The sequence below is a fragment of the Mustela nigripes genome, chromosome 3 (genome assembly GCF_022355385.1).
Source record: "Mustela nigripes isolate SB6536 chromosome 3, MUSNIG.SB6536, whole genome shotgun sequence".
In the NCBI taxonomy this organism is placed as follows: domain Eukaryota; kingdom Metazoa; phylum Chordata; class Mammalia; order Carnivora; family Mustelidae; genus Mustela; species Mustela nigripes.
In genome coordinates, this window is record NC_081559.1 from 136,998,559 (window position 1) to 137,142,737 (window position 144,179).

A 144,179-nucleotide genomic window follows, 5' to 3' on the forward strand; every position below is an offset into this window, starting at 1 on the left:
GCCAGCAAGATAACAGCTATAAACCTCAAACCGTAAGATGCAAATTTTTGCACATTTTCTCAGTTCTGCCCTAGCAAAAATATTCTGCCTCCTTCCCTGCTTCCGAAGAGCTCTTGCTCTGGGGCGGGGTAGAGGGGGCTCTTTATGTCTGTCCACAGGGAAAGGAAGAAGATCCTGCGACCAGTCGAGCTTACTACATGTCTTGGTTTCTTGAAGGCCTACAATTTACCCACGAATGACTTAATTTAGAAATGCTGTGTTTGTTTCCAAGGACAGCCAGCGAAAGGAAGGGCCACCTTTGAAGTGAGTGGGCACGGACCGCCCTTCTGTTTTTTGCCAGTGAACAAAAGCCCGGCCTTTCTAGTTCTAACGGTTTGGACTAATACAGTGTGAAAAACTAAATATAGAATACTTTCGTTAAAATCAGATTAGGCTAATTCTATATGAAGTGCTTTAATGAAAAATGTTTAATGGTTGAAAGACTAGAAGGCTGGAGGTAAAGCGCAGGTGCAGGAATGATACTCTACCCTCCCCGGAGAGCCCGCTGCTACATACTGTGAAATGTCAATTAAAGTTTAGAGTTGCCTGGCTTGGCTAAATGTCTTTTTCATGGGAAATTTTCATTCTCTTATGAAATAATCATTTGGGGTTAAAATATGTGCTGAATTATGCGGGCATTCCAAGTTACGAAGAAATGGCTTTCTTTTACAAGCGGGCTGTAAGCATTCTTTGCTGTTTTTATGAGGTCATCGACATGACTTTTAAATGGGGCTCTAGGCCAACTCTGATTCTCACATCAGTTCATTAATTCACACAGCTGTCTCTGAAAACTACAAGAATAATATATACCGCAGACAGAAGGCCAGAGAGGGGTGGGGTGAGATTTCAAGGCTGTATTTCAGTCGGGAGATCCTGCTGACATCATAAACTATGAGAAGACAGCCAAAGCTGTTTGGGGAACAGCAGTAGCCCCCCTGATGGAAATACGGCTGGTTTTAATTGATTCTTTTTTGTTTCAGAACATGCAGAGCAGGGGACGCCCAGCCATTTTTATTCTGATCGAAGTCAGAACATGAACGGCAGGCACTGCAGGAATGCATTCGCAGGGAAACCCAAGCAGCACCCTGGGGTGGGAGGGACGGACCGCGATGGTGTGGACCATAAGCGCGCAGCCGCACTGATGTGGGAAGGGCAGGGGAAGAGTTGACCGCACACTGAGTTTGTGGCATAGGCCATTGCAAACTCACCGTCTCCATCAAAAGTCTTCCCAGATGAGATGTGACACAGATGATGTGATGGCAGCAGGACTGAGGCGCTGGGAGAACCAAATCCTCTGACAAAGGCTCCTTTCCCTCTGCTCCAAGGCAAACACAGAACATGGCGGATTCCATGTGCTGTGATGGGACTTTTGACTGCTTTGCCCACTTGGTCCCCAAGAGGAGAGACGTTGCTAACATCTGCGCCACCAATTCAGTCTACTAGGAGCCCAGACCAGAAGGGTTTGACACCCAACTGAATTTAGAGGCGGTAAAAGAAATGTTTGTGAGGCTGTGCTGGTTTCCAATGCCGCCTTCAGCATTACAATGGTATTTTAAAAAAGAATAGCTGTGGTTTCATAGCCTTCCCATTTCCAGATTTGTTTTGGTTGCCATGGGAAGGTGAGGTAAGCCTCTTGGAGAGCAATTTTAGTTTCACAAATACATCCAGCCAAATTTCTATGTCTTTGTATGGGAGAAAGTTCTACGAAATGTGACATTTTAAGTGTGCTCTTCAGTGCACACATGGATATTGGAGGTTTGGGTGTTCTTACCTCTGTACACACAAATGACCTTTTGTACATGCAAATTGAAGCTTTGCATGAGAAACATAGGTGTCCTTGAAGAGTATAAGATGGCTAATGCATAAAAAAAAAAAAAGGTGAACAAATTAAGTTTACTGAAGAGATCAGAAATGAGTCTCCCGTAAGATTTCCGGAAAATACACACTTTTCATTCTCCTTCTATACTTAATTCTGGGCACAAAAGCTGTGGCTCTTTCACCTAGAATCTTGAAAATATGTAAAAGCCTAGCAAATTGAGCAGGATTGTCTTAGTGTGCTCAGGTTGCTACAAAAAATTACTATAGACAGTGACTTATAAACAGCAAACATTTATTTCTAACAGTTCTGGAGGCTGGATAGTCCAAAATCGTGGCACCCACAGATTCTGTGTCAAGTGAGGGTCCAAGCCCGCTTCTTGCAGTAACCTCACAAAGTGGAAGGGGTAAAAGGGAGCTCCCTGGAGTCCCTTTCATAACGATACTAATCCCATTCACAAAGTCTCCACTCCCATGACCCAATCACTTCCCAAAGGCCCCACCTCCAAATATCCTCACATTGGAGATTAGGATTTCAACATGAATTTGGGAGGAACACAGATATTTATATCATAGTTGGAGTCCCAAGGCATAGACGGCAATCCCCAAGCTTTACCTGAGAGGCCTTCAAGTTGGCAGCCATGGCTCTGCCCCTAACACCCCAAGCCCTGTCCTACCTATTAGCCTCTCCTGCAACTCTGTGGGCTCTGACCAGATGTTAGACCAGGTGGAAGTGCCTCTTCATCAAGGAAAGTTTGAGCAGTCCTCATGGAGACCATGTGCAACCTTAGCAAGGCAGGTTCACCTTTTGATAGACTTGTGTTGAGAAATCCAAGTTTAGTTAAATATGTTGTGATTTGTTTAAAAGAAAAAAAAAAGATGTAAAGATGCTTCATGTACATTTCTGTAAAGAAAGCATGACTATAGCCTGCTCATGGGTTTTCATTTGTTAAGAGAGAATGACTCAATTTTGCATGCTAATGGTAGTAAATGCATGAAAAATAAGTGACAGCTCTCGTTAGGCAAAATTGCATAATTTTAATTAAGAAACAGTAAGTTTATAAATTAGGGAAGCAAGAACTGAGGGAGAAAACTTAGTGCGAGAATTTTAAATGTTTAGCAGCCAACATTCAGAGAGATGTTTGAAATCGGAAACTAATCTTGCTAGCTTTTTAAGGGGTAAGACCTCCAGAATCAAGAGTTAGGAGATATTATGGATTGATGTTTGTGTTCCCACAGAATTCATAGGTTGAAGCCCTGACCACTAATATGATGGTATTGGGAGGTAGCACCTTTGGAAGGTTAATTAGGCTTAGATAATGTCATGGGGGTAAAGCATCATAATGGGATTAGTGACCCTATAAGAAGAGGAAGGGACATCAGAGCTTCTCTCTCTCTCTCTACCTTATGAACACACATGAAGTTTCTCACGAGGAACTGTATCAGCCGGCATCATCATCTTAGACTTCCCAGCCTCCATAACTATGAGAAATAAATATGTTTCATTTAAACCAGCAGGTCTATTATGTTTTGTTATAGCAGCCCAAGCCAAGATAGCAACAGCATTCTGAATTTTATTATTTTAGTCCAGTGAATGAGTCCTTTTTAAAATAGTTACTGAATTTTCTCTTATGTTATTAAGATTTGTTTTATTTATTGATCATAGACTTATCAACTGTTTCACTGTAGTTGAATCTTCTCAGGTATATGCTTCAGGTGCTCCTACTGTATAGCTGACAGCTTACCAGCCATGGGTATCCTCAAAACTGGAATGTCCAGGTGACAAGGAAGACATCAAAAGAATTTCTGTAAAATGTGGAATTTTTAGAACTTGTAGATCTTTTATGTTTACCTAATAAATTAGTCTTTTCCTTAGTGAATAAAAATTTAAGGTATTAAAAAATGCTCTTGTTATCTCGATATGATATGGATTTGATGATTGAAGTCCTGTCTTTGCTCCTTGGTTATTCTTTCTTGTTTTCAAATAGAAAACTGACCTGGGAGAGAGACTCTAAATATTAAACAGATTCATACTGTGAATAATTTCTGTTTATCTCTTTCAAGTATAGCCAAGTGCTTCAAGTCTGATTTCAAATAATTGTCATATAAGCAATAACGTTCTTTTGGGACTAGTAATATTGTCTAATGGTCAGCCATTTCCTTCTGAGAGTAGTTTTCATTTTTATCTATTTATTGATTTATTAGTGACCTATCCCTCTGATTCTTTCTTAGAAAGAAAGGAGGCCACTTTAGATAATTCCATTGTTTTCTTAAAAGGATTTTTATTACTGACTATATTTATCCTCAGGAGCACTAGGAAACTATTCAGCCCTTAAAGATGGGATCTGCAGATACGCTATCTGGAACTTTGGTCCTTTGTGGGACTAGCAGTTGGGTCAATGATCCAACCATCAGGATCAGCTGGATTTCTGCCTCCCTTCGCCTACACAGGTCTCCATGCCCTCAGTGGCCTAGTGTTCCCATGACATCCCCTCATTGCTTCCTAAGCCTTCAGGAACAGTGTTAGGTAATGGTTAAAAGCATGGCCTCTGGTTTCAGACCTCAGTTTAAATTTTCATCCTATTTAAATATTATATGACATAGGAAACAACTCTATTTCTTCATCTGTAAAATGGGCATCATAATGATCATACTATCTTATGAAATGATTTGGGGGTTAAAATGAGACAATGTATTTGAATTACCTGGAAATATTTGCATGACCTAGGAATTCAGTAAACACCCATTCCTCTGTGTTCCCCATATCTGGACCCATTTCTTCTGTTTGATTTTCCCTGGTTCAACTCAAAGCTGAACTCCGGTGGTTATCCCATTGGAAGAAATATAACAAAGATCTACACATAGATATCAGCAACTAATGAAACTGAGCTTCAGGAAAGTTAGGCAACTTTCCTAAGATGACAGAATTAATGGCAGAGTCCAGTGTCAAGCTCAGGATGGTCTGACATCAGAGTCTATGCCCTTGACCACTAGACCGACAGACTCGCAGGAGTTGCTGCCAAGACTCCATACAATGGGGAATTCTCCTCTAAGACAGCTCTTGGTATAGATGGTGAAAAGAGCAAAGTGGACACTAAACAGCTAAAAATAAGCAAATGTTCTTTATCAAAGATTTACCGTGGAAGTAATTCTCTCAACAGTGGAAGTATACCTCTTTCACGCATATTAGCTAATTCTGAATATTAATGACCTTTGTTATTTTTAACCCTAATGAATGAAAACTGTCACTTTGAAGGGGGTCAGTGACCGGAAAGGAAGCCTTGCATTAATCTGGGAATAGATGATAAGAAGCTGAACTGGGAGTTGGTGCTAGGAATTGAAAAGAAAAGATAGAAACATATTCCAGAAACTTCCCACCTGCTGAGTCAACCTCTCTGCCTTCTGCCCTCTGTGGCTGATAATCTCGCACCAGTCCACTACCTCTGCCCTACCAAGGACAACCTCATTCTCAATTGTTTTACTCTCCTCTCAGTCTCTCCAGCCTCCAGGCCATTATGGACAAGCTAGCCTTTGAAACCATTGCCTAATTCACAGCCTTCTCCTCCTGGCCTCTCTTGAGTTCTACCTCTGTGTCCAAAAACTATCATCTTGTTCTTCTGGAAAACAACTGAATTTTCTCATATGCATACCAAGGAAGCAAAGTTGGCCCCTTGATTTACTCTGTGTCTTTGCTTGTTTGACCACTCTGTTCTCTACTTTAATTTATGCTTCCATAAATTAAGCACAATCGCAATGATTAAAGTCATCACTTTTCTAAAAGAGTTTATAACCTGTGACCTAGCAAACACACTTTGGGTTATAAAGTGACTTTGGAAATGCCTTTTTTCAATATTTTGGAAGAATTTGAAAAAGATTTGTACTAATTGTTGTTTAAATGTTTAGCATGCCTTATTTTTAAAAATAGTACCTCCATTTACCAGCTATGATGTTGAGGGAGTAACAGCTATCTCATAATTTAAAAGTTAGATGACAAAATAGATACAAAGTCCTATCACAGAGTCTGGAATGTAAAAGAAGCTCAATTAAAAGTAGTTAAAAGTAATTTTTCCTCCCCTCTATCTCAGTAGACAGGGCAGAAAACCTCAACATTCACAGAGTTTTTAAAGTTTATTTACACACACACACACACACATACGTAATTTATATACTACTGTAAGAATGAAACCTTATTTCTCATTGATACCTAACAGTGAGTGGCACCTCATATTAGCTTCTGTTTATACAATAAACTACACAAGTAAGTCTTATTATGTAAAAAGTGACACTTTAAATATATTTGATGAATGATTTGTTAAGACATTTACAAAATTAGGGTAGTAGGTTTTTATCCTTTATTAATACATTAACACATATTCAAGATTAACCGTAAAATCTTTAATATCACTTTTATAAAAGTATATTAGTGTAAATTGTTCAGCAAATCCTGGAAACATGTTAAAGTATTAGTCTAAACTGTTACAAAAAGAAAAAACAAGCAAACAAACATGAAAGCTCTTTCTCTAAAAGCCTTTAAATCCTTCCCAAATATATTTTTCTCCAATGATTTGCTTTTATTCTGTCTACTCTTTGCATAAATTTTATGAGTGAAATTTCAAGATTTCTAAGGGGTTTATGAAAAGCTTTCATTTTATTTGCATTCTACACTTAACTATTCTTCCTGGTCATTTGCAAGGTGAACTCAGTAATGCTTGTAGTAATGAAATTGAATGTTTATTTAGATGTATTTACGTCCTAAAAATTGAAGCTTAGTTTCCAGCTATCCTTGTTGTGTTAGTTTGGAATTTGGCTAGTTAGTCTTTTCCTTTCACAATGTTCTATGTAGGTAAAAACAGTACAGAACTGGAAAATGGGGACACAATTTCAAATCCATTTACAAATGTCCACATATTCTGACTTTAACTTAGTTTATAATTAAATGTTGCTATTTAGGAATCAACTTAACATTTATTTTATTAATGACTACAAACAGTATGATTTAATGTTTTAAATTTACCATTTCTTTCACAATAAGAAAGATTTAGCTCATTATTTTAAGGAATTTGCTAACTTTTATATTATTCAGGCTGATTTTTTTTTTTAATGTCAAAGAATGTAAATGTTCTTATTTGGTTATTTTCACTACTAGGATTTTTCCCCAATATTATTTTACCCTCAAATGGGATTATTTGTAGCATAGCTCACACAAGTAAATGCATTTAAATTAGTTTACATCAACACTCCTTTAGTTTTGGTTCACTTATGGCTTTATGTAATACTACTAACCCCACTTCTCCCCACTTTTAAAATCAGATGCTTATAATAGAAAGGTTATTAAGATATAACAAAAAAGGATATTAAGATATAAAAAAAATTACATGTAATTTGCCTCCTGCCTTATAATTTTAGCAACTTGTAGGTTTATGATGCTGGCAATGTATCAGGTATTGGCTGTGAAAGTGACTGGGGGTTTTCACAGGTAGACCTGTGCACACAATGAGCGTAACTTGATCTGGATGGAATTTCATATTGAAAGAAGTAATTTATTGCATATTTGACCCTTTCAATCTCATGAAAGTATTCGAGGAAAAATTGTAGCACCTTGTATAAAGAATTTCTTAGATGAATGTTTTGTACTATTTTGACTTTAACTAGGCTGTTTTTCTTAGGTCCTTATCAAATAAAATAATTCTCCATCAGACTGAAATGAAATTGCGTATTTTAAAGTGTAATTGACGATGAACTTACGTTGTGTCAAAGATTGAAGCTTATATTGGGACTGAAATGCAATTATATACTGAATGTAGAGAATAGCGTATAACTATTTTTAAAATTCTCCTTAAGATTAACACAGCTTGTGGAATTTGACACAAATTCTCCTTTTCCATATTGATGGACTGGCTTCCTGAATCGGCGCAGTCATAAATTTGAAAGGAGACTTTGAAAAGATCTCAGGGGAAACTTTCTGCTCCCAATCTACCTCTGATTCAAGTTGCCACTGCATTTGGTATCTGCCTTTCCAGATCTTTCCCATTATTTTAAGCAGACTTTGTTCAACAGGGTGACTCACTGTGTGGCCTGTCTAGCTAGTAACTTGGGTCTCCTTACCCCTCTTTCTCACTAACAGCTCCCGCACTCAATTGATCATAAATGCCTCCTGGATTCTGTCCTTCTCTGCCCTCACAACCATTTCCTAGAGCCTCTAAGCATCCTGTCTTCACCCCCGATGATTAGAAGCCTGTTCCTAGGCTCGCTTTCTCCCAGAGCTCCTCAGCTCCTGATCACACGACTTTGCTCAGGCACACTGAAGTCTCGACTTTCCTGGAACTTTTCTGGCCTTTTAACAACTCCATGACTTTCTCTTCCCCGCTGTGCTTTTCTTCTGCTTGGCCAAGGAAAAAACTACTTACCAGTCCATAGTCCTCAAAATATGTTTGGTGAGTAACTGGCTGAATGAAACTCCAACACTGGAGAGTAAAACATCAACCTACCACCTCCAGATAGGCTCTTTAGGTGCATTTCTCTGGGTTTGGAGGTGCTGAGTAGTAAGAGGACACAGGGCTTTGGGGACAGTGATGGAGCAGATAAGAGATCAGCAGGGACCCAGGAGGCCACCAGCCACACTTCGCCTACCTCACAGTGGGCCAGGGACAGGTCTGGTCAATGTGGCCAGACTAGAAGGCTTAAAATACAACCTAAAGAAACAGGAAGGGAGAATGGAAGGTGGAGTCCGATATTGTTGAACCCTCAGATCATTTAGGTGATTGCTTCGTGGATAACTTTGAAAAGTTATCAATAACTTTCAATAATGTATTGAGATGAAATGAGATCAATAATGTATTGAGATGAAATTAACATAACATGAAAGTAACCACTTTAAAGTGAAAAACTGTGGCATTTAGTAACTTCCTGATAGTCTGCCGCCAGCCGTGAAGGAAATGGTTTGGAATCAGATAAATATATATTTTCCATCCTTCCCTCCCACCACTGTTGCACACAATATCCCTTCAGCACGTGGATACACTCTGCAGCTCTCCTCCCTCTCAGCCTTGAAGGTAATGTCCAGCTTAAGTACGAGAAATGTGTCTGATGCCTGGGAGATGTGAATCCCACTTACAATTCTGGTGTAACTGCGTGATGCTGAGCGAGGAGCTGGAAATGCAGATCAGGTGGAAGACGCTGGACCCAGACTCAAGCCTACATTTCTGCTTTAGAGTTTGGGACAAGAAATACGCTTCTCGTGGCTCTTCTATGTCCAGTTGCAGATCAGAGGTAACAAGGAAATTCCCTGATTAAAGAGCAGAGCAGTGAGCATACAACATGAGAGTAGTAGAAGATGGTACAAGATGGAGCTTCTCCTGGGCTCCTAGGGATGGGGTGTGTGTGTGTGTGTACATGTGTGTAGACCTTTATCACTTACTCTCTTCATAAGGGTGGTAGATGTAGGTAAATCTTGAGATTTGTAAATGTGTAGTGTGAGTCTTTCTTATTTTCATTTTCTCACTTTTAAAAGGCCCCATGCAGTGCCATGTAGAGGCCAGTTTTGGCCAGAGCGAATATAAACATTTAACTTCATTCTTGAAGGGCGCCTGGGTGGCTCAGCGAGTTAAAGCCTCGGCTCAGGTCATGATCTCAGGGTCTTGAGATCGAGCCTGAATCGGGGTTTCTGCTCAGCAGGGACCTGGTTTCTCTTCTCTCTGTGTCTCTGCCTGCCTCTCTGCCTACTTGTGATCTCTGTCTGTCAAATAAATAAATAAATAAATAATCTTTAAACTTCATTCTTGAAATATGTCTAAATATCTGAAATGTGATTGGCACTAAGAACATATTTCTCTATAAAGCATTGAGATCATGTGACTGTGGGTCTGTTAGCTGATGAATTTATATGTATGTATATTTATATGATGAATATATATAATGTCTACAGTGAATCATGTGAAAGCATTACCTACATTTCCTCTAAATTATATTATTTTTTAGAATTAACCACATGTATTCTTTCTAACTCATGGAAATACCTCTCAAGCTATGATGGGATGGTCATAACATCCCATCACCAAGGTAAGCCTGTCCTCACATTATCCTCAAATGCTTGGTCCAGAATAATTTCAAGTGATGAAATTTTGAGAACAGGCTGCCACTGCGTGCATAAGACAAACGTCCCACTGTAACAGAATGGACAGACTGTTAGGAGATTCGCCCTGATCCATTGTATGTGGTTTCCTTCCTGTAACGTTGGCTGCTGCATGCTGGTTTTAAGGCATGGCTTAATCGATGCTATGAACCCAAACCACATTCTGTAGCTCCTGTGAGAAGTCCGTGCTTCTGAGTATGAGCTTTGTTTTCTTAGTGACATCAGTTTGTTTTAATATTCTCATCAGGGACTCTATTGTGAGAGGAGACGTAAATTAGGCTTTACTCTGTTCACTCTGAGTTTCTCACAAGCAGAAATTTTGGTGAATAATCATTGGAAATCCAAAAGCCTTATGCAGTATGATAGCATAATTCAGTTTCTCCCTCGCGTCTCATCTGAAATCCTTCTGGGGGAATAAATGAGTATTTGAAGCAGGAGACAAACACGAGTGAAAGAAGAAGGAGCTGTGGGGGTGAAATGGGGGACAGCTGAGACCAGCAGAGTTTGGTGAAATATATCTGCTCACTCGGGGTGCGGATTCTCAATCGTCCAGCTCCCTCCACGCTTCCACCCGTCCGACTTCCCCACCTGCAAGGGCAGCTGCTCCAAGGAGCAATTTATAAAGTTGCAGTTCATATTGTGGTTGCAGTTCTAGGACTGACATGAAATTAAATCAGGCTTGAGTGCTGTAGGATACAAAGTTACCTTCCGAGGTTGCAGAGCCTTCTACCGCTCCTAATAAATCTTAGAAAGGTAGCATTCCACCAGTAACTGCCCAGTTTCCTCCTCAGGAGAGGACACTGAAATGGAAGCAATGAGTTTTCTTTGCTGCCAAATTTCATACTACGGAGATGTACATTGGAACCACATTCCTAAGCACCCCTTTCCAACTATGGGGTACATGCTTTCTGAGTCTTTTAATGAGCCCTTCACTTAATCCTCTGTGTTCTAAATTGCTGGGGCCACATGGTAGGAAATCATCCATGAGAAGATGACTGTATCCACAAAGTTTCTCTGTTTTTCAAGTCTAGAAGGTAAGTCTTTAAAAAAAAAAAAAAAAAAAAGTCTAGGAGCCTATAAACATGCCTTTGCTCAGGTGTCATCCTTCAGCCTCCAAGGACAACAACTGAAGCTGACCGCCAAGGACTCCCCCGTGCAGCTGAAGCAGGTACCATCAGAGGGTAATGCTGAATTATACCTAGTGCTAACTCAGGTTTTCTACTGTTTTAAAATTTAACCTTCAATTATTAGTCAATCTGCCTTAAATCTTGGGAGAAAAATGGTCAGTTGAGGCCCACACCAAATGTTTGTCGGCATTGGCACTCAATTTTCCTCAAACCTACCTGAGTGAAGCATTATCGTGGTACCCTGTGATGATGGTTGATTTTATGTGTCAACTTGGCTATGTGTCATGGTACCCAAGGTTCCCAGTTGTAGGTCGAACACCAATTTAGATGTGGCTGTGAAGGTAAGTTTCAGATGAAATTAACATTTAAATCAGTAGCCTTTGGGATGCCTGGGTGGTGCAGTTGCTTAAGCATCTGCATTCAGCTCAGGTCATGATTCTGGGGTCCTGGGATGGAGTCCCCTGTCAGTTCCCTGCCCAGCAGGGAGTCTGCTTCTCCTTCTCCCTCTGCCCCTTCCCCTGCTCATGCACTTGTTTGCCCTCAAAAATAAATAAATAAAATCTTTAAAAATAAATAGGGAGCCTTTGAGTAAAGCAGATTGCCATCTATAACGTGTATATACCATCTATAATCTAGTCCGTTGAAGATCATAGGAACAAAGGCTGAATTCCCCCGGGGAAGAGGGAAGACTTCCTCAAGAATGCTTGTGGACCCAAGCCACTGGGCTCTTGCCTGGGCCTCCAGCTGCAGATTTTCCTTGTCTGCGCTCACAGTCCTATGTCCCAATTCCTTAAAATACAGCTCTGTCTTTCTCATTGTGTGTGTGTGCGTGTGTGCGCGTGCTTGTGTATTTTAACTCCGGAGAACCCTAATGCATCTCTTTTGCAAATGATGAAACAAGAGTTAGAAATTAATTGACCGTAGGCCATGCAGGTGGTTAGTGGCAGGGTAGAGGGTACGCTGCCCTTTCCTGCAAGGCCATCCTCCTTCTAGTCCACCTAGAGAGCCTGTGCCCCTCCCTGCCTGCGGCCCACAGCTACATGAGGGGTGCATGAGGAGCTGCTTGTCTTGAATCCTGTCAGCAGTTTATTGGAAAGCTTTTCGCTGCAGCTTTGTGTGTGGGAAGACGATTTGCTTGGGATGAATGTGGCCACCGATGTGCTTATTTCCCTTAATCTAAACAGGGCCTCAGGCACACTTCATTGATCATGGCTCTTAGCTGAGAGGTGGCCTTAAAGCTGGCCGGCAAATATTATGTTTCTCATGCAGCCCGACGCTGTCAGCCACATTTCCTGATCTACTCTGATTAGATATATAAACAGCTTCAGTAAAACAGAGCCCAAGCTTTGCTGTTAAAAATATAAGATAAGACTTCCATAAAGATTCATCAACAGCAGAGACACTGTCAAAGTCAGGCCTGAGCCTTCAGAGCTCACAGCTTCTTCTTTTTTTTTTTTTTTTTTTCTTTTGATGGCGTAAGTAAGGTCAGTGGGCGAATAACCATGATTTATAATCCTGTTTTAATAGTGGCTAGTGCTTTGGTTAAGGGACACCTTGGGGAGAAGAAAGGGTTAAAATAATTGAGCAGGGTCACGGAGTGTTCTCATATTAAGAACCCAGCAAGGGACTGACATTACCAAAAGTTACTTAGTCATTTTGTACCTGCTAAGAAGTATCACCCAGCCCCAGTGAAGAACAGGCAAGAAGTGGGCTGCTGCCGGCGTCGGGCAGAAAGCTTATGAAGAAGACCAAGAACTCCCCCGAAACTCAGCTGGGGAAATGCAGCAACTAAAACCAAACATTTTATACCTTCAAACCATCACGGCTGTTTCAGATACATTTTGTATGATAATAAAGTATAAGGTAGGAGAAATTTGTGGAATTTTCTCATAAGTGTGTGTTTAGTGTGTGTTACAATATACCCTTTGAGTGTTGGTCCCAAGGATCAATGAGAGAACCTGAAGGGCGTGTCCAGCTCCAATTTCTTAGAAGGAGAACAGATCTCTTTTCTACGTAAATTTTAGTATTTGTTTTTCAGAAAGAAAGGGATTGATATCAGCTGTAAAGAGGAAGAAGTAAGGCAAGAGGAAGAAGAGGTCTCTCCAATATTGCTTGGTGGGAAAATGTAAGAAGTTAACACATCTGTGGTTTTAATGTGTTTTGGTATTTATATATAATTTCTAAAAGGCATTTTGCTCGCATAAAGAGTTGATCATTCCTTGCTTTAATGATCACTTAACAGTTTTCCTAGGTGAACCAATAGTTTCTATGCAATACTAAAAATAATTAACATTTATTGAACATTTACCATATACCCATACCAGTTAAGCCCTTTACACAGATTAGCTGAGGAAATCCTGCCAGCAATCAATGGCTTCCTGCTTTTTTTCCCTCTTAATCTCAGCCTATAAGATTACACATGCTAAATTTAACCCTTTCTTGATGTAGGATACTGTCCTCCAGATTCATGCCTGGTTTGGGTGAACATGAAATGTCAACATGCCTCTTGTTTTTCCCAAAATAATAGTTTTATTGTCTTGGAATTATTGTAATCAGTCAAGGGTTCCTCTGTCTGGCTGTACATCAGAATGACAGGAGGACCTTCCCCAAAATGATGGTTCCTGGGCCCCCCAACTGCCGAATCTTTAAGAGCGGAACTCAGGAATCTGCATTTCCAGTAGGGAAGGTGATATCTTTCTTCCTTTCACCAAAGAGTTAACAGAGTCTCATAACACTTAACAGCCAGAAATTTACACTGGTAGCAAGTAGGTAAATAGTGAAATTGAAATGCAGGTGGTTTTAGGACTGTTTGTGTTTCTATAAGAAACTATGTATTTTCTTTCTACAAAGTACTCCACTGCTTAAAGCTAAAGTGATATTGGGCTGCCCTGAAGGGTACATTTGAAGCACTTGGGCCACCTCTGAAGTTTCTAGAAAAATGAGTACATACAGACTTTCTTTTTTCTTTTGTTTTTAAGATTTTATTTATCTATTTGAGAGAAAGTGAGCGGAGTATGAGAGGGTCAGAGGGAGAAGCAGATTCCCAGCCGAGTGGGGAGCCTGGCATGGGACTCGATCCCAGGATTCCGGGATCATGACCTGAGCTGAAGGCAGTTGTGTAATGAACTGAGCCACCCAGGCACCCCTGAACTTTCATTCTTTAGATCAAATATCCTTAGGTTTGGTTTATACATGCGAATGGATTTCGATTATTAGATTGCCTGGAGAGAAGCTTTCAGGCTGGTGTGGGTCTATGCAGGGATGTAAGGATGTCTGCGGCCATCAGCATTTTGGGAGCAGACCTAACCCTGCACCCAGAATCGAAGCCCAGGCTGTCGCAGTCACTTCCTATCTGCTCAGCTCCGAGCAAACCTTCTGATGTCTTTGGGAGCTCTTCTAGCTCGCTCTTGTCTCTGGCATTTCAGTGAAAGACCATACCCAAGCATTCTGTCCTGAGGAGGGCTACTGCTTCCCTAAACAAAGATTCAGAACAGAGGTGCAGGCAGTCATTTGATGCGGTAAATCCTTCGTGAGAGATAAAAAAAATGAATCTCTGATAAAATCCAGGCAGGGAGAGCCTGACTGAGAGAAGGGTCTCGTCTTCGGTTCGTACCAATTCGCTTTATATTGGTGTTGGGGAAGGACAGGGTGCACTTAGCTTTTCATCAGCAAAATGATCATTTTGTTCTGTATGTTATTTTTAAAAAGTTCCTGCAACAGAGTTTCCCGCATTTTTTAAGGGAGGGAATTTTGTGTCCTAAATATTGCACTCAGAGCTTTTAACAGTAACAGTAAATTATTTCCTTAAATTTTTCTTAATCCCCAAGTATACAGTGCAGACACAAACAGATCTAGGCTTTTACTATTTCAAGCTCTGAAATATTTCTATATCAATCCAGGAGCACTGCAAAGCTTAGTGTGCAGGGTGATTCAGAGCAGGTTACTCCGATTATAGGACAGTCTCTAGTTGTAATTTCCTGTTTACCCGAGGTAACAGAGCATCTTGCTACCACAGAGTGGAATCAGATGGACCCTGTTTGCACCCGCGAGAGCTGAAGTTACAAGGATCATTTCTGTTTTTTAAACAAGCCGTGTTTACTCTCCACGGGGCTTAGCCCTGCCCATTTCCTCCTCATGTTTATGTCCCATTGCTCTATTTACATATTTCTTCCAAAACCCTATCATGGCAGTTGCACAATTGTGATTTCCTTCCCCTATAATGGAAACATATATCGTAAAGAATTGTATATAATAGTTACACACCTGGGAGCACCTGGGTGGCTCAGTGGGTTAAGGCCTCTGCCTTTGGCTCAGGTCATGATCCCAGGGTCCTGGGATCGAGCCCCACATCGGGCTCTCTGCTCAGCAGGGGGTCGGCTTCCTCCTCTCTCTCTCTGCCTGCCTCTCTGCCTACTTGTGATCTCTGTCTGTCATAAATAAATAAAATCTTTTAAAAAATAAATAATAATTACATGAATAATATTGAAATATGCTATAAATATACAATATATAATTATATATAATATATACTTATCACTCTAATATAAATTTCCCTCCTGTATTACATGCTGCTACCCGACAACCCTGCCAAACCCATTCTCTTCTGCCATTCGCTTGTCCATCACTGAGTAACTTGGGGAAGAAAATGTGAAGTTGACAATGATTCAAGAAAGAGGACAGTTCTCTGAAGCCCCAACTTTATGAAATGCTATTCATTCCACCATACCTGTTTAGTTAAACTGAAAGAAGTGTCAGTTTTACCAGCCGAAGTGTGAGCAACCGAAGTGTGAGGCCGAGCCCTGCACGCCCTTGGCGCGGTCACCATCACCAGCGTGGTGAGGGCCACTACCTGCGAGTGCATTCGTGCCCTACTTTGTGCTGCAATGTCTTTTGGCATGCAGCTGTGATTGGTGGTTGAGGCCTTTGCCTTTGAGGCAAACACCAAGAAAATGTACTTCTTGGGGGGTTTTGACTAATCTTCCTATTTTCAGATGCAGTGCTGACTAATCTGAGCATTTTCAGATATGATGTAGAGTGGAGTTGCAGAAATGCAAAGTAAGGAGCTGGTTTAAGAATTAGCAGAAGTCTCTTAATGAGAAATTGAGCTAGCATCAAGGGATATCCATGTGGGGAGCAAGAACCCATTTTGAAAGTATCTTAAAATTTTATAACTCCATCTGCGAATGAATTCAGGCACAGTGACAGGGGGTAAATAGAGCAAGTCTTCTGGAAACTCTAGAGAACAACCGGTTAAGTGATGGCCCTTCTCAGTTTCTGTTCTGATTGTTTGAACTCTCGTAGGGTATTACAGACTTCATGTTACAGCATCCGAATATTGCTCCTCTAATCCTGTGTTTGGCAACCTCGGGCTATGGACATTAAGGGAATAAGTGTTTGCTCTGGGAACTGGCCTATACGTTGTAGAACATTTAGCATCATACTCATTAGACACAAACGGCATTTCCTGCACCCCAATTGTGACAACCAAAACGACCCTGTGCTGCATTCTTCAAACTGAATGAAAACAACACCCATTTGGCATTTCCACTTCCATTAGGAAATGGACCAGATGTTCAAGAGGAAGATAAAATGCACTGAAGAAGAAAAATACTGGCTTCTGTTCACAGGTGGCCTGAAGGTCATCCCAACTCCACCCTGTTTTGGCTTCCCCTCTTGTAAATGGTCAACTTTCCTGGGTATTATGTTCTTGCTTCTTAGTTTCTTTTAATGTCTGTATCCTGTATCTCATAGAGATGAAATACTTTGCTTCCCACTCTCCTCTAGATGTGGTGGGGGACTTGCCTCAAAGATCTGGCTGCACCCAAGCCTTTTAAAGGGCACATTAGTAAATGGGACTGTAATCATAGGAAGACAGCAAAGGGGTGGAGAGATCTAGATCGAATATTTCATTAAAAATACTGGGAGAAATGAGCTTGTATAGAGAGAGAGGGAAAGAATGAAATAATAGAATATACACTAACAGTCTTTCAATTTATTAAATTATAAAGGAAAACGTCGGTGCTAATCAGCCAGGCGAGCTAGGGCTAGCAGGTCTGAAGTTAAAATATGGACTATCAGGGCACCTGGGTGGCTCAGTGAGTTGGGCCTCTGCCTTCGGCCTGGGTCATGGTCTCAGGGTCTTGGGATCGAGCCCTTCATAGGGCTCTCTGCTCGGTGGGGAGCCTGCTTCCCCACTCTCTCTGCCTGCCTCCCTGCCTCTCTGCCTACTCGTGATCTCTCTCTCTGTCAAATAAATAAAATCTTAAAAAAATATATGGATTATCTTTCTAAGGCTTAAGTGTATTAAGTTTAGGGCATTGATTTGATACAATTATAAATTGCAAAAATAGTTACTGCTATACTCTTAGCTATATTAGCTACCTTCTCCTATCTCTTCACATAGTTATGATTTCTTTTTTGTGGTGAGAACATTTAAGTTCTACTCTGTTAGCAGTAGCCAAGTGTATGATACATTAGTATTAACTATAATCATCATGCTGCACTTTTGTTTTTTAATTTATCATTCCCTTTTGGAAGTCTCCTCTCTCAATCACGCACTTCAGCCCCTGGCTCTCCTCTGCTCTTAAGTAAACTTTTTCCAATAACTGATGACATCAACATGATCATTCTTGTATCCACATCCTGGGAGAGATGGTGACTTCTGGGACTCTGACTGTACCATCAGCCAGGGAAGCTAATCTTCTTTGTCCCCCTGCCATTCCTTGTAAGAGGAACTCAACAACTATCTGTTGAATGAATCACTTAGTCAATCAAGAAAGCTTAATTTGGGGCACCTGGGTGGCTCAGTTGGTTAAGCAACTGCCTTTGGCTCCCGTCATGATCCGGGAGTCCCGGGATCGAGTCCCACATTGGGCTCCCAGTTCCATGAGGAGTCTGCTTCGCCCTCTGACCTTCTCCCCTCTCATGCTCTCTCTCTTTCAAATAAATAAATAAAATCTTTTTTTAAAAAAAGCTTAATTTTATTTTTCATTCTAGGAAATTAATTTTTTTCTGCACTTATAACCATGACAACATGAAAGCCTGTTTTAAAGTAATGTCCACCAGTTAATTAGAAGGATTAATGTTGTGCTCATTAGACGATAACTATCACAGTAGTGAATTGTGTTTGCCTTTAGGTACTAGAGAAATAGAATCAACTGAAACATTACAGGTAGAAAAAGCCCAGAGCAGAATCACGACAGAACTAGCAGAGACTGAATAAAGGAGGGTTCCATCAATATCCAACCCCCACAGAAGAGTGGAGTCACTTCCAAGGGCGCCTGGTGCACATCAGGCACTCAGTAAATGTCAGTAGGATATGATGACATCATCATCATCGTCATCCTTGTAATAACAAGGTAATTTTAAATAATGTTCAGGTAAGACGTGATAATGTCAAATCACGCATTGATGAAGTTATTTCATTTTTTATTTTTCTGATGACCCGCAGAAGAAGGTGGCCAGGTGGCACCAGTGTGTCTCGTACACAGATTGCCATTTAATCTCTGAGCCGACCTCAAGCTCAGAGCTGGAACTACCATTGTTTTGTTATCATTGCACTTTATTTAATGATTACTTTATTACAAACAATATCGATTTATTAATGGTGGTGACCACAGTGTCCTTTAAGATATGTGTTTTCGGGGATAAAGAAAGCCAATTTAAAGAAAATGTGAAGTTACTGATAGGAGAGGAGGAATACAGCTCAGGCAAAACCTTTTTTCTTTTTTAAAGATTTTATTTACTTGAGAGAGAGAGTAAACAGAGGGAGAGGGAGTGGAAGAAGCAGGCTCCCTGCTGAGCGGGAAACCTGACATGGGACCGACCCAGGGCTGTGACCTCCAGGGCGGGGCTCGATCCAGGACCCTGAGATCATGACCTGAGCCAAAGGCAGATGCTTCACCCACTGAGCCACCTGGGTATCCCCAGATCAGGTAAAATCTTGATGGGGGAAGGCTTGTGTCTAAACTCTGGGAGAGGGTTTGGGGGGCATTTACTTGACTTCATCAAACCTTCATAATCCAAATGTTTCTGCCCACGAAGGAGGCTATCTTTAGGTGCCCCATCTACACTCCTTGGCCACTTGATTGGCACAGGTGGCCTAGAAAGTAATCCTTCCTCCTCAGTCTACTAACGGAGAGAAGGAAACAATACTACCCTCAAGTCAGATGCCTTGACCCCCTGCCCAGTTCCCCCCACAGGGGCCAGTAGTTGGAAATACTCACTGGATCCTGGTTAGTAGCAAGGAGTGAGCCCTCACAAGAGACATGAACTTCCTCCAATGCTAGGCAGGTTAGCGGCTAACAGCAGGGGTTCTGGGGGAAGGACCAGTTTGTGACATTTACTGATTTCAGTGGTCTCAGCTCTCCCACCTCAGCTCATCCCATTCATGGCCGTGTTTAACAGCTGGCTGACAACATCCCTGAATATTGAACAGTTGCCTCTGGGGAGCCAGTACCAGTGGGGTTCAACACACAGGTGTCAGTGATCCCCAGTGTAAGCATGTGAGCATCTAACTACTTATTTCCTCCATGCCAGTCTTTTCCTCTACACTTCACGCTCCAGGAGAGAAGAAATGACATCTGTCTTATTCACCATGGGAACTCCCATGCCTAGCACAGTCTTGACACTTAGCAGATGTCCCCCAAGTACTTATTGGCTAATACTTACTGGCAGATGATCTGAGGTTATAAGGAGTTTCCACATGGGTCCAGTCTCTTCAATTGTGCAGTTTTCTTAAGCTCAGTCAAGTTGGAGGGCTTTTTGTTCTGTTTTATTTTGTTTGTATTCTTTTTCTTTGAGCAGCAGACCAGCATGGCTCCACCATTTCAAAGAGCAAGTGTATATTTATGTAAGCCCGAGAGGAACTGGAGCTGGAAGGAAGGAGAGCTGGGCTGCTTCAAGCGCTCCTGCCTCCCGCCACCTGCCCCACTGCCCCAGAGAGCAACCCCAAGCCTGCCGCCCCTCCTGCCAGTGGCCTGTGGACCCTGCAGCCTTACAAGTTAACCTCTGGGAATCAGAAGAATCAGGAGAGCCAGTACTGGCGCGCCCTGCCCCACCGACCCCTGGGGAGCACTCATGCCTGCCCCACCTACCCTGCGGTAGGGGCCGGAGGAGGTGAGGCCAGCATCTGGCTTGGAAAGGACTGCTGTGTGGGCGTCATGCGGGGACCAGGAGGTGGTGACGGTGGAGGCGCTGTGGCCAGCAGGGCACCGGCCAAGGTTCCCTGCACAGTGTTCCGGGTCAGCTGCGTGGCCACTGGTTGTCCCAGATGACACAGCTTCACAGACAAAGCCCTGGCTGCCATCCTCCTTTAAATGTAGGATTGGTGACACTCCTTTCCTCCTGACAGCAGGGGGATTGCTTCAGTGTCTTAAAGGGAGCCTGTCCTTCATATCCTACCTGTTTGTCCTGCCCCTAACTGATGTTACAGAGCACGCATGGGACTTCTGGCCTGCTTGGCTGGGCTTCAAGGTCATAGAAGCTAGCTGAAAATAAATGACTGCAGGTGGGACATCACCCCAACCCGGTACCTCAGCTTGGAGAGAACCTACTTCTTCCATTCGCAGCCTTTGGCCTGGGAGCTTCAAAAGTAATGAAAAAACTATGCAGGCCAAGATACCTTGGTTCTATTTTTAACTGCATCACTGATGGGCTGTGTGACCTCAGGCAAGCTACTAAACTTCTGTGAACCTTAGTTATTTCATTTGAAAACGTGGACCACATGATTATTAAGGTCCCTTTTAGCTCTGATGGTCCAAGATGCAAAAATTCTACATAACTTCTTCCTTTAAGAATGAAGTATGCTGGGCGCCTGGGTGGCTCAGTGGGTTAAGCCGCTGCCTTCGGCTCAGGTCATGATCTCAGGGTCCTGGGATCGAGTCCCGCATCGGGCTCTCTGCTCAGCAGGGAGCCTGCTTCCTCCTCTCTCTCTCTGCCTGCCTCTCTGCCTACTTGTAATCTCTCTCTCTGTCAAATAAATAAATAAATCTTAAAAAAAAAAAAAAAAAGAATGAAGTATGCTTACTGTCTCTAAAGAGTCTATATATGTTAAAACAAAACAAAACAAAACTATGAGGTGCCTTGGTGGCTCAGTCAGTTAAGCATCTGCCTTGGGCTCAGGTCATGATCTCAGGGTCCTGGGATGGAGCTCCGCCTCACCTTCAGTGGGGAGTCCGTTTTTCCCTCTCTCTGCCCCTTCCAACCCCACTCGTGCTTGCTCACTGTCTGTCTCAAATAAATAAAACTTAAAAAAAAAAAAGAAATTTACATTAAGGCACATAAATGTGAAAGATCACCACACTGAAACAAAGAATAGAGAAGCTGAATGTAACACAGAACATTGAGACAAAACTATAGTTACGTTTAGGGAAGGGAAAAACTCATGCATTGAATATTTCACTTGGATTATAGCAAAACAATGAACCAAGGCAAGAGTGATCAGGTGATTTTTATTGTGGTGTTGTTGTTGTTCTGTGTCAAGCCCTAAGATAGTCCAAATATGCCCATGACGTCATTATTAATGACAACCAATTCCTATTTCCTAATAAATACTATCATTCACTGCCATCTAGTGTTAACCAGATAAATGAAATTTTTTCATGTCTCCCTAAATTCTTTTCCCAGCCAGCAGCCCTCTGTGTTCAGATTAAAGCAGAGCTTGCAGACCATCTCTTCTGAACATCTAGTCTCGTGCTGTCTGTGTCCTGAAAAACTGTGTTTCCTGTCTCCGCAGGCGTACCCTACGGCTCGGTCTCCTCTCACTGTGTTTCTGCTCCCCAGACCTCCGGCACTGGTACCAGCCCTCCTTGCGCAGACTTCTCCTTTAGGTTTCATAACCTCATAGGACTAGATGAATTCCTTGCTGGGAGGGAAAGTTTGTAACAGAAAGAGAAAGTCTGTAACTCATCAGTGAATCAGGGAGATAATCAAGAAACGGATTTCTCTACTTTTGTAAGTGAGCTTCAACGTTTACTTGAATAAAACTCCAAGAGAAGCCTCTGAACTTTATATTAAACACTTGAGTTCCAAAGGCTCTGAAATAGTTTCTGAAAACCAACTAAGTTATTCAGGTAAACTTTAAGTTGCATAGTAATTACATCCCTGGGCATGTACAGACATGGCCTTTGTTTCAAATGTCTCTAATTTCTTCGCGCAAGTGTCTTCAGTTTGTCTCACACGTCTCCAATTGCTGATATAAAATTCCTGTCCTATTTTTGTGAACTTGTTAAAAAATAAAATACTAAACTTAAACTTTTTAGAATGGGAATAAAAAGAATATAACTTATTCATATATTCAAATTTAAATCATCTATGTTTTTGAAACACTATCTTGAAGAATTAGAACTCTATCAAGATTCATTTTAAGCCATTTGCACAATCCTTTACAGCAGTGAAGCCAAAATACAGAAAATTAAAAATCACATTTTATGAGAGAGAAAAATTATTGCTGTTCTTCCTAGATCTTCAGAAGTAGGCTTATCTGAAGCTTGAATTAGCCTCTGATTTCAGGATATAGGGATATGGGAACAAGTTCAGTATTTATGGCAGTCCTTTCACTATGCCAACAGGTGTGTCAGAGAGGAAAATCTCCATTCTGTTCACTCAGTTCATTCACTCTTTTCCTTCCTATTGCAGTTTCCTGATAAGGCCGGTTTTATGCTTTCCTGAAGATGGAGATTTTTCATCCAAACCCTCTTTTATGGTTGCCTCCACACCTGAATGCCTGAAGCTAGTCCTCATTCTTTGGATGTATTTGTAAGGCTGCTGTGGCAATTGCTGAGGCAATTTCTCGATTCTGAGGTAAATCCTTCTTGTTACGTCCTAGCCAATTAAAGTCCGGCTATATTAAAATATGGATTAAACTTAGCTTAATCCAGAGCAGTATTCTTACCATTCAGTTAACAGGAACTATACACATATCCACATATCCACGTGCCTACCTGGCACCGCAATCCCTGATCAGTTGTTTGGGCCATATCTTGGTTCATCTGGAAAGCCCAAGCAAGGAAATCTTCTGGCTATCCTGTGATAGTGTGTTTCTATCACACAAGAGTATACCAGCCACATCTAAATGTTGACTTATTTTAGTCCCCACTAGAAGATTTTCACTCCAGTGAAGCAGCTGCATCTCAGCCATAGTGTATCCCCATCACTGGCTACTCCTGGAGTGTTACTGAGTAAATGAATGCATGAGGGAGATTTGGCTGACACTAACCCAAGGATTTACATCAGAGCTTTCCACAAAGTACTGAGCTAGGGTGTCTAGAGGTAGGGCCTCTACAACCACGTGTCTCTACATTCAAATCCCAACTTACCATTTACTAGTTGAATGATCTTGGAAATTCTGTAATCTTTTCTATGCCTCCATTTCCTCATCTGTAAAATGAGGAATATAATAGTTACTATATTATGAGGTAGTTATATTTTATTTTATGCATGATCTTTATCACAATGGGCCGAAGCTGGTTTGCGGTGGCTCACGAGGACTGATAGTGTGTATAACTTTTCTGATTCTCCAAAGCCTCCCATCCCCCAATCCAGTAACCTCTTATCAGTAGCTTGAAATGAATTGGTCTTGTGAGAGGATATATACCACGGAAACTGTCAAACATTACACATCAAGTTCTGGCTTGGCTTGGCTGTATGCCGTAAATTCTCTATAAATGTTAAATCATTACAATTATCACTCAGTAGGTATTCCAACTCCTTTGTGGTTTTTGAGAAGCCATTCTGCTAATTAAATAAATTCTGAGTTGAAATAACACTGATGGGATTGTCTATAGATCTTAATCCTTAATTCACTTGAACTGATTTTTGGCTCCATGAAAATAGGAAACATTTCTGCTTTTCTCATTGCTGTAAACCCCCATACCCAGGACAGACAGAGTAGACACTCATAAATATTTGCTCAGTGGACAAATAAATGAATGAAATTTTTCTTACCATTCATATTTTCAGAGGGCTTTGAGATACATTTCATCTTTTTCTCCAAACTACCCTTTGACATTAGTAGGTCTGTTTTATCCCTATTGAGTTTTTGAGGAAACCGAAACCCAGAGATGTGCCTAATTAGTGATTTATTTTCATTCATCGTATTATGTCCATTAGTCCAGCATTTTTCAAAATGTGTTCCACAGATTGTGAATTCTGGAGGATGATAATAGTTATCATGGGACAGGGGGATCTATGGAAGAGTAAGTTGCTGCAAAAATACTAAAGTTAAAAAAAATTGGTTTATTCAATACAGTTTTAGCAGAGACTTTATTAAGTCAGTGGACATTGAGAACCTGGAGTGAGGATGGTTCAACACATTATTGGATGTATCCGGCAGTATTTGCGGGAAAGAATCACTAAAGCAGTGCTTTTCAGACTGTCGCATGCACCTGAATCACCAGGTAATCTTGTTAAAATGAAGGCTCTGCTTGTGTGGGTTTAAGGTAGGGTCTGAGAGTCTGTGTTTCTAATGAGCTCCCAGGAGATGCTCCTGCTGCTGGCCCACAGGCCACATTGGAGGAGGACGATGCTAGAACATATGAAGAGTCAAGAAAAAATATTTGGTATTGTGGAGAAGGAGCTAATAACACCATTGAAGCATACCCTACTCACCACAGGGACCAACTGTTTAAACAAGAATGTCGTTGAGCCAGGATGAGGGAAGAGGGGATAAACCCATATGCAGAGCAATTCTGGAGGAAGCAGCAAGCAAGACTAAATTTAGGTAGCTTAAGTGGGCAGGTTTCATTCAGCTAATGTCTGGGAGGTGAATTAATTGGGGGAAGGGGCATAAGGATGGTTAAATAGCCCCTTAAAGTGCATATGGACTAATACAGGTTCATTTTGTCATTAAAACCCAGGTAAGGAGGGAAGAAAGTCAGACCTGGTATTGGTTCATTATCACTTTCTTTATCTGTAAACTCAAGTTCTGTGGGTTGTGAATTTTTTAAAATGAATTCATTATTCAAAATGGAGTATTAATGGCAGAAATTGGAGGAGAAAAAATGGACTGAGATGAAAAGTGAGGAGGTAACACTACAAAATGAGTCAGATGCTAAGGGGTTCAGAGACCCTCTTATCTTCAAAGACCCACCTTTCCACTGAGGCCCTGGTCTTGTCTGGGAACCTGGTTTTGGCACCTGTGTTACTCTAGGAACTGCTAGTCTCTGCTGGCGGCCTTGGCCGGCAGCCTCTTCTCTCCTGGTCCCTTGACAACTGTGTTTTAATAACCTTTGTGGGTCACACAGTTCATAAATGTAGAGCTAGGGATTAGTCTAATGGAGGTGTGATAAGGTTCTCCCATAATATTTCTACCAGTGATTCATTTCTACCAGTTACGGCTTGACATATTTTGGTAACTTATTTGAAAACAAAAAAGGCTAATAACTCATGACTTCCTGATGGATCAAAACCTTTATCAGTGTAAAGCACTATTTTTGCTTAATTTCATAATTCCTCCCTTCAGCTCTTTGTGTTAGATTCATTTGATCACAAAATGTTGTTTACATTTTAAGATTTCTCTTTATCTTTCTGTAACACCAGTTTATATCATTCTCTAGTAATTACATTTCTGGGCTCAAATGGAGAATATTTGCTTTTTGCTGATGTTTGTATTTATTTGTCAGAGTTGATGGGTGTTATTTTATTTGGGTAGTCTTGTTTATGTTTTAGGATTTTTGTGTGTTTTGATTTTTCTGTCTTTTAAAGAAAGCTTTTCTGATACTGCTTCTTTCATTTTCTTCTACCTTTAGTGCATTCGTAGGTATTTATTCTGTTTAAAGTATGTTTATAGTTCCTTAATTTTTAAAAGAAATTGTCAAACCTCTCTTTCTTAAGTTGCAAGAATCAGGTATGAAGCAATACCTTTACTTGATTTGAATAGAAATGACTCCTTGCGAAGAAAAATGATTAAGCACATTTACCATCCTTCGTTCACCACCCATAATTGTGAAATGCTGTATGATTTTTTTTATAGTTGTCAGAAGTGTCATTGATCAATACTGAAGGCATAATCCTCAGTTACATAGCACTGGCAGTCTTTGAAATGTATACAGTGGAAATTTACAAATGGGTTAGCCACTTCCCCACAAACATCTGTGCCCTGTGCCATAGGCATCCATGCTCTGGTGTGTCTGATCTCCTGGAACATTTGTTGATTAGTGAGAATTCCTAGGTATTTCTGTTCCAAAGTTTGGACTCAGGCATGGTCAGTTAAAACCAAGCTTCAAAATATCATAATGATCCAGTGCCCAAGAGGACCTTAGGAAACATTCCTTTTTTCATGTTTCAGCCCTGTGTTTTATTGCTCTTCTCTTATCTAGTGAATTGGAGCACATGTCAAATGGTGTTCTTCATTATGGTGAAAAATGAAACAAAAGGTGCTTTCCCCCCATTACCTTATATCCTGAAATAGCCAAAATATATACACATGGCACCAGAAGAACAGAGAGTTTGCCTTTTTCTAACTTGTTTTACAAGTGCAGTGTGGACAGGTTAAATCCATCTGAGATTGCTGTGGGTCACAAGTGTCATTAGCAGCGCAGAGTTGAAGCCCCTGTCTAGAGCGGACTCTAGAATATTCACATGGCAAGGTTTTTGTGCTGCCTCACATCTTCTCCTTTGAAGGTTATGAAGCCACTTAACAATGGAGTGGTTATGTTTTACCAGTGATGCATTCTTTTGTGTAATTCAAAAGCATCTGATCCTTCTTACCTTAATACAAATTCTTAAGTCCTACACACAATACTCTGTATATTAATACAATAGCCCAGATTCATTTGTCCCAATTTTCTATTTACCCCTGTGATTTGTGTCATTTGAAATATATTGTGGAAAACAAAGTTTACGTTTTAAAAGTTATCTTCAGTGGTAACTCTCAATATTTTCACTTATAAATCATTTTTAGGATGTCATTTTTCAGAACATGAAGATAGATGTGTATATCCTTGGGAACCTAAAGCTTCAGCTAATTACAGTTTTCTGAGATTTTGTATATATATATATGTAATAGTTTTCTATGATAATGATTTCTTAGAACATTTCTTTAGAAGTAAATATTAACAATAAATGGAAACATTTAAAATTATACTTACTTTTGCAACTGCCACTCTTTTTTTTTTTTTTAAGATTTTATTTATTTATTTGACAGAGAGAGATTACAAGTAGGCAGAGAGGCAGACAGAGAGAGAGGGAGAAGCAGACTCCCCTTTGAGCAGAAAGCCCAATGCGGGGCTTGACCCCAGGACCCTGAGACCATGACCTAAGCCGAAGGTAGAGGCATGACCCACTGAGCCACCCAGGCGCCCCTACAATTGCCATTCTAAATAGTTAAATCAAAACACTCATCCTGACTTTTTCTTTTTCATCCTTTCCAAGCAGGTAAGGACCTAAATCTTAAGAAACATTTTACCCGGGCACCTGGGTGGCTCAGTGGGTTAAGCTGCTGCCTTCGGCTCAGGTCATGATCTCAGGGTCCTGGGATCGAGTCCCGCATGGGGCTCTCTGCTCAGCAGGGAGCCTGCTTCCTCCTCTCTCTCTCTGCCTGCCTCTCTGCCTACTTGTGATGTCTGTCAGATAAATAAATAAAATCTTTAAAAAAAAAGATTAAAAAAAAAAAAAAAGGAAACATTTTACCCAACCAGCAAAATTGTGCCCAGATTGAAAGATGTACCCCACGTTTCTGCTCCAGTACCTTCTCAAGGTAAACAACCTTAAAAACTAAAAATAGAACAGAATGACTACTTTAAGCAGCTCAGCACTTTTTTGGCTCTATTTTATTATGTTTTCAAAGTGGGTTATGGTAATTGCATACGAATCTTGAGGAAAACTAAAAGCAGCAGTTTGCTGAATCTCCATGTGCAAAGAACATCCAGTAAATCTAACATGGTATTGTGTTTTGTTTTTAAGATTTTATTTTTCTTAAGTAATCCCTACACCCAGGGTGGGGCTTGAACTCACAACCCCAAGATCAAGAGGCCCATGTTCTACCAACTGAGCCGGCAGGTGCTCTCAACATGGTATTATCTTTTTTTAAAATAAAATTAATTTGTTTATTTTCAGAAAAACAGTATTCATTATTTTTTCACCACACCCAGTGCTCCATGCAATCCGTGCCCTCTATAATACCCACCACCTGGTACCCCAACCTCCCACCCCCGCCCCTTCAAACCCTCAGATTGTTTTTCAGAGTCCATAGTCTCTCATGGTTCACCTCCCCTTCCAATTTACCTCAACTCCCTTCTCCTCTCTAACACCCCATTTCCTCCATGATATTTGTTATGCTCCACAAATAAGAGAAACCATATGATAGTTGACTCTCTCTGCTTGACTTATTTCACTCAGCAGAATCTCTTCCAGTCCCGTCCATGTTGCTACAAAAGTTGGGTATTCGTCCTTTCTGATGGAGGCATAATACTCCATAGTGTATATGGACCACATCTTCCTTATCCATTCGTCCGCTGAAGGGCATCTTGGTTCTTTCCATAGTTTGGCAACCGTGGCCATTGCTGCTGTAAACATTGGGGTACAGATGGCTCTTCTTTTCACGACATCTGTATCTTTGGGGTAAATATCCAGGAGTGCAATGGCAGGGTCATAGGGAAGTTCTATTTTTAATTTCTTGAGGAATCTCCACACTGTTCCCCAAAGTGGCTGCACCAACTTGCATTCCCACCAACAGTGGAAGAGGGTTCCCCTTTCTCCACATCCTCTCCAACACATGTTGTTTCCTGTTTTGTTAATTTTGGCCATTCTAACTGGTGTAAGGTGATATCTCAATGTGGTTTTAATTTGAATCTCCCTGATGGCTAGTGATGATGAACACTTTTTCATGTGTCTGATAGCCATTTGTATGTCTTGATTGGAGAAGTGTCTGTTCATATCTTCTGCCCATTTTTTGATATGTTTGCCTGTTTCGTGTGTGTTGAGTTTGAGGAGTTCATTATAGATCCTGGATATCAACCTTTTGTCTGTAATGTAATTTTCAAATACCTTCTCCCATTCCGTGGGTTGCCTCTTTGTTTTTTTGAACATGGTATTAAATTAATAACAAGGAAATCGCTGTATTTTGTTGATTCTTATTATAAATTCTAGGACTTAAAATGGCAGTATCAAACACCTCATTTTGAGGTATTCCATAGCATTTAGCTTTTTCTCTCACTGGCTTTTTTCATAGCTAAAACACACACACACACACACACACACACCTACTTTAAAAACTTAACATTTTGAAAAATTTGATCTGCCACACAGGTAGCACACTTCACATTATGAAATTAATATAATCCACATTTCAAGGGTTATATCAATTCTGTGGAGTGTCATTCACCAATTTATAGAAACTTGGAAAATCCCTGATCTTCAGGCTGGTCGTTGGCTGGCCGTGTCTCTGTGACCAGCTTGGGTGGAATCCATTTCAAGTCAGGCAGTGGCCACTAGCTCTCGGAGAGTGGTAAGGTCTGCGGAGATTCAGATGAGGAAAAGCCGTTTGTCTTGCAAGTGGAGAGGGAATGGCGGAGCCGACCACTAGATGGCAGTGCTCAGACGGCCCCAAAGCTGTAGGGCTCTGCTTGACTGAGAAGGACAGTTGGGCTTCACCATTGCCCAGGCCATTTAAATTTGGGTGAACGCATTTTTTAGCAAGTTTGCAATGGGGAAGGTTTCAAAGTGACACTGAATGGTAGTAATTGCATACATTTTTATAGGGAGTCCAATATTGCAGTTCTCTGGTACTTTCCTGGTTCCTGTAAAGCACCCTGGACTTGAAAGGCAAAACTGAGTCACTATGGTGTTGGGGAGATGGCTTTCAGTCCCCTTTAGAAGACTACAGTGTGGCTTACTGGTTCCATTCCTTCACGGGACCTATCCTAAGTCTCCAGGGCTGGGGACACCTCCCAGCATCACTGTAAACTTGGGAGGTGTATCTGGTTGTGAAAGATTTTGTGTCTGCCTGAGGTATCTGGAAAGTAGAGATGTCTGTCCTCTCCATCCCCAGATCCTTTGGCTTCTTCAGAATCAGTGCTCTTTACAGTATGTGGCTCTCAATCAACCTGTAGTGTTTTTGCCTTTATTGAGTCACTTTGGAAACAGGAAAACAATTACCTTTGTTAAGTCACTTGATATCCAGCTCCCTCCAACCATCCACCACGCACACATCCCTCTCTTTGTGGAAGTCCTTAAGCGGGGGCTTAAATTGAGGGTCCTGCTTTGCCTGAAGCCATACCTGCAGCAGGTGTTGATGAGAAATTCATGTTGGTTTTTTAAAAAGATTTTATTTATTTATTTGGCAGAGAGAGATCACAAGCAGGCAGAAAGCCAGGCAGAGAGAGAGGGAGAAGCAGGCTCCCTACTGAGCAGGGAATCCGATGTGGGGCTTGATCCCAGGACCCTGGGACCATGACCTGAGCTGAAAGCAGACGCTTAACCCTCTGAGCCACCCAGGCGCCCCTGAGAAATTCACGTTTTGAGAGCAACTATCTCTGTGGCTGGCTGTGGAAGAGTTGGTTGTTACTCTAACAGGTTCCGGAGCTTCGGTATTGCTTCAAAATTAGATGCTTGGAAGCTGGTTTGGAAGGTGCAAGTGAAACTGTCTTTCAGGTTTTGCTGGTACTACCGAGACCTTTTCTGTCCATGCACCATAATAACCCTCCTTCTCCCCGCTTTCCTTCTTTTTTCTCCATCAATTTTTAAAAACAACCAAACGGTTGAGGTTACCCCTGAGAACTATCTCGTCTGAGACTGGTCCTCCCTTTTTTTCAGATTTGGTTCTAGACAGGAACTAGATCTCCTTTAAGCAGCTAAATACTTCTGATTCAACACCTGCTTATTCTGTGTACTGCTTCTTGGTGGCCTCAGTAATGCAGGCTTCAACAGCTGAAGCCTCTGTGAATCAGCGCCACCATCCACCTCTGCCCTTCCATTTGGGCTCAGTATGAATCGCACCTCAAGGGGGCGCTAGTTTTACTGTTGCCATTACTGGAATGGCAGCTGCGTTGTCTTAAGTCTGAGAAACTGTGGAAATTTCTGAATGCCTTTCGAGGGGTTGGGGATGGTTTCTAGTTGGAAATTGCAAAGGGTGGCCTGCAGCTTCCTGTCTTGTCTCCCACTGAAACTGCTCTTCCTTGAAAGCATCTTAATGGCAAAGACGTTGGTGCTGGAGATGCTACAGTAGAAGGCTCCGTTGTTAATAGTGAACTTTAACCCAGCATGAAGCTACGCAGTGAACAGAACTGTTACCATCCTAGAATCAGAGACAGGTTCTCTGTCACTGGGCTTTGACTGCTTTCTTGACACCATTTCCATAATGCTGTCAGGAGATGTTCTAGCTCCTGGTTCCTGCAATTTCCCAGCAACTGTACTTGGGATTGTGCAGCCAAGCCAGGTGCTGCTCTGGAATTCTCTGTGGCCGTCTTGGCACCTGGGATCCCTGGATTACAGGGTTACTGGCCCCTCTGTCAGACCTTAGGTCTACAGATGCTGCACACACTAAGGAATGTCTAAAGTTAAACATTTCTTAGATGTACTTGATAGGTTTGTAAAAAATCACTCCCTACTGATTATTTCTTTTGGAAGGATTCAGGACATTTCCAGGCTGTCTTTTTAAATCTCATTGCCCTTAAAAAACAGTCTTTAAAATTACTGTGTGGACTAAACACATTTGGCAGACAGAGAACCTGGACAATTCCTATATGTGCTCACATTCATATCTAATCTTCAAATGATATGTTTTATTTTCACCATCTTCTTATAAATCACCATTATTTGAAACAGATATTAGACCCATAGAAGGGCTGTCTAGGTGCCTTGTGCCCCTCTATGTTAGTCATAGTAAAAAAACAAAAACAAAAACAAAAACCCAATATGCCCATTTGAATTTTTACAACTTACAAAATGTCACTCATAATCTGGGAAGATAGTGAGGTCTTACATATCAAGCACATGGGTGAAATTAGATTTGAAAGATTTGGGGATCAAACTGGGGGGAAAAGTCTGTACAAGGGTATGACAGCTGAATTTGTGACATCGTCCTTGTACAGTTCTTATATTTATCAGCTTGGATGAAAATGAAAAAAAAGTGCTTTCAATAAATAGTTGTTCTTCCGGAACTTTACAAATTATTCACTCTTCTGTAGTGGCTAGTATTTTTTGAGTGCTAATACTTAGAATAGTGCCAGTTTACTACTCCAAGCATTTTACTTGCATGAACTCACTGAATCTTCAGCACAACTCTGTGAGGTATGTACTCTTATTAGACCCCCCCAACTAAGAGGTTAAGTATGTTGTTCAAAGTCACACAACTAGAAAGTTATTTGACTTGGAGAGACTCAGGCAGCCTGACTTTAGAGGTTGCACAACCAATTTCACTCAGTCTGCCATGCCCCACGTCTCCTAACCTTCAAATCCCCGTACCTGTGAATGTGACATTGCCAATATCCACTCAGTGACCTTTCAGATACAGTGTCCCCAGGGGAAAAAAAAATTACCTTTTTCCTGATTTTTATTCAAGAGCTAGGCAGGCTTCAATGTAAGGTCACAGCATGCACAAGTAGACCTCTGAGGTCACATCTCAGCACTGTGACTTTGGACAATACACTGCAATAGCATTTATTGAGGTAGGCACTTTGCAATTTTCCAATCCTACCAACACCATAGCAACTTGGACAAGCTACTCTACCTAAAAGTGTCATGATTTCTTTCATAAAGCAAGGATGATGAATAATAGGACCAACCTCATGTGGTTGTTTTGAGAATCAAGTGAGTTAACAGTGCTTGGAGCAGTAACTGAAACATAGTAAATATTTCATAAGCCACCTTCTTGTTACTGTCTTTTATTTATTTTTTTAAGATTTTATTTATTTGACAGAGAGAGACACAGAGAGAAAGGGAACACAAGCAGTGGGGTGGGAGAGGGAGAAGTAGGCTTCCTGCTGACCAGGGAACCCAATGCGGGGCTTGATCCCAGGACTCAGCAGAGGCTTAACGACTGAGCTACCCAGGTGACCCTTGTTACTTCTTTCTTTTTTTTTTTTTTTAATTTCTTTTCAGCATAACAGTATTTATTGTTTTTGCACCACACCCAGTGCTCCATGCAATCCGTGCCCTCTATAATACCCACCACCTGGTACCCCAACCTCCCACCCCTCGCCCCTTCAAAACCCTCAGATTGTTTTTCAGAGTCCATAGTCTCTCATGGTTCACCTCCCCTTCCAATTTCCCTCAATTCCCTTCTCCTCTCTAACTCCCCTTGTCCTCCATGCTATTTGTTATGCTCCACAAATAAATGAAACCATATGATAATTGACTCTCTCTGCTTGACTTATCTCACTCAGCATAATCTCTTCCAGTCCCGTCCATGTTACTACAAAAGTTGGGTATTCATCCTTTCTGATGGAGGCATAATACTCCATAGTCTTATTACTGTCTTTTAATGTGCTCATATCAAAATGTTGAAAATGGTTTAGAAATACACAGTGGCAATGGCTTATCCTGACAGCAGAGAGGTGGTGCTCTGTTGATATTTGGTGATTTGAATCTGGGGCAAAAACAAAAATAAGAAAAAGTGCTGTAATGCATATTTTAATTATTTTCTCTAAATGTGAGGTTTTTTGGTGGTACACACTCCAAGATTTGTTTGGCTGATGAGACTCAGAAGTACCTGGGAGCACCAGCTTGATTCTGAGGAAATTCCCTGTAATCACTAGGATATAATCCCCTTTACCTCGGCTAAGTCAGTTCTCCCAAATACACTGCAATAGCATTTATTGAGGTAGGCACTTTGCATGCATGATATTTTCCAATCCTACCAACACCATAGCAATTTATATTCAGATTACCATTTTAGAAATGTGGAAACATACTCAGAGTCATTCAGTCAATAAGAATTAGGGTCAGTATCAATGTTCAGTTGTGTTATTGCAAAGTACAGACGTCATCCACACAAACCATAGTCAAAAACCATACTCAACAACCACAGAAGACAGAAGCAGTAGAAAAGACAGAAAAGTGGCATTCGAATGTCTCTTCCACCAGTTAGAGGTGTGTTATTCAACTTTTGTAGGGCAAATGGTCAACAGAATTTGGGACACTAAACTTCTTTTCTGAGGCAGATTGAACTGGTTTTCATGGAGTATCTTTTAGACCTGTGATATTTGTTGTTTTCACTGATTTTTATTATTTACTTTATATGTGTGTATTCATTGACATCTGTTATGTGCAAGAGCCTGGGCCAGGGGCTACAAAGGATGAAAAAAGGAAACATAAAGAAATAAGGTGTAAGTCTTTGGATACTTGGGACTGATGATGATAATCTCAAAGATGAACTTGAGATGGACTGACTCTCTTTCCCACTAGATGGACCCTAGTGGAACAAGAGTCATGGTCAACCAAACAGGCACAAGTGGCAGAGGAGAAATGCAGTGTCACCAGTTCTGAGGATGTGGGGAGCATCATCAGTTGGGCCATTAAAGAAGACTTCAAGATGCAGGTTCCATTTATACTGAGCTTGAGAAGAGCTGGAGGAAGGACATCTGGGGTGGGAGAGCCTAGTAAGAGGCAGGAAGTGGGAAGCCATGGTGTGTTTGGATGAAATAGTGTTCTGGTTTGGATGAACTGCAGATAAGACTAAATTGGACTCAAGAGTCAAGTTCTGAAAATAAGGTTGCTTATGAAAGAAAAGCAAAGTCTTTAAAGCCTTACAGCATGGGTGTGAAGGCCAAGAGCTCTACTTCAGAAAGATTAAGCAATGCAATACATCAGTTTCAAGTCTAGGACTCTGAGAGAATGATACCATTGATAGGAAATAGGAACCCTGGAGGAAATGGTATGCACTCCCCTGTTCGTATTCATGGGTATTCAATTGGAAGAACTATGGAAATGCAGAGCTAGAATTTGTGGGGAGGGGCAGGAGAGATTGTATCAAGTAGTCGGTTACAAATCTAAGCAAAGTTGTGGTATGTCAAGACAGCTGGCAAAGAGATGAGTATGCAAGAGAAAAGGGTCAAGGACAGACCTCAGGGGTGTAAATATCAGCTAGTAGTAGTATTAGCCATAGAGAGAAGCTGATGGGACGTAGAGGAGGAGCAGTAACAAAAATAGTGGAAAAAACAGAATTCACTGTTGGGGGTAAAAGGAAGGAAGAATTTCAGAAAGCTAAGTGATTTTTTTCAACTGTCATCTCCTCGAGAGCAGGTTGGATAGCCTATATCCATACCCCCCCCCAGAACAGGTGTAGTACAATATGGAACATATTCTTACATTCTTGATGTTCAATTAATATTAAATGAATGGTGTCAATGCTCCGTGAAGTTTGAGGAGTGGGAAGACTGTGAGAAGACCATTTGTTTTCATGATTAGGACATTCTGGTGATCCTATACTGTGAATTTTAGCCTTTATGTTTTAAGGAAAATAAAGGGGACAAAGATCTTGTCTGAATCAAAGACTAAGGAACATACAATATTGTCTCTAGGGCATGTATTCTGTTGGACCATAAATGACTGGTTTCCTCATATTATATATTGTCACTTAGCACTCTGCCTGATTGGGTGAGTGTGTGGCTGAGAATGCATATGACAGCAGGAGATGGAGGCCACCAAGATGTCCATCTGTGGAAAAGAGAGGAGTCCATGCAATGGGGCCCCAAAAATTACAGTAACATCTGTCAGAACCCTTGTGCTAGATGGACAGAGGGTTCCATCGTTCTATCTCATCAATACATTAAATGGAAAGAAGTAAGGAGAACAAGAACCTTGGCATCATAGCACCTATGTAAATAAAAACACACATGAACCAACACTGTCAGTGTAATACAAGGGTACACATTTAGCCAAAGACATTCATTAGAGCGGCATGTCCTGGGCAAGTGAGGGAAAAAACATCAGAATTAGGATGAAGAGGAAAATAAAAACAAGGACCTTTAAAAAGATCAACAATGACGTATGTGACCGATGCATACACTGTGGTGGACATCAAAAGAAAAAAAAAGGGCGTATGTGATGGAAGCACTTTTTCCATCAGGTAAGTGTACTCTTTATTCCCCACCCCGTATTTCACCCATCCTCCCACCCCCCTCCCCACTGGTTTGTTCTCTATAGTTAAGAGTCGGCTTCTTGGTTTGTCTTTTTCCTTTACTCATTTGTTTCTTAAATTTCACACATGAGTGAGATCATATATTTGTCTTTCTCTGGCTTATTTTGCTTAGCATTATACTTAACCCTATCCATGTTGTTGCAAATGGCAAGATTTCTTTCTTTTTTATGGCTGAATAATAGTCCATTGCAGGTATGTACATGTGTGTGAGTGTGTGTGTGTGTGTGTATACACATCTTTTTTTTTTAAGATTTTATTTATTTATTTGACAGACAGAGATCACAAGTAGGCAGAGAGGCAGGCAGAGAGAGAGAGGGGAGGAAGCAGACTCCCTGCTGAGCAGAGAGCCCAATGCGGGGCTTGATCCAAAGACCCTGAGATCATGACCTGAGCCGAAGGCAGAGGCTTTAACCCCCTGAACCACCCAGGCGTCCCCTACGCACTTCTTTATCCATTCTATTGATGGACACCTGGTCTTCCTCTACAGTTTGGCTATTATAAATAATGCTGCAATAAACATACAGTACATATATCTTTTTGAATGAGTGTTTCTGTATTCTTTGGGTAAATACCCAGTTGTGAAATTACTGGATCATATGATATTTCTATTTTTAATCTTTGGAGGAATCTCCATACTGCTTTTCACAGTGTTTGCACTGATCTACATTCCCACCAGTAGTTCATAAGGGTTCTGTTTTCTCCAAACCCTTGCCAACACTTACTGTTTATTTTGTTTTTGATTTTAGTAATTCTGACAGGTGTAAGGTATAATATCTCATTGCGGTTTTGATTTGCATTTCCCTGATGATTTGTGACGTTGAGCATCTTTGCATGTGTCTGTTGACCATTTGTATGTCTAAGAAATATCTGTTCATATCTTCAGACTATTTTTAAACTGGATTATTTCCTTTTTGGGTGTTGAGTTGTATCAGTTCTTTACATATTTTGGACACTAACAATTTATTGGATATGTCGTTTGCAAATATCTTCTCCCATACTGTAGGTTGCCTTTTAGTTTTCTTGTTTCCTTCATTGTACAGAAACTTCTTTATTTTGGTCAAGTCCCAACAGTTTATTTTTGCTGTATTTTGCTTGCCTCAGGAGATGGAGCTCAGAAAATGTTGCTGTGCCCAATGTCAGAGAAATTACTGCCTCTGCTCTCATCTAGGATTTTTATGGCTTCAGGTCTCACATTTAAATTTTTAATCCATTTTGAGTTTATTTTTGTGTATGATGGGAGAAAGGGGTCTGGTTCCATTCTTTTGCATGTTCCTGTCCAGTTTTCCCAATACCACTGTATGTTCATTTCTCCTGTGTTGAAGATTGACTACATAGTTGTGGGTTTGTTTCCGGGTTTTCCATTCTAGCCCACTGATCAATGTGTCTATTTTTGTGACCATAACATACTGTTGTAATTACTACTGCTTTGAAATATAACTTGAAATCTGGAAATATGATACTTCATTTTGTTTTTCAAGATTGCTTTGACTATCTGAGGTCTTTTGTGGTTCCTTACAAATTTTAGAATTGTATGTTCTAGTTCTATGAAAAATGCTCTTGGTATTTTGATAGGGATTGCATTAAATCTATAAATGGCTTTGGATAGTATGGACATTGTAACAATATTTGTTCTTCCAACCCATGAGCATTGAGATGTCTTTTTTTTGTTGTTTTGTTTTGTTTGCATCATTTTGAATTTCTTTCATCAATTTTTTATAGTCCTCAGAGCATAGGTCTTTCACCTCTTTCGTTAAATTTATTCCTAGAAAATTTGTTTTAGGTGCAATTGTAAATGAGATTGTTTTCTTAATTTCATTTTCTGTTGCTTCATTATTAATGTATAGGAATGGAACAGATTTCTGTACACTGATTTTGTACCATGCGACTTCACTGAATTCAATTATCAGTTCTAGTAAATTTTTTGTGGGCCCTTAGGGTTTTCTATATATAGCATCATATAATCTGCAAATAAAGTTATATTTCTTCCGTACCAATTTGGATGCCTTTTATTTCTCTATATAGTCTAAATGCTGTGGCTAGGACTTCCAGTACCACACTGAATACAAGTGGTAAGAGTGGATATCTTTGTTTTCTTCCTGATCCTCGGGGGAAAAGCTCTCAGTTTTTTACCGTGGACTCTGATGTTGACTGTGGATTTTTCGTATAAGGCTTTTATTATGCTGAGGTATGTTCCCTCTACAGCTACATTGCAGAGGGTTTTTATTATGAATGGATGTTGTACTTGGTGAAATGCTTTCTTGGCACCTATTGAAATGATCATACGGCTTTTATTCTTTCTCTTACTGATGTGACTTATCATGCTGATTGTTTGGCAAATATTGGACCACCCTTGCATCCTGGCAATGGATTCCACTTGACTGTGGTGTATGATTTTTTTTTAATGTATTATTAGATTCAGTTTGCTAATATTTTGCTGAGGACCTAGGTCATTAGAAATACTGGCTTGTAGTTCTCTTTTTTTGTAGTATCTTTCTCTAGTTCCATGTGTGATGGAAGTATTTTTACAAATCTCAAAAAACTAAGTGTAGTAAAAAGTTCACACAATAATCAGTGGGGTGATTTTACATTTATTAGATTTTATAAACTTTACATTTTACATTTATATGATTTTACATTTATTATGATTATTAGAAAATCAAAAATATAGAAACAGCACATACTATCTATACCTATAGTAAAATTCATGCATATAATGTCTATTAATTTGGATCTCAACTCAAAGTGACATCAGGTGTGTTAGGAGCAGCAAGAAGGGTGTGGTCGTTTATTATAGTTGAAACGGAGTACACAGTGTTCCACCCACAGGTTCTTACAACACACACACAAAAAGCATACCCAATGGTATAACCTAATATAATACTTTATTGTCTAATACATTACATATTACATAATTATCAAGCAGGAATCCAGTATTGACATTTGTATTCTAGTTTAAGAGTTACATTTACTAGTCCTCATTAAAATGTATGTTCTAACAAGTCAGTTTTCTACTCAAATAATGAGAAGTGAAGTACAACTTGAACTCATTAGTAAGGATATTCTCTCTATGTTCTAACTGGCATAAAATATGAATAGAGAGAAGGTTTATTTTACAAAGAATACAGGAACCATCCTTTCATATGTAGTGAAATCAGAGTCCTAGTTCTGCTTTTTTCTCACTTTTGCTAACCTGGAAATTGGACCCAACAGGGTCATGCAAACTCCCCCCGCCCGCCCCCCCCACCCCCGACAGGAAGCCCCACTGCAGCCTAAGGCAAAGGGCTGTGGGTCTTTGTCTTTACAGCTTTCAATACAGAATTCCACTTGCTATTCCTTTGTTCTAACTGTTCTTTTTTAAACCTATCTTGAAAAGAACTATGGTTATCTTCATCCTCTGTCTCAGAGATGATTTCCATCTTCTGAATGATGAGTTTGATAAGCTCATGCTGTTTTTCCAGAAGAGAAGTGAGATCCTTCAGCCTAAAAGGATATGCATGTCTCGTGAATTTACTATCAATGATCCTTTCAGTCCTTGAGTGTAGAGAAGCCTAGGTTACGAGAGGTGTTCTATATCCAATGGGCTCTGTCAGGTCATAGCTTTGTGGTAGTCCTAACCCTTCTAAGCAATACACATTTTTTAAGGTTAGGTGTTCTTCTTAAGGTCGGGCTGTTAGTTCTTGGCCAGTTTACTTTTGTTCCCATTCTAAAGATTAAAATGCTGTTGCACAGAAAGAATAAGCAGCTTATCCAAGGTCACAGTTAGTAAGCAGTTGAATAGGGCTTTAAACTCAGGTGAATAAACTCTAATGCCCTAATGCTTAGCCACTGTACACTATATAGCTTCTCTAGGAATCTTCAAAATCTTTCAAAACTTTGATGTATGAATTCAGATGGCTCATGGGAATGCAGTTTAAGATACTGACTAGAAAACTGATTGTTGAACTGCAGCTAATAAATTGTTGGGTCTCAAAAATTTCTCATGATTCTCAAAACACTACGACATCAGTCACCTAAAGTATGACTTAATATATGAGATAAACACAAATATACAATATAACCTTACACTAGACATCATTATTTAAATGTTTTAAGTTTCTCAAATACAGAAATAAAGAAAAACACATACCGATACTTTTGCTTCAATATTTCTATTTCTAGAGATGTGTCAACATTTGGAATTTCTTGTCTTGTTTCTTTGGTGTGAAAAAGAAAATGAAATATACGCTGTGGGATAAACGATGAATAGTTACTCAGGTTGAACTCAATTCAGGAACTATTTCTTGAACGTGTGCCATGATTCAGCACTGCATCAGGTATGCTAGCACGACAAATAGCTAAGACATGGCTATGGCCCTTAAGGAGCTCACAGTTTAAGAGAAACTGGGAGAGATTATGCTGAGTGAAATAAGTCAAGCAGAGAGAGTCAATTATCATATGGTTTCACTTATTTGTGGAGCATAAGAAATAATACAGAGGACATGGGTAGATGGGGGGGAGAAGGGAGTTGGGGGAAATTGGAAGGGGAGACAAACCATGAGAGACTATGGACTCTGAAAAACAATCTGAGAGTTTTGGAGGGGTGGGGGTGGGAGGCTGGGTGAGCCTGGTGGTGGGTATTATGGAGGGCATGTATTGCAGGGAGCACTGGGTGTGGTGCATAAACAATTCTGGTACACTGAAAAGAAAATAAAAAAAGAAACAGGCAATTGCTGGATCACTACTGGGTATTTACCCTAAAGATACAAACGTAGTGATCCAAAGGGACACGTGCACCCGAAAGTTTATAGCAGCAATGTCCACAATAGCCAAACTATGGAAAGAACCTAGATGTCCATCAACAGATGAATGGATCAAGAAGATGTGGTATATATACACAATGGAATACTATGCAGCCATCAAAAGAAATGAAATCTTGCCATTTGCGACAACATGGATGGAACTAGAGCGTATCATGCTTAGCGAAATAAGTCAAGCGGAGAAAGACAACTATCATATGATCTCCCTGATATGAGGAAGTGGTGATGCAACATGGGGGCTTAAGTGGGTACGAGAAGAATCAATGAAACAAGATGGGATTGGGAGGGAGACAAACCATAAGTGACTCTTAATCTCACAAAACAAACTGAGGGTTGCTGGGGGGAGGGGGGTTGGGAGAAGGGGGGTGGGGTTATGGACATTGGGGAGGGTATGTGCTTTGGTGAGTGCTGTGAAGTGTGTAAACCTGGCGATTCACAGACCTGTACCCCTGGGGATAAAAATATATGTTTATAAAAAATAAAAAATTTAAAAAAAAATAAATAAATAAGTAAAATAAAATACATTAAAAAAAAGAAACAGGCATATAAAAAGCTATAAAACAAGTCATGCATATTATAATAAAGTACAAGCTATACAGATTAGAAGGAGAAAATAAGAGTGGAAGACTGCTTATGAAAAAGTATAACCAAATTATCTTATATTTTATTATGAAAAAAGCTCATCATAAGTGGTGGTATTCCATACAAGATTAATTGTTCTCTAAAACCACACCATTATCTAACACAACTGAATTTCCCATACGGATGTTTCTGAAATGCTATTTTAATATAAATTTTAAAAATTTAGTGTCTTTTAAACCATTGATAGACTGGAATGGGTCAAGGACAGAAATGAAATGACCAGAAATGAGGCAATTCTAGGAATCCCGGCAAGACAAGAGGACAGTGCACACAGGTGATCCGGGAAGCCTAATAAACCAAACATGGGAGTCCCTGGGTGTGAGCAGTCAGCAGGGGGGAAAAGAAACATCAAGGATGACATCTCGCACAAGCAAGTGAATGGTGTGGACATGAATTGAAAGAAACTTTGAAGAGGAAAGAGGCTTTTTCATTCTTTCCCTGCAGGGGGAATAAACATGGGAGAAGTGAAAAATGTGAGTTTCTTTTGCATGAGTTTGTTCTGAATATGCAGAATTGAGGTACCTTGAGACATACCAGTAAAGAGTCACGGTAGACAGCTGGACATAGGAGCCTGGAACTCAAAGAGAGTTTTAGGCTAGGGAATCAATTGCTGAGAGCCTTCTGTGTTTTAGGAGTAGTCACAACCATGGATATGAATGCAATTAAACAGGGAAATAGTGTAGATAGAATAAAGCCTAGGCCAATACTCAAATTGACTTTATCATTTCATGACCACACAATGGAAAAGTAATAAGCAAAGAATTGAGAAAAAAATATTCATAGAGGAGGAAGCCCAGGCATGGCCAGGATTAGCATCTAGTACTTCTGATCCTTAATACAGTCCTTTTCCATTATAATGCAGTGGCTTGCTTAGTCTTGGACACTTAGTATATTGTCTATAATGTACACTCCCCATGCACGTGTATGTGTGTGTGTATATATCTAAGCATAGGTACATATGTGCTCTATATTTGCAGATAGACCTATTCTTTGCACGAATTATGTAAGTGGCATGTGACTAGGAAAAATGAAGCGTACACTGTAGGAAAGATACAGGGCACAGCCAATCACCCACCCAAGCACCTGCCCTCACAGGGATGTGGTACACATTTAACACAGATGTTGTGAATGAGCCAGTAGGACAAATGCCTCCTTTCCAGGGCCCTTCACTTTCTCACTATGGGTTAATCAGGCACTTAATTTTTTTTTTTTTTAAATCACAATTACTTCTTTTCCTAAGGGTACCCTTAAGGATAACACCATGAATGAAGGTCAAACAGTATCATGTTACTGATGCCGATATTTTTCACATGTACTTACCAATAATCCTGAACATCTGGGTCTGTTGGGATACACAATGATGGATTTCTGGTCTACTCTGCGTAGGAACCAGAGGGGCAGCTTCTTCTCTAAGCTGGTATGAAGTTCCACCTAAAGTGCAGTTTGGATTGATTGAGAGGAATTATTAATAAGCATCTGGAATTTTTACACCACAGGAAAGCAACCATTAGCACAGCGAACTGAAAACTGACTCTGGTGCCCTGCTTTACGCACAAGCAGCCGGGCTGGCCAGGTTCGCCGCCTCTCCACTCTGACAAGATGGGGGCCAAGCAGTCTGCAGCTGAGGCAGACTGCTTAAAGAAGGAATTCAATGGAAGTGAGCAGATGGTCACTCTTCAGGGACGGTGACTGACACCACCCACAGAAGACAACTTGGCCTGTCCTCTGGGGTGTCGTCCAAAATGCACATCTGTGACAGGGGAGGAACTCGTGCTTAGATGGAGGACCATGACCGGAGCCAGAGGAAGGAATACAGCTGGTGCATCGAAGACTAATACTCCACTGACTTTTCACGATGTGCTATCGGGTGCAAAATGATTTATCCGTGACCCATCTTGAGTCTAATAATTTCTATTTTCAGAGATACAATCATTTGTGTCATTTAATGGGTTTACCTTGAGTTGACATTTTACTTTTTATTTGCCAAATTTATCTTCTACTCATTTTTTGTAGTTCTTTGTGTCTGTTTAGATATGTTTATTGTAATGACCATGTAGGTGAGAGTTTGCTCTCTAAGCTAAGACCACTGGCTTTTTTATATATGGGCACTTCAGTGGCTCACATCCACAAATGGTGAGATGCTAAGAACTTCCCTGGCCACCTGTTTAAAACACTAGCCCCTCTCCCACATAACACACTCTATCTTGCTTCCCGTTTTTATAGCACTTACCACCACTTAACATGCTCTATATTGGTTCTAGTTTCAAGAACAGCTATGTTTTCTTGTATTTTATTCACAACACCAATTAAAAATTTTCTTTGGGTTTCTATAATAAATAGTTTCCAAGGTTCCTCTTCCCCTTGGGTCTTAAGAGCAATATTCCTTTCCACTTACAATATACATTTTTTCAGAGGTCACATGTTATCATTCACTTACTTGATTGAAAAAGATTTATTCAAGTCTAGTGCCTGCCAACAGACAAAGCACATGATATATCTTAACCCTGTTCATTTTTTACATAGGACCTGCCAGATTTCCTTCCTTAAATATGGTCCTGGGGAGGATGGCAAGCAGAGCTTCAAGTCCAACCTTGGTGGGTCTGCTGGCACCCACCGAGCATGGCTCCTGTGGGCTTAGGACTGATCTGCACCTCCTCCACCTGGTGGCTTTCCCACGCTGGAGGTAAGTGAGTTCCATGGCTATCCCTCGTGATGTGCCTGTCCGTGTGCAGTGTTGACAGCTGCCAGCCTGTACTGGAAATGGGATACTAATGTGGAAAACTACAGAGCTCCAAGCTCCTCACGATACAACTCCTGTCTTTGAGTAACTATTCCATCTCCCAGCATGCACTTCCCCAGGGACCTCTCTGTCCCCCACTTAGGTCTGAGAGGACTCTGTGAAAAGATCAAATGTCCCTCTGTGAGAGGGCTGCTGCCATCCCCTTATGCTCTGGTTCTGATGTGGCCTCACACTCAGGTTGGACCTCACAGAGTTGTACATGGATTATAGAAATTTGCTTAAAAAAACAACTTAGGGGAAGTAAGAGAATGGCTTCCTGGTTTTCTAGCCAATGCTCTTCGTGATCCAAAACAAGGCAGATAACATAGGAGCACTTGCTGTGCCCGTTTCCTTTATAAGCCCTTTTGTTGCTGTGTTTCAGGGAAGAGGTCAAACCTAATACAGAATTGTGCTTTTCCTATTAACCGTATGAACTGGTTAGCTGTATTAACCATGTTGTTTAGTGGACTTCCGCAGACATCTTATGTAGTGCTATTGCTTGTATTGTTCTTTTTATTTACTTTCCTTGACCTTTTCAAGAGTCGTCAGTTATGAGGTACTGCGGCATGCCTGCGAGGAGGTTTCTGCATCTCTTTTCCTTTTCTTCCTTACGTCCCTCAAGTCCCACACCCCATCTTTGTTACAGTAGGAACTGGTCAGTTAGCTCTTCCTTTAATCTTTCTCCACCAAATAGAGATAATAACTGATCATCTTAAACGCCACTTTCATTTTGTTCTCATTCTTCGGAAAAGCTAAAAGCGTCCCACGCACTAACGAAATAACTTGAAGCACTTCCATCATTTACTGCCCTTTCTTTCAAAGCTAAGGTTTTCTGAGGTGCCTGGCTGGCTCAGACTATAGATCTCAGGATTGTGAGTTAAAACCCCAGGTTGGCAGTGAGATACTACTCAAAAATAAAATCTTAAAAAAAAACAAAAACAAAGCTGAGGTTTTCCTTTGCTATTTTTTAATAAAGCCCTCTATAATCCTGAGTAGCCTTAGTGCTCTTTAAGAGCCATCCTTCTAGGCCAGGCAGCCCTTCACCCCTCCTTAGCCACTTCTCATTCTGCCTTCAGCCCTTTGCTCCTGCCGGATCCCGCCCCTCTGGACCGGCCTCACTGCTCTTCTGAATCCTATCTTTCAAGGTCTGGCTCACATGCCAACTCTTCCATGTAGCATTTCCTTAACTGCGTTCCCATTCATTTTTTGGACCTAACACTTTAATCAGTTAATTTATATATTTTTGTTCTTTAAATGTGCCAAGCCCTCTGTAAAATGTACAACTTAGTCACAGAACAGAGACTTGAAGCACGGTTCTAAGTTGACTTCGACGTTTTACACTCTGAATGTTCTGTTGATGTGCTCTCTAATTAGACTTCTTTTACGTATTAAAGTTAGCAAATAACTGGATGACTTTGGGCTGGGGTTCTGTGTTCACTCATGCTAAACTGGACTGTGCTCCACACGTGTCATGTACTGGAACACTGTTCAGAAATAAACATGTGCTCATGGATAGCTGAGTGAGTGACACAGAAGAAAGCAGTGTGACAAAGAAAAGTGAAGAAAATAAAGTTAAATCTTACCATGAATTTGTCTTTCTCTTGAACTGGCCTAAGTTTCTGAATGTATATGTTCAACTGGTCATCAGATATTTTTGAAGCATCAAATATTCCCATTCAAATTTGAAATTTAAAGACAAGGCAAATAATTACAAGGCAAATATTACAAATGCAAAATAGTTTTTCATTGTGTAACAGGAGACCACCTCACAGGATTCAGCAGCCAAGGACCCACCCAGAAGCCTCTGACTCGAGCGGATTTTACATCGAATTATTTAGAAAGATGTCAGGGATGTGACAAAGGAACAAAATCTCCTGGATGCAGTGAACGTCACTTCAATATAACCTGTGATGTGGGAACCTTGCAAGACTAGGGCCAGAATACCAGGATCCTTGGAACAGTGGGGCTGTGACAAGACAGAACACCTCACACCTGTCACATCCTTATTTAGCAGCTAGCTACCTGTTTGGCCACATGCTGACATTAAAAGAGGCCCGGATAATTTCTCAGTTTCTCTGCTGAATTTTTTCTGGAAATTGTTTCCTCATTTCTGAGTCTTTGACTACAGCAGGTACTACAAAGAATGGGCCCAACAAGCACTATACGGTGTGAAACTTCTCAGCACTAACAAAATATCTGTTTTAAATACTGTTCACAGAAATCAGCTATGCTCATATGTGAATAATTAAGATGGTGTTAATTTCGAGAAGTTTTAAATAAATGCAGTACCTACCTGCATAGCAATCCTCTTCAACAATGCATGCTTCTGGACCTCTGCAATGTCGCCAACGGCCAAACCAATCTACAATACAACACAGCACTGAGTCATCACCAGTTTAGTGACACCTAAAAATGCACTAAGATCTCTTTGGCTGCAGTGGGGGAGTGAGCATGTAACTGCCTAGTAGTGACCCCAACAGGGCTAACACCTCTTGCAGCACACCGTAAAGCCTATACACCTTGGTCACAATGGTAGCCACATGGGTTCACTGATTTTAAGTGTTATCATAAAACACTAGGACACCCATCTGAAATTCATTTTAATTTAAAATAAAAATTTGTTATTTTTGGAGAGGACGGGGTGCTAGAGTATCAAATGCCACTAGGGTAACCACGCAACACGGTTGCAAACTCCAGGAGCTGGGCCTCTCTAAGGTAAACAAGAGTGACTTGACAAATGGAAAAGTTAAATGGCAAACCGAGGTGATGCAGAAATATATGTCTTACATAGGTTTGACAGGAAGAGGTACACTTCAAGGATGGGTGTGGCTTTGGTAACAAACAAAAACAAACAGGAACTGCGTCTAGAAATCCGTGGCTTCGTAGAATTAGGTGAAGGGAACCTGTCAGCTTAGTTCTACTTAATCCCAATGAAATCCACTTACTTACATGAGCTGACACGTATCTGTTAGACAATCAGTACCCGCCTATGCTGAACCAGCCTCCTGGATGCTGATGTTCTCAGAAAGTCAAGTAAACTGCATAAGGGAAGGGCTCGGTCTGTCCAGGTCACCACTGTATGCCCAGTGCTTAGAACCACAGCGGGGACAGAGCAGGAACACAAGACAGCTACTGAGTGAATGAGCAGCGAGAGTATACTCCAGAGCATGCAGACTAGCACTGGAACCACATGTAGTCAGCAAGTGGGCTTTACTTGGCAGGATAATGTTTTTTTATTTTTAATTTGGAAGCCTTTCAGTGGGCATTCTCTCTAGTTTATATCAGCCTCCATCAAAACCCAGCTGTCTCATACTGAAGATACTTGCCTAGGATCTGAAGACGTCTGATCTTGTGAGTCAGAGAGTAGATAACTTACTATTTAATTATAGCTAACATTTGTTTAATGCTTATCATGTGCCAAGCATCATTTCAAGTGCTTTGTATTAGCTCATTTTCTCTGCATAAGCTAGAAAGTAGGTTTTATGACATTTTTCTGATTTGTGTCCCCAAAATATGAAAACACAAGGAAGGGGCATCTGATTCAGACCAGGGTGATGGCAGAGAGGTGTTGGTTAAGATAATCTACCTAGGAGAGATGATGCTTGAGCTGAGTGTTGGGAGCTTAGAAAGAGTTAACCCAAAGTGGGGGGCCTTCCAGGAAAAGGAGCAGCTTGAACAGAGCCCAGAAAGCCCACAGAAAAATCTGGCACACTCAGTGAACATTCACGGTACATGTCTGGGTAAATCCTGCCAACAGCGGGGAGCTGAGTGAGATCTGGGTAAGAATCAGATCATGAGAACCCTTGTGTGGCATGCTGATGGATTTAAACTGAATTGAAGAGTCCTGGGGATTAAAAAAGATAAAAAATGATGAAAAAAGCAATTTCAGCTTTTCCTTAGAACATCTATGTGATGACAATTGGCAGGAAGGATTAGACAGAGAAGTGAGACAAGAGAGCCTCTTCGGGCTACTGCAACTTTATGGAGGAGGAACCATAAGGATGTAAGCCAACTGGAAGTAGGCATTTGAGGCAAGTATTTACTGGGAGAAGAGAGGGAAGGGCAGAGCTGAATCTAGAGTATCTTCCAGTGATCTGAGTCAGATAACCAGGAAGGTTCTACTGAGAGGAACAGAAGGGCTCGAAGGAAAGAAAACATTGACAGTCTTGGCTCTGTTGGGTTTAATTTTCTTCTGGGATGTGCAGGTAGAGATGGCACCCATGTGTGTACTACTGCTAGGCCAAATCCTCTTCGAGATGATTATCTTCTAAAACATAAGTGATTCTAAGGGAAGAACGTGGGCTTTATGTCATTCTTTATTATTCTTAGTGCTATCCTTTATTTTTCTAGGTCAACAGCATAAAACACTGGAGTTGCATCAAGTAAGTGAATCAAAATATTAAGTAGTTGATATTTTCTTTTCTTTCCAGAAACACCATAGAGCACAATCTCTGGTGTATAGTCAGACTCAGTAAGTGTACCGAATGTATGCATAAATGGATAAGGGAAAAAATGCACTGCAAAGTCAGCTCAGGCATTTCATGGACCTGGGATGTACTTCTGTCTGCACTGGCTAAGACACCCATGGCTGGAGCAGGTTCTCTGTGAAGGGCACATCTGTGTCTGTTGAGGACGTTCAGCCTGTAACTGGTTTAGAAATGGCACCTGAATGCCACAGATGCCCTCATGCCTGAGACTCTCTTCCCCACTTGACTCTCTGATCAATGAGAAATTTAAAGGCAGAGATGAGGTTTTAATCCTTCATTCCACCAAGATCTCTGCGATGCTCTGACCTCCCACCCAAACCCAGACCAGCACAAACACCATTCATCTTTATTTCCTTATTCTGCTTTGTAGTTCCTCATAGCATTTTTTTCATCCCCATGACGTTATATCACATGTTTATCTACTATTTAACTTCATGACTAGCTTATAATGTAAGGGCTGGGTATTGGTCTATTCACCACTGTTTCCCAGCACCTGGATCACTGTCTAGATTCTTCATAGGTATCTGCCAAGTGAATGCATCTTGGCTGGCATCCTCTGGGCCTCATGCTGTGCCTGGCACACCCAGGCACTAAATGAATGTTGAATGAATCGATTTTATAATAGTCCCTTTTTCCTTTCATGAAGGGAGTTAAAGGAGGCAAAGAATAATGGTCATTGCTAAATGCCCCCACATGATCAACAGGAAATATAAGGAAAGATTACTTACAAGTAAATTCATGAGCACAATTGGAACAAACATGGTAAAGGCAATAATCTGTATAAAGGACAGAACTGGATATGCCAATTCGTTTCTCAAAAACGGTTCTAAGAAGGCATCACGGTAATTAATGTCTCCTAGCATCATGCTGAAGGTCTGGATTATAGAAAGCAATGGAGTGCTGAAAGCATCCTGAGAAAAGATGGTAAAAGTGAAATGCAAAATGCATATAAGGAAAAAACACTTCCCGAAGAGTAAAATAAAAATCATATTTAGAATATGTTTTTAAGTCTCAGGACTATAACTACTGAAAGTGATAAGAACTACTAATAAGCTGACAATAAAGTCATCAAAAAGATCTTTTCTGCATCTATAACAAATCATCATGCATTACATATAAACTTTTTTTTAATGTTTTAGATAAATTTTTATTTATTTAAATTTAGATCACAAGTAGGCAGAGAGAGAGAGGGGGATCACAATTAGGCAGAGAGAGAGGGGGAAGCAGGCTCGCCTCCGAGCAGAGAGCCTGATACATAGCTCGATTCCAGGACCCTGAGACCATGACCGGAGCCAAAGACAGAGGCTTTAACCCACTGAGCCACCCAGGCACCCCTATATAAACATTTTGACAGTGGGAAAAAGTCATTGAGTTAGATGACATTTTTTCCTGTGGTAAAAATCATTTGAAGGCAATTTTATCAGATTAAAAAAAAACTATTACATTACTATTAATGTTCTAGGCTGTTCAGATTTAAGTATAAATATATATTCGTAACATTCGCATCAACAAAATCAACTAAGGTAGCTGCCTCACCTGCAAGCTCAGGAGGACGTAAAAGCTGAGACCAAAAGCCAGAAGAAGGAAGACAAACACGACCGTAGACCTTAACAAAGTTTTCACAATTACCTCCAACATAACAATGAAAATTCCACAATTTTCAAATCTAAGAAAATGTAAAAATTAAAGTATGTATTTACTTTTCTGGTCAAATTGTATTTCACTCAGCGTCAATATTTATCATGCATTAGTAACTGCATTCCACAGATGAGTAATGGAGACCAGTTACTTTCAAAAAGGAGACATGAGAAATCAAGCATAGTTGTCTCATTTTCAAACTGTCAAAGGGTTTTATTTTTCCTTCTTGTTCATGTTTATCTTTGTTTTACTACTTGACCACTAGGAATCACTTCAAACAAAGCAGGAGAGAAAAATCTCCTCAGGATCATAGGAAGTGCTAGCAAAGCCTGATAAAGGGATCCTAGAGCTGAGTTAGGAGATGCATCCAGTGGGGACTCTAAATGAGCTCACACACCTGAAGGGCGCACTCACATGATTTACAGGACCTCCTGACCTCCTGAGGTTTCCTTTCTCTCCTACAAACCAAAATTGTGAAATGTTTAGAGAGAGGATGGATGTGTCCTCTATCCACCAACCTGGACATTTCCTTTGGCAAAGACAACTTGTTAAAGGGGGAGTCATGAAACTTTAAAGATGAAAGGGACTTTAGAGGCCTCAGAAACTAAGTTCCCAAAGCTGTCCAAGAACTCGCTAAGGTCACTGATAATAGCAAAGCCAAGGGAGTGGCAGCACCCAGACTTGCCTTGAAGCCTCTTGACTTTCAGACCACTGTTCGTCCCACCATACCTTGTCCTTTCCAAGGGGCTGGGCTCAGCCCCACTGCCTTGTGCTTGTGAACAGTGATGCAGATGATAGAGTAGGAAAAGCGTGGTCCCTGGGGTTAGAAAGGTGTAGGCAAAATGTCCTCTTACTGGCTGAGATCCTGGGAAAGTTACTTAACTCACACCTTCATTTTCTTCTCTTATATACTGTGAGTAATAACATTTACCCTCTGTTATTGTAAAGATTATATGAAATAACACTATCCGGAGGTAAGGGAGCTTAGTCCTTTTCCCCTCTCTGTAATTAGTTTTCTAACTTATTTTTTCTTGTATATCATTATTATTCCCTATACTTATCACTTCATTTTGATTGTTTTAATCTAAAGCAAATTCTTACCAAATAATATGAAGTAAAGCCAAGAATAGCTAATACTTTTATTTCCATTTACTCCCCACATTTAACCTAGATTTGTTTAGACCAGTGTTTCTCGACCCCAGGTGATTTTGCAATTCAGAAGAAATGGATAATATCTACATACTCTTTTGTTGTCACATAGTAGGGGTGTTGCTACTGTTTATCTAATGGGTAGAGGCCAGAGATGCTGCTAAACATTCTTCAATGCACAGGGCGGCAGTTCCCCCACCCCCCACATCAAAAAATTATCTAGCCACAAATTTCAGTAGTGCCAAGGTTAAGCAATCTTGGTCTACACTCTGAGCTCCAAACCTTCCTCACTTTTTCCTTTAGTATATAAAAGGTATCTTCATAGTCTAAAAACAATTGGAAAAGGAATAAGACAATTATAAATCTATGGTACTTCAAATAGTTGTTCCTTTAATGTTAAAAATACCTAAGGGATACAGAAAGCATTCAGGCTGGCTTTACCTCTGAAGATACAGTAAGAAGTTCATCCAGTAGAAGTATATAGCAATTGCCCCACACTGCCACTGCACAGAAGCTGGTATACCAACGAATAAGGGGGACACAAAAATGATGCTTGTTGTGTAGATAATCCATTCAACTGCATTGGCGTTATCCAAAATATAGTTCCTTTTCTGAGGTTGAAAAGAATTCAGAATTACCACATGTAGAGTCCAAGCATCTTAGAGTCCTGGCATCTTACACTCACACACACACACGTTGACCAGCAGCAACATTTTTGTGACACTGCAGTTGGGAGAGGTTTAGGACCAAGGACCCTGCTCCTGCCACCCTTGACTGAACTCAGAGCCCAGGTATGGACCAGTACTGGAGATGGCCCAGCCTCTTCTGTTGACCTGGCACGCTTTGGAAATCTGATACCTAAGGAAATTCAACAAGTTTCTGACTTTCTCTGTAGAGTTCATTCCTTCTTAAGGAAATTCCTTGGTAGCAGCAAGTTGGTTTAGATAATTCTTTTCTCCCTATGTAAGGACATATATGTGGATTTCTCAGGATACAAATAAACTGAAGCTGCTTCTAAGGGGATTTGAGGCCTGTGCTAAGACTTAATGACCACAACAATTTGAAGTCGTGTCCTACTCTTAAAGATTTCATGTTTTGGACATCGAATTTCCTCTAGAGGTAATGATTTTACTATCAATAAAAAAAGGTGGAGACCAACTCTGTTACAGAAATCATGTAACTTGATAGTTTACTTTAAACTATAATCTGTAAAAAATGAAAATTATGACAAGATTAAATAATGTGCCCACAAAAATTAAAGTTACAATGAAACAATATAGTCTAATTCTCCAAATTGTGACAATTTACTACAACTATAGATAGATATACACACACACCTACATACACATACATATACACACATATATGTTTTTGCAATGTATAGTGTATCAAACAAATGTGAAGCACTGTAACTATCATTAACATATAACAAGGTAAATTTTCACATAAAATGAGGTATTGTATAAAAGAGACACATCTTATAAAAAGATGCACAAAAAAACCCAAAATGAATGAAAGACTTTAAACCTCCACACTGAGAAATAAAAGATTGATGCCATTTATTAGTCAAAGTAAGGACCTGTAGATAATTTACATAGTTCTTGAGTCTGATCTGAATTTGGTTCACCCATTTTAAAAAAAGGTATGAAGCAAAAATTATGCTATAAAGAGCTCCAAATTTTATTATAACTTGAAAGTTTATCCAATAAAGAAAAGCATTCTTTTTTTAAAATTTTATTTATTTATTTCACAGCACAAGCAGGCAGAGCAGCAAGCAGAGGGAGAGGGAGAAGCAGGCTCCCTCCTGAGCAAGGAGCCCAACACGGGGCCGGATCGCAGTACCCTGGCCTCAATCCCAGGGCCCTGGGATCATGACCTGAGCCAAAGGCAGTCACCTAATCAACTGAGCCACCCAGATGCCCCTGAAAAGCATTCTCATTAAGAAAGGAATTCAAGGGGCGCCTGGGTGGCTCAGTGGGTTAAAGCCTCTAATTTGGCTCAGGTCATGACCCCAGGGTCCGGGGATTGAGCTCCACATCGGGCTCTCTGCTCAGCAGGGATCCTGCTTCCCCCTCTCTCTCTGCCTGCCTCTCTGCCTACTTGTGATCTCTCTCTGTCAAATAAATAAATAAAATCTTAAAAAAAAAAAGAAAAGAATTCTTTAAAAAAAAAAAAAAAAGAAAGGAATTCAAAGAAAAACCCAGTTGAAATAGAGTCATGGACCAAGTAAGTTCTTTATAAATGCTACATTCAAAAATATCAAATTCAAAATCTGTGATGTCAGCAAAATATCTAACTGATATGAGAGAAAATACAGAGAAGGCATTCATAAGTTCATTTGTGGCCAAGCAGACCCATATGGACTAACTAGTACAACTAGAACATCTTTACTTCAATTCTGTCAAATAGACACCATTTGATGCAGGAGTCTTATCTAAAATCATGTGATTTCTACAGTTTGAAAAGTTTATGCTTGGTATTTCTAATCTACACATTTGTCAAGATAAGCAATCTGACATACATTGCTCCAACAATAGTTTAAAAAATAATAGTTTAGCAATTTATGTTCTGTGTACTAAAATATTTGCAGAAGATATGGACAGACACTTCTCCAATAAAGACATACAAATGGCTATCAGACACATGAAAAAATGTTCATCATCACTAGCCATCAGGGAGATTCAAATTAAAACTACATTGAGATATCACCTTACACCAGTTAGAATGGCCAAAATTAGCAAGACAGGAAACAACATTTGTTGGAGAGGATGTGGAGAAAGGGGAACCCTCTTACACCGTTGGTGAGAATGCAAGTTGGTGCAGCCTCTTTGGAGAACAGTGTGGAGATTCCTCAAGAAATTAAAAATAGAACTTCCCTATGACCCTGCCATTGCACTCCTGGGTATTTACCCCAAAGATACAGATGTAGTGAAAAGAAGGGCCATCTGTACCCCAATGTTTATAGCAGCAATGGCCACGGTCGCCAAACTGTGGAAAGAACCAAGATGCTCTTCAAGGGATGAATGGATAAGGAAGACGTGGTCCATATACACTATGGAGTATTATGCCTCCATCAGAAAGGACGAATACCCAACTTTTGTAGCAACATGGACGGGACTGGAAGAGATTCTGCTGAGTGAAATAAATCAAGCAGAGAGAGTCAATTATCATATGGTTTCACTTATTTGTGGAGCATAACAAAAAGCATGGAGGACATGGGGAATTACAGAGAAGGGGATTGGGATAAATTGGAAGGGAGGTGAATCATGAGAGACTATGGACTCTTAAAAACAATCTGAGGGTTTTGAAGGGGTGGGGAGTGGGAGGTTGGGGTACCAGGTGGTGGGTATTATAGAGGGCACGGATTGCATGGAGCACTGGGTGTGGTGAAAAAATAATGATACTTTTATGCTGAAAATAAATAAATGAAAAATAAAATAAAATATTTGCAACTTTAGAGATATAAAATGTATTGTGTACCTGTTGGAAAATTTGGACCACTTCTTTGCAATATCCAAATATACTTGACAAAAAAACTAAAATCATGCAAACTTTTATAAAATATGAATTCTGAAACAGAAAAGTACAAAAGTTATGAAGGATATCAAGTAAAACAACACTTAAGCATCTTCATAATTTCTACTACTAAATATTTGTTTTTCTTCTGCTTTATTCATACACATTGTTCATATTTGCTCTAAACAAAAAATTACTGATACAAATATAAAGATAACTCATCCTCATTTCGTAATGTCTTTTTTAAGAGAGATTCAAAAATCACCAAACAAATTCTAAAAGAATACTAATCTGTAGACCTATGTAAAAAAAATTTTTTTTACTATGGTAAAATACACATAAACATAAAATTTATCATTTTCAAATTTCATATTTTACAGGTACATTTATATTTCAAAATGTGTAATTCTGTGACATTAAGGCAACCACCACCATCCATCACCATTTAGCTCCGTAACATTTCACCACCTTCAAACACAAACTGTATCCACTAAGAACCACTTCCTCTCCCTCAAAATCCCTGACAGCCACACATCTACATTCGTAGACCTATTTTAAAGTTTTATACTTCAGCATTAAAGTTAGCATCTCATACATGTCAATTCTTTTTAATTTACAAATTCATTTATTGATCTATTTATTTATAGTCCCTCTCATTCCACAAAAGATTTTAGTAGAAACTGTTCATATATTAATTCTACAGTCTACTTTTAATAAAATCTTGATAGTTCAGATTTATTATGAGGTTAGTATTTCTAAGAAAAAACAACACTTTTGATAATATTTTATTTTAAAAAGTTGAAATATGAAGACCAATCAAAAATACCTTAGTGTCTAATATTTCTGAATGATCATGAGTTTCATTGATGATTCCAGTTGAGTTGAAAGCCATACCTGGCTTTATACTGGTAACAAGAAATGTCATAGGTAGGAGACCAATACAGTAAGATCCTAAGTTCATAACATGGGCTCTAAACCCATAAGCCAGCCTACAAAAATTAAAAAAAAAACACAATTTTAACAAAAATATATAAGATAACCCATGGAAGAAGTAGTTATAATCCCTCTCAGAAATCTATTTGGTAAATTCATTGAACTTCACAAACAAGGTCTTCAAATTCACCATTTTTCATTTTCAGAAAAGGAATCTCAATCTCAACTTCCCAGAAAATCCTGAGTTATTTAAAATCTCTCACCAATTAATGGAAAAACAGAGACTTTAGCTCATATTTTCTGACTTCCACACTGATTGCTCTTCTTAGGTACCCCTCTCACTTCACTGTCCATTAAAATGCAAGGCTCAGGAGTGCTTCTTTATGTCTTCTATAAGGATTTCCACCCCTGAAATGTCTCATTTAATGTCAAAGATAAACATTTTTTAATAATTTTTTATTTTTTTTTAAATAAACATATAATGTATTATTAGCCCCAGGGGTACAGGTCTGTGAATCACCAGGTTTACAGACTTCACAGCACTCACCATAACACATACCCTCCCCAATGTATATAACCTCACCACCCTCTCCCTACCCCCTTTCCACCAGCAGCCCTCAGTTTGTTTTGTGACATTAAGAGTCTCTTATGGCTTGTCTCCCTCCCAATCCCATCTTGTTTCATTTATTCTTTTCCTACCCCCTAAACCCCCACGTTGCATCTCTACTTCCTCATATCAGGGAGACCATATGATAGTTGTCTTTCTCTGACTGACTTATTTCACTGAGCATAATACCCTCTACTTCCATTCACGTCATCGCAAATGGCAAAATTTCTTTCTTTTGATGGCTGCATAGTATTCCATTGTGTATGTATGTATATATATATACATACATACACACACCACCTCTTCTTTATCTGTTTATGGACATCTAGGTTCTTTCCATAGTTTGGCTATTGTGAACATTGCTGCTATAAACATTTGGGTGCATGTGCCCCTTCAGATCACTATGTTTGTATCTTTAGGGTAAATACCCAGTAGTGCAATTGCTGGGTCATAATGTAGCTCTATTTTAAACTTTTTGAGGAACCTCCATGCTGTTTTACAGAGTGGTTGCACCAGCTTGCATTCCTACCAACAGTAGGAGAGTTCCCTTTCTCTGCATCCTCGCCAGGATCTGTCATTTCCTGACTGAATTTTAGCCATTCTGACTGGTATGAGGGGGTATCTCAGTGTGGTTTTGATTTGTATTTCCCCGATGCTGAGTGATGTGAAGCACTTTTTCATGTGTCTGATGGTCATCTGGATGTCTTCCTTGCAGAAATGTCTGTCCATGTCCTCTGCCCATTCCTTGATTAGATTCTTTGTTCTTTGGATGTTGAATTTGATAAGCTCTTTATAGATTTTGGGTACTAGCCCTTTATCTGATATGTCGTTTGCAAATATCTTCTCCCATTCTGTCAGTTGTCTTTTGGTTTTGTTAACTATTTCCTTTGCTGTGCAAAAGCTTTTGATCTTGATGAAATCCCAATATTTCATTTTGGCCTTTGCTTCCCTTGCCTTTGGTGATGTTCATAGGAAGAAGTTGCTGCAGCTGAGGTCGAAGAGGTTGCTGCCTGTGTTCTCAAGAATTCTGATGGATTCCTTTCTCACATTGAGGTCCTTCATCCATTTTGAGTCTATTTTCATATGTGGTATAAGGAAATGGTCCAGTATCATTTTTCTGCATGTGGCTGTCCAACTTTCCCAACACCATTTATTGAAAAGGCTGTCTTTTTTCCACTGGACATTCTTTCCTGCTTTGTGGAAGATTAGTTGACCATAGAGTTGAGGATCTATTTATGGGCTCTCTATTCTGTTCCATTGATCTGTGTGTCTGTTTTTGTGCCAGTACCATACTGTCTTGATAATGACAGCTTTGTAATAGAGCTTGAAGTCTGGAATTGTGATGCCACCAACTTTGGCTTTCCTTTTCAATATTCCTTTGGCTATTTGGGGTCTCTTCTGGTTCCATATAAATTTTAGGGTTATTTGTTCCATTTCTTTGAAAAATGGATGGTATTTTGATAGGGATTGCATTAAGTGTGTAGATTGCTTTAGGTAGCATAGACATTTTCACAATATTTGTTCTTCCAATCCATGAGCATGGAACATTTTTCCATTTGTGTCTTCCTCAATTTCTTTCATGAGCACTTTATAGTTTTCTGAGTATAGATTCTTTGCCTCTTTGGTTAGGTTTATTCCTAGGTATCTTATAGTTTGGGTGCACTTGTAAATGAGATCGACATCTTAATTTCTCTTTCTTCTGTCTTGCTGTTGGTGTATAGAAATGAAACTTATTTCTGAGCATTGATTTTATATCCTGACACTTTACTGAATTCCTGTATGAATTCTAGCAGATTTGGAGTGGAGTCTTTTGGGTTTTCCACATATAGTATCACATCATCTGCAAAGAGCGATAGTTTGACTTCTTCTTTGCCAATTTGGATGCCTTTAATTTATTTTTGTTGTCTGATTGCTGAGGCTAGGACTTCTAGTACTATTTTGAATAGCAGTGGTGATAATGGACATCCATGCCATGTTCCTGACCTTAGTGGAAAAGCTCTCTGTTTTTCTCCATTAAGAATAATATTTACGGTGGGTTTTTCATAGATCCTTTTGATAATATTGTGGTATGTGCCCTCTATCCCTACTCTTTGAAGAGTTTTGATCAGGAAGGGATGCTGTACTTTCTCAAATGCTTTTTCAGCATCTACGGAGAGTATCATATGTTTCTTGTTCTTTCTTTTATTAATGTATTGTATCATACTGATTGATCTGCGGATGTTGAACCAACCTTGCAGCCCTGGAATAAATCCAACTTGGTCGTGCTGAATAATCCTTTTAATGTACTGTTGGAGCCTACTGGTTAGTATTTTGGTGAGAATTTTTGCATCTGTGTTCATCAAGGATATTGGTCTGTAATTCTTTTTTGATGGGATCCTTGTCTGGTTTTGGGATCAAGGTAATGTTGGCCTCATAAAATGAGTTTGGAAGTTTTCCTTTCATTTATATTTTTTGGAACAGTTTCAGGGGAATAGGAAATAATTCTTCTGTAAATGTTTGGTAGAATTCCCCTGGGAAGCTGTCTGTCCCTGGGCTCTTTTAGTTGGGAGATTTTTGATGACTGCTTCAATCTCCTTACTGGTTATTGGTCTGTTCAGGTTTTCTATTTCTTCCTGGCTCAGTTGTGATAGTTTATATGTTTCTAGGAATGCATCCATTTCTTCCAGATTATCAAATTTGTTGGTGTAGAGTTGCTCATAATATGTTATTATAATTGTTTGTATTTCTTTGGTGTTGATTGTGATCTCTCCTCTTTCATTCATGATTTTATTAATTTGGGTCCTTTCTCTTTTCTTTTTGATAACTCTGGTCAGGAATTTATAAATCTTATTAATTCTTTCAAAGAATCAGATCCTAGGTTCATTGATTTGTTCTATTTTTTGTTTGTTTCTATGTCATCGATCTCTGCTCTGATCTTTATTATTTCTCTTCTCCTGCTGGGTTTAGGCTTTCTTTGTTGTTCTTTCTCCAGCTCCTTTAGGTGTAGGGTTAGGTTGTGTATTTGAGATCTTTCTTGTTTCTTGAGAAAGGCTTCTACCGCTATATATTTTCCTCTCAGGACTGCCTTTGCTGTGTCCCACAGATTTTGAACTGTTGTGTTTTCATTATCATTGTTTTCCATGAATTTTTTCAATTCTTCCTTAATTTCCTGATTGACCCATTCATTCTTTAGAAGGATGCTGTTTAGTCTCCATGTATTTGGGTTCTTTCCAATTTCCTCTTGTGATTGAATTCTAGCTTTAGAGCATTGTGGGATAAAAATATGCAGGGAATGATCCCAATCTTTTGATACTGGTTGATACCTGATTTATGTCCCAGGATGTGATCTATTCTGGAGAATGTTCCATGTGCACTAGAGAATAATGTGTATTCTGTTGCTTTGGGATGGAATGTTCTGAATATATCTGTGATGTCCATCTGGTCCAGTGTGTCACTTAAGGCCTTTATTTTCTTGTTGATCTTTTGCTTGGATGATCTGTCCATTTCAGTGAGGGGAGTGTTAAAGTCCCCTACTATTATTGTATTATTGTCAATGCATTTCTTTGATTTTGTTATTAATTGGTTTATATAGTTGGCTGCTCCCATGTTGGGGGCATAGATATTTAAAATGGTTAGATCTTCTTGTTGGACAGACCCTTTAAGTATGATATAGTGTCCTTCCTCAGCTCTCATTATACTATATGGCATAAAATCTAATTGATCTGATATAAGGATTGCCACCCCAGCTTTCTTTTGATGTCCATTAGCGTGGTAAATTGTTTTCCACCCCCTCACTTTAAATCTGGAGGTGTCTTTGGGTCTAAAATGAGTTTCTTGTAGACAGCATATTGATGGGTTTTGCTTTTTTATCCATTCTGATACCCTGTGTCTTTTGATTGGGGCATTTAGTCCATTTACATTCAGGGTAACTATTGAGATATATGAATTTAGTGCCATTGTATTGCCTGCAAGGTGACTTTTACTGTATAATGTCTCTATTCCTTACTGATCTACTACTTTTAGAGTCTCTATTAGCTTAGAGGACCCCTTTCAATATTTCCTGTAGAGCTGGTTTGGTGTTGGCATATTCTTTCAGTTTTTTTTTGTCCTGGAAGCTTTTTATCTCTTCTTCTATTTTCAGTGATAGCCTAGCTGGATATAGTATTCTTGGTTGAGTGTTTTTCTCATTTAGTGCTCTGAATATATCATGCCAGTTCTTTCTGGCCTGCCAGGTCTCTGTGGATAAGTCCACTGACAATCTAATATTTTTACTGTTGTATGTTACAGACTTCTTGTCCCAGGCTGCTTTCAGGATTTCCTCTTTGTCGCAAAGACTTGTAAATTTTACTATTAGATGACAGGGTATGGACCTATTCTTATTGATTTTGAGGGGGATTCTCCGCACCTCCTGAATTTTGATGCTTGCTCTCTCTGCCATATTAGGGAAATTCTCTACAATAATTCTCTCCAATATACCTTCTGCTCCGCTCTCTCTTTCTTCTTCTTCTGGAATCCAATTATTCTAACGTTGTTTCATCTTATGGTATCACTTATCGCTTGAATTCTCCTCTCATGGTCCAGTAGTTGTTTGTCTCTCTTTTGCTCAGCTTCTTTATTCTCTGTCATTTGGTCTTATATATCGCTAATTCCTTCTTCTGACTCATTTATCCTAGCAGTAAGAGCCTCCATTTTTTATTATACCTCATTAATGGCTTTTTTTTATTTCAACTTGGTTAGATTTTAGTTCTTTTATTTCTCCAGAAAGGGCTTTTATTTCTCTGGACAGTTTCTCTAATATCTTCCATGCCTTTTTCGAGCCTGGCTAGCACTTTGAGAATCGTCATTCTGAACTCTAGATCTGACATATTATCAATGTCCATATTGATTTGATCCCTAGCCTTTGGTACTGCCTCTTGTTCTTTCTTTTGTGGTGAGTTTTTCTGCATGTCATTTTATCCAGATAAGAATATATGAAGGAGAGAATAAAATACTAAAATGGTGGTAAAGACTCTAAGAAAACGTGCTTTAAACAAATCAGAAAAGACCCCAAATTGTGGGGGTGGGGAGCAAGGGGGTAAAAAAAGAAGTTCAGGAAAAAAATTACAAAAAGAAACCAAATAAAGAAAACAAATATATATATATATATATATATATATATATATATATATATGTTGGACTGGTGTATAGAGCAGAGTTACCCACTTAATTTGGGGAGTATTTTGGTTTCTTAGAAGAAACTACCTCCCCAAATTTTAAAGAATGAAAAACATATATAAGGGTAAACACAATGAAGGGATGGAATATGACCATAAAGATAATTTTTTTTTTTTAACTTCTAAAAAAGGCGTTGATAAGTTGGTTGGGAGAATAAAGAATAAAAAAGTGGACAGAATTTGCTCGGGCTGGAGACTAGAACAAGCCTGGTGTTAGATTTAGTGTGTATTTTGATCTATTAGAAGAAGCTGTACCCCAAATTTTTTAGAAGAAAAAACCCTATCTGTATACAAAAAATAAAGTTAGTACAACGAAGGATAACATATGATTATAATAATGAAGCTTCAAAAAAATTTTTTTATGAAAGGTATTAAGATAAACGTTAAAAGAAGAAAGGGTAAAAGTTAAAAAAAATTTAGCAGCAGCAAAAAAAAAATTTAAAAATTAACTTTGCAAGACTAAAGATTTATGGGGAGAAAGCCATGAATTCCATGCTTTGCTTCCTCCTCCTCTGGAATTCCACTGTTCTCCTTAGTAAGTGAACTTGGTCTTGGCTGGATTTCTTGTTGATCTTCTGTGGGAGTGGCCTGTTGTAGTGATTCTCAAGTGTCTTTGCCCCAGGCACAATTGCACTGCTCTTACCAGGGGCCGGGCTAAGTAATCCGCTCGGGTTTGCCTTCGGGAGCTTTTGTTCCCTAAGTACTTTCAGTAGAGTTCCGGAGGACGCGAATGACAATGGCGGCCTCCCAGTCTCCGGCCCAGAGGAGCCAAGAGCTCGGGCCCCACTCCTCAGTGCGCCCTCAGAGAAAAGCGCTCAAGCACTCCTGTCTCCCTGGCCTCTGGCTGTGCTCCAAGCTCATATAGCCTGTGACCAAGATTTTCTGTCTCTGGCACACAGTTCTGCCTAGAGTCTCCAAACCCCGCAGATCCCTGAGTTCTTCCAAGGGGGGTCTCCCCAAATTTTGTGGGGACCCTACTCACAGAGCAGTGGCCTGTGCCACGGATTGTGGCTCAAGGTAACCCCGACCTGAGAGCTCACTCCTCCGCTCTGTCTCTGTAGCCGGCTTCCCTGTTCTAATACCTGCAAGCTCTGCGACGATACTCAGACACCCCCGATCCTTCTATGACCCCACAGGACCTGAGACCAGTCTGTCCCCATGGGGGCTTCACCCCGGGATGACCTCTGCAGCGATGTCCCTCAGTGGAGCACACTTTTTAAAGTTCTGATTTTGTGCTCCATTGCTCTGCTGCTTGCCCGGATCTTCCTGTCACTTTGGATTCACTTCTCTGCTGGTCCTACCTTTCAGAAAGTGGTTGATTTTCTGTTTCTAGAATTGTTGATTTTCTTCTCTTCGATCTCCTGTTGGATTTGTAGGTATTCGGAATGGTTTGATAAACTATCTAGCTAATCTCCTGCTACTTGATGTTGTCTCAGCCTGCTACTTCTCCGCCATCTTGATTCCTCTCCCAAACAACATTTTTAATACCAAAATTTGCCTTCAACACATTTCTTTTTCAAAGTATAAAGCATTAAGATAATAAAATCTAAACAATTAATAAGAAGATTTTAAACAAACAATGGGGCATTTTTAGAAAGAAATACTACTTACTACCTACCATTTCATAAGTAAGTATTCTTTACATACAGGATGGTTGAGAAGTTCTATGCGGTTATGTTGTACCATTACCTGAGAAATAAGAAAAGATCAATCAAAATAAATCCTATTAAACTATTAACACAAGTTAAGCTTTTTCTTTGTTTTATAATTTTATTTTAATATTATAAAAGTAACACTTTTTATATGAAAGTCTGAAATATCAAAATTATAGCAAGAATGTATATTTTGAAAAACAAGCTAGAGAGAACCATTTTGTACATGTGGTTATTTGATTCAGTTTGTCTCTTTCAATTTCTCATTAGTTGAGATAGACTAAGCATTTTAATCTCATACAAAATTACAACTGGAAAGGATATTAAAGATAAAGAAGGAAGCTCTACACCCTGTTTCTTTCCTTGAAGAAACTCAGGATTATCTTTCTAGAAGAATTTTTTTTTAAGATTTTATTTATTTGTCAGAGAGAGAGAGGGAGAGAGAGTAAGCACAGGCAAACAGAATGGCAGGCAGAGGCAGAGGGAGAAGCAGGCTCCCTGCCAAGCAAGGAGCCTGATGTGGGACTTGATCCCAGGATGCTGGGATCATGACCTGAGCCGAAGGCAGCTGCTTAACCAACTGAGCCACCCAAGTGTCCCTCTAGAAGAATTTTAAATAGTATAGTACACATAGTCATTAAATTAGCTTGTAGATTATTAAGTTTTCATGAATTATTGGGAACTACTAGTATCCATTTCAAATTTTTTTTTCTTAGTTGGGGTGGGGGGGAAGAAGAGGGAAAGAAAGAATCTTAAGCGGGCTCCACGTCCAGTGTGAAGCCTGATGCAGGGTCTGATCTCACATCCCTGAGATCATCACCTGAGCCCAAATCAAGAGCAGACAGTTAACTGATAGAACCACCCAGGTGTCTCCAAATTAATTTTCAATTATTCAATAAATACATAGAAGAAGTGATGTCAGCAAGATGGAACAGAAATCCTAGACCCTCCTACACCCATGGAGAGAAGAGACATCAACTTAATAGCAATACCCGGAAAACTATCTTTGTGAGAAATACAGAAACCAGTTAAGAGGTTCGGGCACCCTGAGTGAGCCTGTAGCCAAGAAGAAGCACAATCAAAGACAGCAGGAAATTCATGGCATTTATCGCCACACTCCCTCTCCCATCACGGAGTAGTGAGATTAAGAGAAAATTCCTAACTTCTAGCTTCTCCCTGAGGAGGAAAGAGAGGTGTGGAATGTTGTAACTTTGTGGGGAACTTTCCAAGGGACAGGTTTCTGTCTTGCCTGAATCTAAGCACTGACAGGTCCATCTAGACTTTCAGACTTCTGTGCACAGTACTTTCCTATGATGGATCAGCTATCCTTCCCAAAGAACCCCTCTTGGCTCAGGTTTGTCGTGTTTTAAGGCACTATTCAATCTTGCCAAAAGTCCACTAAGTGCAGTGTATTTATTCAAGCAAGCTGGGTTCATATAGATTATTCCTAGTCCGTATCTTATTAAGCATATTACTTTTTAGAGCCTACAAAGATTTTATTTTCTCCTATTGTCACTCTTGTGGTGAAAACAATACACTCTGATAGAGGTATTGCCTATTCTTTAAATTACAATTTAAAAACCTCCACATACATACACAAAAATTCTCCTAAGTATAGCTGTTAAGTATAGTTACTTTTAGGTCATTTGGCTATTGAGTCTGAACTATAGTAACAACTACAAAACATAACATACTCCAGCAGAGCTAAAACTCTTTGCATAAAGCTAGTATGCGAGTCTGTTTCCACTGCCAGCCCTGTGGGCATAAAGTCCATGTGACTCTGAATCTTTCCTCTTCCAAATACTCACTAAGACTTCTAGATAACCACTTAGGTGATGGTTGATACCATGGTCTGTACCAAAGTCTTTCATGCAGAAACATTAATTCATTTAAAGTGAATGAAAATTCCCAATTGGTCTAGACCAGGGCTGTCCCATAGAACTTACTGTAATGATGGAAATGTCCTATATTTGTGCTGTTCAATAGAGAGCCCCAAGACACACAGTCTACTGAGCACTTGAAATGTGGCTACTGCAAATGAAGAAATGAACTTTCAACTTTACTTAATTTTAATTAGTTTTAAGTAGTCACATGTGGTCAGTGGTTACCTATTAGCACAGATCTAGACCCTAGACCCCATTTGGAAATCTAACCCTCAAATAGGTTTTCTTTTGCTAACACACAGTGTTAATTTGTTGCCAGTTTTTATAAGCTAGGCTGCCCTTCCCACATGGCACTAATTTGTTGATGCCAATAGCTGATCTCTTTTTAAACCATCCAGTAACCTGTTTCCTCTGTAGTTGTGTTTGAGACCCCTGATTTAGATGCAGTGGATCATATTGGCATGGTTTTTATTGTCCCATCTGCTGGAAATATAAAAGTCCTCTTTGGAATAAGAGCTGGTTTGATGTTAGGTCTCTTGGGCAATTTGGGTCTATACTGTATATGCTGGGCCTGCTTTCAGATTGGGATCATTCTTCCAGAATGATCGAAGTGGTTCTGAAAGGTCAGAGTTTACCGTGGACCCCAGTGGTTAGCTGACTTGGAAGCTATGACTGTAAGTTATCAACCTTGAATTTTCCCATGGTTTTGCATGGAGGAAGCTCTGAAATATATATGTTTATATTTAGGTGGACAGAGGTGGGGAGCAAGTGCCATCTGTCAGCCTATATTGTCCGTGGCTTATTGGATTGTAAGTTGGGGCAGGTTAATAATATGACCGTTAGGATTAAAGTGATCAAGAATGTGGAACTTTAAGGCAGATCAAATTATAGCTACTATAGAAAATGACTACTTTCTTTCCTAAAAAATAAGGGGTTAGGACACATGAAGGACAGAGATCTAAAACTATTAACGTTAAATTCTTTCCAAGCCCCTTCCTGAAACTATTGTACCAAAACATTATAGAACCCATGCAGAGACTACCTGGTTAATGAAGACACCGGACTTACATTGAGGGTTGTAAGAGGCTCATATGTAACATCCTGTGCAGGTGTTAATTTCTTGGTAAATTCTAATGGACACTGAAGATATGTGAAATTATACTCGATCTGTATAAGATAAAATTTTGAAAAAATTAACAATCTAGTTTATACCTCCAAAATAGGTCTTGACAAATCAAATATGCAAGACTATCATTCTGCTGAAAATTAAGTAGTTCAAATAAAATTGAGTCACTTTGTCTGAAGAATGTAGATTAAGTTATTTCAAAAAGTAAGTATCTTAGAGGCACCTGGGTGGCTCAGTTGGTTATGCCTCTGCCTTGGACTCAGGTCATGGTCTCAGGGTCCTGGGATCAAGCCCTGAGGCGAGGCTCCCTGCTCAGCAGGAAGTCCACTACTTCTTCACCCTCTGCCCCTCCCTGCCCCACTCATGTTCTGAAGTTCTCTCTCTCTCTCTCAAAGATGAATTCTCAAAAGATCACTTAGATTTTTGGAACTTCATTCTTTAGGTGGTACTACTGAAGAAAATATAAAGACTAGAAACAACCCTAAATAATGCTGTTAGAAACAATTAAAATATTGGAAGAAAACGGAGGAAAAATTCTCTCACAAGTAGATGATACAATAGTATGACAAATGAAGATAATAATTACCAACTTCTGAGATTGTGGAACTCTAGTAACATTTTAAATATTCATTAGAGAATTAGAATAAACTTTAAATTATCATGATAAAATAAACTTACATGGTAGTCTTTGCAAGACTTGTCTCCTGTGGAGGGGATTATGCAACAATCTAAAAGGACCTTTAAGAAAGAAAAAATGGCTAAGATATTAGTCAGAAGACTTACATAAGAGACAGGATTTGATTCCCCTTCTAAAATTATACCGAAGATAGTCCTTTCCCCTCCCTTCATTTCTGGTGCCTCAAAGATAAACTATAATCCATGTCATCAAGGAACAAAGTTTAAAATGTAAAGTGTTTCAACTACCATTGCATGCTTCAGAAACATCACATGATTCAGAAAATGTACCACGTGGTTAAGAGTGAAATTACATTTACTAAAATTTGGAGTAAAAAATATTTCATTAGTTTTGCCTAAGATTTGATGTCCTGGGCTTCCAGAGAATATATAAAGGATTTCTTTGCTCAGCATCTTATAGTGACAGTTTATTGTCTCTAATTGTGATCTCACAGCTGAGCACTAGGGTCTTTCTTTGGTCTCTGTGTCATCTTCCATATTGCTCAAGCATGGAGTACTGGATTGGTTTCTGTACCTCACTTGCTGAGCAACACTGACAAAGTATTCATCCAGAGCTGCGTGACAGCATAGCAGGGAATAAATGTTATTATACACAGCAATACTGACGGCCCTCTACATGCTTAAGAAAAGGAGAGAATGTTTAAGAGATTATTAGAGCCATACCTCTAGGGTGTGTAGGAACAAATATTTTTATGGGGTGTCTATTAACATAAACAATTTCAGTCACCCCCAATCTGTGTGTTGGCACTTTTCTGGCACCCCAAATTCATCATCCTGAGGGGAAAAAAAAATACTGCCCAGTTTGCCCTCCTGAAATAGAGTCTGGACACAAAGCCCCAGATGACCTCACCATTGTGTCCCCCAAAACTCATGGGGCATCAGGTCAACCCCACTTGCAACTGCAGGGGAGAAATAGGGACCCAGAACCCACTGGGAGGGCACTGCTGTCCTGGCTGGTCTCAAGCACCATAGGGACTTTAAAAAGTTCAATCTCTGTTGGTGACCCAGCAGTGATACTAAGGGTCATAAAAGGCATCATAAAAAAAAATAATAATGAAGACAAAGCTAGTCAGTAGTGCTGTGTAAAGCAAAACCAAAGAAGCAGATCTGAGACTGAGAATTTTATAACCACCAGCAGAGACAAAATAAAGATTGACTGAGGTGGGGGGGCGGGGGTTGCAGATAAATGGGGGAGGGATTATGTAAATTATTCAAATGTGTCATCTGAGGCTAAACTGAAAGACCTTCAAGTTTCCCTATTTAAGGAAAAATTCACAATACTAAAATACAAGGAAATTATAGAAAACTAACTAGAAAATATACAGTAGTGTGGGGCACCTGGGTAGCTCAGTGGGTTAAGCCTCTGCCTTCGGCTCAGGTCATGATCTCAGGGTTCTGGGATCGAGTCCCACATCAGGCTCTCTGCTCAGCAGGGAGCCTGCTTCCTCCTCTCTCTCTCTGCCTGCCTCTCTGCCTACTTGTGATCTCTCTCTGTCAAATAAATAAATAAAAATCTTTTAAAAAATTTTAAAAACTTTAAAGAAAATATACAGTAGTGTAAAAAAGAAAAAACTAATAATCTACAATTGTGATAATTCTTAACATTTTAGTATAATTTCTTCAGTTCTATCCTATGTTTTCCACATGTGACTATTTCTTATATTTTTTTAACTATTTTTAGTAACATAGCAGAAAACATTACTGTATATAAATCTGTCTGTACCTATGATTATTCATTAGGACAGATTACAACAACTGGAATTACTAAGTTCCAAGACCATTTTAAATTCTGAATTTTTATGTTCCCTTTGATGAAATTTAAGCACCTGAAATGATAATTTATAGACTGGACTGGTTCCAGTTTCTTATTAGGTAAGAAAAAAATGCATCTGAAGCACTTAGCACATACCACAGGCTTACTGAATAAATAAAAACAATAAGTTTGAGTAGCTGTAGTACTAACAACCACAGAAGCAGTATAAAAATAGTAGAATGTAGAATATACACCAAGCACCATTCTGAATACTTCGTATATTTTACCTCTAATTTTTAAAATCACTTTGCAACATCAGTATCAGCAACACTTTTTTAGAGGTAAAGAAAGCAGAAAATGGGATGCCTGGGTGGCTCAGTCAGTTAAGCAACTGCCTTCAGCTCAGGTCAGGATCCAGGGCTCCTGGCTTCTGCGTCATTGCATCATTGGGCTCGGGCTCTCCGCTCTACAGGGAGTCAGCTTCTTCCTGTCTGTTTGCCTCTCTACCTGCTCCTACTCTGTCTCTCAGATAAATAAATAAAATATTTTAAAAATTAAAAAAAGCAAGCAAGCAAGCAAAAATGAATTTCAGAGAGATGAAATGACTTGCCTAAAGCAGCACAGCAAGAGGCAGAGCCAGGACTAAATCCCAGGACCATCAGGCTCTGAACCGGGCCCTATGTCTCCTGTGTCTCAATGTCTCATTGCCTCCTCCAGGATTTGAATATATTTTTCCCTATGAATGACACTCGACATCCTTCCTCTTTTTTTGATTATTCTATATCTATCCCAATCTTCAAACCTCTACCTTCCCAAGGAGGTCTCCCTTCTAGTTCCTTAAACACTCACATCCTCCATAGTTCATGAGTGTTTGTCTTGTTGTAATCCAGCAGAGAAGCACACATTTGGAGGTCCTTAGAGACCAGGCAGGTAGTGTAAATGAATAAACTGTACCAGCCTTAAGTGCTTCTTTCCCACTGTTTCTGAAATGTTGGCTCTCCCTGAGCTGGCTTTTGTCTTTACAGTTTAGGTAGAGGCAAATACAGAGAAATCTCTCTCTACTGCTAGGAGAGCAGTTTCACCAGAATGACAACATATGGCAACAAATAGGAGGCATTAGACAGAGTATACAAAAGGAAAAGTGTTTGCAATGGGAGCCGTGTTTGCCCCATCTAAAGGAAGCAGCTGCTACTAGCCCAGCAGTTCCTTCCTCATGGGGAGGAGGCCCAGTCACCAGACCTTCTGATTTTTACAGGAAGCCAGATATCTGGATCCTTAAGTAGCCTGGTTTTAAATGTTACCAACTACTGTAGCTTTGAGACAACAACATGCATGCCCCCAGAAAAACCAGCTAGAGACTTTATTCATGCAGCAACGACAATTAGTGGTCTTTGTCCTAGATTTGGATTATTTGAATAAAAAAATCTCCTGACTATATTTTTCTAGATTCCACACAACAACTAACAGCATCCTTTAATCTGAGTAGGTCCTTATTAAATAATTGTTGGCTAACTTCCCTGGTTGATAGCCTATGGGAAACAACAAACTACTTTAAAAATGAAAATTGCTATTATTTACATTGTGATTACAACAATAATCACAATAATAAATCCTTATATATTACATTATATTATATTATATTATATTATATTATATTATATTATATTATATCAAGCATCTACCCAGAAGCAGTTCTTTCTAGACAGCTTACTTTCATGCATTCAGGGAGGTATTCTACCATTTCCATGACTGGACATTTATTGCTTGGAGAATAATGACTAAAAACCTTAAGGCATTCTTCCCATCTGTAAAAAATAACAGTGGTGAAAATAATAACACAAACACAAGTCTTAATCTTTCTGTTTGATACAGCAAAGCTACCAGCTGATATTCAAGATTATAACTTTAGAAGAAATCTAAATTTGTTCTAGTGAGACCAATATGTGAATCAAGATCAATCCATTAATAGGATCTTTGTCCATTAATGGAAATTAGAAATGTGCACAGACTCCGGGATGGCAGTTATAATCACTGTTCTCGTTCTCTAAATGCCTTCTATAGAAGGTAAGCTTTTATCTTCTTCTCATCTTGAAGTCATCCTCGTCTTGTTGGGTAGAGAGATTCATAGTCATGTAAATACAATAGCAACACAGTGGGCACGTGATAGTTAACCTTCAATCCATGTACATAATCATGTGTTGCATTAAACTACAAAACATGTGTCAAGTACATTAATAAGCACGGATTCTGCCAGGAGATTGCATAGCCTGCTCCTTTCTTCAACACCATCCAGTTGGACAGAATAAGAAGATACTTATGATCACAAGAGGGAAATAAATCCCCAACAGGAAGTAAAGAAGAGACATTTTCCTCTGAGATCTGATCTAGGTCTTAAGAGACTACTTTTAAAAAGTACCCAAATTTTCTGTTAACCTTATCAGTAAAATCCATCTAGAATATCTACATAATCAGTAGAAAACTTCCAGTTTTACATTTGCAGTGACTAGTGTTTCAAAGAAGTGATCAGCAGGAGGAACTTGAGATCAAAACACAGGCTTGATCTGTCTTGAATAGGACAAGGTTCATCTCTGTGTCTGTGACTAGGTGATACTGGGCCCTTGAGCATACCTGTGATTATACAAAATGTTTATGTATGAAAAGTAGAACAAACGACCCTCCAACTTCATCATTAAAACTTCATAGAGTATGGTTTAAAAATCCACAACCACAAAAGATCCTGTGTTAAGGGAAATTCCAGTAGATGGCCTTGTAACAGCATGGGTATGCCCTGGAGATTATTATTTTAATTTTTATTTATTTTTTAAATTTCCTTTCAGTGTTCCAGAATTCATTGTTTATGTACCACATCCAGTGCTCCATGCAAAACGTGCCCTCCACAATACCCACCACCAGCCTCACCCAACCTCTCACCCTCAGCCGCTCCAAAACTCTCAGATTGATTTTCAGAGTCCATAGTCTCTCATGGTTCGTCTCCCCCTCCAATTTCCCCCAACTCTCTTCTCTCCATCTCCCCATGTCCTCCATGTTATTTCTTATGCTCCACAAATAAGTTAAACCATATGATAATTGCCCTGGAGATTATTTTCACCAACATTCAGTTTCGACATTTCTTTTGGTAAAAGAGTGTTGGGCAGATTCATGGAGATCAGGGCAGAGTGTGGTAGACAAAGACAAAACTACACATGCATGAACCCCATGTGTCTTACATGGGTGTTATGAAGGTGATCTATGCTCCCAGAATTTACAGATGAAAACCAAAAGCCAGAGAGGTTAAGTAACATGTCTGTTGCTACCCAAAGAGTTAATTAAAAATTTTATGTAAACAATTGCTGTGTAAGGAATGTTAACAGCTGAAACTTATTCTTTTCCTATTTCCTCTCAGGTTGTGTATCATCCCATGTGCCGAGAGGACACTAAATGACAATAGGATAGGAAGACAGCATACCTTTTGTTCTTGATGGTCGTAAGAACCACCTCCTTCCTCTTATTGTGAATTGCAACATGCAAAAAGGAGGCCTGCTGCTTGTTCAGGACGACGTCAGCATCGTAGCTCAGAAGAAGTGCAACGGCTTTCGCATGGCCTTCCCTTGCAGCAAAGTGAAGTGCAGTGTTCTTTTAGAAAAAATAGAACACAGTTGGGGTGCCTGGGTGGTTCAGTTGTTAAGCATCTGCCTTCAGTTCAGGTCATGATCCCAGGGTCCTGAGATCGAGTCCTGCATCAGGCTTCCTTCTCCCTCTCCCACTCCCCATGCTTATAATCCCTCTCTCGCTCTCTCTGTCAAATAAATAAAATCTTAAAAAAAGGAAAAATAGAACAAAGAAAATCCAATAGTCACCCTCTGGCTATTTTTCTGCTTTCATTCTTGAACTGCTTAAAATAAATTATTAAAAAACTTAACTATTTAATACCAAAATTTAAAGCCAGTGTTCAGAATCAGGCTTCGCATCATGAGTTTATAGTTTGAACATTTTGTGTGTGTGTGTGTGTGTGTGTGTGTGGTAGGGAAGAGGTGCTGTGTGTGTGTATATATGGAATTCCATACTCTCTTTGTGCAGTGGGATGATTCCAGAAGGATAAATGACAAATTTTCAGGGTAAGGATACTGGAGTGACCACAGTATACTTCCAAGAGATTTATGATCTTAGAGCAATAATTTCCAGATTTGGGGTTTTCACAGGCTTGTGAAATTAAAAAAAAAAAAAATGAGATATAGCTAGAAGGTTGCCAGTCTTTAATTTTGCCCCATAGAGACATTTTTTTTTTTAAAGATTTTATTTATTTATTTGACAGACAGCAGAGAGGCAGGCAGAGAGAGAGAGAGAGAGGAGGAAGCAGGCTCTCCGCGGAGCAGACAGCCCGATGCGGGGCTCGATCCCAGGACCCTGGGATCATGACCTGAGCCGAAGGCAGAGGCTTTAACCCACTGAGCCACCCAGGCGCCCCCCATAGAGACATTTTAAAACGCAGTGAAAACTCTCTATCATTTCATGAAAGAATGTGCACTTATTTAATACACTCCATAAAAAGAGGGAGAACTTCATAGCAGTATAAACGATAGTCCTTCAAATCCAATACACTTAGTTTTATGAAGACCTATCCCTGGCTTCATTTTTCTTGGTTCACCGGGGAGTAGTGAAAATTCTTTCATCAATCTACATGGGCCTGTGGAGTCTCTGTGAGACTTAAAAGGTGTTCTCAACATGCATCCACCCCATTGGCATTCTTATTCTTTTCCCCCTGCAGAGTAAGAACCCAAAAAAGAGTAGGAATGCAGCAAGGAAAGAAAGAGAGAGGCTAAGAAGGTGGCTTTCTTGTAATTTTGGAAGTTTCTCCTACGCCAAGACATTGGGCAGGTATGAGGAGCACAATACCTACCCCTTCTTCATCTAGCTGATCTGTGCACTTCAAGTTAGTGTCAAGAATGACCTTCATGGTCTGAGTGTACCCGCCTAAGGAAGCATGATGCAAAGCAGTCCAGCCATTGTGGTCACTGTGAAAGAGTTAAGAAAAGACTGTGCATTCACTTCACAGGTGAATCGTGGGAAACGATGCTACCCACTGGAAAGGTGACAACAAAAAAGCCTGTCTGAGTTCTAGCATCTAAATATTACATATTTCTAACAAATGAGCTAATTTCAAGCTTAATGGTCTTAAATAACCTTTCTAGAATGTGATTCATACACACTTTTTTAATTTAGCAGATTAACATATAAAAGCACATAAACATCTGGAGGTAGGTACAACTAGAGTTAGCATGTCTGTGCTGTGCATATTTTTTCAAGGCTGTAATGTACTTAAACACACTATCTTGAATCTGGTTTTATTCTGTCATCAAATATCACATCAAAAATTTTCCATGATGGGGGTGGTTGGTCCCTGGCTGGCTCAGTCAGTAGAGCACATGTCTCCTGATTTCGGGGTTGTGAATTCAAGCCCCATGGTGGTTGTACAGATTACTTAAAAATAAATTCTTTTAAAAAATTCCATGATGGTAGTATTAGTCTTCATGGCCACTAGGTATTGCTAATAATCATAATAATAATATCACCTTAAGATGCTTAGCTTAATGCTCCTTATTATTCTTCTAACTCTTCAGGTCTGAAGAGAGCATTCCTCTTGTGCTCTCAAAGATGCTTTTTTAATCCCTTTAGAAAATGTTTGTTGTTTCTAACAGAAGTTCAAGATATAAATACAATGAAGGCCTGTCATTTTTCCAAATTAGAATGAAAAAAAAAATGAGATCCTGACAGAATTTAATTTCAGTGCTGGTGAGCAATTATTTTAAGGTACAAAGTCCACATTGCCATTTCAGTTATTATGATGTCATTAAGCAACAAATCTCTGGTCTAGATCCATTTTGTATCCCCTTTGCATGTCCACTGCCTGGTGGCCCCTTGGAGGTAGGAGGGAACTGAGCAGAGCATTCTTTTTGGAGCTGCAACCCTACTTTACATGACCAGTGCTCTGATTAAAAAAAAAATAATAAATGTGCTTTTGAACTTAGCCTAATAAGCTCTTTGCCTCCCTGCTGGTAAAATTAGAAAATAGCTCACCGAACTTCTATAAAATTTTTCTTTTTACAAAGATGTCATTTAATTATACTACATTTTTTAATGCTTAATTATTTTGTCTTTGCTCTTTTTGTTAGACTTCCTATAAGTATAATGAAATTTGGGAATTCTTGACATCTGGTGTTGCAACACAAAAGGAGCTTTTCATGTTCACCATCCATCAGACTGAATGAAAAAGTCTGAATCTGTATGGGGTGTGTGTGCACATGTATCTGTATAAAGGGATGGTAGCATGATAAAGCCAAATATCAAGAGCTGTATTTCAAAGGTTCTGAGAACTACTTTCCACAAAGCCACTTATTCTGTGACCTCAAATGAAGTCTTCAACTTTATAAATTATGACATCTTTGTCTGTCAATCAGAAATAATACTGATGTGCCTTTCAATATTTCATATATGAATATATTTCATATATGAGAAGTCATATATGTTTTGAGGATTAAGTAAGATGGATAAAAGTACTTTGTGAGAAAATCAACTATCATAATTAAAAAATAACATAGAAAAACAGACAGAATATGGCCAATTAAAAAGAATATATAAGTATTTTGATGACATATCCTTACCTGAGAAATAATGCACCTTTTTTCAGAAGAAGTTGAACTACTTTATCATGCCCATTTTTTGCAGCTAGGTGCAGAGGTGTCATTCCATGAAGGTCACCTTCATTCAAAAGCCTCGTGTCACTCATGTCTTGCAGAAGCCTCTGACAAGTGTTGATTCGCCCATAACTTGAAAAAATTAGGTTTCATGTTCTCAAAGCAAATATTAAACAGAGAGAAAACATGCTCATATATTGTATAAACTGACCCTTACCTGGCTGCAAAATGTAAGGGTGATTTCTTATCTTTACTTTTGGAATGAATGGACACATTAAAGTCAAGTAGGTTATTTACAGAGACAGGAATCCCATGTCTACACGCATAATGTAGAGGGGTACACCCGTCATCATCTTCATCCATTACCAGTTGTTTAATGTGCTGCATCTATGGAAAAAAACAAATATTCTAAATATAGTTTTGTTTTCATGTTAATATACTATTTTTCAAATTATTCTATAGGACAGTATTTCCTAATAAGGATCAATATGTGTACCTTGAGGACAAAAATATAGTAACTTAAAGGTACTAGAGTAAAATAAATATGGATAATGGTATATGCTCTGCCTCCCTAAAATGTATATTACTGTATTAAGGGCTCTGAAAAATCCTAAGGATAAGAAATGTACTTAACTGTTCAACTGAGTATTTTCTAAATGTGTTTGCTAAAGGCCACCCCTTTCAGCCCTCCTTTTACATTCTTCCCCCCCAAATAACACTTAAGAGCTTAATGCTAATGTGTTCTGTTAGGCAAAAAGGATAAGATGCTGAAACTAGATTTACTTTATTTTTATATGACTATGAAATAAAAAGTGAATACAAAATGAGCACTTCATCCAATCAATAAATTATTTTTGTTTAAAATGTTCAAATAAAAGTATTTTTATTCTTTGTTAAAGACTTTGACAATACGAAAATCTACTTATTACAAAAATATGATGAACTTCAGGTATACCTCATAGTCACTCAGTATGTGCTGGTGAATATAAATATGGAGATAACATTTCAATCTGTCAAATCAAATACATATAAATCTTTCTTAACTGATGATGAAATACTGCTAATTGACTCATGCACCTGGCTTTTCCACTGATAAGCAATTCATAATGGTTAAAAGAATGAAGGAAAGCTGACTCATTATAGATGGGGATATATGGGAACCACTTGTAACTTGGAAAATTCAATACCAATGAAATGTATTATCATAATCATCATGTGTTCAAATACGGCATCTTTATTTTAAAATAATTTTTAAATTCCAGAGTCAGACTTCATAACAATAAAAATCATAATAAGCAAAATTATTGTATTCTCCATCAAACCCAACTCAGTTATGGAAATTCACACATACTATATATATTACCTGCATAAACTCAGGTTGCAGATTTTTTAATCCATGAGGCTGCTGTACTGTCAAATGCAAAAAATTACGTCCAAGATGATCTTTTATGTCTACACGGGCACCTAAAAAAACACAATATAAATATAATACTTATTTATTTAAAGCATGACCTATGGTAGATTTTCAATTTAATAAAATAAAAGTTTTTTATTTACTTAAAACTTTGTCAAACATTAACTTACAGGAAACTTTATTTAAATAACAAAACTGTATTTAAAATTGGTTTATCTAGGTGTTTGTGTGTGTGAGTGTGTGTGTGTAGGGGCAATAGAGACTAGATGATTTGTTATGTCAATTAATATATGATAGCTTAGCTTTTAAAGCATAAAATATAAAGATGGAGAGATTAGATATCAAGAAAAAAGGACAGTAGCTCTCCACTCTGTAATCTTCACATCGGGTTAGTACCTACAATGGGGACAGTCAAAGGATTAATAATTGAGAGAATGTAGTTAAAATGTTCATCAGTGTGCCTGCAATAAAATTCTTACTTTATAAATGTTGTCTATTGCTATTCCGAAATTTTCTTTTAAAAAATATCACATCTTTACTGGACTGAAAATTATTCCAGCCAGGGAAAGTATTCTATTTATCTTTGTATTCACAGCACCTGGCCCAAAACATGGTGCACAATAAATGACAAATAAATGTTTAATATTAAATTGAGTAGTAGTTCTAAAAGCTTGGCTTGGCCCCTCATGGTACCTTTAGAGAGTAGCAAATTTACAATATTCCAAGATGCAGAGGCAGTTGCTAATATAAGTGGAGAACGTCCTTCCGAATCGGTGCTATTAATATCTGCTCCCTAAAATAAAACAAGTTATTCAACAAAGAGTTTATGAACAAATTAGCTTACACTGCAATCAGTAAGTGATGTTAATTCATTAAAATAGAGTAGCCATTATAGGGCTAGCACTAAAGTACATGACTAACTACAGAATTACTTAGAATTTCCCTCTAATTCTTATGTTGTAACATCAGAAATCAAGACGTTCTTTTACAGTTTTTAACAACAAAAATTATCCTCACATGTTAACCTTTTGATTGACATCTGGCAACAGATCAATGTTACTGTATGTAACATCAATGTTTATGTTAGTAAAAATGTTCCTAAATCATAAAAATAAAACCCTCCGACCTATAGCAACAGTTTAGTTCTCAATGTAAGAAAATACTTCTAAATATCCATGATAGGGGCGCCTGGGTGACTCAGTGGTTAAGCCGCTGCCTTCGGCTCAGATCATGATCTCGGGGTCCTAGGATCGAGCCCTGCATCGGGCCCTCTGCTCAGCAGGGAGCCTGCTTCCTCCTCTCTCTCTGACTGCCTCTCTGCCTGCTTGTGATCTCTCTCTGTCAAATAAATAAATAAAATCTTTAAAAAATAAATAAAAAAATAAATATCCCTGATATATCCATGATAAATCTTCCAAATTTATTGCATATGTGATTTTTAAAACATTCATAAGTAGTTGTTTACTTTTAAAAAAAATCGATTTCATCTGAAATAGATGAACTGAAACAACTAAACTGAACTAATTCAGATCCTACAGTGAAATTTTAGCCAAATATTTGAGACAATTTATATTTAAAAGCCACAGATATTTTAAATGACTAAGTCAGTATTTACCATGATGTGTTAATTATAATACTTTACATGACCAGAAACAGGGCTTTAAAAAGTTCATGGAAAGAATTCTATCTTTTGGACAGGATAATAAAAATAACTTAAGCTCCAGCTTCACTTTGAAGCTGTTTGGGGCGGGGGGCGGGGACCCAGCAAGTACAGATGAATGATAGCACCAGCAGTCCCTTTGAAAATCTCATGTTGGTTAGTGAGGTTGCCAGGTGACATGGCTGCATTTATAGGAAACCATGCATGACAAAACTACGGCATATAATGAATCTTTCCAGGATTCCTCTACGTAAATATCACAATTTCAATAGTAGCTATTCACAACAAACACTATAATAGAATTACACTTTTGCTGATACAGTGGGGCTTCAATAAATACATCATATATTCGTTTGTGTAAACGACTTGTTAAAATTTAACTCAAAAGCCAACTGAGTAAGTACCCTTCTCAGAATGAAAAAGACTGTGTGCTTTCACTTGTGGCAGACTTTAGACAGTATTTTTAATTTCTCAGTTTTTCCTTGTTTGAAAGATGGCACTGAGGCAGCTGGGGTAGAAGCTTACAGTGAATGGTGGAGGCGACTCGTGCTGCCTATCCTGCTTCCACCAGGAAAGCTTGTTGTGCATGGAAGAGTCATCAGAGTTGCAAAGCCTAACCCTCTTCTAGGACTGGTTCACAGAACTGTCCTTGCCATGTACTCACCAACCCCCAACACTAAAAACATGGATCCAGGTATCAAAAGTACACTTTGGTACTTCTGACCAACTACACGGCAATGACATCTGGCCAGGAATGTATTCATACACAATACAGCCTATTTGTAAATGTGTCAGTCATCTTTTTGTAAACTTTTTTGCTTAGAAGCAACAAATTAAAGTTCGGCTTATTTGAACATTTGTATTATTTAATTATATGATTGTTCAACTGAAAATAGTAATAAAATAAAAAACTGTCCATGGAATAGTTACCACTGAAATTAAGTAGCCTGCCAGTTCATGGTGATCAAATAGTGAGGCTCTGCAAAGAGAGTGACACACATATTAAGGGACTACTGATAGAGAAAATAAAGCTACTATACTGCACTTAAAAGGTCAATTAAAATGATCATTTAACAACATAATGAAATGCTAGGCAATCAATAACCTTCCAAAATGTGTAACTGACTGTGAGGAGGATAATATTTTCAAAGAACAGAGAAAGTTCAAATACATCACAAGATTTCCCTCCTCATCTTTTAGTAAAATGATTTTCTCCTTGTAAAATCACCATGAAGATGTGAAGTGAATAGTAACAGCTGTCCTAAGAGCTGAAAACAAAAGACAGAGGAACTGGTTGTTATCACCATGATCATGGGGAATAAAAACAGCTGCATACAAGGTGCACCTAAAATTCACTGGCAGTGTTCAAAATGCCCTCTTTGCCAAAAGTTAAAAGGCAGCACTACTTTCCTAAGATTTTATGAAGCCAAAAACAAATTGTGGGTAACACTGAAGTCACTTTGGTATTATCTCACAACCAGTCATAAGGATAATATTAATAAAGCAAGTAAAAACTTTCAATCTACATTACAGCAACTCTGTAATAAATATTAATACTAATGACTGAAAATTTTGTTTCCTATTGCAAATCTTCTTTCTTTGTTCCTACTTAAGATGATCTCAGCTATTTAGCCTTTGTATATAAATTTTAGAACTGGCTTGTCAATTTTCACCCCAAATTCACAAGAGGTTGTATTACATTTAAATTACATTAAATATGTTTAGCAACTGTAGAAAATGAATAACAACATTAAGGCCCCATTTGACTTGTTCTTCTCTCTCCCCAGTCTAGAGTTTTGCTACTCAAACTGTGGACTGCAGACCAGCGCTGGCACCACCTGGGAGAGGTCCATTAAAAATGCAGATTCTCAGGAGATCTTAACATTGAGGTTGGGAGAGGTTAATGACTTTCCAAATATTACACAGCCAGGTAGGGCTGGCACCCTATTCCCCTTCCTCCAAAGTTCACTGTTTCAGTCATAACAAGGAACTGGGGTCTTTGCACTATGATAACTAAAAGAATTCTAGCCCAAAGAGCAAACTTCACTTTGAAGCTCAACATAAACTCCAAATGTCACTGGCTATTAAAAGGACATCCCAGGATTATAGATCAGTATTAGGTTAATCGGAATTGGACTGAATGGATGCAAGAAATCTACAGCCAATCCAAGTTGAGTATGTCCAGCTAGAGTAGTCACCAGGTTGAGGACACTTACAGGTCAGGTGAATGATTTATTTTTCTAAAATAATTCCTTCTTTTGCATACTTGTACATTAAAGCTGTGACCCAAATGGACACATTTTATTTACATCCTGATCACTGGGTTTCTAAATTGGCTTAAACCTGGAAATAGTTTATAACATTTTAAAAAGTTCCCGAGACCATCCCAAAGAAGCTGGGAGTTTATAAATTACTGCCCTGATACTAATACACGGGTGTTTGAGAATCTCCAGTCTGGAGGCTAATCAATTGTTTTTGTTCTGATTTAATAGCCATTTTCATATCACCAACCTTTTATTCACAAATGCCAGTTTGTGTGTGTGAGAGAGAGAGAGTCAGGGACAGAGAGAGGGAAGGCTCGTCTCAGCTACTTCTTTAACTCACACAGGAAGTATTTACTCCTTGTTTTTCCTTCTCAGTCCATACTGCCTGCTTTCTGCCTTTGCATCTAGCAAGCCTACAGTTTCAGATGCTTTTTTTCTTTGATGTGTATTTCTGTTAAACTCTCATCTTATTTGGAGCTTGGCCACCATCTCCTAAAAACTGTTTTGAAAATATTTATAACTATGAGGGTGAGTGGAAAGGGTAAGGAACAGTGAAACCTCCAGATGCATCTGCTCCATTATCTCCACTAAAAATAAGGAAAAGACACACATAAGGAATTGAAACAAATAAGAAAAGGTTTAGAAAAGCATGTATGTTGCTATCCGGAGCATATAAAAGATTAATCTTGAGCTTATATTCACTGGCCTAAGAAACAATCCAGAACATGCCACTGGAGACTTTATTCTTCGAAAATCTATTTAACACTCTAATTCCAGAGGAACATAGAGATTCCATTTGAAACATAGGATCTGTATCTCTGTTCTGTTCTTTTCTTTTAAATGATAGAATTTCCGCTACTATGAGTGCTAACTTTTTCTTGGAGGGTACACTTTAACACATGCAGACTAAAAACTTGTACACCCAATGATAGGCAGGAAACTTGCCTGTGAAGGAGTGTCTCATGATTTCCATCCACTGCGTTGACGATATCGCTGCTACCAGAATAAGAGGATAGCATCAGCTTAACAATCTCAGTGGCTCCCTGGGTGGCAGCAAAATGAAGGGGTGTGCACTTCCCATTCTGCAAAGAGTTTTAATATCAGAACCAATATTTAAGTCCAAATTTAAGGATATAACCTAAATTCATCTGTGAGTTTTTTCTTCCTAGATCAACAAAATCAAGCATTAATATAAGATTCACAGTGAACAATTCTGCTTCCTTGAAATCTGAGAGCTTTTGACAGCTCTGACAGTACCTCTACTATCATTATCAGTATCATTATCCGCCCATATTTGTGTTTGAAAGTGTTGTGGGTAGCTCTCAGAATTCTTTGGCTAGGTTGAAATGTGATATTCTCTTGTTCTGCTTCTACCTGAACAGCAAAAAATGATGCCTGCTGCAACCTAAGTTAACTGTAAAAGAGCAATAAAGCATTTTGGAGACAAATTTACGACAACCCTAAATAAAAGCAGCATGTAGAACATGAGCAATTACTTCCATCAGTTCCAACTGTGCACCGTTGTCCAAGCACATTTTAATCATCTCCAAGTCACCACTTTGAACAGCCATGTGCAGGGGGCTAGATTTCCCATTATTCACAAAGTTAATGTGAGACTGTCTACTATATCCATGTTCTTCACCTTCAGAGGAAAATAGAATTCAAAAGAACAAACATTATAAATACAAGGATTTTTTTTTTTAAAAAGGATATTTAGACTTATATAAAAGCCTCTATGTAAACTCTATTAAATATTTTTTCAAATTAATAGCATCGAGTACAACAGGCTTCTTTATAGTACATAATGTATGAAAACTTCTACTCACCAAACTTTAATATTATTTCCATGCATTTTTTGGCACCTGAGAATGCAGCCTGGTGAATAGGGAAACATCCCCATTTATTTGATTTACATGGCTGAGCTCCTTTATTTAACTGGAAGAAAAGAAAGGAGAAAAAAAAAAGTCAACTGATCCAAGCAAAAACCCAAATCACAAGGATAAACAAGAATTAATTGCCACTCTTAGGTCATTACATTATTCTGTGCCTAAGTAACACTATATAGAAAAGGTTCATAGGATAGGAAATCTAGGGAAGAAGGTAATTGTGGAAGGAGGCTAGGATTATGAACTAGAGATACTTTGTATTTTCCAAAGATGAAGTAACAATGTAGACACAAAAATATCAATCTTGATACTCCAAACTAAAGTCAACATATTTTTCAATGAAATTAATGACGTGTTTTAAAACATTACCATGACCTCTCCTATATCTACGTTCAATACATAAATAAAGTGATATTTCCCAAATTCCTTTCCTCTCATTTATATAAAATTAATAAATGATAAGACCAGCACTCTTGTTAAACTATGAAAATCAGGGCGCCTGGGTGGCTCAGTGGGTTAAGCCGCTGCCTTCGGCTCAGGTCATGATCCCAGGGTCCTGGGATGGAGTCCCACATCGGGCTTTCTGCTCAGCAGGGGGCCTGCTTCCCTTCCTCTCTCTCTGTGATCTCTTCCCTTCCTCTCTCCTACTGTGATCTCTCTCTGTCAAATAAATAAATAAACTCTTTAAAAAAAAATATGAAAATCAGGTATTTTCATTAATGGAAATTCTCTACTAAAAGAATGAAATTCAGGTATTGTCATTAGTAGAAATTCTCTACTAAAGAAATATTACCTTGATCTCTGAGTCCATTATTTTCAACTATCATTTTTTATACAAGCAGGAAGCTGTGAAGAAGCAAATATTACCTACACTCTCACTTCTGGGGAACAGTGTTGATTTACATTTTAGGAAACAACTGTTTTTGTCTTATTTCTTTTCAAAAGTAATTTTGTGTACACTGTGTGATCATTTTGTTCAAAAAGTTCTACATTCTTTAAAAATATGATTTTTTAAGTACATATTGCATTTTTGGATACACAAAACTTTATACAATAAATCCCTATTACTGAACTTCTGCTTTTTTTCAAGTTTTCTCCCTCTGATATATGTACCACTAGCATTAATATCCATAATAGGTTTAATTATCTCCTTGGAATATATTCCAAGAATTGAAATTGGTGAATCAAAAAGTGTATTCACACCCACAGTGAATGAAATTCTTTGATTCATCAAAATTTCTCTAACCCTGAATATCAAATCAATAACTTTGTTTCCTCCAATTTAAGAGATAAAAAAAAAAAAAAACCTCATTATTTCAATAGGTTTCTCTGTATTAGAGAAACTAATTAAACTTCATGTGATCCTGGCCAATTTTCTGTAGCCTTTTCCTTACAGATTTGTAAGAATACCTTAAAGATACATTTTTATCCATTTAAAGATAAAGAAATGGATAATCATATGCTTAGTCTGTTCACATCAACTGGTGTGCTATAATCAGATACTAAACTATTTGTACATTCCCTGGATAAAGCCGATGAAGTACTCTTTTAATGATTAAAATCAATTTTGCTAGTATTTTTAAGATTTTTGCATCTATATGTTTATATGTAAAACTGGTCTAAGTTGCCAGGAAAACTGGCAAATTTTAGAATTGTTACATTTGCTTTTTAATATTAAACTGGATATTTTCACTCTTTTCTTGTGTTATAAAATAGTTACCTGAAATGAAAACCTTTTCCTTACAAGTTTGAAAGAACTTATAGAATCTATAAAAGCTTGTAAAATTAGCTGACTACAGAGCTTAATAATGCATTTTAAATATTTTTATAGTTCTTTATATAAATTAGAGTTAACTTTTGGCTAATTATTAAATTTCAACTACTTTTAACTATTTACACATTTAAAAATGAATTTCCAATTTTTTAGAATAGGATTATTCATACTGATCTTTTGTCATCTTAATATTTCCTATCATATCCAGATAAAGTCCTCCATGATTTGCAATTCATCTTTTTCTCTTTTATTTAGACTTGCCCCATACCAACTCTATTGTATCATCTTTTTCAAAGAAACAAATCAACTTGTCAAATAATTCTAAAAATCATTAATATTTGTTTTCAAATGTGCTGTTCCTTTATTACAATTTTCTTTTATTTTATTTGAGGCTCTCTTTCTAAATTCTTGGTTTAAGTGTTAATTCATTTACTTTTTGTCCTCTTTTTGGTCCAATCAGTAGTTTATAGGAATATGTATTTTTTCTCCAAAACATGTAATTAAGTTTTTGGAACTTATTTGTAAATTTAAATATTCAGGAAGATATTCTAAAATTATTTTTATTTTCTTACTCTCTGGGATAGCGAAGAGAAAAAAAAAATCAAGCGGCAAAAATATATACCCTCGTCTGAATAGCATACAAGTTTTTAAGCGATAGTTGAAAGAAAGCTGTTTGGGAATTCTAATACCACACTCAGAAGGGACATTATGTAGTGTAGGAGTCAGTCATTTCAGATGGGCATCTCCAGAGTTTCAGTGGACCACCCCAGGAAATCCCACCAGAGAGAGGACTGGCCCTACTTTTAGGGCTGTGGCTAAGGACCTCAGTCATTATGTCAGATAGGGCTCCCTTTCTGAGAATCCATGGCAGCAACTTCTAGTCCTAGGAACATGAAAGTCCATGTCTCTTGGCTTTTATTTCATGAGCCCCAAAGGAAGTTTGCAGTCAACTATGTTTATCTCTCCTCAGACTATTCAGAAACTCAGAGTCAAAACTATGGTCCACCTTTACTAACATCCAATCTACTATACTTTGTATTTTGCAGTCTAGCCTGACCAGCAGCTTCATCTTCTTTTTTGCTGTCTATACTTTCTTGTCACTTGGTTCTCCTCACATTTTCTCCAAAGTTTTCTTGTGAACCTTCTGTAAACAACCTCAGATTGATTTAAGGAGTGTGCACAAATACAGAAACACAGAGAACGATTTTTCCTGGCATTTTCTGCATTTTATATTTTGCTGAGAAGATCTTCTATAAATAATAACAAATCTGCTATAAATAACAACAATCCGTGTTACCCTAATGAAAGGAAAGAAAATGGGGGGAAATGGTTAAAACACAAACCAAGATTCGCAGTGCTTCACTGTTGTCTTTGGAACATGCAATTATCACAGCTGTGTTTCCATTTTCTCCTTCCAAATTAATATCTGTACTGCTGTGCTCAGTCAAGACCTACACAAGAGGGGGATAATGGTCAAACGTTAGCTTTCAAGTTGCCAATGAGAATATTTGCCTTCCATTAGATTATAAGCTCCTGGATGTTAGGGACCATGTCTTTACTCATCTTTTTTCATCCCTCTCCCATGGAATCAGGCATAAACATCTACTTAGTAGGTACTGTATACATTTCTCAAAAAGATTAAATAATGGTGATTTGGGGGCACCTCAGTGGCTCAGTTGGTTAAGCAATCAACTCTTGATTTTGGTTCAGGTCATGATCTCAGGGTCAAGAGATCAAGCACTGTGTCAAGCTTCACAGTGGGCATGGAGCCTACTTAAGATTCTCTCTCTCCCAGGGCACCTGGGTGGCTCAGTGGGTTAAGCCTCTGCCTTCGGCTCAGGTCATGGTCTTAGGGTCCTGGGATCGAGCCCCACATTGGGCACTCTGCTCAGCAGGGAGTCTGCTTCCTCCTCTCTCTCTGCCTGCCTGCCTACTTGTGTTTTCTGTCAAATAAATAAATAAAATCTTAAAAAAAAAAAAGATTCTCTCTCTCCCTCTGCCCTTCCCCACCCTTCATGTGCCCATGCATGTTCTCTCTCAAGGAAGAAGGGAAGGGAGAGCGGGAGGTTTCTGTATCACATCAATTAAGGCAATATGGAGTTATGAAACAAGAAGAAATACAGATACTAATAAACAGCTCACTTAATACTTCTCTCTTGTATTAAATGAACTATGTTAATTAACAAATTAACAGCTTCAAGAAAATAAATTTGCGGAGCCATTCAGAATGTGTGAGTGTGGAGGAGGAAGGGAGGGGGAGAAGGGAGAGACAAAGAAGGAAGGTGGGAAAGGAGAGAGGGAGAAGGGGTGGATGGGGGAGAGCTGCTTTCTCCCCTCCAGTCATTTTTCTTGTACCTCTATTCTAAGTATTCTGGGAAATGTCAGTTAAAAACTCCATTCTCTTGGGGCGCCTGGGTGGCTCAGTGGGTTAAGCCGCTGCCTTCAGCTCAGGTCATGATCTCGGGGTCCTGGGATCGAGTCCCGCATCGGGCTTTCTGCTCAGCGGGGAGCCTGCTTCCCTCTCTCTCTCTCTCTCTCTGCCTGCCTCTCTGTCTACTTGTGATTTCCCTCTGTCAAATAAATAAATAAATCTTAAAAAAAAAAAAAAACTCCATTCTCTTTAGCAGAAAAAAGAGAGTTCATGTAACACTGATATGGCTTACCTCAATTAATTCAGACTTAGTTCAGAATAGAAACTTTTTCTGTGATGTAATAACTTACCGTTCCTGATAAAATGGTTAAGCAGTTTTTCTGATGGAATTTTTTTTTAAAGATTTTATTTATTTATTTGACAGAGAGAAATCACAAGTAGTCGGAGAGGCAGACAGAGAGAGAGAGAGGGAAGCAGGCTCCCTGCTGAGCAGAGAGCCGGATGCGGGAATCGATCCCAGGACCCTGAGATCATGACCTGAGCCAAAGGCAGCGGCTTAACCCACTGAGCCACCCAGGCGCCCCTCTGATGGAATTTAACTTAAGAACTGTTCCCTTGTAGAGAACACAACGCAGTCTCTCCTGTCAAACAGTGATGCAAGCAGTTAAGGTACTGCGGTTAGGAGATCTCGCCGGGACCAGCATCGGCTAGCTGACACCCCAGAACTGATAACAAGCATCCAGCGGAGGTCTGCAAGGACCCAGGACCAATTCAATCTTTTTAGAAAAGAGAAGATTTGAACAGCAAACTGTCAGACTCTTCAGATGTGACCCCTCTGTGTCTGATCCATTAAAACAAGCAGCTGCCTCAGAAGGCTCTGTATGATTGATCTGAAGTAGTGAGGGCTGAGAGCAGACCCTGACCAGACCTTTCTCAACTGGGCACCCATAGACTGACTTTGCATTTGGTTCCTTCATGTCCTGCCCCCTCTGTTATCTTGTTTGTTGTTTGGCTTGTCTTCTGTCCTGCTCTGTGTGCCACGTAAGAAGCCAAGTTTAATCACATGGCAAACTGTCATGGAGTTTGGGGTCCTGAACCTGCTTTATAATTGTGATTAACTTGGCTTTATGACTGAATAAAGCTGACACTGTGAAAAGACACAACTCCTATATGTGCCTTCATAGCATGCCCATGACATCCCCTCAGCTGGTGGCTTCCAGCTGATTATGGGCCAAGAATCTATAGATCTTGGGTACCTGGGTGGCTCAGTCATTAAGTGTCTGCCTTTAGCTCAGGTCATGGTCCCAGAGTCCTGGGACCAAGCCCCATATCGGGCTCCCTGTTCAGTGGGAAGCCTGCTTCTCCCTCTCCCACTCACCCTCTGTTGTGTTCCCTCTCTTGCTATCTCTCTGTCAAATAAATAAATAAAATCTTTAAATTAATAAAAAGAATCTAACCAGTCTTCATTTTATATCAAATCTAATAATTAGGTCCTATAAATGTGTCCCCCAAGAAAGAATTTTTGAATTAGCCTACTAGAGGCCTTTTCTCTTAGAGCAAAACTATGATAAAACTATGATATGTACTTACAATTAAATTTCTTAAGAATTTATTAAACAAGCTATTTCCTAAAAACCTTGACTTAAAAAAAAAAAAAAAAGTGCACAGAGCCCCTTGTTAATAGAATATGCCCTGATAGGGGAAACAAACCATGAGAGACTATGGACTCTGAGAAACAAACTGAGGGTTTTGGAGGGGAGGGAGTGGGGGGTTGGGTGAGCCTGGTGGTGGGTATTATAAAGGGAACATATTGCATGGAACACTGGGTGTGGTGCATAAACAATGAATGCTGGAACACTGCAAAGAAATAAAATAAAATGAAAAAAAAAAAAAAAGCCCAGATAGGTAAGTAAATGAATTAGGCTTACTAATTAGCTCTGGTCATAAAACAAAATTAAATGGAGATTTTAGTATGTAAGAACACATAGGAGATTATTGATGGGTGAAAGAAAGTGAGAGCACAAGTTCATTCCTAACGTCAGGCACTTTCACATTCTGTTCTCAGCAAACTCTGCATTCCTACTGAGTCTGTAAGAGATTTTTCTCTCTTTGCCCTCTTAGAATCAGAGATCACAGAGTTACAGCACTTAGGAGGGTGCTTTTGCTTACTACCATAAGCACAATTTTTCCTAAAGCTGTGTAAAATTGTATGTGGCAGAGATCCCAGAGAGAGCAACTGAACTGTGCCCACTTCAGATTCACACACACATAAGCAGGCAAGCCTGGACCATTTGTAGGTGTGGCCTCCAGAGGTCCCTTTGATAGAAATCCAGGAAGCCTCACCGGAGGGTCAACCACTGGATGCTGAAGGGGTAAGCCCTGAGTAGTAAAGCTTAGAGGCTATTGAGAAATGAGCCCACCCACTAACCTCCACAGCTGATAGCTGCACAAGAACTTGAGGGGACATTGAAGTTTTTTACAGGGGTAGAAGGTTTGGGGGAGGTTGGCCAAACAGACAATGGAGAAGCATTCCACATTCAGCAAAGGCTGGTGGGGTACAGGCTGGACCCATGGGTGTAAGTGGGAGAGGCAGCCCTAAAAGAGCTTACAAGCACACAGAGAAATAACCCCAAATTCCTCCTCCTTCCACTTATATCATCTCTGGTGAAGTAGAGGGTTTGGAAATATTTTTAGATGAAGTTATGGCTGGTAAAAATCAAGCACAGGAGAGACAACTATTTTCACTTCTTTTATAATCCTGCTTTTTTCTTTCTTTCTTTCTTTCTTTTTTTCTTGTTCTGGTGTCACTAGGAAATTCTTTGTTATACACCACCCCCCCCCCCCCGCCCACCTACTAGTTTATAAACCAGCTAAGGACTTATTTCTAAACTTTCTTTTCTATTTCTATGTGGTATCTTTCTGTATTTGCCAGTCTTAAGGTTTCTGATTCCTAATTAAAGATAGCCCTTCCACTGTTACCTGCCTGTGAATTCCCAAATCACACTTTCAGAGTCAAGGTTAATTAAGTCAGTGGGCGTTTGTATCTGAAGAGAGCCTTCAGAGGAAACACAAGAGTTCCTTGAGGAAATATGTGGCTTCTTTAGGTAGAGAGAGGTCCCCACAGTCACTAGGGGGTCCAGTGCAGAAGGCATAGAATAAAGCATCTGGCTCACAAACAATGCAGACATTTAAAAACAAATAGACCCTTGCCAAAGGCCTTTTCAGAAACCTCATCAAAGGGCTGTCCTGAACCATCTTCCTAGGGGCTGAAACTTAAACTCATTCCTTCTCCTTCAGGCAAAAATGCCCATTCACTCATTCATTCATTTACTTATTCAAGAGCCATCCTGATGAGGACTAGAGATATTTAGATTAGCTGCACAAGTCCCTTCTTCAAGGTTAACCAGCCAGAGCCAGAGAAACCACATGAATTTTTTTTAAAGTCTTTTGACTTTTTTCATTTTTTTATTATGTTCAGTTATCCAGCATATAGTGCAACATCAGTTTTTGATGTAGTGTTCAACGATTCATTAGTTGCAGATAACACCCAGTGCTCATCACAACACATGCCCTCCTTAATACCCATCAGCTGGCTACCCCATCCCATCCTCCCCTCTAAAACCCTCCATTTGTTTCCCGGAGCACATGAACTTTGATTACAATACCATGTGCCAAGTACTGTGATAGAGCTATACACACCTTACAGTGGGAAAGCAGAAAGCAGGCTCCTCTCACACCCTCTATGCTCAGCTTCAAGGAACCAAGGACCCAGGGGGCGGAGAGGAAGGTGTTCTGGGATACAGGGAGCATGGAGCGCAAGAACACCCCTGGGATTTGGGGGGTGATTTATACACAAAGTCGGTTTGGGGATGGTGGGATGGACCTGATATTTATGTAAAAACTTAATCCCCAATGTGATAGTATTGGGCGGTGGGGCCTTCAAAAGGTGATTAAGAATGACAGTTGTGCCCTTATAAAAGAAACCCCGTACGCTCTCTCGGCCCTTCTGCTTTATAAGGACACAGGGAGACGACAGCCATCTGTGAAAGACAAGCCTTAAGAAGGCCCCCAGCAGACACCGAACTGGCTAGTGCCTTGATTTTGGACTCCCCAGCCTCCAGAACTGTGAAAAAGAAATGTTTCTGCTTAGGCCCACTGTCCATGGTATTTTGTTACAGTAACTAGAACTAATTAAGATAGGTGGCTTAGCCTCATAGCCAAGTCATTATTTGCAATATAATTACCTCAGAAAAACTTATTATAAGTTCCAAATTGCCTCTCTTAGAAATGAATATGCAAAACATGATCCCTTCGTAAATTTCATGGCTCTTTAAGTCAGAAACCACATGTGTCTTCTGGTGTGTCTGTGAGACTCTGCGATGCAGTTTAAAAGCCTTGGGCTAAACCTTACCCTTTTGGCATTTCCCAGGATTTCCTTTATTTGACAAAACTCACTCACTCTGAGGTCTTGGAAAAAGTAAGAAATCCCCCCAAAAGTGTCATTATGTCTTCTGCCAAATCATGCCATCCACCAAGGCATGTTGTCTGCTGTAACAAAAATAGTCGCAATTATGTTTTCTGTCTTCCTGAGGCATTCATCACTGTCTTCCTTTTTATAATTTAATCAGTCAGGAAAAAAAAAATAGCAAAGCATGAACTCACAAAAATGAGAAAATTCCTAATTTTTACTTTCAACCAGTTATATGACATTAGGCAAATTATTTCATTCTCTCTGTGCCTCAGTTCCCTCAGCTCTGATATAGGGATAATAATAGTCTTGGTACACAGTTCTGTTTCTTTGAATGAGGATTAAAAAGTTGAAACATATAAAACTTTTTTAAAAAATGCCGATACAGGGGCGCCTTTGTGGCTCAGTGGGTTTGTAAGGGCCTGCTTAGCCAGAGCGAGCCATTTTGTTGTTTATGCAGTAAACTTAGATTGATCCTGCCCCCACAGAGGAACTTACTTAGAAACAAGTCTGGGAAACCAGTAAAATCTGACTGACCAGCCCCTGATAACAGAGCCCATATACCAGAACGTATCAGGTCAGGGAGAGGTAACAGAGCCCAGAATACAAGGATGAGCCATGCCAGGTGGAGACATCCAATCAGGAGAGAACCTCCCTAACCACCCAAGAATGTGGGCCCTGCCTTTTGGGTGTCAATTCTGACCAGAGTGATAGGCTAGTTCAAATAACTACTATAGGGTGAATTGTAATTCAATTGGCCACCTGTGTGTGGCCAGGCTTAACTACATGGCCTTTACTCTATAAAAGTTAATCTGGGAAGCTGGGAGGGGTCGCCTCTTTGCAAGAAACGGCCCTGGCGGGTCAGTTTGATTCTCGATGCTTGGCGCTAAATAAAGCTTTGATTGACCTTTGCTTTGTATCAGTCTCGCTCCTCTGACCATGGACCCAACAGGTTAATCCTCTGCCTTCGGCTCAGGTCATGATCTCGGGATTCTGGGATCAAGCCCCGCATCAGGCTCTCCACTCAGCAGGGAGCCTGCTTCCACCCCTCTCTGCCTGCCTCTCTACCTACTTGTGATCTCTCGCTGTCAAGTAAATAAATAAAATCTTTAAAAAATAAAAATGCTGATACATAAGAATGCTTTGATAAAGACAAGATCATCACCAATTGGTCAAAAGCAAAACCAATGTTCTCATCACCATATTTCCTTCATCCTGGTTGGCTATGTTGACCACTCTGGCTCAGGCAGAGACCACCAGACTGGGGTCCTGGCTCATGCTATGATGGGGTATGGGTAGCAGCCTTACCTTCATCACCTCGTTGTGCAAGCTCTGCACAGCTATGTGAAGGGGCGCCATCATGCTGCTGTTCCGGAGGTTTGGGTTAGCTCCTTTGCTAAGAAGAAACTTCACACTTTCAACCTGGTTTTTTTCTGCAGCCCAATGCAGAGGGGTATTTCCATAATCATCCATGACGTTCAGCACTAGAAAAATACACCGAAATAACAGTTAGATTTTGCATGGACTATATTCAACACCTATTGCATGACTTCAAAGCCAAGTACTGCTGACACAGGCTTTACCTTCTCTATAAAAACAATACAATATAGCTTCAGTTCTCAGGAAACATCTGACTGACACCTAACAGGGATATGCTGAAGTACAGCACCAGCACTGTCAAATGAGTCAGATGTCCGTCTACAGCATCCTCAAGAAACAGATTCTCCTGTTGCTATATGTTTTTATCTTAAGTATGAATTTGAGAAGAGTTATAAAATATTGAGTTTATATAAAAGTAGTAACTATATGTCAGAAACACAACGAAGTTCCATATAACCTTTACCACATTCAACCCTCCAACACCCCACAAGGAACCATGGCCATTTTTTTCAGAAAGATAAAAAAGATGAGACCAGAGGTTCAAAATCTTGCCAATGTTACACAACCAGTATGGAGTTCTGTAAACTGCCTTACTCTTTGAACCTCAGTGTTATTATAGTCAAATTTGGTAGGAAAGCGTGGGTGAGAGGGAGGAAAGAGGAAGTTTAAAATATATATATACTTCACAATGTTTGAGGGGGGATAATATCAAATCATGTCCTCAATGATTCTAGTAGAATGGCCCACAGCAATGGTTCAAAAAAATGTTAATGAAAAAAAAGACACACCACTAATAAACCATAAAGCTAGAACTAGAGTTTGTGCCCCTAATGCACATGTGGTTTCCGCTTACAATTCCGCTACAATGCAACATATTATACTACTTACCTTGTGAGCTCAACATAAGAGTAAGACCTTTTATACAGCAGTATCTTATATCATCTATTCTAAAATAGACATGTCTGTCTGCTTTATCAGCCTTTTTAATTAGTGGCAGGATATTATTATGTCTGAGGAGATGGGAAAGTACTCAATCATAAAAATGATTTGGGACCATGTGCAACCACACTGCAGCGACAATGCCCATGTTTCTCCTTTTAAAAATTTATCTTTCCTCTCTCCTTTCATTCATCCAATACCTCATTCTCAGCAACACACCCATACACACATACACACACACACACATGCATATACTCCTACTCTCTCATACTCATCTACATCTTTGGACCAATCTGTCTGATTAAATCACTCCTTTCAAGATTTTCATTCAGCACCAAACTTAAACAGGGGCCTACAATGATAAATTCCCATTCACTAACTAACTAATGAATTTGACCTTTATCTCTATCAGTTTTCAGAAACCATTTTTATAAGGGTCATTGAGACCCTTTTGCACATGGGTTATTGTGTTCTTCTCCCTATTTTAGTTCTTGGGTGCAATTGCTCTTATTACACATCTGAGAACTCTTCCCTGGGCTTCTGTACCATCCATCCCTTATCCACCACCCTTTTCAAAGATCCTCTTGCTAGCTTTTCCTCTGCCATCTGATCCTTAATGACAGTGCTCTAACCTTAAGCTACCTTTGCCGTCAATTTCACGGTCTCCTAAAGGATTTCCATGCACTTCCATAGCCTCTGATACTTTCTATGAACAAAGGCCCTGTGGGGGCAGCCCCCTTCCTTCTAGAGTTCTAGTCTACTGGATATTTCCAATAGTAGATGTCCTCTGGACCTTTCAGACTTAGTATGACCAAACCAAATTCATTATTCTTCACATCTCACTCTCACTATTCTTCTCTTCTTTTTATATGCCTTCTTTTCTGGATAGCTTTACTATTAGCCTAATCTCCTAAATTAGGAAACTCAAAGTTGGTTCAACTGCTTGCTACCTACTCCTCACACTCAATCTCTTATCAAGCCTTGTCCATTCTACATGCAAAACAGCTCTTGATTCTCTCCCTTTCTCCCTATTGCAATCTCAAAACCCTCATGGACTCTCATCTTCTCTTTGCTACTAAAATAGCTTTTCATTTGTGCTTCCTCCTCCAATCCATCTTCCACAATATTGATGGAATCAGCTCAAGTAACAAAGGTCTTATCACAGTATCTCATGGCTTAAATCTGTAGCATCTCCCTTCCTTATGGGATTACAGTTGATTTTATCAAACAAGGTTGTGTGCACATGAGGCTGGATAGGAGAGGATGTTCCGTCTTCTTAGAGCCTTGATTTTATTCAATGATATGCAATTTAAGTGCAGAATGACCTCAATTAAAATAGTAAAGAACACAACAAAGGTGTATAAAGAAAAACTCTGCATGTTGTGCAATGTGCCAGATCCCTGCATCACCCTTTGAATTATTTCAGTGGAAACTAGCTCGAAGGGAAAACCACACTCCTGAGTGAGATATTCAAGCCCTTTATAATCTGGAACTCATCTGCCCTTCAAAATTACTTCATACCACTCTTCCCAATGAATCTAATGGGATGATGGACTTATACAACACTCATTGTAACATCCCGTGACCTTCAAAAGAGGAGTCATTGATGATCATCTCCATCAGCTCCACATGACCTTCTGCTGCAGCATGGTGCAAAGGGGATGCATTCATATCATCATATTTGCTTAATTTCTTTCGTTTCTTCAGAAGGTTTTTAAGTCTACATGTACTTCCTTCAAAAACCACCTGGAAGTATATAAAAAATTGTTACCTCCAACAAGCATACATAAAACGTATTAATACAAGTTAATTTTTTAAGGGAGGAGGGGCAGAGGGAGAAGGAGGGAGAGAATCTGCTGAAGGTGGAGGCCATGCAGGGCTCAATCTCACAATCCTGAGATCAGGACCTGAGCTAAAATCAAGAGTCAGATGCTTAAACCACTGATCTGCCCAGGCACCTCACTACAATCTGTTTGTTAAAAGGTTACTATCACCCAAAATTATTCATCATGCTTATGATAAAGTAAATATTTTTTGAAGAACACAAAATGAGTACAGATATATAGAAGGTACAAGTAGATGCTTGAACATTAATAAATGCATTAAATAAATGATGAGGTTTTCTGATCATAAACTTGTATATGCTGTAGAAATAAAGGCCTTGAGAAAACTTTTATTGAAGTAATTATAAGGGATGTGATCTAAAAAATAGCAAGTATAGTGAAAATATAGAGAAAAATTTTTAAGAATTTCTTTGAGAAAGAGAATGAGCAGGGGGTGAGGGGCAGAGGGAGAGAGAGAAACAGACTCCCTGCTCAGCGGGGGACTTGAACCCAGGACCCTGAGATCATGATCTGAGCCAAAGGCAGGAGTTTAGCCAACTGAGACACCCAGGTGCCCAGAAACATAGAGAAATTTTTTCAGATGAATATGTACTTATATCAGAGCATGTGGGATTTTTGTAAATATAAATATAAATATAAATATAAAAATATTTTCATGATACAAGGATTAAGTCCAGGAATCTAAATTATTGTCTCATCTTTGACCTTCCTGCTGACAGTTCATTCCCATCCAATGTTTCCTTAAGTAGCAAGGCTAGATTTATAACAAAACAGTGTTATATAACTTACTTGGTTAGTAGTCTAGATAGCTATCCACTCACGCCCTGGGATTACATTATTCCTCCTCTTTTGATTAGTGGGATCCTGCACCAGGCCAAGTCAGCCCAACCTCATTGTTCTCTGCACATTGGAAATCCTAGCCATACTGTGGACTTACGTAGGGCTACACTCGAGGACATGGAGAGGTTGCACAATTTGCCCAAAGGGACTCAGTAAATGGCAAAGTCACAACTTGAACAGGAGATGCATGGAATATGTATTTTGGCTGATTGGTCAATGATGGAAAAACCAACATAAAAGAGAAACTGAAGTTGAGGTAAAAAACCATCATCATAGAATGAGCTGTATGATAGCCAATATCATTCTCAATGGGGAAAAAGTGAGAGCTTTTCTGTTAAGATCAGGAACATGGCAGGGATGCCCACTTTCACCACTCTATTCAACATAGTACTAGAAGTCCTAGCCTCAGCAATCAGACAACAAAAAGAAATAAAAGACATCCAAATTGGCAAAGAAGCCAAACTATCACTCTTTGCAGATGATATGTTACTTCATGTGGAAAACCCAAAAGACTCCACTCCAAATCTGCTAGAACTCATACAGGAATTCAGTAATGTGTCAGGATATAAAATCAATGCTCAGAAATCAGTTGCATTTCTATATATCAACAACAAGACAGAAGAAAGAGAAATTAAGGAGTCGATCCCATTTACAATTACACTCAAAACCATAAGATACCTAGGAATAAATCTAACCAAAGACACAAAGAGTCTGTATTCAAAAAACTATAAAGTACTCATGAAAGAAATTGAGGAAGACGCAAAGAAATGGAAAAATGTTCCATGCTCATGGATTGGAATAACAAATATTGTGAAAATGTCTATGCTACCTAAAACAATCTATACATTTAATGCAATCCCTATCAAAATACTGTCCAGTTCTTTCAAAGAAATGGAACAAATAACCCTAAAATTTATATGGAACCAGAAAAGACCCCAAATAGCCAGAGGAATGTTAAAAATAAAAAATCAAATTTGGCGGCATCTCAATTCCAGACTTCAAGCTCTATTACAAAGCTGTCATCATCAAGACAGTATGGTACTGGCACAAAAACAGACACACAGATCAATGGAACAATATAGGGAGCCCAGAAGAGACCCTCAATTCTATGGTCTAATCTTTGACAAAGCAGGAAGGAATGTTCAACGGAAAAAAGACAGTCTCTTCAACAAATGGTGTTGTGAAAATTGGACAGCCACATGCAGAAGAATGAAACTGGACCATTTCCTTACACCACACATGGAAATAGACTCAAAATGGATGAAAGACCTCAATGTGAGAAAGGAATCCATCAAAATCCTTGAGGAGAACACAGGCAGCAACCTCTTCGACCTCAGCCGCAGCAACTTCTTCCGGAACATCACCAAAGGCAAGGGAAAGAAGGGCAAAAATGAATTATTGGGATTTCATCAAGATCAAAAGCTTTTGCACAGCAAAGGAAACAGTCACCAAAACCAAAAGACAACCAAGAGAATGGGAGAAGATATTTGCAAACAACATAGCAGATAAAGGGCTAGTATCCAAATCTATAAAGAACTTATCAAACTCAACACCCAAAGAACAAATAATCCAGTCAAGAAATGGGGAGAAGAAATAAACAAATATTTCTGCAAAGAAGACATCTAAATGGCCAAAGACACATGAAAAAGTGCTCTACATCACTCGGCATCAGGGAAATACAAATCAAAACCACAGTGAGATACCACCTCACACCAGTCAGAATGGCTAAAGTTAACAAGTCAAGAAATGACAGATGCTGGCGAGGATGTGGAGAAAGGGGAACCCTCCTACACTGTTGGTGAGAATGCAAGCTGGTGCAGCCACTCTGTAAAACAGCATGGAGGTTCCTTAAAAAGTTGAAAATAGAGCTACCCTATGACCCAGCAATCCTACTAATGGGTATTTACACTAAAGATACAAATGTAGTGATCCGAAGGGACACGTGCATGCCAATGTTTAGAAGCATGTCCACAACAGCCAAACTATGGAAGGAGCCTAGATGTCCATCAACAGATGAATGGATAAAGAAGATGTGATATATATCTATATATCTATATATATCTGTATATCTATCTATCTCCATTTAAAAAAACCCTCAAAATCTTCCCATTTGCCATGTGGATAGAACTTGAGGTTGTTATGCTAAGCAAAATAAGTCAATCAGAGAAAGACAACTATCATATGATCTCACTGATATGAGGAATTTGAGAAATAAGACAGAGGACCATAGGGGAAGGGAGGGGAAAATGAAAAAAGATGAAACCAGAGAGGGAGACAAACCATAAGAGACTCTTAATCTCAGGAAACAAACTGAGGGTTGCTGGAGGGGAGGGGGATGGGGGGGATGGGGTGGCTAGGATATGGACACTGGGGAGGGTATGTGCTATGGTGAGCACTGTGAATTGTGTAAGAGTGATGTTTCACATACCTGTACCCCTGAGTCAAATAATACCTTATATGTTAATTTAAAAAAAAGAGATTTGGCTAATAGTTAAAAAAAAAGAAAGAAAGAAAAAAGAACGAAGTGTGTGATAGACTGAAATATTTTGAACCATAAGAACAGATCTTGGAGAGCAAGTTCAGTAAGTTTTTGGCATAGTTGGCTGTTGTCACTGGCCTGTGAAAGTGTAACTCCAAACATATGCTCATTTCCACTGATGTCAGGGGAAAAGTGAGAGCTTTTTTTGAATACCTTATTTTTCTCTAATACTCTTTTTTCTTCCTCTTGCTTTTTATATTCTTTATCATGACTGGACTGAGGATAATTTATCATAAATGACACTGTATCTCTTCCTTATGAAATTTTGTGGTGACAATGTTGATATTCCGCTTTTGACTCATTCTCACAAGATATGAAAAATTCCCAAGCCGAACTTTTTCTAGAAAACCTCATGGCCTAAACAGAATAAATTTACTAAAAAATAAGTAAATCTTTAAAAATAATTTCATTTGATGTTATTAATGTTACTATAGCAAACAAAATTTTATTAAAACCTTAATGTGATGAACTTACTTCTATTACCTTGCCTTGCATTATTTAAATTTTCATGAATACTTTAGATCAAAAGTATGTTGTTTTTTTCAAAAATTAAGTAATGTATCCTTTTATAATATCTGTATTAACTGACAGTCTAGTTCCATATTCTACTTCCCTACTTGAAAATTCTTACTATCTGTTTTATACAAAAAATTAAGAATTTTCAAATTTGGGGCTCAGTCAATTAAGCATCTGCCTTTGGCTCAGGTCATGATTCCAGGGTCCAGGGATCGAGTCTCGCATTGCACTCTCTGCTCGCCCAACTCTTGTGCTTTCTCGCACCTTCTCAAATGAATAAAATCTTTAGAAAGAAAAAAAAGGAATTTTCAAAATAATTAAATATAATCATGTTTATTAATTACACTTCAACTGACTGACAAGAGTGTTAGTCTAAGTTGCTTCTAGAATTCCTTATATTTGAAAGTGTTTAGGTATTAACAAATACGAACAACATGCCATATTCTATTGCTAACATTTTTATAGTGTTTAGATATGATGGTATCACTGATAACACACCAGCCAGAAGACAGCAGAAATGGCACTGAATAAGGTATTTTCATATTTGATTGCCAAAGCCAAAGCCAAATTGCAGAGTGTGGGCCAAAACTGAGGCTGCCGCCAAACTCTGACATGTCCCTGAACTGCACACAAGTGCTCTACTCCAGAAGCCAGCCTCTTCTAGCACCATGCTGCACCGTGTCCATGTTGTGCTTAGCTCAAACTATACCAGTCTGTCCACCTGAATGAAGTGTGCCCTGTTCTCTTTCCTTTCCAATCCACCTTCTAAATGCCCTCCTAAATTCTCCCTCCTCCTTGAGGCTTTCGGGAGAGCTACAGGATGCCATTCTCTAGCCTAGCCTTTCTTTCTGTCTCTCATGACTGCGCAGTGAGAGACAGGCCACAGAAGGTATGGTGACATTATAGCACTGACAGTTACTAGAATGCGTGCCATGGATTCCCATGTCTTAAGTGTTTTCTCCACTTTAATTTCTAATACGGTAACTATTGGTAGCTTTAACCTCATAAACAAGCATTTTTTGGAATCATCAATTTTAAGTTTAAAGGTGTTCTAAGACACACACAAAAAAGTTTGAGAAACATTCTCTAGTTCATTCCTCAGACTGTCTATGCTAAATGTGCTCTACACATTTGGATACTTATTTTGCGTGGTAGTTTATATATGTAAATAGGTTTTCCAGAAAAAGAAACTGAAGGAAGGAGAGAAAGGAGAGCAGCAGGTGGGGTCATATGGACCCGTATACACCTCAGAATTTCCCCAGACTACCTTTTTAAAAATCAGTGGGAAAAATTAATGGAGCCTCATTCCAATGCTATACTAATATATTGGCTAAAATTATTTCTCAATGTTCCTCCCAGCTTTGCAAATATGAGACCAAGTAATAATCTGACTTTTTTCTGAAGGTATTTCTTATCAAATATTTCATCAAATGAAATGAAAACAAAACATTTTACAAGACAGTAGCTTTTCATAGAAACCACCATAAAATAACTACTTCCTGAAAATGCAGCAACATTCTCCAAACAAATAATCCAGATACTTGCTTTAATTCTACCTTTGGCTGTGACTGGTCATGTTTGACACGCATTGACCTAAAATTGTTAAACTACTTAATGTTTTTTAATATAGTTAATAAACATGGAGCATATTAGGATTTACTCAACAACTCAAAGGATTCATTCAACAAATGCCAGGTTGAAATAAATAAAATGAAATCCCTTAAAAGTTTGAACTTTGGTTTTTGCTCTGTTATCACAGAATAGTACCGAATAAATCATTTTTCTATGATAGTCTTTTAAATACACATGAATCACTTTTCAACTACAAAACTCTATGTAACAACCCATAATTTTGGTGAATGAATGATAGAACAGGGAGCATGCAACCATTTCTAAACTTAAACAGATTCAATAATAAAATTAAAAATGAGGTTCTTTCAGAAATACACTGTTTCTCAATGTCTCACTCTACCAAAGAAAGTGTCTAATTACATTTGGAAGTATTTTAGCACTTGAATTTGATGTTCTCCCAGTAATAAAGGGATTACACTGCCCACCCTGCAGGGCTGGAGAGAACAGTCTACAGGTCTGATCAGTGACGTGCTGTCAACACAAACCCAATTACATGCTCTAGAGGACAAATACTAGACTCAGACGCTCATAAGGTACTGCTGAATTCAAAATGACAAAAGAGCATCTAAGTACTTTATATAAGCTCATCAGATGTGCTAAACAGTCTGGATTTAGTACAGCATATGTTAAGTTGGGTTTTGAAGAGACTTTTTAAAGTTCTGAAAGTAATTCGGGAATGTCATTTAGACAGAATTATTTTATATTCACTCAATATAGTTTTATTTTTTTGTTTTGTTTTTTTGTCACAGGGTTACTTCAGATTCTTTTGGATTCCAAACTACATGACTAGATACAGAACATAATCACTTTTAAAGAAACTAATTCTAAGCACTTTAAAACAGAGGCATCTCTCTCTCTGCGTCTGCCTCTCTGCCTACTTGTGATCTGTCAAATGGATAGATAAAAATCTTTAAAAAAAAAAACACACAGAGGTATCAAATGCATTTGTTCTAGGTTGCTTTAATGAAATACAAGCAGTAATGGGGTAAAAAAGAGGGAAGCAGGTGAAAGATTTTGACAAATGAAGGGTCAAATGCTTAGAGTGTCATGGAAAAAGGTAAAGGCCTCAATCAGATGGTTCTCTGTCCACATTTCTCATCTTGTAAGGTTTCTTCCATCCTTTGATTTTTTTTAAGTATTCCTGAGATGGTGTGGAGATGCTGGAGAAAATACTATACACCACATCTTTTTAATCAGAAAACCTTTAGAGTCAGAACTCTCTACAGTATTATAGGTACCGATTTGTAATTAGTCTCACCGCTGACATTCCTACAGAATGATCTGGAATTACTTTAGTTAATAAAATACATAAACCCTTCAAACTACAAGCTCTATTGTAGCCTCTAAAAGCCTTAAATCACATAAATGGCTCTACTTGACTTAGGCAATAAAACTACATGAACTACAAACAAAAATATGAAGTTTGAGACTCTGTGCTGTAGAAATCCTTTGGCAAATATCTCTTGAAAACAAAACCACGTTGGTAAGTGAAGTATTTCTGAGATTTGTGAAATGTACAATTTTCTTCCAGTCTGTAATATTAATTCCAAAAACACTATCCTAGCCCTGGAACTCAGAACCTCAGTCCTTTGGATTAAGCCAAAAGACCCTAGTTAATATGTTTATATTAAGGAGAAGGGAAGAAAAAAAGTGTTTGATCTGGATGTGCAAAGAGGGGAAGGCTGGTTTGTCAGTTTATGTGATCCATTACACGCACTTGTCTCAGTAACAATCTGTGCAACCTATTTAGAGGTCAAGCTGGTGATTTCTATCAAAATTAAAGCTGCACACACATCTTGGTTCTGCTAAGACTTTGATATGCATGCATATTCACTAATATACTAACAGAATAAGCTATATCCACACTCACTACACAAGCACATGTGTGATAGCAAAACACAACAAAAACAAACACAACCTGAGAGTCCACTCATGCTGAACTAGTGAAGTAAATCATGATACATTCATGTAAGGGAATACTATAAAGCTCCAAAAACACAGTGAGGTACATCTGTAACTGAATTTTAAAGTACTCTAAAATATAATTTCGTGTCACGTGTATGTATTTGTTCAAACTCCTCCTCCCCAGCGCTCTGGAAAATACTGGAGGCACTGATAACACGGTTCCAATTCAGGAAATGGATTTGAGGTAGGGGGTGGGGTCGAAAAGACTTGTAATATTAACGTTAAAACAAAACAAAACAAACAAACAAACAAACAAAAAAGACCATTCCTCCTGCTGACAACGGGCGGAAAGCCAGGGGCGGGTTTGCTGAGCCCTCAACAGCCTCGGTCCCCCGACCCGGCCCGGCCCTCTGCAGCTAGTGCTGCCTCTTGGGACGGACGCCAGGGTGTCCCGGGAACCATGCAAGCGACCCAGCCCATCCTAGCCCTGAGCGCCTCGAGAAGACCACCCATCCCACGTCAAGAGGCCTCTTCTTCCACAGTCCTTCCTGACGCCCCCACTCCCCGGAGGAGCCCGCCAGTCCCGCCATTCCCCGTACTTGGGGGTAAGTCTCCCCAGACTGCAGGTGCCCGCGCCGGGGTAAGGGCAGGTTGAGCAAAGCGGCAGGCAAACTGGACCCAGCAGACGCTCCTGGGGCGCCTCGCAAACGCCCCCGCCCCCATTCTCAGAAGGTCCCCAGTGCTCGGCGTCCTCCCGTCGCGGGGTTGCGGGCTGGGAAACCCCGAACGCAGGAGCGCAGAGTTAAGCACTGCCGCCCCCGCCCGGCTTCGGACCCGTCCGGCTCGCCCATCGCCCGGCGTACCTTAAGCGAGTCCTTGGAGTCGTCCATGTCGTTCTCCACACCCTGGTAGACTGCGCCCTGGGGCTCCTCCTGCTTCCCAGGGCTCAGCATCTTCCTCAGGCTGCGCCTCATCGACCGCACCCCGGCGCCACCTGCGCCAGCTGCTCCCCACGTGCGCGGGCACCCGCGGCGAGGGAGCGCGGAGAGCTGCCGGCGCCTCGCTCTCCCCCAGGCGGAGAGAACTTCTGGAAGGGCTTTCGCGTCCCGGGCTGCTAGCAGTGCAGGAAACAGGAGGGGCACGGGGAGGAGGCAGGGACACAGACCTCGTGGCCGCCCCGAGACTGTCCCCCGCTTGCCGCCTCGCGCCCAGAGCACGCGCGACTTGCCTGTCCCGGCTGCGCACACTTAGACTCAAGGTGTCAGGTCTGGGTGGATCCAAGGAACCTGGAATCTTTTATAATAAAAACAGTAAGAACCGCCCACCCACTGGAGTGGGGCGCGGGGTGGGGGTGGAGGATGGCGGAGGTTGGAAGTGGAGAATGAGAGGATAACCGAGTCCCTTGGAAGATTTTTCTCTTTTAGGATTCCCTCCCTCCCCTCCCCCAAGGCTTCTGAGTTTGGGTGCCCGTTGCGTTTTAGACTCTTTGAGTCGGAAATAAGATTTTTATGAACACTTCTCTTTCCAGAAGAATAGGGAGAGAGATTAAACCCTGGCACCGATTTGAGTAACTAGATCAGGTCCCTTTGAAATAGGTCCCATCTCCTGTGGATGGCAATACTAATCTCACGATCTGGTGTTTCAGAATGGCTAAAAAAAAAAATCACTGTTAGGGTAAAGGTAAATCACATTGACTGCTCTCGGCTTGTATACCCTCAACTTTGTTTGTGAAAAGCTTATCTTCACGGGCTTGCCCTACATCTATTAATCGACAGCCTGTGTGTAAGTTGTGGAGAGGAAGGTGTTTTCCTCTCCGCTGACCAGGCTGCTTTTCTCTCTGTTCATACACTGGAGCCTTTGAAACTGTAGCAGTTATGTTTAGGCTACAAGATTAGAAAGGAAAAAACTTCTTTCAAAAAGTGACTATACTTTGCACAGGCCAAAACTTTATCAGCTTCTTGTTTGGACAATCTGTGCGCTCCTTCAAGGCTCCGGGTTGTCCTAATCACACGGCAATCTCCAGTATGTGTCACAAGACCCTCATGGCTCCAGGACCTGGCGTAGATCCCGTGCTAAATAAATAGAGGTTTGTGGACTTCTTGACCTAGGGGCTACGCTGGGCTGAATGTAAGGGCAGGTAATGTGGCATGATGTTATTTGGGGACTATGGAAGCTCCCCCCCCACCCCCCCACCCCCCCCCACCCCCCGGCCAAAGCTATCAATAGATTTTGCAGGTTGCCATCTGTTCCACCCATAGAATAGAATTCCTTAGAATTCCCTAGAAGGATATATTAAGGTTATTCCTGTTTACCAGGTGATGGGCATTTGGATTATTTCTAATTTTTAGTTTATCAAAAGTAATGCTGCTATGAAATTTTTCATACAAGTCTTTCCATGGACACCTGTCTTCATTTCTCTTGGGTGCATACCTAGTAGCAAACTGTTTGATTATATAATAAGTATGTGCTTGGCTTTGTTGAAACTGCTGAACATTTTCCAACGTGTCTGGGTCGTTTTACATGCCCACCAACACTGTATGAGGCTTCCAAGTTTCTCTGTATCCTCACAAAACTTGGTGTCAACAATCTTTTTGATTATAATCATTCTGTTGTGTATATAATTGTATCTCATTTTGGTTTTAATTGGCATTTCCCTAATGGCTAATGATATTGTCCACGTTTTTCATTTATTAGCCATTCATACATCTTAACAAAATGCTTACTAAATTATTTTGTCTTTTTTAAGTCGAGTCGTCTTCTTAATATTAGGTTGTAGGAGTTCTTTATTCTGGATACAGGTCTTGTATCAGATAAATGTTTCACAAATATTTTTGCAGAGTCTGGAATCTCTTTTTATTTTCTTAATTGTGTCTTTTGTTGTTGTTGTTGTTTTTTAAGATTTTATTTATTCATTTGACAGAGAGAACACAAGCAGGAGGAGTGGAAGAGGGAGAAGCAGGCTTCCTGCTGAGCAAGGAGCCCCATGTAGGGCTCGATCCTAGGACCCTGGGATCATGACCTGAGCCGAAGGCAGATGCTTAATGACTGAGCCACCCACATGCCCCTTAATGGTGTCTTGTGAAAAGTAAAACTTTTAACTTTGAAAAATGTCTAATTTATTATTTTTATGGATTGTGCTTTGAGTGTCATGTATAGCAATTTTTGCTTATGATCACGTTAAAAAGGCTTATTATTCTATTCTTTTAGATTCATTTTGAGTTAATTTTTATATAGGGTATGAGGTAGAGGAGAGGTATAAGTTCATTTTTATTGCATATGGATATTCAGTTGTTACATAGTTGTTAAATAGAGCTTGTGTTTTCTTCATAGAATTGCCTTGGGACCATAGTCAAAAATCAAATGACCAATCTGAGGGTTTTGAAGGGGCGGGGGGTGGGAGGTCGGGGTACCAGGTGGTGAGTATTATAGAGGGCATGGATTGCATGGAGCACTGGGTGTGGTGCAAAAATAATGAATACTGTTATGCTGAAAATAAAAAATAAATTTAAAAAAAATATCAAATGACCATAAATATTTGGGTTTGTTCCTAGACTTCATACTCTATTCCATTGATTGATAAGTCTGTGCCTAAGTAAGTCAATATCACAATCTTGATTTTGCACTTGATGGCAAATTTTGAAAACAGTAAGTATAAATCCTCCAAACTTCTTCTTTTTCCAAATTGGTTTGGCTCTTCTAAGTTCTTTGCACTATAAATTTTAGAATCAGTTTGTCAATTTCCATGGGAAAGCTTGCTGGGATTTGATGAATTGGCATTTAGTCTATAGAGCAATTTGGCAGATGTGCCATCTTAACAATATCAAGTCTCCTAATCCAGAAATGTGGCATTTTCTCCATCATATAGATACTTCTTGATTTCTAAGCAGCGTTTTACAATTTTCCATGGACAGGCCATACACTTTGTTGTTGTTGTTAAATGTATTCCTAAGAATTTTATTAGTTTTAAGATATTTTGAACAGAATTATTTTCTTAATTTCACTTTCTGACTATCTGTTTTAAAGTATAAAAATAAAATTTGAATTTTTATATTTCTTGTATATTCTACAACCTTGTTAATCTTGCTCATTAACTTTAATAGTTTTTTTTCCTGGATTTCTTATGAACTAATAAGATTGTGCCTTTCACTATAAGGACAGTTTGCTTCTTTCTTTCCCAACTCTACATCTTTAACTTTTTTCCCCTCCATAATCATTAGTTAGAAGCTCCAGAACATTGTTGAACAGTCAGTTGAACAGAGCTGACATCTTGCCTCTTTCTCAGTCTTTTGGAGTATGATGTTAATATTAGAATTTTCATAATTGCCTATTATCATGTTGAGGGACATAACTTCCATGATGACTTTGTTAAGAGTTTTTAATCATGAGGAGGCATTAATTTTATCTGATGCTTTCTCTACAGTTGAGATGATTGTGTGCTTTTTCTCATTTATTCTATTATTTTACATTAATTGATTTTATAATATTTAGTTAGCCTTTTATATGTTGCTGAATTCAATTTGTTAATATCAAGGATTTTGGTGTTTATATTCATGAAGAATATTGGTCTGTGGCTTTTCTTTTGTGGTATGTCTCTGTATGGCTTTGGTGTCAGTGTAATAGTGGCCTCACTGATAGAGCTGAGAAATGTCCCCTTCTATTTCCTGAAGTAGAACATATAATATTGGTATTATTTCTTTCTAAAATTTCTGATACGAGTCACCAGTGCAGCCTGGTGAATTGGGTTGTCTGGGCTCTTTTCTTTCTGGAAATATTTTTAATTGCCAATTTCCTTTTCTTTTATAGGTCTTTTCTGAATTTATAATTTACTTCAGTAGATTTTGGTAATTTGTATCTTTCAAGAAATATATCTGTTCATCTAAGTCACCTATTTTTGGTATGGGTTTATTCATAAAATTCCCTTATAATCCTTTTAATTCTTATAGGATCTGCAGTATGCCAGCTCTTTCATTCCTGATTTTGATAATTTGTGTCATCTCTCTTTTTTAGCTTATTAGTTATTATAACCTATTGCTTATCAAATTTCTTGATCTTTGCAAAGATCCAGTTTTTAATGTTACTGGTTTTTCTCTAAAATCTATTTTAGGTTTCATTGTTTTTTTTCTTCTTTGATTTTTCTTTCTTTCTAATTACTTTGGGTTTGATTTGTTCTTCTTTCTCTACTTCCTTGATATGTAACCTTAGGTTATTGATTTTAGATCTTTCATCATTCTAGTGTAAGTGTTTAAAGCTATAAGATACTTTCTAAACATTGTATTAGTGACATCCCATAAACTCTGATTTGCTGTTGTTTTCATTTATGGCTTCTTTTTTTATTCACAAGTTGTTTTTTAGAAGTGTATTGCTTAATTTCTATATATGTGGGGTTTCCTCAAATTTCTTTCAGTTGTTGAATTCTAATCCAATCTGGTTGTGGTCAGGGAACATACTTTGTATGATTTTAGTCTGTCTACATTCAAATGTAGACTTGTTGAAACATGTTTTTATGGCTGGCATGTGGTCTATCCTGGAGATTGTTACTTGAAAAGAAAGTGTATTATGCTGTGGTTTGGTCAAGTTTCTCAATATGTTATTAGGTCCAGTTGGTTAATAGTGCTGTTCAAGCCTTTTGTATTCTTAGTAACTTTCTGTCTATTCTTCTATCAACTACTGAGCAAGGAGTGTTAACATTTCATTATAACTATTAAATTTTCTAGTCTCTTCATTCTGTTCAAGATTTACTTCATTTTGGGGATTCTCTGTTCTTAAATGTATGCATATTTGTAACTGTGGGGTTTCTATTGCATTTTTCTTTATCATTATGAGTTTTTTTGTCTTTAGTAATATTTCCAGTTAAAGTCAATTTTGTCTGAGATAGCTATTCCACATATCCTATATTTATTGTTTCTTTGGTAAATCTTTTCCCATCCTTTTACTTTTAACCTATTTGTATTTTTAAAGTTTGTTTCCTGTAAATAGCATAGAGTTAGATGTTGCTATTTTATCCAGCTTGATAGTCTCTGCTTTTTAATTAATGTTTAGTCATTGACATTTAATGTAATTGTTGCTATGATACTTCTATTTTGATATTTGTTTTCTATATCTTATATCATTTTCTGCCATCTGTTCTTTCTTTAATGCCTTCTTTTGTGTCCAACATTTTTTTTTGGAAAACAATTCTCATTTATTTGTAAGTTTTTAAAAATTTATTTTCTTAATGTTATGCACTCTAAAATACGGTGCTGTATTTACCATATCCACTACTCATTTCTTCCTGTAGATCTGAGTTACTTTCTGGTGTCCTCTCTTTTCAATCTGGAGGGCTTTCTTTGGAATTTTTTGTAAGGCAGTTCTGTTTGAAAAATATGTTAAGGCATACTTTTGCTGGATGGAGAACTTCTGCTTAGCAGGGTTTTTTTGGGGGTTTTTTTGTTTTGTTTTGGTTTGGTTTGGTTTTTGTGTTCTGGTTTTTTTGTTTTTTTGTTTTTTTGTTTTTGAGCAACTCAAATGTTATTCTGTCCTCTATTGTTTCTGATGAGAAGTCATCAAAATATCATATCATATTGTTGTTACTTAAATGACTTAAGATTTTTGCTGACCTCAAAAGTTAATGATTGTCTGTATGACCTCAAAAGTTAGTGATTGTCTGTATCTTCCCCATTTACAATATAATAAGCTTACCATGCTTGCATTTCTCTCCTCCCTGAGTTTCTCTTCCATCCCTATTAATACATCCAGTATTCTAATTTCTGATTTTTAAGAAATTAAACTTTATAAAATATTTAGACAATCGCAAATTGCATTGTTTCTCACAATCTTTATAATTCTTTTTCTTGAATTCATATTAATTTTTTAGATTCTATATATAAATAATTCTTCCAGGAAAAGTATGTTGGTGGTAAGATGCCTCCGTCCTTGCGACTTACCTTACAAAACTCTCCTTATTTTGCCTTCATAGTAGATAGTGGTTTAAATAGGTACAAAACTCTTTCAAAGTCATTTTCCCTCAGAAATTTTAAGACTTTCTTGTTTTCTTTTACCTTCCAATATTTGCAGTTAAAGTGTCTAATGTCAAGCTATATCTCATTCATTTCTTGGTACTTATTTTGTTTATTTCTCTGAAAACTTTAGGACTTTTATTATATTCTTGATGTTCTGAAATTTCACCATCCTGTAACTCAGTGGGGATTTTCTGTTGTTTGTCTTGTTCTGTACTCTGTGGTCTCTTCTAATCTAGTGATTATCTTTCTAGGGTTCTGGGAAATTTTCTTCTATTTTGTTTAGTGTCATTATTTATTTCTACATAAGTTAGGCATCTTTTCATGGCAAATAATAGAAAAACACAACCAGAACTGGCTTAACCCAAACTAGAATTAATTGGCTCCAAAACGAAAAAGGCCTGTGGCAGAACTAGCTTAGGACCCAGATGGATCCAGGACTCCATGTCATTGAAGCTGTTTCTTGGGAAACCTGTGTGACTCAGTTACATGTCTGCCTTTGGCTCAGGTCATGATCCTGGGGTCCTGGGATCAAGCTCTAAGTCAGGCTTCCTCTTCAGTGGGAATTCTGCTCCTCCTTTTCCCTCTGTCCTTCTCCCTCTCGAATAAATCAATAAAATCTTAAAAATAAAAAACCTGTTTCTACTTTTTTATATCAAGAGCAAGAAATTTCTCCACTTGGGGAACCTGGCTGGCTCAGTCCATTAAGTGGCTGCCTTCAGCTCAGGTCATGATCCCAGAATCCTGGGATTGAGCCCCACATTGTTCTCCCTCTCCCTCCGTTTGCTGCTCCCCCTGCTTGTGCTCTCTGTCCAAAAAAATAAATAAAATCCTAAAAGAAAGAAAGAAAGAAAGAAAGAAATGTCTCCACTTCTTTGAAGTTTCACCTACAGCAGCACCTGGCTGAAATTGTTCAAGTTTACATCTGTGGGTGTGACCACTGAATTTTCTACCAGCTCTACAAAACTCCATGATGTACCACTGGCTCTAATTGGGTTATAAATTCAATATCTTAATCACCACAGCCAGAAAAAGAGTGATCTGATTATTCAGATCTGAGTTACATGCTCTTTGTCAATGTCATACTTGATATCAACTTTGCCTGAATTGCATGGACTGAGAATGGGGGAACGATCATTTCTATCACCCTGAGATCACTTGGAGTACACTGGCAGAAGAAGGAGGAATTGACGCTAAGTGTCTGTTTCCAGCTGGTTGTGTGGATGTTTATATACCATCTCTCTGTTTGATTTTTCTGGTTACATATTAACATTTCCTGATCCATCTTTCCTTGCATCTTAAGCTTCTTGTCACTCATTTATATGTAAGAATGCATACCCATACATATATATGGGTGTCTGTGTGTGTGTGTGTATGTATAAGCATATACGTATAACTTATTTTTCTTTTTATACTGTGTCATGGGAAAATTCTTCAACTTGATCTTCCAATTCACTGTTTTGCTCTCCAGTTAGGTTTATCATTCAAGTATTTTTTTTTAATTTCACGAAGAAATTTTTATTTCAAAATTTCTGCTTGAGTATCCTTAAATGCAGTATATGCTCACATGGTTGTTTTAAAGTCCTGATCTCCTTTCCTCTTTATAGTAGTGGTCATTTCCTTCACATGCTCAGTAATTGCTGTTAGTTCATTTCTGTGTTTGGTATCTCTATGCACTTGACTTTACTGTTCAAGCTCAGTCTCTGGGGATTGTGTGGGAGAGGCCAGATAGGCTGTTGGAAGATCATGCAGTGTGCATCAGCTTCCCTTCTGAGTTGAGCAGTTCCTGTCCTCTCTGGAACATTGCTCTGCTTTCCAGGCCCCCACTGCCCACACTTCACTTTAGGCTATGGGCAAACACCATTGCTGTCTACTGCTTACTACAAATTGGAGAGGAGAGAGGTATTGACTAGCCTTACTCTGACCATTTCTCATCCATTAACAACTGTTCTGAGGAATGATTAAAGCCTACCTCTTTTATCCTTTGGCTCCTGGCTCCCTGTCATTTTTCCCATCACAGTATACTTTTGCCTATGCTTGTGCTTTCCTTTATTTATATCTCTGTAGATGTGATCCCGCTCACCTTCCATCTTCCCAGAATTCTTTTTAACATTTCTAGATGGTAGGTGGCATTGCTTGCTTTTTTGTTTTCCTACCTTGGTTTGTATTTACTCTTTATTAAAATTTTTTTGACATTTCATAGGTTTTCAGATGGAAAGGAAAATAAATATGTATACTCAGGACACATAACTATCACATTAACTATCTTAATTTAATTGCTTTTTCTTATTTGTTATGTAACTTTCAAAAATTCTACCTCATTCCTGCCAAATTGCATGGAAAGGAGAAATTTTTCATATAGTATGTCTTGAACATTGAAATTACATGAGAAAAGGATTGGGTCAGGGAGGAAGGGAGGAAACTAATGTTCATGAGATTCTCCTAGTCACAGGGTGTGTCATTAGTCTTGTGACCGTTGAGTCTCACATGGAAAATTCTGCTTCATCTTGATAAATAGTGAGATAAATTACACATACACATACACACATGCTACTATGGGCACTTATGAAATGCTCTTTTCTGCCAGGGAGTCAGAGCAACTCAGTGTACTTCGTTACAGAGAAACCTGAAGGAAATTCTGCTCTGTTTACTACCCAGAGGACTAATTGCTGTACGTAGATTATCCAAACCAGCACCATTCTCAGGGCCGTTAGCAACCATAGTCTAGGGAAATTATTAGAACAATTAATAAAAATGCAAATCTGATAGGATTATTTAAAATGTGAGATATTTAGAAAGCTAATTAAGTTGGCCTTCTTTCTATACAAGGAAAACCTTCCTAAAAGTTAATTATGTCATACCAAATAATATTTTGAAATTTAGAATAAATCTAGGTATAATAAATTGATTCGTATTCTTATAAACTTCTATTATATAACTTAATCAGATGATAGAATTAGTCGTTATGTTGTGAATTTTCGTTTTGTTTAACCTAAAGTGAGGCAAAATTTTATGATGGGATTAATCCTGACATTGTAAATTTTTATCTCCAACTATTTAACCAGAAGCAACAGACAAAATTTTAAAAGTTGCCATGATATCTGCCAGTGAATGAGAGATAATGGCAGATTCCTCATAATAGTAGAATTCCTTTATAGGATTTGAAAGTATAATTGAAACTTCCTACTGATTATAAAAGGCATGTAGGATACAACTTTACTTGATAGACACTAAACTAATTTATACATAGATCATTTTAGACCGGGGCAGTGAGAATACAAAAGAAAGTTCTTTTCTCTTTAGCAACTCTGTTATTTACCTTAACAAATTTATTACATATGGAATGCTTTTAGTCCAAGGATATTTTAAATTATTTAAATTTTAAAACATTTTAAAGTATTTAAAATATGAAAACACTTTATCAAATTTGTCCTAGGTAGTTCATACTAATGTCTGTAGTTCAAAATCTGTCTTTAGTATTTAGAGATACTGTTTACTGTTTCAAGGATATATTAACTTATCTCAGTCTGTGAAGAGAAAAACTTTTTAGGATCCCAATTCTTAAGTTCCATAGCGAATTCTGGACAATAGCTTAAACAATTTGAACTGAATTAGTTGTAAAATAAAGTTTTTATTTTATCCAATGCATTATGGTAAGGAGGTCAGGTTAAAGCTAAATAATGTCAAATGTAAAATGAGAGCCTGCATTCCTTTCAGTTGAAACCCAAAATGGCATTTCAGATATATAATTAGTATTAAAATTATACTAATTTCTTATATGAGAAAACTTTTCTAACATCTAAATCTATGCATTATCCTTTAAAAATATGAAAAGTTACTGGGGTGCCTGGGTGGCTCAGTGGGTTAAGCCTCTGCCTTCAGCTCAGGTCACAATCTCAGTGTCCTGGGATCAAGCCCCGCATCAGGCTCTCAGCTCAACGGGAAGCCTGCTTCTCCCTCCCTCTCTCTATGCCTGCCTCTCTGCCTACTTGTGATCTCTGTCTGTTGAATAAATAAATAAAATCTTTTTTAAAAAGTGAAAGTTACAAGGTAATAAAAATTATGCTTACCTTCATTCATAAAAATTGACATCCTGTTTCTGATGTTACACAAGTATAAATGTCCAAGTAGAGAACTGTTCTTTTCCTGACAGAGTCAATATGTTACATCTACTTTTATAGTTCCATATGATTATACAAGGAGTGGTTCATTCTAAGAGTCAATATTATGCCTTTTTATTAGACTATCTTACATAAAAGATGGGTAAACACTAAGATTGCATAATGCCAGCTTTAAAATTTGATTATTGGCAACTGAAAAAAAAATCACCTAATGTAATTATTGCTTGCAGGTTTATCTCACCTGCTATGACCCCTTTGTAATGCAGTACCAAAACTCAAAATAATTAAGAATGGTAGGCTTAGGAGAATTATCTGGCTTTTTTGGTGAACTAATTATCATCTTCCTACTGAATAAAAGATTACTAATAAAAGTAAATAAAGGACCATAGCATTATCATTTGTTAAAATCTACTATATATCAGTATATTGGGGATAAAACTGGCCTATCCAAGGAGAATTATCTAAAATAAAATATGATAGATGCCTCATGCCAAAAACATATATCTGTGTCTATCATGGATATGATTTAGAGAAAAATGTATTGCTAAAGTGGTTAACTATCAAGTTATCTTATGAAAGCTGTAATATTTAAAAATTAACTTTTCACATCAACTATGACAACTTGATTAAATATCTGGGGATGCCTGGGTGGCTGTCAGTTGAGCATCTGTCTTTGTTCCCAGTCATGATCCCAGTGTCCTGGACTTGAGTCCCTCATCAGGCTTCTTGCTCAGTGGGTAACCTGTTTCTCCCTCTGCCTGCCATTCCCTCTGCTTGTGCTTGCTCTCTCTCTCTTTCAGACAAATAAATAAATAAATAAAATCTTAAAAAAAAAAAAAAAAGATGTCCCGGGCATCTGGGTGGCTCAGTGGGGTAAGCTGCTGCCTTCGGCTCAGGTCATGGTCTCAGGGTCCTGGGATCGAGTCCCTCATCAGGCTCTCTGCTCAGCAGGGAGCCTGCTTCCTCCTCTCTCTCTCTGCCTGCCTCTCTGCCTACTTGCGATCTCTCTCTCTCTGTCAAATAAATAAATAAAATATTTAAAAATAAATAAATAAATAAAAATAAAAAATTTAAAAAAGATGTCCCATCTGATTTATTCTCTGTTTTCTTTCTCTAAAACATTTTTAATTCACTCATTTAATTATTATTTAGAAACACTGATTGAGTAGTCACTATAATAGGTAGTGTATTGGGATCTCCCAGAGAGCTGCCAGCTTGATTAGACAAGAAAGTAGACATTTTTGCTAGAGTGTACAGCGTGTATTAGCATAAACTAATTGTGGTAATAAAACTTGGTACTTTAATCATACAGAGTCCAAAATAAGTATTCCTAACCAGCTAGAAATTTTGTTCAAGTGATAGTTCAGAAACCAAGGATATGCCCATATAGTGACTCTGCCATCTTCCTCTCAGGGCTTCCCATGTTGCCTTGTTTATTTGTATCCAGCCATGAAAGACAAAAAAGCATGGATTAGCTCCAGGGGCATCATTTTGGGCTAGGTCCTTTGTGGTGACATGACTGTAATAACAGCAAAGAAGGCTGGGAAAGGTGGTGCTGAGGAGGAAGAGGAGGAGTGTGTTTCTTGATAGTCCCTTCTGCACGTGCTCTGGGACTGTAGCTTGTGTGGGAGGTTGTTCAAGATGGCTCTGTGAAGGAGAAAAAGCCCATCTGATTTGATGAGTAGGAGCTAAACTGGAGTGGTGAACTAAGAGGTATGTGAGCAAGCTCATTGTGTAGAAGAAGGAGCCATGTGCAAATCATAGGAGTGAGAGAAGATGGTAAAATTAAGGCGTTTCAAGAACATGGGTTCCTGTGAAAGAATAGGAGGAAAACAGAGCATGAAGGAACATGGATGGGTTTTGTAATATGGTTGTCCACTTTGTAGGGTATAAAACTCCATTTTTCGTATGTCTCTCTAACAATATTGTGGGAATGAAGTAAGCAGGATAAGAGTAGAGTCACTAAAATCAATAAGGAAGGCATAGTGGCCATAAAGTTCAGAAGGAAGAAGTCCAGTCCTGAATCATGACAATGGAAACAAAGAGGGGGCAGGATTTATTAGATGTCTAGGACATAGACATTACAAACATCAGAGGACAATCTGAAGGTGAGATGAGTGAAAGTAGAATGTAGAATGGCTGCAGGGTTTCTGGTTTCCTTGAGATGGAGAGGGGAGGAAGGGAAAAGTGAGAGGTGTTGAGAGAAGAGGGAGAAAAAAATCCTGCCATCCAGAAGGCCATGAGATGAAAGATTTAAAAATGTTAGAAATATTTAATATGGTAAAACCTTCAGTTGGTAAAAAAAGGAGAACCAAAAAGTAGTTTTTCAATGTGGAAACCAGAGTATCACTGGTGATCTTGCTAACAGCAGTATGAGCATTTAAATTTATTAATACTAAGCACTTAAATAGCATTGGAAATAATATCACATTTGTTAGGATAAAAAATGTTACAGCTTAGTTTAGTGTTTAAGTGATTCAGTTATAGATAGGAAGGGGCTATGATGTTTATCACAATGATATTGGGCAAATTTTAAAATTAATGATTATGTTTTGAATATAAAAAAGATTATTTCTATACAGAATTACTGGAGTTCCAATACTGGCATGTCTCCATATGGAAGACTTCCATCTCTGCCTAAATTGTTGGGAAATTTGATGATGATAATGCATATTATTATTACTAAAACATCATGCTAAGTATTGTAATTTACAATAACCTTTTTTAAAGTTCAGTATAAAAATGATATAAGATCATGCTATTAGCAAGAATGATGACTTCTGGAATTTATGACAACAAAATTTCAAGGTATGAAGAATCAAAAATTATTTTTTTCAAATCCTTATACCCAATGATATGCTTTAGTTATTATTATAAAAGATAAACATTTTAATAACAGACATTTCAATGTAATTCCAGATCTCTGAAGGATAAAAAATAGCTTGTAAAAATTAGCAAAACTGTAATTGGTAGAATGGAAAATCTCTCAAGACTGAAAATGCAGGGGCACCTGGATGGCTCAGTAGGTAAAACCTCTGCCTTCGGCTCAGGTCATGATCTTAGGGTCCTGGGATTGAGCCCCACATTGGGCTTTCTGCTCTGCAGAGAACCTGCTTCCCCCTCTCTCTCTCTGCCTGCCTCTCTACCTACTTGTGATCTCTCTCTCTCTCTGTGTCAAATAAATAAATAAAATCTTAAAAAAAAAAAAACCAAAAAACAAAATGCAATACTGCATTATCTAGAATAACAAAATCTCAAAGAAATAAAAGTGACATGGAAATTGGCCTGTAAAATACATTTGTTTATATAATCGCATACTTATAAAAACTGAAATGGAGCAACTTTTTCTCTATATATTCTATGAGAAGCTCAAAAACTTAAGTGGTGAATGACCTGTATTTATTTTAAACTTATAATATGATGAGTTCTTACAAAAACAAATAAATAAAAACTACCTTTTACATTTGGTTATGTTTAGTTTTATTTTTCTCACTCTTCAGGGATAAATAAATGCAATAATTCCATAGTAGAATGTAAAACAGCTATGGACTAATATAGAGGACCACTGCAAATGTTGGTCTGTCATCCCAGTAGGAAATTAGCAAACCCACACCCAAAGTACCATCTACTCACAGAAGATTCTGCAAATGGTCTGCTAAACCAGTCTTCTCCAGGCCAAGAGACACAAGTTTGTGCAATGACATGAAATGTGAAGTAAAAGGACCAATGTTTGAGTCCCAACTTGCAATCTGGTAATTTCATGACCTTAGGTTGGTCTTGTAATTTCTCTGATTTTCTCATCTCTTATGCACAAAATGGAAATAGTACAACAAGCCTCCCTGGGGTTGTTACAAGCAAATTAGTGCATGAGAAAATGTTGATTAAACTGTAAAGTGCAGCATAATCATCTGGGTTTTATGAGCACCATTACAAAATGCTTATTTATTATGCTGATGATCAGTGACAGGAGAATACATTAGGAATACAATATAAGACACAGCATTTATGGAACTTTCAGGTGGAAAAACATTTAATCTTGGACTTTACTAAAGTCAAAGGTGCTTTATTGAGGTTCTTGGGAATAAGATGAGCCTTTGGGGCAATGACTATAGACTAAGTTTTTAATTGAACCATTGTAATAAAAGGGAAATAATGTTTTCTGATTCTTTATTCCAAAGTCACCAAGATACTTACAGTCATTACTACACACTGTTTACTAAATTGATAGTAACATTTATTAATGAACACAGTGAGGCAAGTTTATACTTATTATCTCGTTTAAGTGCTTCCCATTTATTACCTCAGTGAATTCTCATGACAACTTATGAAGTAGGTCTTTTATTTTGTCCATTTTACAAATAAGGCAAGCAGGGCATGGAATGGAATGGTGGAGTGACTTTCCTAAGTCAGTGTATGTGGCTTTTAAGAACTGCCACGGATAGGGATTCTGTAGCATCTTTGCTTGTCAGTTCTAACATTTAATGATCTCTATGCAGCAGCAAGTCTCAAATACCCCCTCTATTGCTCTATAAATGTAAGTTATTTTTATCTGTAAACACTGAGACCCAATAGTCTGATTCATCTGGACTGTGCTCAATAAGTATTTCCAGGCAGATTGCCTGCCCAAGAGGAAATCCTTCCAGATATAAATTTCCTGTGTTGTGGTTAAAGAAAAAGAAACAAATTACCATTGCTTACTTCCTCAGTAAGATACAAAATTAATACAGATTAGGGTCTACATTGGATCTATCATCTGTCACCCTCATCAGGAGATTCCCAGCGCAGATCCAAGGAAGATAACTAATCTCTAATAAAGGCCAAATGGACAACCAGGGTGAAGATTATAAACCTCATTCTTTAAAAATTGCTTCCCTACTATTGAGAACATCAAGAGAAGTAACAGTTTTGTTTTATATCTAACCACATTTAAAATAAATCTTAGTGTATAAATTGAAATAGAATATTATAATACATTGTCAAACATTAATCTACCATTTTAAATGATACATTTATTAACATTTACTGAAGACACTCTGGACTACATGCTGGACATAAGAAAGAACGGAAAGGGAAAGGGAAAGGAAAAGAAGACGAGACATGGTTTCTGGCCTGAAGGCCTTCTCCTGGGAGCAAAAACCCATAGATGTGTTTGCAAGAAGTGGTGGCAAAGGCACTTCAGGGAGAAGAAACAGCATGGACAAAGCTTGAGGGACTGGAAGTCTCCTGTAAGTTTTTCAATGTTCTCAGAACATAAAATTAATAGGTGGGGGGCTGCATCAGAAGCTGGAAACAGGATTGCTAAGGCTTTCTTATGCTATAGATTGTATGAAACACCAAAGGGGGGAAAAAAAAAAGTGAGACAACATTCAGTTTGCTTTTTAGAAAAATCAGTCTGGGGGCACCTGGGTGGCCAGTGGGTTAAGCCTCTGCCTTCGGCTCAGGTCATGATCCCAGGGTCCTGGGATCGAGCCCCACATTGGGCTCTCTGCTCAGCGGGGAGCCAGCTCCCCCCACCCCTCCTGCCTGCATCTCTGCCTACTTGTGATCTCTGTCTGTCAAATAAATAAATAAATAAAATCTTAAAAGAAAAAAAAAGAGATAAGAAAAATCAGTCTGGTGCTGTCTGAAGAATAGGTTGAAGGCACAAAACCTAAAGACAGGGGGGCACGGTAAGAGGTCCTACCAGGCAGATAATAATAAGAGTCTGGTTGGGGGCAGTAAAAATTCAAATAGACATGCTAGTGGATGGATAAGATTTATGGGAGAAAGAAACAGCAAAAATTCTAAACAGTTAAATGTGGGTAGAGGAAAGGGGATTTTTTTTTTCTGGGGTTACTCCATTTCTGGGTGGTAGGTGGTATCACTTATCGGAAGATCAAGGGAGACGTCTGAACTCGAAGACAATTGAGATCATCAGAGTAAGAAAATTAACGAAAATGAATAGAGAGCAAAGATTATAAGCCAGACCAGTATCATAAATGAGTGAGGATTGGTGGAGGAAATTAAAGTACTATGAAAGTAACATAAATGAGAGTGGCAAATGTGGGTAACTACATCCTGTCTAAAGTCCTGCAACTCAAAAATGTGGTTCATGGACTGACTGTCAACATTGACGTTACCTGAAATCTTGTTAGAAATACAGAATCCCAGGCCCAACCCCAGAGCTACTATAGCCAGATACTCATTTTAACAAGAGTCTCAAATGATACTCAGGCACACTAAAGCCTGGGAAGCACTGATTTAAAAGGTCAAATTGTTTTGTTTTGTTTTGTTTTGTTTTGTTTTCTGTCTAAATAATTGGTTTGATGTGAAAATATGAGCCTGGTATTGTCAAGTCTGATTTTTCAAGAGGTGATTTCCCAATTTTAGGAGACAGCAGCTGTGTGGTCAAGGTCCTAAATGGAAGCAGAATTACTCCAGATGATTCAAATGTAGAGAAATAAAAGGCCTTCTTACAGAGGTGGGTTAGGATGGAGAGAACCAACAATGGCTGGTGAGGCTTCCACTAGTTACCAAGAATGCTCTGGGAAGCATGATAGGCTACTAAGGCAGAAGGAAAAGAAGAACTAGGGCTTCCAGAGCCCACTGGGACCCAGAGTGCTAGAGGAGGACCTGCTGGCAGGAACAAGGCCACTGCCAGAGAGATAGCATTGAAAGAAGGAGGAAGCAGAAAAGAACAACTTGACTTCTCTCCCCTGTTGTCCTTCAGTGTTCTGCTGGGGTCTTTTGTCCACACCCATCCCAAGCCTTAAAGGAGCTGACAAGAATCACCTCCCAGGGCAACTGAGCAGGATGAAAACAGGTGGGGAAAGAAGAAAGACTATGCAAGTGGAACCAAAAACTTTTGGGGCCATATCTAGAATAAAGAGAGAGGAGAGCCAAGACTGATGTCCTCGGGAATGCCACCTGCACCCCACCATGTGGGTGTGATGCATTGCCTCTGTAAGTGGTTCCACGGGGTTAGAGGACAGAATGTGGTACAAAGTCATAGCTTGGTCTCAGGAGGAGCCCCTAAAACCATCCAAGAATCTCCACAAGAAGGAGATCATTCTCTGTCTTTTCTTATCATCCTCCTGTTGCTTCCCAGTGCTGTCTTCCTTCTGCTTTTTCCTCCTGCACTCTGTGCTTCCAGAGTAATATTTTTTTTTTCTCTTGAGTGAGCATCCTTTAATAAGGATTCTAATCCCATTCAGGGAAATAATCTGATGCAATTCCATCCATCTGTTCAAACAGTGAAAATCTGTTCTCCTCATAGAGCATGTTCCCACAAGATACTGGCCCAGTTGGCCAACCAGAGATACAAAGGGTGCACTGCACACCACTGACTTTGATGCCGTTTGAACAGCTAATTTTCCTTCTGCACAGATGTTCATCTTCTGTTACATCATGTGTTTATATTGCCAAACGTTGCCTGACTTTCTGTAAAGTTGCCACATCATAGCTTTACAGAGTGGTTGCCTATCCACAAGGGTGTTTAGGCATATGAAAAATTTTAAACATCAGGAAAACTGTCTTAACAAGTAAAATAAATATTTTGGGAGAAGATAAACTCAGATGTGTTTGTTCTGGAATAGTAACCACTATATAATCTCCATCTTCATTTGTTGATTTTTCCTCCAGTGGACCTTGTGATATCTGTTGGGGTTCTTGGATACATTTCCCAGTGTTCTTTTATTTTGATTTCATGGAAATAACTTGTTATCTGGTGTAAAAAGGTGAAATATCAGAGGTTCCTATGCTTGTGATAATTTTTGCGTGGTGGTGATGAATTGCATTCATCTACTAGCATTTCTTTCTACTGGCTCTTGGTGGTGTTATTGTAGGATTGAAAATATCTGTTCAAATATTATCTTCAATCCAATTTACTCATTTAGCTAGAGTCAGTTTTCCTTCCAGTGTGACCTGACTTGTGAGCCTATCATTAAAATATATATAGCTATTGGGTTTGTGCAGTAAGAATATTAAGAAATAAATTATTTTATTTCTTGCTTTTGATATTGATTTCTAATGACGTATATTCAGCATATAAAGCCTGCATTTGGCATCTCATAAGAGAATGAGATGTTGGAAAACTCAGGTGAAGACTTTTGTTCACAGAAGTGTATGGCAAACAGCCTAGAATGGATGATATTCCTTGCCTACTTGATGTCCATTGTACTTTTTTCTTTGAAAATACTGAGAGTTTTGCTCAATGAGTTTCAGGGACTAAGCCGTAATTGTTCTAAACTGATTATGGTAATCGCCCCTGAACTTGAGACGTAAGAAGGTTGGCTAGGGAGCAGTGGCCATTTGAGAATAATTTTTCTCCTTGATTAAAGGAGAGAACCATAGGATGAAAAGCCCTTTTCTTCCTACTTACCTCCCTTCAGCTTTAGGCATTGTAATGTGAGGATTTAATGTTTGCATGAGGCAAACTACCTGAGTGAAAGATGGCACATAATGGTGATACAGGAAAAACGAACAGATTCTACATCTGCAGCACAATCATGGAGCTACAGAACCAATCCTGGAAACCTATTTCTTTGTACTTTTTATTAATAAAACAATAAAGACTTTCTTTTACTTGTATTTAAAAACATTCCTTCAAATGCATATAATTATACAAAGCTTCTCCCAATTTCTTGTTGAAATGCCAATGGTGACACAGAAAAATTATTAGTAACTAATTCTGAGAACAAAACAGCAACAACAAAAAGTCTTTATCATTACTTTTTTCCCTTTATTAAATGTGGCACAAATTTGGGAGATGTCTCTTGGTGCTCAAAGAAGAAACCAATCAAAACCAAGCAGAGATTAGCCCCCCAAGTTTTGGCTTTATATTTTATTGTGGGAAGGAGGACTTATTACCCATATTTTCTTTTTTTTTTTTATTTTAAAGATTTTATTTATTTATTTAACGGCGTAAGTAGGCAGAGAGGCAGATAGAGGGAGAGAAGCAGGCTCCTCACCGAGAAGAGAGCCCCATGCCGGGCTCAGTTCCAGGACTCTGGGATCATGACTTAAGCCAAAAGCAGATGCTTAACCAATATAGCCACCCAGGCACCCTATTATTCGTATTTTCAAGAACAAAATAAACTAGGGGCACCTGGGTGGCTCAGTTGGTTAAGGGTCTGCCTTTGGCTCAGGTCATGATCCTGGGATTCCAGGATCCTGGGATGGAGCCCCCACATCAGCCTCCCTGCTCAGTGGGAAGTCTGCTTCTCTCTCTGAGCTCCCTCCCCACTTGTGTTCTCTCTCTCAAACAAATAAATAAAATCTAAAAAAACAAAAAAGGCGAACAAAATAAACTAGCAGGAGTTTTCTCCATGTTCTATTGCTAGTTTTATGTTCTGTTGCTGAAGCCAATTACAGTGAGGGCAAAATCAGTATTGATAGCTTTGCCAGTGTACTCCTCTGCTTTTTTACCATAAAAGTTTATTAATTGAAAATTAATTTTTCAATTAATTAATTTTCAATTAATTGAAAAATTACTAGGAAAGCGCCATTGTATTTCAAGGGCTGAGTCAGTGGTGACTCAGGCTCCTAACATCAAGGTATGTTGAGTAAAATTAGGTCAAGATAATATAAATTCCTTCTACTATCATAAAAGGTATCATTGCTTTAAACATCCTGTACTCAAGAAGCATTGTAATTCCTTTGTATAAATATCCAAACCACAGTGATAAACATGGCAGTGTATTACTGTGTCACTTGAATCCACAAAGCTATAATTTGCTACAGAAGACTAAATTTCCATTTTCTGCCACTTGAATTTTTATGAACCTTCTTACAATTTTACATTCAAATGTTAACTTTTAAAAAGCAGTTGTGTCAAATATATTCATATGCATCATTCCAAAAATAGAATGTATAAAAAACATTAAGAAACATTAAGAAAACTAGGAAACTCTAGCATAGAGATCCATAGGAAAGAGGAACATTTTAAACATAGAGTTTAAATGTGTGTGTGTTTGTGTGTATATACATAATGTTCAGGGAATATTGCACAGATTGAACCTTTGTAACTGGCACCTAGGAAGAGAAACAAAATATTACTAGGACCTCAGACAGTAATAATTCTTCTTTAACCACCATAATTCTACTTTAACCATCATTATCTTTGTCCGATTATGTAATTTATGTAAATTAAACACTTTCATGGCTTGGTTTCTCACTCAATATTAGGTTGAGATATTTTGAAATTGTTTCATGCGGCTGTAAATCATTCATTTTCATTGTTGCATACATTCCAGTGTGTCACTATATCACTATTTACTGATCCATTCTATTTGGCATTTAAAATGTTCAGAACTTTGCTTTTAAAAATAGTGTCCCTGTGAAAATTCTCTTTCATGTCCTTTGGCAAATGTATGTTCCTGGTGTTTTTATTGAGTGTATATGTAGAATTATTGAGTCTTAGGGTATGAGTCTGTTGGGTTGTCACAGATGCCCATTTTCCAAAGCAGTTATACCAATTTCTTTTCATACTTGTGTTGGGTAAGTGACCCAGCTTATCCACATCTTTGCCAACACCAAATATTTTCCGTCTTTTTCTTTTTTTATTTCTGGCAGTATTGTGGTATCACGTGGTTTAAATGTACAATTCCCTGATAATAATGAAACTGAACATTTTATTATAGGTTCGCTAGCTATTTGAATATCCACTTTTGTGATGTATATGTTGAAGTATTTTTTCAGTATCTTTGGGACATATGTGTTTTTCTTACTGATTGGTAAGAGTTCTTAATATATCCTAGAAAAAAGTCCTCTTTAAGATGTATGTAAGAAGGTATCTTCTCCCACTCTGTGAATTGGTCTTAGACTCTTTCAGTGGTATCTTCTGGTATTCAGAAGTCTTGATTTTGGGACGCCTGGGTGGCTCAGTTGGTTAAGCAGCTGCCTTCAGCTCAGGTCATGATCCCAGCGTCCTGGGATCGAGTCCCACATCGGGCTCCTTGCTCAGCAGGGAGCCTGCTTCTCCCTCTGCCTCTGCTGCCACTCTGTCTGCCTATGCTCGGTCTCTCCCCCTCCCCTCTGATAAATAAATAAAATCTTTAAAAAAAAAAAAAAGAAGTCTTGATTTTAACATAGTCAACTTTCCCAATTTTTCCTTTCATCTTTAGTGCTTTTATCTTTTATCTTTCAGTCCTTTTTGTGTATTATTTTTTTAATTAACATATAATATATTGTTTGTTTCAAGGGTACAGGTCTGTGGTTCATCAGTCTTACATAATTCATAGCACTAACCATACCACATGCCCACCCCAATGTCCACTACCCTACCACTCCATCCCTTACCCCTCCTTCCCCTCCAGCAATCCTCAGTTTGTTTCCTTAGACCAGGAGTCTCTTAAGGTTTGTCTTCCTCTTTGGTTTTGTCTTGTTTCATTTTTCTCTCCCTTCCGCTATGATCCTCTGCCTTGTTTCTCAAATTCCTCAAATGAGGGAGATCATATTATAATTGTCTTTCTCTGATTATTTTGCTTAGTGTAATACTCTCTAGTTCCATCCACATTGTTGCAAATGGCAATACTCTGGTTTCTCATCAGTTAATACAAATCTTTTGCCTCTTTGTGTATTATTTTAAATAATCTGCCTACTCCAAGTCATGAAATGATATCTTATCTTATCTTTCCAAAAGCTTTGATATTTTATCTGTCACATAGAGGTCTACAACTTATACAGAATTGATCTCCAATTTATATAGAATTGATTTTTATATGTGGTTTGAGGTGGGAGTCAAAGTACACTTGTCTCTCATATGAACATCTTATTAATCCAGCACCATTATTAAAAAGCTGTCTTTTCTTTGTCTATTGTACTTCTAGGTCATTTTGTCATGATGTGCGTATCTAGAGACAGGTAGGTTTATTTCTGGTGTGTTTATTTAGTCCTTCTGTTCACTTTGTCTACTTTTGTACTACTGAAACACTGTCTCGGTCTGCCTGGTGATTAGTTCCTATCCTGTAGCTTCTTAGGAGGCTATAAAAGTCGCCCCATTGAAACAAAAGATATTTTGATCTCCCAGGAAATTCCAGAGGAATTAAGAGCCTAGGTCAGGAATCAGGAGAAAGACCAAATATTAGAATAAAAGATGTTCTTATAGTCCCTATCACTCAGGAATTTATAAGAATTTTGGGAGCTCTATTAGAGACCAGGGACAGAAACCCAAATATATCTTTCTCATTATGCTACACATCCATTTAAACTTAGAAATAACGATTTCATACCAAAGCCTGTATCATAACGAATTTCAACTAGGTTAAGTACTTTCTGGCTTTATAATTTTACTTACAATTTACTATTTTGTAGAAGGTTAAGTCCATAAAGCTTTTAAGCTTTAATAATAGAGATTGATTATCATGACTTCTTTCCCAAAGAGAATTCTGACAATCAGTGTTTTAGTAAGAAGGAATCTAAGAAACAGACTCTTAACTATAGAGAACAAATTGATGATTACCGGAGGAGAGGTGGAGGGGGGAGGGGTGGAAGGGTTAAATAGGTGATGGGCATTCAGGAGAGCACTTGTGATGAGCACCAGGGGTTGTATGGAACTGATGATCACTAAATTTTACACTTGAAACTAATTATTACTGACAGCAATTACGGTTGCTGTCCCAGATTCCTACATTATTACTACTCAACAAGGTTGAGGTTTTCTTCAGCACTTTTCTGAATAAGAAACCCCAATTTGCTGTGAGAAGCTTAATAATGTTAAAAATGTGCTCTCATGGAACACTTTCCATCTTCAGATGCTTAATGCTGCCCGTCAGGGTACTCAGAGATGAAGATGATGAGGCTTTTAAAACCCATTAGCTTTCCAAGAGCATTCCCCCTTCTTCCTTGGATTCAGATCACTTTCACACTGTGTTCTTCAGGGAGTGGCACCAGTAACAAGGGAATCGGTAAATGAGTTCCTGAAATTAAGCCCATTAGAAAGATTATTTTCTAAGACCTTCTTGATCTCAGGTGAACTTTACAGAAATCTCAATCTAAGTTTTTCTCAGTTACAATTCTATTGAATTTTAGAGAGGCACCTCATCTAGACATGCAGTCACACAATGGGTTCTATTTGGGAGTATTGAATATAAAAGGGTTTTTTTTTTTTTTTTTGGCAGAACTTAAAACTATCTTTTTAGGACATGGAATTTAAGAATATCATGATGATAGAAATAGGTGTATGCTTTAAAGATTAAAGATCTTTACAAAACCTGAATTAAATATTTTGTGATTTCATTGGTCTTTCATATTCATATATTATGCTACTCCTGTGTAGAGGCCATATTGTCATGATTATTAGCTGTGGGATGATGTATTATATATGAAACAGACCAGGAAGGTGTTCTGTTGTCCTTGGAAAATGCACCCCACTAACTTCTACTGTGGTGAGTCTAACACACATAGAGAATTTTAAGATTCTTTTTGAAAGATGTTATTTTTTAAATATTAGTTAATGTAATCAAAGGTTAAAATAAAATAAAAAAAACTTTATGAGAGGGTTTCCTGTCCATCTTATAATGCCAAGACTTCCCTTCCTTTTTCACCTAGAGTTGTCCTGCCTTTTTCGTGCATTCTGTTTCTGTACCATAGCATTAAGAGCACCAACGTATGAGTTGGATCATACAGACATCAATGTATGACATCTGTATGGACCATACAGACTATCTGTGTTATTTGGTAGGCTATGTAATTGCTTTAAGTCTAGATCTCTCCAGCACGGGGCTTCACGTGATCATGCTCACGTGAATTAGTGAGCATATAGTTTAATTGAATAGAGCATGGCAGAATATTTAAAACATGTATTAATAGGTAGCTACTCTCATTACATTCAGTGCCTAAAATGTACTTATTTTAAAATGTTTATGGATTTGAATTGCATGTAGTCTTTTAGGTAGCATTCAATTCTATGCCCACCCATATTATTTTGTTACTATATAGCTAAAACTATTTCTAAAATATTTTGTTTCTACAAGTAACCACTAGGTTACAAATCAGTTACAAGTTGTAGCCATAATATACAGATCAATACAAATTATATCCCAAATGTTTAGTCAGTACATTCATACAAAAAATTAAATACAAATTGTGGTTAAGTTTCTAAGATAGGCCATATAAAACTATATCACCATAGCCGAAACCGTATTAATTAACCGTATTAATTAATTAATTAATTAATAATTAACCGTATTAATTTATCTAAATGGACCAGATCCCTTAATGTCAGAGGCCTGGGTTACTCTGAAGATAAGTCCCTCTGAGGCTTAGCTATACTGTGCTGCCTACTGAGCCTTCATGGCTTTACTATCCTTCTTGAGCCTGTAAGTTCAGTAAAGGGCTACAGAGAAATTGTGAGAAGAGAACAAAGAAGAAAGAAAATTTTGATGAAACACCAAAGGGAAGAAATTTGGAGATCTTTGAGAAAGGGTCTGAACAAAGGCAACATTAAGGATTGTATTGTATACCCATGTTCATGTTCACAGCAGCAGTATTCATAATAGCCAAAAGGTGGAAGCAATCTAGGTTCCGTCGACAGATGAATGCATAAACAAAGTGTGACATGTGCATGCAATGAAATGTTATTCCACTTTAAAAAGCAGAAGAATCCTGACACATGCTATAACAGGGATGAACCTTGAAGACATTATGCAAAATGGAATATTCCAATCACAAAAAGTTAGAAGCCAAAGTGAACAAATAGAAACAAGTAAGTGTGGCATAGAGATAAGATAGAGGGGAGAAAGGATTTTAAAAAGAAGAAAACTAAGATAAATATCATAAAAGAAGGGAAGATACCATGTCCATGAAGCATGAATATTCAGAGAGAAAAATTTCTGGGATAATATGTAATAGATCATTTCAGAAATTTTTAAAAATTCAATAGAAAGTTTAGAAAATAAGATGAAGAAAATCTTATAGGAAGTCAGCCATCAGAGAAACAGATGAAAAATAGCAAGAAAATAAGATAACTAGAGCACATTCAGATATTTGGACTTCTAGAAAAAAGAAAAAGAGAAAATTGAACTAGGATTGGGGGGCAGGGAGGAAAATAGTTACAGAAATAGTTGAAGAAAATTTCTAAGAACAGAGAATTTGGAGTTTGTTGATAGAAGGAACTACAAAGTGCTCTGCACAGTATATGAAAGTGGGGCAAAACTGCAGAAAAAATTACAGCTTTCAAAGAGAAAAGAAAAAGGGTTTTATAAAAAAGAAAAAAGATTTTAAAGAATGAGAAAAGACTTAATAGCCACACTGGAAGACTGGAGATAATTCGTGTTTTCAAATTTTTTTAAAAAGTTAACCTCCAAACTGAAATTTTAAACCCTGATTAAGTGTTCAGGTGGAATAAATAGCAAGCTGAACATGTTATCTCCTATGCTTTCTAAAAGAAGCTGAAAGAGGGGCACCTGGGTGGCTCAGTGGGTTTTAAGCCTCTGCCTTCGGCTCAGGTCATGATCTCAGGGTCCTGGGATCGAGCCCTACATCGGGATCTTTGCTCGGCAGGGAACTTGCTCCCCCCACTCCCAGCTGCCTCTCTACCTACTTATGATTTCTCTCTCGCGTGCTCTGTCAAGTAAGTAAATAGGTAAAATCTTTTAAAATTTTTTTTAAAAATTAAAAGAAGCTAGGGACGCCTGGGTGGCTCAGTTGGTTAAGCAGCTGCCTTCGGCTCAGGTCATGATCCCAGCGTCCTGGGATCGAGTCCCACATCGAGCTCCTTGCTCAGCAGGGAGCCTGCTTCTCCCACTGCCTCTGCCTGCCATTCTGTCTGCCTGTGCTTGCTCTCTCTCCCTCTCTCCCTCTGATAAATAAATAAAATCTTTAAAAAAAAATTAAAAGAAGCTAAAAGAGAATGCGCCACATCATACCAAGGGAGTAGAGAGCAAAAGAAGATGTGGAATCCAGGAAAGGAGATTGATGACGGGATGGGAGGGGAGGGGAGGGGAGAGTAGAGTAGTCACCTGGAGGCTGGTGAGAGGAGAGCTTGCCATGACCCTGAGCCAGGGGACTAAGAAAAAACCATTCCAGACTGAAGCAAGTCTGAAAGCTCTGAGAGAGACGAGCTCAATAAGACAAAATCGCTGGAATATCTAAAACATTTGGACGTGCTGAGAGATGTATATAACTGAAGGAGAGTTGGAAGTTAAATAAGTAATAAATATATAGAAGAGTTAGCAAATAAATGTGCACAATTAATTCTAGTGAAAATAAAATATACAGAAAAGGAGAACGAATCACTGTATCCTTTTAAAATGCATCTTTCAAGAGCATTTACAGTGATATTACGGTAGAATTATGACAAACTAAAGTTTTAGGAAGTGTGTGGGGTATTGTGAAAAACTGAAAAAGAGCTTGTGCCTCATTTTCCATTTTCAACAGTCAATAAAGGATGAAAAGTGAAAAATCAATCCAGAAGCATATTATATTGTGATATGGAGATAAATAACAAAATTATTAATTAGATTTTAAAAATTAGATTAAAAATAGATAAAAAGTGGAAAATTATTGCCTTTGTGGGGTTGAAAGTGGTGGTGGCCTGTGCAGTTTTTTGTTAAGTGTTATAGAGCTATTTGATTGTTTAAAACATGTACAACTTCGATAAAAAAATAATAGTTTTTAAAATATTAGAATATTTATGGTACAGTTGATCTCTGCCAACATGATAGCTCTCTTCCAGTAATTACAGTGATTCTTACTTTTTATTTTAGAAGAAAAACATGTTCACCAATTCTAATGAATATTGCCATCCAGTTGACTTCGAAGTACTCTGTCCCTCCTCACAGCAAATTTTCTTTACATGACAAGACAGGAAATAGTAAATGTGAGTAATTCAAAATATGAGTAATGTAATAATCTATATGTAACAGTGGTAATATGGCAGTGCCAACTGAAATTTCCTGAGAAAATTAAACATCTAAGAACATACATTACAGATCATGTCTTGACAAATTAAAAAAAAAATCAATCAACACTCCTAATATTGTTTAACTTCTGTGCCAGATGTTTTTGTTACATAGGAAGGGAGAAGAGGAAGAAAGAACTAACAGCTAAGCCTTGCGAAGAGTGACACATTTAATGCCTCCGTAAATTGATGTTTACAAATATGGAGAGTTTAGAGCTGGGAGGAGTAAGGTACTACCTAGTATAAAACCCTCATAGAAAAATTTTTAAAAACTAAAGCTATTAGTTGACTGACCAGGGGCTTGATGAAAGACTAATTTTAAATTACAGCATGTTCATTTTCCCCAGGCGATGTGTCAAATGACCATACAGAGATACAATTTACACAGATACAATTTATGTATAAAATGATAGGCAAGCTTTCATTTGGCTTCTAGCCTCCCAAGACTCAATTATAGGAAGGGGAAGAATCCATAGGGAGAAAGGAAGAAATGGATGTTAAGCCTGTTTCATGCATTGAGAGGAAAGAATAGTGGTAGAATAGGGAAGCAGATTTCCCCAACAACTATAGGTTCTCAGAAGGTCTGGTTATTTTTACCTGGCTAGGAGAAGGACAGAATTCCAATAGAGGTTCCTGGCAGGGGCAGTGACAGCATGAGCTGGCCGTGTGTCCTGTCGCCTCCTGCCATTGTGGTGAGTGGCCCACCTTTCTCTAGACAGAAAGTGGCCTTTCTGTAGACCTGCCAGGCCACTGCCCTGCCTCCTACTGGCAGTGCCAGGCCTCCAAGGGTAGGACCAGGTTTTAGGGAAGGGCTACCCAACAATAACAAAAGGAGACCAGACAATTAAGGTCTGGAACAATCCATGTAAAAATAACACAAATTCTTTAAAACAGCATGTGCAAAATCAATCACAACACATAATTTAAACATACATCAGTGCCAAAGAGTCACAGTGCTCCACTTTGAAGTTTCATCCATTAACTGTATCTTAAGCTTATAGTTGTTAGACTCAGAATCAGTTTGTGGCCAAAGAATCTTTCTTTTCTTACAAAGTGGTTTTGGCTTGAAAGGGTCTATGACCGCAAATGGTTCTATCCCACCAAAGAAGATATATGGACGGCATATAAGCACGTGAAAAGCTCTTCAACATCATTAGTCATTAGTCAAAGGCTAAGTAAATCCACAGTAATACGCCACTACATCCATGAGAACTGATAAAATTTTTAAAGGCTGAAACTTTCATATATTCTTGATTTGGGAACTATTTGATGCTTCGACATCATTGACAAATCTCAAAATAATGCTAGAAGCCAGACGATAAAAGGTACATATATGGTTCCATTGATATAATACTCTATTAAGCACAAACTAATCTATATTAATAGGAGACGGATCAATGGTTGACTGTGAACAAGGGTGGGGCAGGGTGGAGTAAGAAGTAATTACAAAGGCACATGAGGACACTTTTGTGGAAGATATTAATTATCTTTAATGAGGTGACCGTTTTATACAGATGTTAATAATGTTTATGATTTTTAATCATATTTTAATCAAATGTGAGGTTTATGTCAATTTAAAACTTGATAAAACTATAGAGATGTGTTATACCATAATTATGATAAATCAAGTTTATCTTCAATATTAATTTTTTAAAATACATGTCCCAAATTACTGGTCCATGAAATTCCAAAATTAAAGAATCATTGTTTTGACCTTAAATAAAAAATTAATGACCTAGAATGGAAATATTTTAAATCTTTCAGCTCAACTCAAATTCCATAAATTTCACCCACAGCTTCCTTCTCTCACCACCTCACCTATACCCCAGGCATAAAGAACCTCAGCAGCTTTTTCCCTGCTCTGGTTCACACAACTGTGTGGCTTCTATTCTGTCCTCTACCTAGAGTGTCTCTATGCCTGCTTTCACATCCGGCCACCCCCAGTCATCATTCAAGATAAGGCTGATCATCCTCCAGAAGCATTCTTTTACCAAGCTACCTCCACCCATCCCCCACTGCCCTCTGAGCCTGTTCAGAATAGATGAAGAATCTTTTTCCACAGAATCATGTCTACCTCTGTTCTCACACTTTATTCAATGATTGTAACATCCTTGAGGGCAAGAAATAATCTCATTGTGGAAAACACAGAAGTGTTTTGTTCAACTTCCACAAGTGTGTTAAAAATCTGACATTAAAATTAGGACATTCACCTGAGCCCACATTCCTGCTTGGAATGACCCAGAGAGCCAAAGGCAGCTTTAGAGAATCTCCATTCACTACAGTTGCCTCTTCTCCCTGTTGCTCCCAACACTTACTGTCACTTGCCACATTGCTTTAACTTGCTCACCACCTCTCCCCAGTGTATGATTTCCTGGCTACTATGAGCATTTGACTTTGAATCCATGCTAATTGAGAAATCAATGTTTCTGGAAAGAATTAAGACATGTATAGATTAAAGAACAGCAAGAGAAGGCTTTTCAAAAGAGGAGAGAACATATGCTTTTTAAAAAATATTAGTTTTGGGGGGCGCCTGGGTGGCTCAGTGGCTAAGCATTTGCCTTCCGCTTGGGTCATGATCCCAGGGTCCTGGGATTGAGTTCTACATCTGGCTCCCTGCTCTGTGGGAACCCTGCTTCTCCCTCCCCTACTCCCCCTGCTTGTGTTTCCTCTCTTGCTGTGTCTCTCTCTGTCAAATAATAGAATCTTTTAAAAAATAAAATAAAATATTCATTTTGGGTATATGACTTATTGATTTGAAAATTCTGTGCATTACTCAGTGCTCACCATGGTAAATGTAGTCACCATCTGTCACCATAGAACCTTGTTACAGTATTATTGATTATATTCTTCATGCTGTATTTTAATACCTGTAACTCATTTATTTTGTAACTAGAAGTTTGTACCTCATAATCCCCTTCAACTGCTTCACCCATCCCCCCAGCTCCCATCTGGCAACCTCCTGTTTGTTTTCTGTACTTAAGTCTGTTTGGGATTTTTTTTGTTTGTTCATTTGTTTTAGATTACACATGTAAGTGAAATCATATGGTATTTGTCTTTCTCTGACTTATTTCACTTAGCATCATACCCTTTAGATCCATCCATGTTGTCACAAATGGCAAGAGTTCGTTCATTTTAGGGCTGAGTAACACTCCATTGTGTGTGTGTGTGTGTGTGTGTGTGTGTATATATATATATATATATATATATATATATATATATATATGTGTGTGTGTGTGTGTGTGTGTGTGTGTGTGTATACCTCTAACAGGCTTATATATATGTGTATATATATAAAATATCTTTATCCATTCATCTATCAATGGATGGACACGTAGGTTGCTTCCATATCTTGGCTATTATAAATAATGCTGCAGTAAACATAGAGGTGTGTATATATTTTGGAATTAGTGTTTTTGTTTTCTTTGGGTAAATACCCAGTAGTGAAATTACTGGACCATGTGGCATTTCTATTTTTAATTTTTGGAGGAACTTCTGTACTGTTTTCCACAGTGGTTGCACCAATGTACACTTCCACCAATAGTGGATGAGGGTTTCTTTTTCTCCACAGCCTCTTCAACATTTGTTATTTCTTATCTTTCTTATGTTAGCCATTCTGGCCAGTTGAGATGATATCTCATTCTGGTTTTTGTTTGCATTTCTCTGATGGTTGGTGATGTTGAGCATCTTTTCATATGTCTATTGGCCATCTGGATGTCATCTTTGGAAAGTGTCTATTCACATTTTCTGCCCAATTTTTAATTGGATTGTTTGGGGGTCTTTTGGTGTTCAGTTGTATATACACCTTTTATAGGAAGAGAGTGGATTTGGGCAGATTTTTAAGATTCTAGTTATTATGTACCAATTGGAGTTACTCATTTTCATGGTTTCAGATGTCTCCAAATGGTTCTCTACCTTTCTCTAAAGCCAGAGTGGTCACTGTGTTTATATGAGCTACTCCATGTCCATTTCAAATATGCTTCATAGATATATACTAAACTAGACTGATCCTGTTAAGGAAATGCAGAATTATAAGTACAGGAGTCACAAGTCATGATTTTAATATATAGAAGCTAATTCTAGATACATCTAAATAAGAGGTTCACGTTAATTTGAAAACATTCTATGGTAACCCGTTTATAACAAAATACTGGATTCTAATGAAAGGATTCAGATTAAATAATGTTCTTTCCATCACAAGCTTAATAATGTTTGCTCACCGATTCTGTGATTGCTATTTGGCATTTCTTCCCATTCCATCAATAAAGCAAATTGTTTCCCGAAGTAGTTTCACTGGTGTATAAGTCAGGAAACTACTTCTGATTGTGGTTAAATGATGCTGTTTAAAAAGCCTCTCTTCAGAGGGTCATCCTGGAGCAGAGATTAAGTCCCTTTTTATCCAGTAAGTTCCAATTAGCCTATGCGGGAAGCTTTTATTACCTATGTGCTTCTAGAACGCAGGAGAGGGGATGTGGGGATTCAAAGCATTTCATAAAACATCTTCCATAAAGTCACTGAAAAAAAAAAAGAAGCAAATAAGTAGAAAAAGTGTATTGAATATTTCAAGATAAAATTATCCCTAACTACATATTTTTTCACATGAAGGTAAGTAGTACACACCTTAGAGGTTAGAAGAAAGTTGCCTTTTAAAATGGAAAAGGTATGGGGCTCCTGGGTGGCTCAGTGGGTTAAGTAAGCCTCTGCCTTTGGCTCGGGTAGTGATCTCAGGGTCCTGGGATCGAGCTCTGCATCAGGCTCTCTGCTCAGCGGGGAGCCTGCTTCCCCTTCTCTCTGCCTGTCTCTCTGCCTACTTGTGATCTTTCTCTCTGTCAAATAAATAAATAAAATCTTAAAAAATAAATAAATAAAATGGAAGAGGTATATGTAAAATGATTTACTATAATCATACAATAATAAATTATCTATGACTTTTTGGTAATTATGTTTCTAGGTGACAGGGCTTCACTTGGCAAATGTCCAGGAAGTAGGGATCCTTAGAGAATGTACCTCTTCATAAAGAGGAGGGAAATGCTATAATTAGGCTTTTTTAGACCTTGGAAGCATAAAACCTGTCATAAATTCAAAGAAGTCCTGTGATTTTTTTTTTAAGATTTTATTTATTTGACAGACAGAGATCACAAGTAGGCAGAGAGGCAGGCAGAGAGAGAAAGAGGAGGAAGAAGGCTCCCTGCTGAGCAGAGAGCCCGATGTGGGGCTCTATCCCAGGACCCTGGGATCATGACCTGAGCTGAAGGCAGAGGCTTTAACCCACTGAGCCACCCAGGTGCCCCAAAGAAGTCCTGTGATTTATCTCTACAATCCACAGCATTTTTTTCTGTCCAGGGTATTATTAATAAAAAGCTGCAAAAATGACCTCTGTATTCTTGTTAATGTTCAGCCTAATAGTTAATTATTAATGTATGTCTTGCCCCCAAGAGCCTCACCTTGAGCCCTGTACATAGTAGTTGCACAAAAGATAGTTTAATTTCCTGGATGTGACCTGTGGCACACCCAACAGGAGTGTTGTTGAAGCACCACTTGGTGAGAGGCACTATTTAATTGGTCTGGCCCCTTGGTCAGCAGAATCTGAAGCACAGTTATCTCTAAGAGGCTTAGATGCACAGCAGCAGGGAGAGGAAGCTGAGAAGGACTCACGCCTCTATGTGGGACAAGATCAGTGGACAGGGGGCAACTGGGTGGGTTAAGCCTCTGCCTTCAGCTCAGGTCATGATCTCAGGGTCCTGGGATCAAGCCCCATATTGGGCTCTCTGTTCAGCGGGGAGCCTGCTTTCCTGACCCCCATCTCTCTCTGCCTGCCTCTCTGCCTACTTGCGACCTCTCTCTCTCTCTCTGTATCAAATAAATAAATAAATAAAATCTTTAAAAAAAAAAAAAAAAGATTGGCGGACAGTTTTCCATGTGGTTAACTGAATTATGGAGGGAGAATAGGTAGATGGATAGACATGTAAATGTAGAAATAAAACAACTAGAATTAATCAAAACCTATTCCTCTAATTCTTTTTGCTTCTTCCATCTGTTATATGAATGTGATTATTACTAATTCTATACAGAGGTATTCTGGTAATTAGTGTTTAGCACTTACTAAGGAACTGGTAAATGATTGAAGTCATTTGCTAGGGCTGCCACAGACAGGGTGACTTAAATGACAAACATTGATTGCCTCACAGTTGTAGAGGCTAGATGTCCATGATCAAGCTGTCAGCAGGGTTGGCTCCCTCCCAAGGCTGTGAGGGAGAATCTGGCCCATGCCTCATTCCTGGGTCCTGGTGGTTTGCTGGCAGTCTTCAGTGTTCCTTGTTTGATAGGTGTCTCACCCCCATCTCTGCCTACCTCATCATATGGCATTCTCTCTGTTTGCTCCCTCTGGCTCCAAACTTCCCCTTTTTATCAGGGCACCAGTCACTGAATTAGGGGCCCCTCTACTCCAGTATGACCTCACCTTAACCAATCATATCTGCAATGAGCCTATTTCCAAATAAGGCCACATTCTGAGGTCCTGGAGGTCAGGATGTCAACATACAAGTTTTAGGGGAAGGATGATGGGCACAGTTCAGCCCATAACCAAGGGATATTTCAATGTGTCTATTCACCTTTGCTATGTTTCCCGGATCCCATCCACCCCTCTCTGTCATAAACTCTTCTTGTCTTGTGTGGAAACACCCTGGGGCTGTTGCTGCTTTGTATCACAGGCTGTTGCAAATGGTAATTCTAAGGCCAGATTTTTAAGAGCAACCTTCTCTGCCTTCGAGAAAAGGAGGGTCCACCACCGGTTATGTATTGGTGGAGATGGCTTCTCTGGGTGGTTGGGCCATGCTAGAGCCCTGCTTCCCATCTGCTTCAACTCTGCTGCCTAAGGTCATGGCAGGTAGTGGCCCTACAAGGACAGTAGCTGCCAGATGGAGCTAGAAGGGCTCCTTTACTGCCCAGAAACACAGTGGGACAGGCATCCTGCACATGATCATGGACGTACCTCTGTGGGTTTTATCATTTAACAACTTCATCCCCACAACCATATGGTCTGAGTGGATGTTCTTTGGTGAACTACGGGCTTGAAGTTTCTCATTCACTCTTCAGGGTATCATACTTGCAGCTTGTCATTATGACTACAAGTAGAAAGAGAAATTGAGAGATTTTAAAAAACCGGGTGAAAGTATGTCACTGGGTTCTCCTTTATCTATGCAACCTATAATCCTGGCATAATTAAAAATAAAATTTCTTATATTTTACATGCTTCCCCAGAGGTTAGACTAGCAAGATATAATGGAAGTTTATTTTACATTAGTCATTTAGCTGATAATAAATGGCATTTATTAAGCTCACACTGGGCAAGTTAATAATTAAACAGAAATTCAGTGATCTAGAATCTTTGGGTGATAAATCAATGTAAAGAACAGAATTTCTGGATGACTGAACATTACAACTTTCAGCCATCAACCTTAATAAATCAGTAAATAAATAACCTTTGGATATTATTGATTTTCTCCAGACTAAAATCTGTTTTGTTATTACCTTAAAAGCTATTTACTTTTAACTTTTGTTGAGAATATGTTCATCAGTATGAAATAAAATATTATTCTGAATTTTATTATAGCTATTGCCATAGAATCAGTTGAAAAGTCCTACTATTGGGGCGCCTGGGTGGCTCAGTGGGTTAAGCCGCTGCCTTCGGCTCAGGTCATGATCTCAGGGTCCTGGGATCAAGCCCCATATGGGGCTCTCTGCTCAGCAGGGAGCCTGCTTTCCTCCTTCTCTGCCTCCTTGTGATTTCTGTCTGTCAAATAAATAAATAAAATCTTTAAAAAAAAAAAAAAAAAAGTCCTACTATTTGTCACTACACTAAATAACCCAAATATTTCTCTTTTGAAATCTCATATTGCATTCTGATTTTTTTTCCTTTCTTTAGATGTGTGTGGTCTTTATATAATGGACATATTAACCCTCTTATTGTACCTGCTTATAATTATCCTTTTTGTCAAAGTTTCTAATCCACTATGGAAACCAGGTACTCAAACTTGTTAGATTTCTTTATTTTTAATTATGTTATGTTAGTCACCATACTGTACATTATTAGTTTTTAGTGTAGTGTTCCATGATTCATTTCATCTAAACCCCAACGTTCCATGCAAAATGTGCCTTCCTTAATACCCATCACCAGGCTAACCCATCCCTCCACCCCCTTTCCCTCTAAAACCCTCAGTTTGTTTCTCGGAGTCCATAGTCTCTATTGGTTTGTCTCCCCCTCAAACTTGTTACATTTCTAAGCAAAGTAAGAAATGGGTTCAGATTTGGCCTCATGTGAGAAATATTCATGAGCATTAGTGTTTGGATACTATGACACTTATTTGGGTAAGAAACTTACTTGGGTAGGAAACTTGGATTTCTTAAATTCTCTCAGTACTTTTTCTTATCTTATTTTGTGTCTATCAGTGGTGTCCCCAGAAATTTGAGATTTCCAGACACCCAATTCCTGGATGGGTGAGGCATTGTTCTAGGAATCAGTAATAACAAGCATACTTCCACATACATGCTCTCTCCTCTGAATCCTGTTTTATATCAGGCTTTTATATTAAGTCTTCACTTTCAGAGTTCATAATCCCATTGAACTACACAAGGCACCCAAATGAAAAAGAACATTTACAAAGGAGTAAATATTTAAAGACCTTAATAAACATTTATGGGATATTAAATGGAGTAGTACCTGGAAAGAAGCATCTGTACGTATGAGACTGATGAGAAGGCGAGTTGAGAGGGTTGTCCAGTGGGTAGGGAATCAGATGAAATTATGTAAATAAAAAGAGCTCTTGGAAGTGGGCGAGAAGGAATGAAAGCAGAGGGCCTGAGACTGTATGCCAAGAAAAGCACTCTGGGAATGGCTGGAAAGTGTGAGGGAAGGACCCACTTGTGAGGAAGAATGATACTATTAACTGCCTCTCAATTAATAATGTGTGCATTGGGTACACACAATTCAGCAGAGTTGCAATTGTACTTTTGTCTCCTCCTCAACATGTTAGTGGGGTTCCAGTTAATTTTAGTGCAAAAGATACAAATTAAGCAGTGCCCTAATGCTCCCTGTGCACTCGCTGTGGCTTCATCTGTACTCCTTACCTTCCACCCCCACTTCCGTGGACTCTCATTCCTTTGGAGGTTCTGCTGTGGTCAGACCCCCTGTGGGGGTCCAGCCTAACACTCTTCACAGTGTCATTACTAAGGATAACAATACTTCTGCATCCTGGATGCTCATGTACAACATTCTAGTAGAATTGGCACTCGATACCCACATGGAAGAAGCAGAAATATTTGGTCTGGGCATATCCCGTTACCAGTATTCAATCAGTTTTGACCTAAAAAACCTTTTTGTAAAGTTCAACCTAATATTTTTACCCCTACTTCCCATGAAAGAAACCACCATGCCCCACTCTCCTTGCCATGTGGCATGTGATTACCTAGACCCACTCATCTAAGAAAGGGTTTGTGGGATGGTGCTGGTACACAAGCCAGCATTTTTTCCAACTTTATGCCAAGTTCATCAGATTTTATTTACTTTTACAAAAGCCCTGCTTGTTCTTTCTCGGTGGAAGTAGTTTTCTCTCTGCCTTCAGCAATTTTCCAGTGTTGTAGCAGGAAGTGTGTTAAGGCTTGTAAAATTAAGGGAGCCATTGGAGGCGCCATCACATTTCTTCAGCTGTGTGCTTAAGAAATCCTCTGCAAATGTTTCCTTGAGGACGCATTTCAACGTGTGTTGAAAACTTCTTTATTACTTTAGGCATTAAGCAGGACCTGTTACTTAATGGAGATTTATAAATGGGATTAACAAAACCCATGTTGCATCCAGTGCTACATCCATTTCCTTTAAAGCCAAGATTGGTTCTTTTAGATGTGGAAAAGCAGAAATATGTTACTCTTAGGTATCATCCACGGAAAGAGTTCTCAGAAAGTACTCCAAATTGTAGAATTTTGAACTGAAAATGAGATTTAAAGCCATCTAATCTAACCTTCAGATTTTTTAGAATATAAAACAGATGAGACAGTTAAGGAACTTGTCCACGTGTATTTCTGTTTGAGAGAATTGGGATTGTAATTCAGATTTCTTCAATCCCAGTCAAATTTACTGCCATGCCTACTGAGTGAGAGACTTGAGTCATGAAAAAGCCAGAATGATTACCATTTAGAGTGCTTGGTGATCACAGGGCCACTGAACTAGACACGGGCCCAAGCACACATACAGAAATGTCACCCTCCTTTGCTCTTTGTCCATTTTTAGGATTTCATGGGGTTTGACATTTGCTGGGAACTTAGTTTGTTTGCTACAAACTGAAGCTGATATTTAATTAGTGTCCTGAAATGTCAGGTAACCAAAGTTGGCTTGTAATGTTTTGTTGGAGATGTGGCTGTATTAAGTATGAAACTGGACCCTGAAATTTGGTGGCTCAGATGTGATTGGTGTGGAAGCGTGAATATGGTGTTTCCAGAAGAATGAAGCAAATGGCACCCTCTTGTCAGGAATACTGTTCAGTCACCCAAGCTAAGGGCTGTAATGTGTACTTTGACTTAACATAATGTGATAGCATCTGGAAGAAAAATTTTTAATATTCCTTTTTTGCCACTTTGGAGGCTCAGAGTTTCCTAGAGTTGCCTACATCTTGAGTGCATGCTAGCTTACTCCCAGGATATCTACTGAGCTCAGAGTTGATCTGATCCAAACTAAAATATGAAGCTCTAAGCCCCCGCCCCCGAGAGTAGAACGAACTCGGAGATTTCATTCATATCAACCTTCAGGATCCTTCTCTTTTAACTCAATTTAAAGTCATTGAGTGGTTAGTTAGAACTGATTTTTCTAGGATTGGATAGAATCCAAATTTAGCCCTATGGAAACCTGGACTGGCTCAGGTTCAAGGGTTCGATCTTAATCTGACATACACAGTTGAAGTCCATAGTGGTTAAGGAAAGAAAGAGAGAGAGAGAGAGAGAGAGAGAGAAGGGAAGGAAGGGAAGGAAGAGAGAGAGAAAGAGAAAGGAAAGAAAGAGAAATAAAGAAAGAGAGAGAAAGAGGAAGGAAGGAAGGAAGGAAGGAAGGAAGGAAGGAAGGAAGGAAGGAAGGAGAAAAAAAGAAAGAGAGGGAGGGATTTATTTCTAAGTATAAAGGAAAAAGTTGCCATACTTATGCAGATCTGGTTGCTTTTTCATTACTGAAATATAATCTTCCTTTCGGTTTCTCTTCACTGTGGAATTAAAATATGAATGGAGAAATTGATACAGATATCATGTGAATTAAAGTACCTTTTGTCCTATGAAGAATTTGACTTACAACTTGAAACCATTACATAGCTATATGCTATTGAATATAGGTAAGAGTAAGAATTTAATATAAAAGAACTTGACAGTTTAAAACCTTCCCAGCTCCAATCAGCTGGGTTGCTACCCTGCCATTATTCCTTCACAGGTTGCTTGGTTGGCATGATGGATTTGGCTAGTTGCCTTCCAGATATATCCTCCCCTTCTTGCTTTATAAGAATAAAGCTCCAGTATAAACTGAGCACAGATAAAAGACACATTTCCTGAGCACCTGGGTGGCGCAGTCGGTTAAGTGTGCTTTCAGCTCATGTCATGATCCCAGATTCCTGGGATTGAGCCCCAAATCATGCTCCCTGCTCAGTGGGGATTCTGCTTCAGGGAGTCGGCTTCTCCCTCTCCCTCTACCTCTCACCCCTGCTCATACTCTCTCTCTCAAGTAAATAAATAAATAAAGTCTTTAAAAAAAATTAAAAAAGACATTTCCTGCCTCTCTGGTAGTAAGGGATGGCCATGTTGCAAAAATTTTGACAATGGAATTAATTACACAAGTGTTGTGTGTGGTTTGAGGAGATTTCTTTAATAATGAAGGGCATCGTCTCCTTCACTTATTTCTTTTTTGTTTTTCCTTTTGCACTGAGTGTGGATTTTATATGACAGCTAGAACATCTGAATTTCTTTTTCATGAGAAATTAGCTTCCTTGTTGCCTAAGCCATTATTTTTGTTTTTTATTCATATGTATTAATTATAATCTTAAACTACGCAGTCATTTGATGATCAATAATGATCTCTTTCCTCTGGGGCTCCACTCCATGGTGGCCAGTCTGATACAATTTCACTGCACCCTTTCCACACAGTCTTCCCTGTTAACCAGGTTTTTATTGGACACTAGTAATGTCTGTCCTTCTCAAGAGGGCAGTCTTGGAAGCTGAGTCCCTTATGACCAGCTGAGAATGTCCTGGTTAGGGCTACTCATGAAATCCTAAACAACCTCTTGCCCATTTCAGTGGCATCTATATAATTTTAACTCCAAGGTAAAGTCAACATTAGCATTTCTCTAATGCTCAGCACCTAACCTTAAGAGCCATTCACCCTCCCCACCATGTAGCAGTGTAGCGATGGTTCCCTGGCTCTGGGCAACAAGGTGTTACCAAATTTGCAAGGCCTGGATTGTGGACCCCTCAAGGGTCATGCCCAAGTTATATTTACATCTCTGTACTCAATACTTAATACTTAGACATAATATAATTGAATCAACCAGTCGTTGAATGGTCTATTTTATTTTTAGAAAATTGTACCTCCCCCAAATATTACCAGACCAGCCCAAATGTTCCTTTCCATTTCTCTTTCAATGCGGCCCCAGGACCCTCTCTCCTACCTTTTCTTGATTTCAACAGTTTTTTTTTTTTTTTTTTTTTACCTTGTCTACTCTTTGGTATTACCTGGTGATTTAAAAACACTCATGCTTGGGTCTTCCCCTGGAGATAGATAGATAGATAGATAGATAGATAGATAGATAGATATATTGTGTGTGGTTTAAGGAGATTTCTTTAATAATGAAGGGCATCGTCTCCTTCACTTATTTCTTTTTTGTTTTTCCTTTTGCACTGAGTGTGGATTTTATATGACAGCTAGAACATCTGAATTTCTTTTCCATGAGAAATTAGCTTCCTTGTTGCCTAAGCCATTATTTTTGTTTTTTATTCATATGTA

General features: G+C 38.8%; 1 protein-coding gene across 1 annotated transcript; it reads right to left on the minus strand.

The window, feature by feature from the left end:
• Positions 1 to 39,459: 39,459 nt before the first annotated feature.
• TRPA1 (transient receptor potential cation channel subfamily A member 1) lies at positions 39,460 to 104,137 on the minus strand. The gene is made up of 28 exons (XM_059392879.1): positions 104,027 to 104,137; positions 95,474 to 95,633; positions 92,877 to 93,052; positions 86,073 to 86,180; positions 82,896 to 83,004; positions 82,566 to 82,711; positions 82,015 to 82,151; positions 79,736 to 79,784; positions 77,839 to 77,938; positions 77,095 to 77,195; positions 75,949 to 76,118; positions 75,699 to 75,863; positions 73,937 to 74,051; positions 72,506 to 72,672; positions 70,751 to 70,844; positions 67,269 to 67,328; positions 66,533 to 66,631; positions 63,548 to 63,618; positions 56,024 to 56,186; positions 55,162 to 55,251; positions 52,123 to 52,292; positions 50,431 to 50,560; positions 49,623 to 49,805; positions 46,701 to 46,769; positions 42,949 to 43,059; positions 41,310 to 41,312; positions 40,317 to 40,414; positions 39,460 to 39,670 (listed from the first exon to the last, which is right to left on the minus strand). The coding sequence occupies exons 1-28, from the start codon at positions 104,135 to 104,137 to the stop codon at positions 39,460 to 39,462; spliced, it is 3,366 nt and encodes a 1,121-aa protein (XP_059248862.1).
• Positions 104,138 to 144,179: the final 40,042 nt, after the last annotated feature.

What these genes read in the sequence shown, in the direction of transcription:
- TRPA1 (XM_059392879.1), bottom strand. Translation starts at nt 104,137, where the DNA reads ATGAGGCGCAGCCTGAGGAAGATGCTGAGCCCTGGGAAGCAGGAGGAG. An exon ending in CACAGTTGGAACTGATGGAA is followed by an intron (nt 82,152 to 82,565) that starts GTAATTGCTCAT and finishes AACTCTTTGCAG; the next exon opens with AATGGGAAGTGCACACCCCT. An exon ending in ACGACCATCAAGAACAAAAG is followed by an intron (nt 70,845 to 72,505) that starts GTATGCTGTCTT and finishes TATTTTTTACAG; the next exon opens with ATGGGAAGAATGCCTTAAGG.